The sequence below is a fragment of the Capricornis sumatraensis genome, chromosome X, assembly GCF_032405125.1.
Source record: "Capricornis sumatraensis isolate serow.1 chromosome X, serow.2, whole genome shotgun sequence".
In the NCBI taxonomy this organism is placed as follows: domain Eukaryota; kingdom Metazoa; phylum Chordata; class Mammalia; order Artiodactyla; family Bovidae; genus Capricornis; species Capricornis sumatraensis.
Window position 1 is genome coordinate 37,882,777 of NC_091092.1, and position 144,179 is coordinate 38,026,955.

Below are 144,179 nucleotides of genomic sequence, written 5' to 3' on the forward strand. Positions count from 1 at the left end.
CAAAAAACTGGATCTAAATGAAATGTCCAACCAAGGGGACTTGGTTAAATAAGTCTGAAGCATTCCCACGATGGAATGTTACATAATTGCTAAAAAAAACCTGAGGGAAACCTATATATACTGACATGGAAACATGCCCATGAAATAATATTGGGCTTTTAAAAAGTAAGTCACAGAATAATATTTATAGTTTGGCTCCATTTTTGTTCACTATGTGTGTAATTCTCTGTGTGTGCCTCTTCTTGTATTTGCATAGGAAAAGTGGAAACACACACCAGACTTTTAATAGAAGTTACCTCTGAAGAGCGACACTGGGGAGGAAAAGAATTTCACTTTGTAATTTATACAAATTGCTGTATTGTTCAAAATTTATGTTCGTATTTCACTTTTGCAATTGTTGGCTGTTTGTTAAAGGAAGTCAGCCTTTATTGAGCCCCCTCCTCGTTACAGTAGGATCTCAGGATCTGACAGAGCTGAGAGGCAGGCATGGAGTTAGGGGCAGTTTACCTCCAACAGAACCTGCTACAGGTCTAACTGAACTACAGAGCTGTATTTCTTTTAAACAGTAAGACCCTAAAATACAACTTTACTAAGGGTATCCTTTCTAATAAACAAAGCTGCTCATTTTACTCTCTAGGCTATCTTTCCCTCAAATTCCCACTGCCCTACCTTACCCCAGGCAGTGTTCCTCTTATTTTCCCAGACAGGTCAGTTTTCCAGAAAGCTGTTCCTTTCAGGCAATCCACAGAGTAGACAGCCCCCTACCGGTGTAATTTCCAAGGCATAGAAAGACCTGGATCAGAAAAAGTACTTGCCACCTGCCAGCATCAACAAGCTTTAATCACAAAATGAAAAAGAAGCACAAATTCCCTTTAGAGAGGTGACACATTGCCTGAAACTTGCACTCAGGCAAGGAAGACTGAAAGCAGAGCAGTGTGTGTGTGTGTGTGTCTGCGTGTGTGGGTGTGTATGTGTATGAGGGAGAAGAACCAAAGTGAGTCCTGAGTGGCCCAACCACACACTGCAGGGAGGAGAGTGCAATTTATGAAACATTCACCTGTTCAGTTTGTTTATAAAATAGAATCTGGAGGGTTTGGGAGGCTAACTGTAATAAGAATACATGCTCACTGAATATATTTGAGAGATACAGAAAAGTATAAAAAAGCAGGTAGTCGCCTGAATCCTACCTCCCAGAGGTAACTACAGTGAATGTTTATGACTTTCCTTCTAGTCATTTTGCTCTGCATATAGATGCAATTTTAAACAAAATCGGGATCAAACTATGCATGTAGTTGTTTACCTATGTATTCACTCACTATTATAGATATTTCTATGTCCTTAATATTTGAAACAGCTCTGATACTGGGTTGGCCAAAAAGCTCATTCAGATTTTTGCATCAGATGGTACAGAAAACACAAATGACCTTTTTGGCCAAACATAACAATATAACATGTGCCTCCTATGGCTGTGGTATCACCTGGTTAATCTTTCCCCTAAATTTGGGCATTTCAGGTTTTTTCCCCCAGTTTTCCTCCTTATTATAAATAACATTGCCATGGACATCCTTGCACATAAATCTCAGTCCGGATTTCTCTTTCCCTAGTACAGATTCCCAGAAGTGGAATTACTGGGTCACAGAGTGTAAACATTTTCAAAGGCTCTGTGGAGCAGTTTGAATTGGGAGCAAATCTATTGCTTCCCAGAAAACACTGAACACAGAAATCCTCTCCAGTCCAAACCTGAACAAAGCAGTTGGACACACACGCCCCCGCCTGCGACAATGCCACATCTAATTAGGTGTTTAATGAATGTTTTTGGATGGGGATAAGGGAAAAGGATGTACTGAGCTCTGTAATTAATTAGAGGAAGGAAACAAGGCAGTTACAGCTTCACTAAATCCTATCTGATGCTCCCCACCAACCACCATCTCTGGCAGGTAAACCAGGGCATCCAAACTGTGAAACCCACCAAACGATCCCCCAACCCATTTCTGTGGGCTTGAAGCCACTCGACTTCATCTCCTGCCCCTTCTTCCTGATCAGAAAATAATATGTATGGTGAATTTTTCTGTATGGATTTTTCCTTCAGTAAATAGTTTACAGTATAAAATATGTTAATTATGTTTGCTCACTGACTGATCTCATTCTAACCTTAACATTCTGTGATTATTAACCTCTGTCACATTTATTCTAAAATTCAAAAAAGCATTATCTGGCCCTTTTGAATATCAAGATCTCCCCAGTGTATTCACTGCTGCATGGATTATTGTTCTCTGTTTTAAGCCTATGAATTGGGAAAATGTGAAATTCTGTGGAAAAAACCACTAGGTTTTAAAAAGTAACTACCTTCTTTCTGTAGGAAGAAACAGGTTGTTTGTTCTTCAGAACATTCCTATCAAGAATTTACTAGAAGTATGTATACCTGTATCATTTTTTATGTTTTTGGTAATGTTTCCAAACCACCTACTTTGAAATCAGAATCATTTTTTTATATTCATTTTCATATAATTCTCTTGATACTCTTCACCACACATTAGTGATCAGAAGTGAGATGTAATTTCCATTCCCTGCCCATAAGAGCTAAGTAGGTGTAGTAATATAAATTGAAGGGGATTTTATTGTGCAAGGATGGACTGTTGTTAGGCTTGACTGATTGAAGATGAACTTTGATGTGGTGTACTGGAATGCTACTAAATGCAGCTTACAATGCCTAACAAAAGATATATTATCTTATTATTGAGAAAGTTTACTTTTTAAAACGAGTATTTAACTCTCAAACAAAAGTAAAAGTATGCATGGAGAAAAAATTCAGGAAAGATGCGTTCCAACTTGTTATCTCTGGGGAGTAGAATTGTGGGGGAGGGGGTAATTTATCACATCATGCATCTCTGCTGTTTGGAGAATATTTAGTGTTATGTTTTATTTCAGGAAGCAGAAAAAAGCTAGGGGATAACAAGTGCCACAGGTATACAGGATGGAAATTACCCCCTCTCCCACAATTCTACTCCCCAGAGACACATGTATACGTATGGCCGATCCATATTGATGTATGGCAAAAACCATCACAATATTGTAAAGTAATTATCCTTCAGCTAAAATAAATCAATTTTAAAAGTGCCATATATTCAACAAGTATCTAAGTTCCTACTTCATACCAGGCATAACTAAGAGATCATTATAGAAATTTTGAAAGCTGCAAAAAAAAAGACATTGGGTATGTGTGAAGGAGAACGAAAGTGAAAATAAGGAAAGGACGAGCAGTTGTTTCTAAGGTACTTGTGGACTGGGACACTTGCTGCCTCCAGGCCTGCCCTCCACCTCTTGCTCCTATATCTGTGGTTCCCTGTGGACACCTGCTGACCACCTGAACCCCAGGTTGGCTTCTTGACTGGTCCTTCTGGTCGCTGACTGTAACCAGGTGTGTCTTAAGTGCTAAAACATCTCCTTTGCAAGGTAAAGCCACAAGGGTGGGGATCCAGGCACTTTCACATGCTAATGATGGGAATGTATTTACTACAAATATTTTGGAGGGAAATTTGGCAATATGTATTAAAAACCTTGAGTATATTCAGCCTTAACGATCAAAATCAGAATAGTGGTTGCATCTAGAAAGGTTACTGGCTGGAAAGGGGGCTAAAGGGAATCATCTGAGATGCTGGAAAGGTTCGACATCTTGATCTGGGTGGTGGTGACAAGAGCATATTTATGTAAAAATTCATTAATAGGTACACTTTAGGCCTGTGCACTTTAATGTATGTTGATAAACATGTTTTAATTGGGAAATAAACATTTGAAACTTTGGAACCAATGATTCCACTGTAATGTTGTATCCCATGGTAATAAAGATGCCAATATTTAGTTCACTGTGTTATTTATAATGTTGAAAATTAGATACCTCTAAAATGTTGCTGGGAGAAATATGAATAACCTCAGATATGCAGATGACAACACCCTTATGGCAAAAAGCAAAGATGAACTAAAGAGCCTCTTGATGAAAGTGAAAGAGGAGAGTGAAAAAGCTGGCTTTAAAGTCAACATTCAAAAAACTAAGATCATGGCATCCAGTTCCATCACTTCATGGCAAATAGATGGGGAAACAGTGGAAACAGTGGCTGACTTTATTTTGGTGGGCTCCAAAATCACTGCAGATGGTGACCTCAGCCATGAAATAAAAAAAGATGCTTACTCCTTGGAAGAACAGTTATGACCAACCTAGACAGCATATTAAAAAGCAGAGACATTACTTTGCCGACAAAGGTCTGTCTAGTCAAAGCTACGGTTTTTCCAGTAGTCATATATGGATGTGAGAGTTGGACCATAAAGAAGGCTGAGTGCCAAAGAATTGATGTGTTTGAACTGTGGTGTTGGAGAAGACTCTTCAGAGTCCCTTGGGGTGCAAGGAGATCCAACCAGTCAATCCTAAAGGAAATCAATCCTGAATATTCACTGGAAAGACTGAGGCTGAAGGTGAGGCTCCAATACTTTGGCCACCTGATGTGAAGAACTGACTCATTTGAAAAGACCCTGATGCTGGGAAAGACTGAAGGCAGGGGGAGAAGGGAACGACAGTGGATGAGATGGTTGGATGGCATCACCGACTCGATGGACATGAGTTTGAGTAAGCTCTGGGAATTGGTGATGGACAGTGAAGCCTGACATGCTGCAGACTATGGAGTCGCAAATAGTTGGATACAACTGAGAGACTGAACTGAAAATATTCCATAGCAGGGAATGATAAATAAATGATGTCCCATCCATTTAAAATCATGTCATCAAAAATTTCTTACTGATACTGGAAAACACTAACGAGACAGTGTTTGGTAACTGATGCAGGTCACAGAATAGGAAGGAAACAATAGCAAAGTAAAGACAAGTACCAGCTTTGCTTCCTGGTGCTGTGGTGATTTTCCTGGTACACAAAGAAAATTACAAGCTAATGATGGGAACCAGTCGTGCTCTGTTGGCAAAATAACACCATCAACCATGGTTCTCCTCTGATTTATCTGTTTTCAGTGCAAGCACTGGATACTAGATATTGACCTGTGGTAGTCTGGGTGGACAGAACTCTGGCGTCAATTAGAGATGTTTGGATTCTTTCAAGTTCTCCTTTATTCTGAAGCTCCTTTCTTATCCTTGGTCAACTCATGTCTGGAGCTGAGAGGTAAACGGTGGTAACCACAGCAGAGAGGGAATGGTTAGGATGTAAATATGTATGTGTATGTATGTGTGTTTGTGCATTTGTGAATACTGGTATTGCCACTATTCCAAATATGCACGGATGCATGTATGTGTATGTACACATGTAGACATGATCTCTCTAGTGTACATCCCCAAATTTGGAATCATGAAGATACTACAGCAATTTTGTATTGGAGTGGGTTGCCATTTCCTTCTTCAAGTAGCCAGTCAAACTGATCATCAAAATAAGGAAGTGATGGAGTGCTATGGCTATTCCCAGAGTGAACGTGTTAGAGGCAGGGTGCCATCTGGCATTTTTCTAGTGGTCTGAAGGCTTTTGGGGAGCACACTCATCATTGGTTTGAAGGAGAAGAGAGAAGCAGGCTGCAGCCCCACTGGCAAAAATCTCCTCATGCTCCTCAGTTTGCAACCCAGGGCAACACTGTATGCTTGATTAAGCTTGCAACGAAAGGATTTATTTTAAGCCATTTTAATAATTTCTTTTTTATCAGAAGCTAACCAAGCAGTTTTATAGTAGCCTTCATTAGCATGAAAGACCTGTTCCTTCATCGAGGCAGCTTGCCTATTGGTAAATTTTACTATGAGCTGATGTATGTAGAAAACCCACAAGTATTTTGACAGGAAGAAAATCAGAATAGAGCCCATGAAAAATCGCCTCTTGCTTTTTAATTGTCTGCCTCATTCTGAGTTAAAATAAACTTTTTTTTGGAGGAAAGGGGGTCCCTGTGCCAGGCTCAGCTGAAATGTGTTTTTTTTTTCCCCGATTTCCCATTCTAGTCCCTCCACTTATGGCAGGTCCTCTGAGCAAACAAGCCCAGCATCTCTCGGGAGAAGACTGCTACTACTCTCTGAGCTGCCGCAGCTGCTGCTATTGTCACTGCTACTGGTCTCTAAGTCATTTTTAACTTGACTGAGAGCCTGCTGTGTTCCAAGTCCCATACGGTACCCCGAGAGACAGTGTGAAGGAAATACACAGTACGCTGTTCTTTGAAATAGCCAGCTTCTCTAGTATTTTCTAAAACAGTGTTTCATTTTCGCGCCAGATTCAGGAATACAGATGGTGCATAAAGCAAGGCTCACTCCCCCAATTAAGGGTACCTCTGAGTTTCCGGCTTTGATTATAAAGGTCAAATTACATATGCCTTCTGTGTCAACTCACAGGTAATGTGCTTCTCTCTCAAGTGAAAAGACAGCATTCGATCCATTGTAACCAGCATAGTAACAAGTTTCTGTTTGGCTTCTTTAGGGCTCTCTAGCTGTATGATTGCTATTGGGGAACCCAGATCCCGGAAGAAGGTGTAAAACTGTCTTTTCCCGCCTGTATAAAAACCTCTTCAAGACTACTTTCACAGCAACAAAATCAGTTAATTATGAAGTACTCCTGAGAAATCAGTGCTGGTTGCAGGAGTTCTTCCCGTTAAATCTGTGGCTATTTAGAGTGGGGGAAGGAAGAGACGAGTAAACAGAACTGGAGACAAACATGGCAGAATGTATATATGGGGTTTTTCTCTGCCCTTGTGGGGCTCTTGGAGACTCTGACACATAAGCCAAACATGCTTAAGACACACACCTCTACAACCTTGGGCATTCTATCTCTATCTAGGACATGAATCCCAGATTTTGAAACCGCATCTATAGCATAGAGCTGCTAATAATACCTGACACAGCCTTCAGCCTGGCCCCTGGGGTGCCCAAGTTCTTGACAAAGGGCTCCCTTTTCAACCTTCAGGAAGCATCTCTTCTTCCTTGGGAAGATGGGAAAGGACAAGGGCCTTTGGTTCCATTTCCTGGGTAAGGAAAGAAAGTAGATTAGCAAGGCAGAGCTGGAAAGAAACAGGTATTCTTCTTCATCCCATCAACTCTCAGGAGAGTTTTATACTTGATCTGGGTGTGTTTTGAGGGTTCACATGGAGAGAGGGTTGTTAGCAGTCATCAAGGGGAGGTGGTCGGAAGGAGGCCTGGCAAGCAGAGCCCGGGAGCTCTCACTGGGGCAGAATGAATGCCTTCAAACCGTTGATTCACCCACTGCTCTCCCCTCCCTCACCTTCCACCTCCCTTGGCCACCAGGCAGATGTCTCAAGGCACACCAAGGAGACCTCCTCTGTTCTGCCATTTGGGAGACGTTAGAAGCATCCTCTGGGCCAACAACAGAGTGATTCCAGCCCAAGAGCCTGATGGGATCCGGAAGGACAGGTTGGCGGAAGACCTGGTTGTTCTCCAAGAGCAGGGACCTTCCTACTGCATCCCCAGTTTCCCTCAGCAATCCACAGTGGGTCTGTCAGCCATGACTTTCTCACTCTTGGCGAAGCTACTTGTGTTTTCATCCTGTTGCACCTTTCTGGGCTAATGAATTCTTCAGGTTTTCAACGTGCTATACACAATAGCATTTCTCTACTAGCTATCTTAGCAGGAAGAGCACTGACCTAGGAGTCCAACCAATCTAGGTTCACATTCCACCTCTGTCACTGACTAGCTGAGTGAATACAGGAATTTTTCATCTCTTCTCTGAGACTCAGTTTCTCCATCTGTAAAATGGAGCTATTGATACCTCCTTTTCCTGCCTTGCATGACTGCTGTGATGAGAAAATGAGATCGCTGACCTAAAAGAACCTTGAACAAAAGCACAAATTCAGGTTCTGATGCAGAGTCATATTTACTTTTGCTGAATCTACATCTAGCTTTTAGGGGGCTATTGGTTCTAGAATTCTCAGATTTGGTGAATAAGGCTGTGTTCCCTCCCTCCATCTCTACATAATTTTATACACTCTAGTCACATCCCTTCCCAGCCTTTATCTTTCTAGACTGAAGAGTCTGCATTTGTTTAATCTATCTTCATATGGCAACCCCCTCTACCCTCCCCCATCCCCTTGATTATAGAGTGGCCCTTCTCTGGATCATCTCCAGCTCCATTATGTCATTCTGGAATCACTAAGACCAAACCTGCAGAAATGTGCGTGCGTGCGTGTGTGTGTGTGTGTGTGTGTGTGTGTGTGTGTGTTCTCAGCTCTGAACCTCTTACTCTGCCCCCTCCCCAATTATAAATCCTAGAACAGGATGCTAGCCCAAGACCCTCTCTCCAAAGTACAGAGAAGGCCACTCGGCCCCAGGCTGTGGCTTCCCCCTCTTTCTCTACGCAGTCCCGGCCCCAAGGGGCTAAAACGGCTCCCTGTCTGGCTTGGGAGGCTGGGAGGTAGATAACTAGGATGGAGGGGGCCGAGGGGGAGGGAGGAGAGGGGTCTTGCGCAAGCGCACGTCGCTGCTCGGACCGCCAATGCTGCTGCCTCCCGGAGCAGAGGGAGGCAGGAGAGGAGGGAGGGAGAAGAGGGGAAGGGAGGGGGAGGAGGCACTTGGGCTGCAGCTTGCAACCGAGGCAGTCTCTTCTCAGCTCTCCGGAGGGACGGGGAGCGGCAGCCGCGGAGTAGGATGCTCTGCGGGGCGCCCTGAGCCGGGGGCGCCTGAAGCAGCTTCGGGGGCCGGGGCCACAGGGCAGCTCTCACCATGCATCAGTCCCTGACTCAGCAGCGGTCCAGCGACATGTCCCTGCCGGATTCCATGGGTAAGTCTAGCCTCCCTGCCTCGGGGCGGCGGCGGCCAGGAGTGAGTACGCTGCCCCCTGGACCGCGAGCGCTCGGGCCGCTCCGGGGAGCCAGGGGGCGGGAAGCGGGGCGAGGGAGGGGGGTCCGCGCGCCCCAGCATCGGGGTCGTGGACCCGAGCCCCAGGGGAGCGGCCCGGCGGGGGCGGGGGCGACGCGCGGAGCTGCGACCGCCCAGCTTGCGTCGGAGTATCCCTTACCGGAGTGCGGGTGTGCGCGTGTTTGTGTGCGTGTGCCGACAGACTTGCAGCCGGCGGTAAATCTCAGCTGTCTGGGGGATCAAAACACTTCCCTGCAACCTGCGCCTTCGCTTTCCATTCGACGCTCCCTCTTTGCAAAGTCCCCGTCACTTCTAAGAGCTCACCACTAAAGATAATTAGAAGAAACAGGGTCCTCGCCCCCTCCCAACTCAGTCGAAGCTGCCCTGAAATTCAGAGCTGCAGTGGGGGGAAGCCTGACTTGCACCTCGCTGATGGGGGGGGTTTGCGCAACCCTGGGGGATGGGCAGCAGGAGGTGGGTAAGAAGAAACGGGGCGGGGGGCTGGCAGGAGGGGAATTCCTTAGGAATCTCTCAAGACAGCCCAGCTCGGCTGTCTGCAGCGGCAGGATCAACATTCCTTGAATTTGATTCCTATTTTGTTCCTAGAGCACGGAGTGTGCGTTGATTGTAAAAAAAAAAAAGGGGGGGGAGGGGGGAGAACGAGTGAAAGCGCAAGAAAGAGGGAGCGCGAACCCGCGCATCTTCTGAAGTCGCGCTTTTCCTCTCCGGGTGGAAGGGAGGGGGAGGGGGGATCCACTAGCCTGATTTTGTTCAACACCTTTCCTCTTGAAAAGTGGGGGACAGCTGCCTCCAGGCATCAACTTGGCTGCTCCTCGAAGCCACTTTTAGGTAGTTACAAACAAACAAAAAACCCCGTCCCCCCTCAGCTGTTAGGCACCTTCCCAAGCCCTATGATTTCACTGGGCGGAGCAATTAATTTGGAGCCCAGGAGAGCGGGAGGGGATCGTCAAGCCACGATTCCACCTAATCTTCACATTCGCCTCGTATACATTTGAACCACATCGAATCCCCGCTTTCCAACATACTTTACATTCTGCAAAATCCCTCTGTCCCGAATTATTGCCATCCACCCTGCTCAGGTCTTCTCCAAAGAATTTGCGGGAACATCGAGGGGAGGGGGCAGGGAGAGGGCTGAACTCCCTACGTAAGCTTCCTACTGCCTGCAAAAGACTCCGTCTCAACAGAATTCGTTCACCCGAGGGGCCCCAGAAACCATCTCTTGGATGGTGGAAAGATCCGTATTTTTTAATGGTTTTGCCTATTCAGTACAAGAATTTGCTTTTTTAAAAAATTACTTTTAAGGGTGTAGTTATTTGCAACGTGGTACAAATAAGGCCAAGGGCTCAGATCCGAATCCAGAACACAGCAGTACCAGACTCTCCCCACTCCCCAGGTCTCTTTGACCGCCCCCCACCTCAACGCGCGCGCGTGTGTGCGCGCACGCGAAGCCCCCCTCCCTCCACAAGCTCACACGCACACAGAATGCACTCCTCACCTTGGCCAGCTGTGGCGCCAACGCAGCCCTGGCTCCTCGACGCCGGGCTGGCGTGCAGGCGAGGGCCGAATGGCAGAGTGCGAGGTTCCGGCTGCGCGCATTCCCGCAGCGGCCACAACCACCTGCAAAGCCGGCCGGCCGTGCCAGCCCCTCTGCCAGTGCGGAAGTGGGCAGGTTAGGGACTCCGGGTTAGAGCGTTGCTCTTAGGCACCCTGTTGGGGAACGGGGTTGAAGAGAGTTCTTTCTTGGGCTCTCAGGGGCCCTCAGCCAATCAGGCGTTTCCCGAAACATCTGCGCAACAAGAAGATGAGTGGGCTTCGCCCAGTCCAGACTCGACACTGCGGGAAAAAGAATTACAGATCCCATATGGACGTGCGAGCCAGCTCCACGCAGCCTGCTTCGTAAAGTGCGCAGACCCAAGGCAGAGCAAATTCCCGAGTCGAGTGGTAACCCTGGGTTTCCAGAGTTGGACAGGGGAGTCTCCCCGGAGTTCCCTGGCGTAGGTCCCGCACAGCCCAGGCCTGAATCAGCGTCTGGGCTACTTCGGAGCTGCTCCCACTTACTTCAGCCCTGGCAACGGCACCTTCCCTTACATGGGGGAGGGGAAGTGGAGGTGGGTGGGTTAGTGTTTCAGCCTCCAAGGGCAGCATTTCTGAGGGAATTCCCTCTACACGCAGGACACAACCTCAGCCCAAACAATAAAATAGAAAACACACAGACACACACTGCACCAAGGTGCCTGCACTCTACGCTTGCCGGCTGCCTGGGAATGAGCGATGAGTCCGCGACCTGGGCGTAGCAGGCGCTTGGACGGTAATTTGAAATTTGACTCCGGCGCCCCTTCATGCCCCTCCCGGCAACCCCCATCTCCCTTTTGGCAACACCGCCCCCAGGCGCTAAAGCACCTCTACTACAGCGGGGCTCACCTTCCCTTGCAAATAACACATTTGTAATTCACCGGTGGACTTGGAGGTCTCTGATCAAAGTATTGCCCGAAGCGGGGATTTCAGCACCTTTAAGGAAACGTTTGGGAAATTGGCAGAGCGTTGAGGCTCTTGAGTGGGCAGTCACCTGTTTCCACGGATGCTCAACGCTGGACTTCCTGAGACCCACCCTGTATGGTCCAGCTGACCCAGGTAAGCAAATCCTAGTGGGTTCAAAGGTCAGCGCGAAGGATTAGCCAGTCAACAACAACCTAGTACACAGGACAGAATTATGGGCCTCAGTCCTTGCTGCACTCTGATAGAGACTGCATCCCCTGTTGTCAAGGTGGGAATCGGGAACATGTACAAGGTTTAAAAAAAAAAAAAAGTGAGCAGACACCATCCATTCTACCTTCTGACAGCCCACACCTTGGTTCCTGTCAGATATATAATCCTGGGACTGGTGGATATCTTATGGGTTGTGGACCAGACGCACAATTACAGCATAACTGTAGCAGTTATAATGAATAGACTTACTGAGTGAGGTAGCTAGGAACTCAGGGACATGAAATAATGAGTGATTAGAGGAGAGCAAGCTTGATCAAGGAGAACTTCTTGGAGGAGGTGAATTTTGAGCAGGTCTGAGAGGAAGGGAGGGACCCGGATTCAATGACCGCAGTGCAGGTGGGGGCTCTGACCAGGGAGGAGACTGGGAGGAGGGAGAAGCTGGCTGTATTTGGAAGGGTGGAGATGGCAAATAATTGGGCCCTTCTCAAGAGCAGAGCATCTTGGTTGTCATGAATCTGAGGTGGAGGTGGGGCACTGCAGAGAGGGAGGGCTGCAGTGGTTCTGCAGGGAGGCTGCTGGGGGCGGAGAGGGGCAGGCAATGCCAATGACGGGATTCAGACTCTCCCACTGCTGGTGGTTGCAGGGGTGGTTGTTGTTTAAACAGAAAGATACTGGGCACCACATTGACAGGCTACTGGGAGCCAGTGGAATTGTCCCACTGGTTGGGCAGAAGGCTTTTTGTGCTGGGGAGCCCTGAGATGCACCCTATTTAAAAAAAGACAATTCTATGATTGTCCCTCATGTTTATTCACACAACCCCCCCCCCCCCACACACACCCCATAGCCTTCTTGATTAGAAAGGAAGGGATTCTCAGATGTGACCTCTTGTTTATTCAACAAGTACTGACTGCTCACTAGGTATCAGACACTGGTGGGCGCTGTTTTCACATACCTGCGGCTGTACTGAAGTACCTCATGGTGTTTGAGGGTTGTTTTTTTTTTTTTTTTGATACACTGATTTAAAATCAGAATAAGATGTCCCGGTGTATATGGGAACATCTAAGGCCGGCCCCACACTGTACCCTAAGAAGAACAGAACTCTGCTTCTCGGTTCTTCAATAAAACAACAGCCAGAAAAATGTCCCAAGCAGACACAAAGAGCTGTTTTGGGGAGCCTGGACCACACCATCAGAGAACAGGTGTTTCTTGCTCGAGGAAGATGTGACTTTTCAGTCAAAGTGCCTCTAAAGATAAATGGAAGGGTGATTCTTCACTTTTAAAAAGGATTCGCCCTGGGATTCCTTAAAATGGTTAGCTCCCTAAGTTCAGCTAGAGATGATTTCATTCTACACAATTTTAGTCCTTATAGTATAAAACAAGGGGTGACTTGGGGGAGGGTGTGAGGGGCCAGAGGATAGATATTCAACCTAGTGATGGGAGAGTTTTCTTAGGAATTTGATCCAAAGCTAATCCTATCTGGGGGGCAGGCCCCTGTGGAGCTCCAGGATCTCTGCCTGGGTTTCTCAACTGACTGGATTTTCAATTCAGGTTCTGAAGCAGTAGAAAAAACAAAACAAAACAGATTTTCAAATGACACCATGTGGTTTGCTGAGTCACTTTTCTGACCTGACTCCTATGCTTTTAAGAGTTAGATTGATATTTGCTAAGGAGACCCGAGAGCTGTGAATAAAATCAAAAGCCAGTTGGCTGGGAAGGAGCCAGGTGAGTGATATAGCCCCAAATTTAGAAAGACCAAGACCGTATACACACACTCCCCCACCTCTAGACTCTAGGGTGAAGTGTTTTCCCTGTGAGGTGTTGAGACACTTGCGTGTGTCACAAAGATGCCCTTGTTGTGTCCAGCTGTCTCCTCACTCTCTTTGGCTAGCCTGCGGTCTGGGAGGGCTCAGATGGTGTGGAAATGCAGACAGGGATGGGAGGCCATGTGGCTAAGTTTATGTTGTGTGCTTGCACACTCAGTCGTGTCTGACTCTTTGGGACTCCACCAGACTCCTCTGTCCATGGAATTTTCCAGGTAAGAACACTGGAGTGGGTTGCCATTTCCTTCTCCAGGGGATCTTCCCGACCCAGGGATCGAACCAGAGTCTTTTGTGTCCCCTGCACTGGCAGGCGAATTCTTTACCAGTAAAGTCTATGTTAGAGCCCCTCTGTGGAGCCAACTAGCAGATTCACTGAGAAGCTGTCATCAAATGGATGTGGGGACCCTGGTTTAGAGACTCATTTAAGGTCCCTGCAATTCAGAGGAAGGGTAACACCTTCAGATAAACAGGAGAAATCAATCCTGCTCCCCCACCCCAACCCTTCGCAGTCCAAGCCTCCCCGCTCAGCTCCTCTGATTACCAGCAGTCAGCTCCCTATTTGCAGCCCAAAGAGCCCTCTCACACGAAGGGCCCTAATAACACAGGTGTCTCCAGCTCTCCTGAGGTTTTCCCCTGGAGGCGGGACTCAGCAACCCCCTCCCCCCCAGGAGCCCCCTTTCCCAACTCACTTTACCTTTCCTCCCAGGTTGCGACATGACGCTTTAGTCTGAGAATGCCTCTAAACACTCAGGCCACTTCTACATTTCGATGTAAAATGGTCTTAGAATAGGCCCATATTAGAAATGACCCTGATGAGTCACGTCCCTCACTTTCGAGGCTGACGTCAAGGGAGAGACCGCCGGCCCCTCCCCCGTCCCTTGGAGCCTGAGGCAAGGACCGCACTAGGGGAGAGGAGATGGATGGTGGGGCTCACCCAGGGTGGCTCTTCTTCCCTCAGGGGAGGAGGCGTCTCCTGGGGGCTGCAGGGCCAGCCACAGCCCCTCCGTCTCAGCACCGCCAGGCCTCCTGGGTCTCACTGGCTTTCTCGTTCCCCCGCCTCACCCCGCTTCCTTCAGCCCCTCTCCCCTCCCTCCCTCCCAGTGGTGCAGTCTGAGCTTCAATGGCAGCCGCTTCCCGAGGCTGCAGCGAGGCCTCCCAGAATGACGGGGTCCTAGAAACAGTCCCAAGTGGCCTCTTCAGGCCCATAAATAACAGCCAAGCCACCTGGGTGGGCGACCCCGTCATGACACTCCTCTCTAGAGAACTGGACTCTCAGAACTAGTCCCCCAGTTGCTTATTTTTATGAGAACTCCTAGGTGGTGCCTCATCCCCCCTATTTCCTGTTGAGAACCCCCTCCGAACGAGGAGTGTTGAACAGTGCTCTACTCCTTTAAAAAAAATTAAATTGAAAAACGAGTCACATACCATTTTTCTATCTGACTTCATAAGGCTGTTTAAAAAATATATATATTGGTTTGCGCTATCATGTCTGATAAGCACTGGGCAGAAGAGCGGGTCTCTCATCATTCGTGTTTATGTCACTCTCACATAAGCCTAAACAATGTAAGCTACAATCCTCCCCATCTACCTCCCCTGATACAGATCTTTGGGGACTAATGGCCTCCAAACATTTACTTTATTACACGCATTTGTTTTGTGGCAAATCTTGCCAACACACCATTTTAAAGTTTATACATGAGGTGGCAAATGTCAGAAATAAATGAAAAAAAAAAAAAAAAACCAACCCAGTACCTGACTTGGTTCTGGTATTTACACTGAAAATGAAATTTCATATCTCCTGCTTATGAGAAAACCCTTCTTAGTTGCATATTGGCTTTAAAATATTGTCATTTAATATCTTCACAGTACGCTTTTCATTTATCATACACCTTGTAATTTGGCTTAAAAAAACGCTCCACTAAGTGTGTATGACACATCTTTTATCAGACGCCAAAAGCACAAAAATGTGTTTTGTTTTTATGCAACTGGTACAGTTCCTTCTGATGTTTATTTTCAAACCGGAAATGTATATATTTTACTATAAACGTAACCCCTGACGACTGCACAAACCTAAAGCTCCATCTCTTCTCCGTCATCCCACTCCCCAGAGATCACCCCAGTTACCAGTTGGAGTACGGAAGGAACACCTTCCTAGCTACATTTTTCTTTAAGTCCATCTCTTCTGCAGCCGAAATGGGCAATTTCAGTTTCTCTATGTGCTTTCAGGAGCCTTCAATCGGAGGAAACGAAACTCCATCTATGTCACCGTGACTTTGCTCATTGTGTCCGTGTTAATTCTCACGGTGGGCCTCGCTGCAACCACCAGGACCCAGAATGTGACTGTTGGAGGTTATTACCCAGGAGTTATTGTAAGTATCAGAGGCATAGGTAGGTCTCAGCAGCTTGCCAGCTAGAGATGTTTGGTTCCACTCTGATGGCTTTCAATTCTGTTTGAGTTTCTGTGTTTGCTCAGTTTTCCTCCTTTATATATCTCTGTGTTCATATAGAGAGACAACTCGGGCCTATTTAGAAGAGCACTGGACTAAGAAGAACCCTAGCTCCATGCCTAACTAGCAGTGTGATCCCGAGCAATCTCCCCTCACTCTTTGGACCTCAGTTTTCTCATCTAGGAGATGTTAGCAGTTAGCAGTGTTAACCTTAGGCTGACGTTGTTTCCTCTCTGGGCATCTGGTTCCTATACATAACAGAGGTCACCTGACCTTACTTGAACTCTGAGGGCCCTTGCAGCTTGATAGTCTTATGACCCACAGCACACTGATCTCCAAAGTCATCCTGTCGTCCTCTCAGGAAAAATATGTGGAATATCCACTCCTAAACTATGTATACGTATTCACTTACAAATTATATACATGTTCATAAACCTATTAAAGTGGAAGTTCAAAATTAGATAAAAGTGAATACACTTAATTTTTAATATCTTCATACTAACTAAAATTTCAAGGAATGATACACACTTCGTATGAAGTCTCATTAAAGCTAGTGGCTATAAATCCTTATTTCAAGTAACCTACTAGATAATTTTGAATATGTGGGACTTTCTTCTCAGATATGATTGTCATTGGCATCATTGCATTTTGAATGTACTCTCACAGGGTGGCAAAGAGCTTACCCTGAGACTTCCTGTCATTTTCTCACTGTGTTACTTTATTACGGTCATCTTCTTTGTAGTTTATCAACAGGAGTCTTTGCTCACCCCTTGTCCGTTTTGTTGCCACTAGTGAAGACTAGATAAGACTATCTGGGCACACATAATCTGCCCCACCCCCAACCCCCTGCTGCTTTCAAACTGCTCTCCTCCCAAAGGATGGCTGCCTTGTCACCTGATGTTCACTCGGAGGGGGGGCGCCCGTGACAGTCCGTGTGTTGAATAATTGCAACGCGCAATTTCCTATTCTTTCAGATAAACAAAAAATAGGAAACAAGAGTTCGAGTAATTTCTTTCCCTACTTGAGTGGATTGTTTTACCCATCCCCAGGCTGCATGCAATCCATTCTGGAAAGCGCTGAACTCTGCATACAAAACCTCACTGGATACTAAATCACCACATCATATATGAAATGAAGTATATACCATTTTGTCAATTATACCTCAGTTGAATTGAGGAAAAAGAAAAACAAAAACCTCATTTGGATCTATACATGCTACTACTGACCCCCAAAACTTAATTGAATACCAATTAAATGGCTTCTCAATTGTAACTGCTAGAGGGCGGGAAGGAAGTTAGGATGGGATTTTGTTTTTGTTTTTGTTTTTTTTTTTTTACGTTTTAGGTTATCAGAGAGGACAGATGAATTTGTTGTTTTTTTGTCTCTCTTCTTTTTTACTCTTTTTTTTTTTTTGGAGTGGTGGGGGTTGGAGAGAGAAGCAAAGGAAGGGGAAGGGATTAAAGATGGATGCCTTTGACAAGCCAGCACTGTGAGTGACCAAGCCTGACGCCTGTTGCCTAGGTCACCGATTCCACAGTCAGCCTCCTCAATAGCCCTGGACTCTGGCACCCAGCTGCTGAAGGCCGCCCACCCCACTGGGGGAGTTCCTCCTTGGGCCCAGAGGGCTCCCCTCAGCCAAGGGCAGGTGTCCCACAAACAGCATTTGGTGCCCTCTGCTAAGCATGTGACGTGAGAACTCACCCGGTCCACTTCCTGTGGTGAGGCAAGAAAACCAGTCGTCAGCAGAATTGGGTTTTATTTTTAAACACATGAGGGAGGGGGGAATGGAGGGAGGGGGGTAAGATTGCATTTTGGTGGCTTGGGAAAGCAATTTATAGGGTCTGTGTGACTTTGTGGGCTTCAGGTAACTACATTTAGTAAGAGATTTCTGACTGCTGAGCACATGCTCAAGCCAAGATTCAGACTCCCCCTGGGTGAGGGGAAGGTATTTTCCATGTCATTTAAGAGTAGCAGCTGCTATTCATGAACGGTGGCTCTAAACCTTCTCTGTAGAATATCTGCCCGTGGGTGGCTGGGTTGGAATACATTAACAAAGGAAGGAGGGCTCGTGATTGTTATTGGAGTACCTGATGTTCAGCTAGCACTGGAAGTTGAAGCAGGGGGAGAGTATCTGTGTGTGTGTCTCACTGAGAGCTGATATGGAAATGTTAATCAGAGAACTGGCCTTATGGCTTAACCTTAAACTTTTTGCTTTTATAGTTCCTGTAGATTGTTTCTTGAAAATAGGTTTTAATTATAGAAAGTGAAGGGTGGAGGATTGCAGGTTGAACAGCCGAAAAATCCATTTGAGGTGATAGGTCAGATCATGTTATAACAGATACATGCCTCTGAAAAAATAAATGCCTGAGAATCTAGATTTATTTGGGACCTTGGTGCTTTCACTAATTAGTTTGGTTATTAGAGAGTTATTGTATAGACTCTAAGCCAGTGGTTTCCCTACCTTGGCGTGTATTTTAATAAACACCTGGGGGAAGTCTTAATTCAGGTGGATCGGCAGCCACTTGAAGAACTAAAACACAATAAATAAACTATGCTTAGCAATAAAACCAGAATGAGCCAAATGTGGCATCTTTAGATTCCACACTATCAAGTTGGCCAGTCTGAATATAAATAACTATTGTATAGATCTGGGGAAAAAAATGTCAGTTTATTTGGAACTCTGCTATTTTAGGATTCTGGTTAAATGCATATGTGAGAATGTAAAATTTTAAAATAGACCAATTAGGGGGCAATTATACGATGACTTACCATACACTTCATTTAAAAATATTGAGATCTCAGGCATTGAAAAATCTAATCATATTTATTAAACTCTAAGTCACGTGACACTTTTCTGCAGCATCTTTATTTTACCAAATGAGATGCCCTTCGACAATGAGGTGCATTCTGATAGGGTGTTAACTACTGTACCTGAACCAGAATGTGGTGTCATCATCTTAAGGCATGTGTGCAACAGACATCTTTAAAGATGTGCTCATCTCTACAGGCTGAACTGTATCATTAAAAAAAATTAAAACCAACCCATAAAGACAAACTGGCTTAGGATTTTTACTGTCCTCAAATATTCAAGACATAGTCCATTCTAGAAGAGTTCCAATGAACTTTCTACCCAGGAGGACTAAAAAAAAAAAAAAATGAAATAAAATAAAACAAGAGCCTCGGTTGTATGAAGCTGGAAAAGATGAGGGAGAAAGCCCACTCCTTCTCTATAGCTCTAGCCTTAGATCCAGGAGAACGAGGCCTCCAAATGTGCTTCCCATGCAACCCCCAAGATGGAGTTGGCCACCTGATCAGTGCTAAAAGTCTCTCATGCCAACATCTTCTCCCCTACCCTGTTGTACTGCTAGGGCCCACATCCATCTGGGTTTTCTTTCAGGAAAGAAACCAGGAGTTTCTGTCCTCTTTCCCAGGCAGGGGAAGGGGAGGCTCAGTAAACTGAAAATTATATCAGAGTTCCCATGGGCGAGTAGGAGGCAGAGACAGCAGGGATCATTCAAAACCATCAATAGCCCAGAAACCTTCTCTAAGGCCAGTGTGGCTTCAGCTTCACATGTGAATACTCTGGAAATCCAACAAAATTTTGACTAACTGGAATGCTCAGGAAATACAAGGAGCTCTGAACAGTGGGATTTTATGGTTTTGTAGCCACAAAATAGTTTTGTGGTTTATTGTGAATGAGGCAGAAATTTTTTTTTACCTCTTGTTTGAAGCTGTTTCTAAAATATAGGATCATTCTAAGATAAAGTTGCTTGCTTAGTAAGCATGTTTCAAAGATGAGTTTTGAGTCTTGATTTGCTTGATAAGACTAACCCTCCACTAGCTTCCTGTTGCCTCCTCAGCATTGTCATTCAAAGCTCTCTGAAGATGCCCTCAGCCTGGTCTCCCACACCTTTCTTTTCCCAAAATTGTCCATTCACAGTCCCCTGAACATTACTTGGGCTGGGACGTCCTCCCAGTGCTCTCTCTATGTTTATCCAAATGTTCTTTTCTATCCTATCTTAAAGACAGCTGGGACATTTCTTAGCTACTGGGATCCACAGTTGTGTCTACCATCTTTGAACACCCTACCTTAGATTCTTTCTACTCATAATTGTTGGAAAATAGTCACATTCTGTTTTGTGGGATGTTGGGCTATATTCTCATTTAGCTTTGTTTATACACATCAACAATCCCTTATCTAAACCCTTGGGCCAGCTGTGTTTGCAAATTTATTTATTTTTTTGTATTTTAGAAAGATAATACAGTGCATCTATCATATATTGGGTTGGCTGAAAAGTTCATTTGGGTTTTTCATAAGCTTCAGAAAAACCTGAATGAACTTTTTGGCCAACCCAATATTATCTAACTATCCCAGTGGAGTCTTGAGATATACCCAGTAATCAAGCATCTTCATCTTTCTACAGTAAACTGTGAATTTTTACACTAAATAGATAAACATTATAAAATAACCTCACAGCAGTTTGAGGTCAGATTTTGCCACCAAGTTAGTTACAAAAAAGCCTTTTGGTTTTAAGGGCTTTGTTGATTTCAGGATTACAGAATGGGATTGTAGACCCATTACCTAATTGTAATTCCTTGAGGCTATCTCATTGGTCTTGGTATCGTATCCCACCTCATTTCCTGGCCTCCAAATCACAGGTCTAGTACTGAGCCTGCCAGAATAGCTGTCCAATGAAAACTTATCAAATGATTAATCTTTTTGAGCTTCATCTCCAGGATGGGAGTAAGCATGGGTGCAGTCTAAAAAGAGCCCTGGAATCTGATTTCTAATGATTTGTCTTTTTTCCCCCTACAATTGGAGAGCAGCCAAAACAAAGCAAGCTGGTTATTTGTTCAGATAGTGGGGAGTCGAGATGGAGGTCCAAAGGTCTGAACATTCCACGATTCGGTGTTCTCGAGGGAGGATCATAGAGCTTACCTCTTTGAGGCCTCTGGGGAGCAAACAGTTGATTAGAGGCCGCTGCCTATTTGCAGGAAATTCTGTTGAATTTTTTCCTCCTTTGCTTTCACTGCCTCAGCTCTTCCTCAAATAGGATCTCTCACTCCCTCCTTGCAGAGAGCATCTTCCCTGAGGGGAGTGGGCAGTGGCAAAGGTCACTGTTCTGCTCACAGCGGCCACAAATGCAGCAAAGTGTGACTGGAGGAACACCAGCTGTTAGTCAGGGGATCTGAGGGCTACTCCTGGTTTTGCCTGAACTTGCTGTCAGAGGGGACAAGCCCAGACAATTCTCTAGGCCTCCATTTTGCTGTCTAGCAAATGGGACTCATATCAACACGGAGGGCAAGTGCTTCTTTAAATTCAAATGCTTTTCATATGTAAAGTAGTTTTAGCGGCACTGGCAAGTTAGTGCCATCATCCAGATGAGTGAATTCTTCCAGCCAGAACTCAGGTGATCTTAGTGTCCCACCTGGTGAACTCTGCCTGTCTTTGGCCCCATTTCTCTCCTCCTCTGTGAGATCTGGAAGCGACCATGTATTTAGCAGCCTCCCTGATGCAGGTCACACTACATACATGCCTTGTCTCATTTCATCCCCACAGCAGCCCTGTGTGGTTGAGATCATTGTGATTCCCATTTAATAGAGGAGGAAACTGAAGCACAGAGTGGTTAAAGAACTAGCCTAAGACCACATAGTTTCTAAGAATAGCAGAGTCAAAGAACAATACAAAATGAATTATTCTCAGCTTCCTGAGCACCTTGTTTCTGTCTCACCTGTGGTCATTCGGTCACAGACTCTCTCCCTCACTAGGCCATGCATTTGTACAGGGCAGGGGCCATGTCACCTTATTTATGTGACAAAAGTACTCAGTGAGGGTTAGAAAATGGAATGAGTTGGAGTGGAATAGAAATGGAATGGAAGGAAAGGGGAGGGAACTGGGTAAAGTAACTGGCTGCCCTGGGATTTCCAGACAATTCCATGAGGCTTCAGGCCGCCTCTTCCAGTCATTGCCATCAGAGAGTTATTTGAGAGTGTCAGCAGGAGTGTCTTTGCTTTGCTTCCTGTCTTAAGGCAAAGGTTGCCGTTGGGGATCAGGAGACATTCAGTGAATATCTGTGGAAACTGATGAACCACTCAGTAGGACTTATTTTCCTTGTAAGCAGCTGCCTGTGACTTTCTTTCAATCTCCACAAATGGCCCAGGGTATCATAAGCACAGACTATTCATGGAATTCTTCCTGAAAAAATGGAAACTGTGAACATATTGGAAGGGCAGATAAGATAGAATATGAAACTCTTCTGAAATAGAGCAAAGAATGATAGGATTTCCCAGCTCAAATCAGGTTAGAGCTGCTCAAAAGTTAAATGTCTTTTTAAAAAGTCCTAATAATCGCTGGAACAATAACTCCTATTTACTGAGTACTTGCTGTGTGCTAGGCCGTGTGCAAAGTTCTTTGACTGTAGCATCCTGGCTAATCCTTAAAAAATCCTGCAAGACGGCCACTTCGATGGTCCCCATTTTCCAGTAAGGAAACTGAGGTTTAGGGAGGTCAGTTAGTTTGTTTAAGGTTGCAGACACAAGGGAAAGAGCTGGGTTTAGAAGCCAGGCTAGTCTGATGACCAGCTTTTAATCACAATACTTTAAATTTTTTATTTATTTGTTATTTAGCTATGTCTGATCTTAGTTGTGGCATATGGGATATTTTGTTGTGGTAAACAGGCTCTCTAGTCGTGGTGCCAGGCTTACACAGTATGTAGGATCTTAGTTCCCTGACCAGGGATCAAACCTGTTTTCCCTGCATTGCAAGGTGGTTTCTTAACCACTGGACCACCAGGGATGTCCCTAATCACTATACTTTTATCACAATGGATTTTAATTACATTTCAAACAAGACCAGGTAGGAGACAGGCATAGAGTAACTGTGGAGAGAATGTTCTCTGTAGGGTCTTGGATGGCACAGAATACACCCTTATGCTCTTCAGCTTGCATTTCCCAAGAAGGGCTGCTGGCTGAATGGCCCTACAGAATGAGCCTTGGAAATTTGTATTCATTCCTTCCCTTCAGTCCCCCTACACTGTCCCACCAGGCTCTTGCCCAGCCTTTGGGTCCTTTAGCTTTCCAAGCCTGGTATAAGGCTTGGGGGGCCTCAGGCTGAGAGAGATATCCCTGTGAGCCAAAGTAAGGCTGCAGATGGAAAGCCTGATCATTAGTGAGGCTCAAGAGAAATGTAACTACACCACTGGACTTTCGTTAAGATTTATTGGTCCATTCCCACCACATTTTACTTCTTCCACTTTCATTCCTGATAACGGCCATCAGTTAGTGATTGTTCCCAGCCGAGACTGGCAGATTCAGTCCACTAATGGCAGAACTGAGAGCAAACTGGGATTTGCTACTCTGAGCCATCATCCCAGACGCTAAGACAGGGAGATTGTTCCTCAGCGTTTTACACTGCCATTTCTGCTCACCCTTTAATGAATGCTTTCTGTCTATAAATGAAGCAAAGATGGAAGAAGAGGTGAATAAGTGCTCACATAAATTGCAGTGGGTCAACCACAAATACAGGCTTTCAAAAACATTGTTCTTTTTTTTTTTTTTTTTTTTTAAGTCTAGGTTAAGGTGCTTGCTGATTTCTAAAGTACTTCCTGGGTTTGATTAGTGTGGCAGATGCATCAAAAAATTGCTATTTCCAACCTTTATTTTGTGATTCTTACATCAGGGTAGAAGGTCTCTTTTCAAAGAAAAGATAAAAGATCAGAATATAATGTGTGCTTTTCACCATTCACATGCTAGGTAATGGATATGGAAATTGAAATCAGCAGGCTCTGATAAACTATGGTTGACTTTTACTTTTAGCTTTCGGGCACTTGAGTTTCTTTTCAGGTGTGATTCATAGCTACAGGGGCAAATTGGTAAATGGTGGGAGAAATGCTTTTTTAGCTCATACTGTATTTGTGTGCATAACAACTGCACAGGTTTAGCAGGTTATTTTCTGCAATCCTGAATCCTGTCCTGGGGCTGGAGTGATTGTGTGTGTGGTCAGGCTGACCATCTATGCCCTGTTGCTTTACAGCTTGGCTTTGGATCATTCCTTGGAATTATCGGATCAAACCTCGTGGAGAACAAACGGCAGATGGTAAGTTTTCATGGCTACACAATCAGACCACCTCTTCATCTGAAAGAGCTCAACATTTCTGTGGATGGGTAGCACACTTCCTAAGGTGGCCCACATTGGACCACGAAAGAAATAGCTACCTTCCTCTAAGCTTCCGGGAAACTTGTTGTAAAGTGACCCTGTGCTGTGGGACTTGTTCTCACCTTGCCTGATGCTCCCTCAGTTGCCCAGCTCATCTCCTTAAGTCACAAGGATAGAATAATCTGTATCTTCCCCTTTGCTTTTCCCCTCATCAGCGAATGAGTGCGCCAGCCTAGCCAGTCAGGCCACTGTCCTCACTTAGGGTGCCTTTGCTACTCTGATTCCTGCACTTAGTGGCCACCCTTATCCCTCCCTCTCTGATGTATAGCCTGAGATTTCCATCTAAGGGACTTGAATTAATAGAACGAATACATATAGGGCACAAGAAGACAAAATAAAATTACCAAGTTGGTCTCCGATAGTCCCATGACCCTTGGTTCAAAGGTACCTGTGTGATGAGGTGGAGAGGAAAGATGGGCATATACTGGGAGGTAAAACTCACCAAGTTCTCTGTCCGAATGGGGCCCCACAAGGGCAAGCTGTTGTGTCTTCCTGCTTCAGCCTGAGAAGGCTTCGTAGAGGGCAAGAGAAGAAAGTACAGACTGAATTGCAAGCTTATTGCAGTTTTATAGGCTTGTAAATCAAGAGGCCTGGTGAGTGGTCAGATGGTGGACTGATTAGCCTCCCCAGTACAAGTCTCCATGGCATCTAGACTTTGATAATGGAGTCTATTTAACAGCAAGTTTAATCAGATAACATAATAGCTCCAGGGACAGAGAACTCTAACCATATGTTCTCCCCCAGCAGTGTGGGGAGTCGGCCTCGGGGGAGTTCGCATAGTCCTCTTCTTCCATGTCACCTGGGCTCTCCCACAGCCAGTTGTGTTTGCACTTTGGATTTAAATTATTCAAAATAACAGGGGAGTTCTAATTGTAGAGCTGATCATAGCATAGCTAATAATGCCAATTTCATGACATCGTTCATCCATTATTTACCAATCTTCTGTACTACTGTGAATTGAGATTTATAGGACAAGGTTTCTGAACAGCTCCCAAAGGAGATCTGTATTTCCTCGTAGCCTGTTGAGATGGGAGAACCTTAGGGTGGTCTTGACTTTTATTTCCTCTCTTATCCCTAGAGAGCAGCCTAATGTCATCCTATTTCTCCTTTTCCTCCCACAAAAGCACCTCAAGGAGTGTTGTTTTGAGGGTCAACAAGGGCAGATAGGGGCTTCCCACATGGCTCAGATGGTAAAGAATCTGCCTGCAATGCAAGAGACCTGGGTTCGGTCCCTGGGTCAGGAAGATCCCCTGGAGGAGGGCATGGCTACCCACTCAGTATTCTTGCCTAGAAAATCCCATGGAGAGAGGAGCCTGGCAGGTTACGGTTCTTGGGGTCACAAAGACTGGGACATGGCTGAGCAACTAACACTTTCACAAGGGTAGATGGTGGGCTCAGGCAGTACCTACTCCCGACCCTGGAAACACCTAGAAATGCCTACCTCCTCATTAGATTGTAGTATTACCCTTGTAATGGGAGACACATTATTAGGAAAATTTCTGTTACCTAACATGATCAGAGAATAGGGCAGTCTAGTTCCAGCAATTTTCGTACTTGAATTTTTTCTTATTGACTGCACAGAATTGATCGATTTCAGAGACTTCAACCCTTGTAAAATGTCTTTGACATCTAAGCCATAAGTTGTGTGGTCTCCTTCCTCTGTGATGCAGGGCCATGTCAGGTTGTGTGGGGCCTCAGAGTCATGAGGGGTTGGGCAGGTCACTGTACTAGGAGTTGATGGGCACAGGCTCTTCCATAGCCTGGCCAGTGACCTGGGACACACCATTTCCCCTCTCTGAGCCTCCAACTCCACAGTAAATAAAATAGGGGTTGGACTACATGATATCAAAGGTCTGACACTTTTCTGAGTCTCAGAGTGGAAGAGCCATGCAGCCTGATTCCTCAGCCTCCTCTTCCTTGGATACTCACTGACTCACGGAGTGAGTTTCTTAGCTTGCCCTGAAAATGTAGGACATGCTCCAGGGGCCCCTTCTCTGCATCCCCTTCCCACTCATGCTACTGAAAAGGGCCTCCCCGTGGGGTGATGGGCCAGCGTTCTGCTTTGCCGGGAGGTCTCTTGGGGATCGCCTCATCCCCGGAAGCAGAGTGGAAGGCTAACAGACACTTTTGCTTTGTCCCCCAACAGCTGGTGGCTTCTATCGTCTTTATCAGCTTTGGTGTGATTGCGGCCTTTTGCTGTGCCATAGTTGATGGGGTCTTTGCTGCCAGACACATTGTGAGTATTTTTAGTCTGGGGTTAAAGTAAGTGTGCGATACAAGGAAGCTTCATCGAGCGGGTGTGTGCTGGGTGTGTGCTGAGGGCTGTAAGGGGTACGGAAGAAGTAGAAGACAGGATCCCTGTCCCATGGAGGTGATGTCAACATAAGGACCCCACGGAATGCACTACAGCACTGGGGCTGAGCTGGGGGGGTGAACTCTAGGTGCCAGAGTGGTTTACCTTGGGTCAGGCCAGGCTTCCCAGTGGGGGAGGGGCTGGAGGTCGTTGAGATTTGGAAAAGTCAAAGACAAGGGCATCGGGGCCAGGGAATTGGCACTGGGAGTGAGGAGGCAGGGAGAGAGCCCTGGTAGCTGACCTCCCCTCGCCATCTCCAGCAGCGACAAGAGTGGCCCATGAGGACAGACACATTGTTTTTGGCATGTGGAGTCAAGTTCCCCGACCTGGGCTGGAATCCGTGTGCCCCTGCATTGGGAACACAGAGTCTTAATCCCTGCCCCAGACACCCTTTCTAGGATCATTGAACTTTGCTGTCTTCATAGTTGAAGAGGAGTGATGTGATTGGGGTCTGGAGAAAGCCCCAGAACTAAAATTCTCCAGAACAATCCCAGTCCTGGCGTTCAGGCACCAAGTGCTTCCAATTCTGGAGAAGCTAAGCCTCGAGGAAGGCCTGAAACCCAAACCTGTGCTTCTTCTCAGGGAAGCCTGGGATTCGGGTCCTTCCCATGGGCCCCGCTAGAGGAACCCCCACCCCTCACTCTGTGCTTTCTTAATCTGGCCTCCACTGGGCTCAATAGACACAGTGCCCACAACCATGAACTTTTATAGGGTCCCAGAAAAATAGAATTTATTTTCAAATCAGAGGAAAAATGATGACCTTTTAGGCAAAAAAAAAAAAAAAAAAAAAACAAAAAACTTTTCACATGTAATAGAAATTTGTCTTTATACCAACGCAGTCATAACATATAATTAAAATAAATGAAACATCCAATTCAATATTTTGAGTGGAGGAAGGAGTCCGCAAAAGGCAAAAGTCCCAGGGAGGTCATAGCGTGGCCCTGATCTGGCCCACAGATCCCAAGCAAGAGTATGCTAAGCTGCTTACTGAGCCCCCACAACCCACTCAGACAGTTATTTTTATCCCCAACTGAACCAACAGTGAAAATGAAAACATAAAGCAATTAAAAATCCATAAATAAAAAAGAAAATGAAAACATCCTATGAACTAGTTGGAACTGTATATTTTCTAAAACAAGTGAATTAGAGAAAAATTGAATCATAGAATAGTCTGTGGATCAGTGATATTTTATTCCATTTCAGTCTTTGGCTAACAGTGCAGGTTAGCCTGAGGGAGAGTCCTGGGTATGGATGGATCTGGGCAAGGGTGATTTGAAACATTGTTTCAATCCCAGCTTGTTCTTGGACTCTCCTCACAAACCTGAGTCAGTCCCTCACTTGCCAAGCTTAGTGGAATTCACATAGTCAGTGTTGGCATGTAAGGAGATCATTTCTGAGCAGGGGGAAAAGTATGGGGTGGGAGAGAAAGGTTTTTTGCCCAGTTCTCTTTTGGGGCCAAGAATAGATTGGTTCCTATATCAGATCCATCCCTTATTATTTTAGCTGAGAGCAGCCATCTTTTTCTTTTTGAAAAGGCAAATGACACAACAGGAACTTGTGACATCCACTCTCCTACCACCCTAACCACCCTAAAATAGCAATTCTATCACATAGGCAATTTTCACATGTTACCCCCTGAGTATATATACCTATTTTTGTAGCATGCTTGCAGTCAGTCATAGTATTGTGTGCTATTTTGTTCCAACAGGCGCCATCTTAATGACAATAATTCTGTTTTTGTGTGGTGAATTTAGCGTTTCAATGTGTCTTGACATCTATTATCTCATTTGAGACCCACAACCATCCTGTGAGATATGTAGGGCAGACATGATTATCCCCATTTGACAAGCACTCTTCACTCCAAGGCAGTCTCCATAGCAACACAGGCCTAGTGGCCAAGAAGCCTGCGGTAGATTTTCATGGCATCATGAGCTAAAATGGCTTCCTCCTTTTCCCTCCTCTTTCCACTTCTAATATTTTTTTAAACAGCTGTATTGAGACATAGTTCACATCTCATCTAATTTATCCATCTGAAGTATATAATTCAGTAGCTTTTAGTACATTCATGGATATGTGCAAACTATCACCAAATCAATTTTAGAAGGTTTTCATCATCCCCCAAACAACCCCATACCCATTAGCTATCACCTCCCTAATCTGCCTGCTCTCCCAAGTCCTAGGCAACCACTAATCTACTCTCTTTTTCTATAGATTTCCCTTTATTAGTTAACATTTCATATTAATGGCATTATATAATGTGTGGTTTTCTGTGACATCTTTTACTTAGTATAATGTTTTCTACATTCATCCGTATTGTACCATATGTCAGTGCTTCCTTTCTTTTTATGGCCTAATAATATTCGATTGTATGGATATACCACTTTGGTTGTTCATTCACCAGTTGACAGACATACAGGTTGTTTCCACCTTTTGGCTTTTATGAATAATGCTGCTATAAACATTTGTGTACCAGTTTCTCTGTGGACCTATGTTTTCATTTTCTTTGTGTATATACCTATGATTCAAAGTATTGGGTCATATGGTAACTATATTTAACCTTTTGAAGAACTGCCAATTTTCCAAAGTGGCTGCATCATTTTATAGTTGCGCTGGAAGCGTCCGAGTGTGCCAATCTCCTATTATTAGCTGACTTCTTAATTGTAACCATCCTAGCAGGTATGAAATGGTTTCTCATTGTGGTTTTGATTTGCATTTCCCTGACTCCTAAACTCCAAAAGGTTTTGATTGGTGGCCTTAGCCAAAAGGCAATGGAAGAAAAATCCAAGTTATATTTACTGGAAGTTTCTTCCAGCCTCTGACTCTAGGTCATCTGTACCTCCTGCTGGTAGTGGCCTGCAGTAGAGCATTTGATTCGGGGTAAAGCTGGATGAGTCTTTGAGAAAACCTTTTTGCCTATACTGTACCTGCCGGCTTAAATGAAAGGCGCATTTGGACTCCAGCACTGCTTGGGTGGGTTAGAACCAGCCCTTCCTGTTGTGGAGCCCCTTTAATCTCATGGTGCCCTGTCCTTTTGTTTACTTTTTGGCTGCATCCCATGGTATGTGGGAATCCAGTTCTCTGACCAGGGATCGAACGTGTGGCCCCTGCAAGTCTTAACCACTGGGCCACCAGGGAAGTCCCATGGTGCCCTGTTCTTTGGCTCAAGGGCATATGAGCTTCATCTACCTTCTGACACAGCCCTCTGAATGTGTCTCATTCCTTCTCTCCCTTGTCTCCAATTTCCTTCCTTTCCCCTCTCTGAAGATAGCCATTAACTAGCCGGGCAAGTCACATCACCTTCATGTGCCAGTTTCTTCTCTTCTACCTGGATGTAATAGGAACTTAGTTACCTCTCAGGGGTAACATGAGGACGGTATGAAATCATGGGCGTGAAGGCACCCTGAGAGGGCCTGGCCCTGAGCACTCAAACTCTCAGTGGAAGGCAGCTGGTGGCCAGCACTCCGACCAGCCACTGCTCGCCCTTCAGGCATAAATAAAAGGCTGTTGGCCGGTTCAGTGGCCTTTTCTTACCTGCCAGTCACGTGGGCTTATTCCTCCCCTGGGGCCTCAGTGCAGAAGGGCAGCCACAGGCAGTACATGGGCCACCATCACACACACACACACACACACACACACACACACACACACACACACACACACACACACACACACGTCGATCTTTGTTTAGGCAGTTGGCAGCTGAATGCTCTTAGTAGAACCAGGAGGTCAGGGGGTTACAAGCAGCACATCGAGCCTCCCCCCCGCCACAACCACGGAATGATAACTACTTCTACCATTGCCCAAATGGGGACAATAAACCCTGCCAGTCATGACCATGAGAACCCTCATGTCTTTCCAGCCTGACTCCAGGCTGAGCCCCAGGGCACAATACTTTGAGAACACAGAGCAGCTAGGTAGAAGCAACTGGACGGGGCGGCAGGCAGGGAGGCAGGGGGCACATACATGGGTGTCAGGTACAGGAGATGCTCAATCACACATGTGGGGGAAAGCAGCCATCAGGATGATTGGCAGTGGTGAGAGAAGTGGGGTCATTGGGGATGGGGCAATAGATAAACTCCCTCTGCCAGGGCGATTTGGCCCACCTCCAAAGGTCAGTTTGTATAAACTGCTGATCCTGTGCTAACCTGCTCTTGGCTGAAGGCCCCTCCCACTCAGGGGATGTTTAGTGTCCTGTGAAAGTTGGGCAGCATCCCCTGCCTGCCACCTTCTGGGCAGCACTGGGTGGCATCTGTCTGTCCCACCCCAATGCACGCCACCCTCCCCCCCGCCGCCTGACCCTGTGCCTGAGGGCTCCCTCACAGGAAGCTGGCCAAACCAGCAGGGCTAGTCAGCTTTTCCTGGGCTTTAGCAGTATTTTTGGAGTTCACTGTCTTTTTCTAATCTGTGTAGTTGAGTGAAAATGGCTCATAGTTCAGTTGAGTTAAAACCTAGTGTGGGCTCTGTGGCTGCCCATCCCCCTGGGATTTGCTTCCTGAGCTCTTCTTTCTGGAAAAGCTCCGGCAATGACAACAGGGAGGATGCCTCAGCCTGCCCTGGTCCTGTCCTCAGGTGATAATGAGACCTCATTGTTGGAGCTGGCCTCCCTCCATTGCGGAGGGCCATGTCGTGATCACCTGGAGTTTTGACTCCTGTTCCCTGGGGATTCTTTGCAAAGAGACAAAGACTAGAAATAAAAGAAAACCAGAATGGAAATTTTAAGAAACGCATTTCTCAATCAATTTCCTAATTTCTCATAAACTAAGTGGCCCAATAGAAAGTAGTTATTAGAACATTTTTATCTGATCCTCACAGAAATTAACCCAACACTACCTGCGCTGGGATGTGTGTGTGTTCAAATCTTTTCTTACCCATCAGAGCACTTGCTGCTTTCTTTTCCAAAGCCCAAAGCCTTTTGGTTTGCTGTTTCCCTTTCCAGGATCTGAAGCCCCTCTATGCTAACCGGTGCCACTATGTCCCAAAGACATCTCAGAAGGAAGCTGAGGAGGTAAGAGCCAGAATGGGGTTACCGGTCTTACCTTTGGGAAAAGTCTCCTGTTCTGCCTAGAACCCTTTTTCTTTGACTCTCTTCCTGAGGCCTGCAGCTTGCTGTGAGGTGTCTTTAGTTGATTTGTTCAGTGGTTCAGTTCAAGGCAAGGTGCTAATGGGGCCATGGTCATAGGTTATCGTGTCCTGAGGCCTAATCAGATTTGCTTTGTTCTGTGGTCACAGGCTGCCCCTCTGACCCCAGCAGGCAGCCTCTCTGTGTGTGGCTTTGATCCTGAGAGGGACGGAGGAGAGTACAGAGGCCACAGGGCAGGTCCTTCCCCACATCTGCAGAGGATGGTTCAGCTGCCTGGACTTGACGTCTAGCTGGAAGTAAAGTGGGAGGCCCTCCAAGGCAGAAGGCCTGGACCGGGGAGGCAGAGCCTGAGTCTCATATGCGGGAGTGGGGGAGGGTGGTCAGGAGCCAAATGAAAGTTATTGAGAAGCCTGCTTCAATTTGAGGCTCTGGGGCAGCTGTTGGCCTGGCCCTGACTCCCCTGGTCTCATGACAACCTCAGGAGGCCAGTCTGATGATGCTTGAGTGGACACGTGAGGTGGTATCTCTCCCATCCCACAAAGCTCTCCTTGGGTCACTCCTTCTCACTTCATGGAGAAGCCGAGGCAGTGGGCGGTGAGGTGAGGTGAGGCTTCAGGTCATTCTCGAGAGCTTTCATTTCAGCTCACAACCACCCCTCCCCAACCCAGAGAGCCCTTTAACATGAACCTGTATCGTATGCTTCTAGCAACATCGACCGTTTGGTTCTCTATTAACCTCAAATTGAGAGTCACTCCCCACTCTGAGAATAGCTAGAAAAATGGTACACTTGTGATTGTTGGAAAAGGGTGAGAAGTGGGTGTAAAGTGGTGACTGCATTCCATAAAATGGACCAGCATCAGAGGAAGCTGTTCTCCCTAAAATCCAGTGTGAACAGTGCCTGGAGAGGCCGGCAAAGCTATGGACCTGCTCCCAAGGCGTTAGGGCAAGTACTTACATGGTGACTTTGCCACTTACTTGCCCCATTTTCCTTCCCTGATCAGCAATTTACTTTTATCCCTAACTATTCTCGGGTTAGAAAGGAGTAGAAAGATGTGCGTGCCGACAGAGTGTCAGAAAGGCTTGAACTTTTGGATGAAGGACCCAATATAGAAAAAGTGCCTGTTTACCACCCATATTCTCTGTAACACAGCAAAACACATTTACAAGCACTTCGTTGCACCTGTATTGCGGGGCGGGGGTGGTGGTGGTGGGAACCCTGGAAGATTTCTCACAAACAAGAAACGGTAAATGGAAGTTAATTTTTCCTTTTTTGTGGGCAAACTCGAGATGTATAAAATGTCATTGTTATTCTCTTGATTTCATCATGATCGCATTCTCGTGTTACCTTGGTGACTGTAAAAATATGAATGATGACTTCCATAGGTTCACTTGTAACCCTGGTCCCCCTAACCCTATTTTTCCTGTATAAGGTCATAAGTTCCTCAACCAAAAATTCTCCTTCCACGAGGGTTATGAGGAACCTTACGCAGGCAGCTCGAGAGGTACTAGTGTACTTCAGAGTGCATGTGACCGCCCCTCTGTCTTCCTTCCCCAGTGTGGTCCTCTTTCCTCCTGTACCCCGATTCCCCCTTGTAGCCTCATTTCCTACTGTCCATTTGTTCTTCTGTCTGCTCTTCCATCCGTCCTTCCTCCTCTCCATCTCCACCTTCCAGGGATGGGGTGCTGAGGGTCTGTGGCTGAGGCTGGATGTGAGCCCAGCTCCACAGTGACTTGCCTCATGCACGAGATCAGCCAGCCGCCCGCCCAGCCCCATCCCGGCTGTGCTTTGGTGTGTTCATTTCACAGCCATCCTTGCCGTCTCCCATCAGTTCACTAGCTCACACTGCCGATCGCAGAGGGTCCTACTCCCATCCAACGCCAGCTCACCCGCTCACTGCTGTGTGTCCGCAGGTGAACTGCCCTCACCTCAGCCGTGGATTCTGCACACCTCGCATCCGGGGCAACACCTGCTTCTGCTGTGACCTCTACAACTGCGGCAAGTGAGTGCCAAGCCCCTGATGGTGGGACCACCATGGGCATGAGAAGGACTGGGTGGGGAAAGGGCCCACGGTAGGGATCAGAGAAGCAGAAGACATTGGTGAGTCCACGGATTTCAGCTGACAGGTGTTACCTGCTGTCTCTGTGCCAGGCAGCATGCTAAGTAAGTACTTTCAAAGTGCTGATCTCATTTCATTCTTACCCATGATTTATGTACAATTATTCTTCCCATTTTACAGATGATAAGACTGAGGCTCCGAGGAAACAGACAACTAGTCCAAGGTCACACAGAATTTGACAATGGTAGAGGGAGGGTTCACACCCAGTTCTAAGTCCAAGTTCAACAACATTCAACAAATAGTTATTGAGCATTTTCTCTGTGCCTGGCTTTGTTCCAGATGTTGGCGATTCAGCAGCAAAAAAAAAAAAAAAATCCTCGCCCTCATGGAACTTAGATTTTATTAGGGAAGATAGTCAATGAACACATGAATATGTAACATGCCAGGTGTCAATCAGAGCCCTGAAAAAAATGAAGCAGGAAAGGTAGGTAGATAGTTTCAAAGTGGGGAGTGTGAGTACCATGTTGGATAAAAGGAGCCAGGGAAGAGCTCTTTGAGGAGGTGAAATTTGTGAAGAGATCTGAATGATGCCAGAGGGCCAACCAAGTAGATACTTGAGGAAAAGAGTATCCCAAGCAAACAGAACAGCAAGTGCAAAGGCCCTGAGGCAGGAGCAGGCTTGGTGGTGCTACTTCTGCTACAACCGCTCTGGTGCTCTACCGTTCAATGTTCAAACATCGTTTATTCTCTTTCAAAACACATTTAGGTGCCAGAAATACAGAGTCCTGCTGAGGAGCTTGTAGGCCAGCAGGGACAACAGACTTATGAACCATTGATTACAGTCTAGTGTGAGACGTGTGGTGGGGATCTGGGGAGGTACTGGGGAACCTCTCAACGCAAAAAACTGGAAGCCAGAGTTGCTGGGGGGTGGGGGAGGAGGCGTGTCAAGGAGGAGGGGATGTGGGAGCTGAGACTTAAAGGATAAGGCGGGAGTTAGGAGGAAACTTAAACTAGGGGTGGAGATGGGGAGGGTCTTCCCAGCAGTTGTGGGGTGGGGGTGGTTTTACAAGGTAGCAGGAGGTGAGGAGTAGAGCCCTAGTCACATACTAGACCGTAGGAATGCTTTGGGACTTGACCCTGTAAGCAACTGGGAGCCACTGAAGGGTACAGCATGGCAGATGGATTTGAGTGGCTAGAGACCAGAGGCAGCGAGGGAGCCACTACCAGAGTCCAGGCCAAAGGGAATGGAGCCTAGATGAAGTTGTTGTGGGGATGGTGGAAAGCAGGGAGTACTTGTAAGAGGAATTTAGAAGGTGGAGTAGACAGGAGTGTGTGAACGCGTGATGCAGAGCATAAGTAAATGGCCCTGCATGTCATGCACATGTTTTCTTCCAGCTCTCAGTGCAAGGGGGCTGAGGAGGGGAAGGGAGGAAGGGAGGAGTTGGCAGAAGGATGGAGCTAGATCCAGAGGGGTCAGATGGATGCACTCCTCCTCACTCACACTCCGTACTCTTGGTATTGGGGGACCAGTTTCTTCACTTTGAGGATTAAGACCTGACAGACCAGAGGCAGGGGAGGGGGAAGGGGGAGTAGGAGGAGAAGAGAGATTCACCCCAGCCCGTTTACTTTCTCTGCTAGCACTGGTCTCATTTCGTTAAAAGATTTGGCAGTGGAGGCAGAGAAACTGAAAGACTCAAATGAGGTTTGGGGATTATCTGGGAGGTTCAATTATTCATGTTGTAATAATAACTAACACTTGAAAAGGACTTCCCTCCTTAGCGGTGATGGAGAGCTGACTTTAATTGTACTTCCTGAGCCCATCCTTCCAAAAATGATCAAAGAAATGTAAAATAGGTCCTAGGAGATTTGGGGTTATTTTACCATCTTTCCTCTTGCCTCCCCTTATCTGCCTCCCTCCCCCTGCTCAGTCCACCCCTCTCTTTTTACCTCTTCCCTCCTTTGGACAACCTGTCCTCTGGCCAGGTCTCCTCTCCCCTCTCCTTTTCCCTTCCCAGGCCTCCTGAGATCCCAGGAGGTAAGAAGAGGCTGGCTGGGAGGGCTGACAAGTGATTCCTCGCGGGCACACCTTTCTCTCTGCAATTAGGTGTGTTTCTGAAAAAGGTCTGAGTAAACTAAATCCTACTTTAATTTCCATTTAGCTGAGCCCTTAGGTGAACTTTTTTTAAAGTGGAAGCTCAAGCCCAATTTATCTTCCTGTCAATCTGAACCTCATAATCACTGACTTTCTTAAAGCAAGTTATGCCAGGGTTGTCTTCAAGGCCCTAAAGAAATTTTATGAGGAGCTCTGCTAAAACTCTGGGCTCCCTAAAGGCAGCAAACATGACTTCATCTTATCTGTATCCTCAGGCCCCAGCACAGGACTGGGCTCGATTAAAAAACCTGATGACAAGGGAGTGACATGTATTGGAAAGGATCAAAAAGAGGAACACCCTTTTTTCCAGGAATATAAAGTATTGGACCAGGCGACTAAGAGGACTGTGGGTGGACAGTGCGGGTGCGGGGTGTGGGTACTGCTCCTAAAGACCTTTAAGCTGGAAACGCTGCTCACCCACCTGATGTCTGGAGACGAGCTTCAGGCGGTCATCGAGTCCTTGCCCAGGTCTGTAACGTTGAGATTCCAAGGGCAAAGCCACCAGGAAAGCACTTGCTGAGCTTTTCATCAGAAAACCATCCCATGCAATCAGAAACCAAGGCTGTGAGACTTCAGAGGCGATGATCCTACAATAGAAGGAAAAGATTTTCCTTGACCTGAGGCTTTTTCCAGCCAGCTCGAAGGAGACCTAACCTCCAGGCCTAAATATAGCTAGCTGCAAGCCTTCTAAGGCTTGGAGACTTTAATTCTGCCGAGTGCATATTTGTTTTCCTCACACGAAGCCTATTTTTAATCAATTGCCAGCTCCTCCAGTCCATTTCCTGGAAAGGAGGCCAAGAAAAAAAAAAAAAAGTGGGAACAAAAACATCAGGCAGTCATTTGTAGGGCACTACGGAAACAGAATTTCTACTGTCCCCTTGAAGCCCCAGACCTTCTTTGACGTCAGGGGCAGTGAGGTTTTAACACCAAACCTAGATGATTCCATTTCATCCTGTGCAGGAAGGTGGTTTCTGTAGGATACAGCTCCTCAGCGGCTGCCTTCTAGCCTTCCCTTGGCTTTGGAGAGGTCAAGTCAATATCACTGGTTTTTGTCGTGTAACCTACAGGAAGCAAAAGGAAATGGGGGTGGTTTGTGAACTGCCGCCACTGGTAATAAGATGAAAGACGATAGCTCGCTTTCATCTGTTCCTCCCTTTGGCGAACTTTTTCTTGAGCTCCTAATATGTACCAGGGACTGTTGTAGAAGAATACGTATTGATAAAATAACATTTTGCCCTTAAGGAACTGAGTTTACCAGGGGGATAATGGGGAGGTGGAGAAATGTGTCCAGAGGTGGTGCACAGCCTCTATCTGTCCATGGGGAGTTGGTGAATAGTTCCAGGCCCTTATGGAAAAGCAGAAGGATGCCCTTTGGCTTTATCCAAGATCCAGTGCCTCCTAATTTGTTGAGTGGGGACTGAAACGAAGAGAGGATATCTGTTTCTCCAGATATACCCAGCAAGTTAAGACCAAGTGGGTGAAAGCCCAGATTTGGTAATCAGTCTTAATGATCAATGCAATGATCTGTCTTTGAACTCAATTACTTGCTCCCCAAGTATCTGTTGATGACCCACAACAATTCTCTCACTGAGCTCGGAGGCAGTGAGGGAGACACAACAGAAGTGTAAGAGATAACCTTGCCCTCCAGAGGTTAGAATTTAGATGGAGCTATCATGTCCACCTTGGCCTTGGTTGCAGCTTCAGCTCTGATTAGGCTCTGGGTAAACATTGGATCAAATAAATAGCTGCATTACTGATATATGCAAAGTGCCAAACTAAGAAGAACAGACTGAGGCTGTGGGAGCCCAGGGAGAAAAGTGATGAATGGACACTGGAGTCCTTGAAGAATGAGACGAGTGTGTGGAAGCTTTGTGCAGTGGGAGAGATCAGGAGAGGCTGAGAACAGAAGGCAGTACCTCCCATGCACAAAGGTCTGAAATAACTACCCCACCTGGCTAGTTTGGTGCTTCTGAGGACCAGCCTGGCTGGAGTGTGGATTCCATTTTGGAGTCGGATCATGGCAGACTGAGGAATTGGGGCACATTTTCCTGAAGGTAATGGAGAGCTGTGGAAGGGTTTTGATTAGCTGAATGACTTAGTATTTTAAATGTATTAGGAAGCTGAAGCAGGCTGTGGTGGGCTCTGGCAGGAGACTTTGCAGTCATGAAGGTTTGAGGGTGGGAGCTGTGAGAATACAAAAGATGAAATTTCAGAGGAAGTTCTGCCCGGAGACTGAACCAAATGGAATCATGAATCTCAAACAGAAACAAACCACATTAATTTGCTAAACCCTTAACCAGATCTAGTATTAATGTTCTTTTGCTTCATGGCTCTGTAAAAATAACATAGTAGCTGCTGAACACACTCAAACTGAAACCAAACATATATTCTCTACAATTATTGAATATTTTTCAACGAACTACTAACCAATCCCCATGTTGTGGTCTGCGTCCTTAAAGCATCACTACTTTTAAGAACACAATTCAGGGGTTTGAATCATTTTGCCAGAGGCTGGCTCTTAGAAGGGAAAAAAAAGAGCTACGTGTTCAGGTGGGAGAGTACTGCTAGAGTACTTATACTGTGCTGGAATACTACTTTCGTGCATTCACTTGCAGAGAGGTTAAGAAAGTTGCTCATGGTCAGACAGCAAATAAGTGACAGAGCCAGGGTTCAAGTGCAGTCTGACTCCAGAGTCTGCTCACTGTACTGCCCATCTATATATCTATAGGTGTTACCAGCCTGCCCTTGGTGTATTAGGATGTAAGCACTTCACTACTTTCGAAGACAACTTGGGAGAAGTCAGAAGCTGATTCTTAAACCTCCCCTGCATCCCTACAACCCTACACTCACCATTACACACAGGGCTCCCCTGTAAAGGGGAGCATCCTTGTACAGCGGTGCCTTTTTGAGCAGTAAGTCATCTGTCTATCTTCCTTGTCCCATCCCCAGGCCTGAGTACTGTGCCCACTAATAGGAGGCGCTCAGTGTATGCTTCCAGGTGGTGTCCAGCTATGTTCCCCCAAATCCTGAAATCCAGTTCAAATTCTGATGAACTGAAACACTGTTAAAATTCCACTGTGGAAGCTTACTATTTAACACACTGGGTCTCAAAGATCAATGAACTCAGTTAACACAAATCCCAGAGCCTCACCCCCAGTGGTGAGGCCTCAGAGTCTGCATGTTTAACCATCTTTCTCAAAGATGCATGCACACACACAGAGATGCACAGAGACACCCACGAATGACACACTGACACACACAGGCTGGCACACAGACATACAAACACAGATGATTTTGACACAGGGTGTCCCATAACCACACTAGTTTCAATTCTTTAGAGATACACTGGTTTTCCAGAATTCTAAGATAATTCATCTGTAAAGTTTAAAAGCCTTGTGTGAATAATCTCTCCCTGATTCATTTTGGAGGTTAACCTTTAATTTTGTTTTGGTCATTTTTGGTGTTCTTATAGCAGGAGAGTCACATGTAACAACCATCCTGATGCCAGGGTGTTTGATTGTAAGTTTAAGAATCACAGTGTTTGAGATTTGTTATTGATTCCAGTGGCCAAGTTGTAAACTAATTTGCAATGTCCAGAAAGACAGGAACTTTTGTTTAATTAATTTAACAGGTAACACCTTTCCTCAGTGTGTGCAAATGTGTGGAGAGATTTCTCTTCCTCTTTTTGTAAAAGCCTCCAATCCCATCGGATTAGGACCCCACCCTTAGATCTTAGGGGCTTCCCAGGTGGCACTAGTAGTAAAGAACCCGCCTGCCAATGCAGGAGATGCAAGAGACTCAGATTCGATCCCTGGGTCAGGAAAATCCCCTGGAGAAGGGAATGGCAACCCACTCCAGTATTCTTTGCCTGGAGAATTCCATGAACAGAGGAACCTGGTGGGCTACAGTTCATGGGGTTGCAAAGGGTCAGACACAACTGAGCACTTAACAGTATCCTGTACCTTAGACCTTATGATCTAACCTTAATTTATTATCTCCTAAAAAGCCCTTCTCCAAATACAGTCACTTTGGGAGTTAGGGTTTCAATATATGAGTTTCAGAGGGGGACACAATTCAGTTCATAGAAAGTAGTGGGCTAGAGAATGATGGGGCTGGATGGGGGATTATCTTTGGACAGAGTGGTCAGGGAAGGTCTCTCTGAGGAGGCGCTATTCAGATTTTGTGCAGGAACTCAGCTTTAGTACTTTATTGGGACGTTGTTTGTTGGCATTTCGTTTTGTTTTGAGAAAGGAAATACTGAAATCATTGAAGCCTGAATTCAGATCCCAGCTCTACTGCTTACAATTTGAGGAAGTTCCTAACCTCTCTGTGCTTCAGTTTCTTCATCTGTAAAATGGGAATGGGGGCTAATACTTATGTCATAAATATTGTAAGGATTCACAGTGCTGTCTAATAGAACTTTCTGTGATGACAGAAATGCTCTGTCCAGTATAGTAACCAGCCACTAGCATGACCCTTAAAAGTGTGGCTGTTGAGCATTTAAACTGTGCCTGGTGAGACGGAAGAACTGAATTTTCAACTTAATCTTAATAGACACCTGTTGACTAGGAGCTGCCATAGTAGCACAGATGTGATGAATCCATGTCTGTAAAATGCTTAGCTCCGCGCCTGCACACAGCAGGTATTAATAATTGTCATTTAGGATTAACATTAGCGATGGTAATGAGTATTTCTCTGGCAGATAGGAGGGGTTTGGGGGAGGGGGATAAACAGAAGTGACACTTTGATTCATTATACTATCTTGATCCCCAAGTGCATTCTTGGCTTCCGTGTCTGTTACGATAGTGCCCCACGTGAGCCCCTGTCTTTTCACTGGGCTGTGTGGTAGCCAAAGCCCTGGGGGACAGCCTGCTCCCTGGCGACTCACTGGGTGCCCTTCTCCCCTTCCAGCCGGGTAGAAATCACCGGTGGCTACTACGAGTACATCGACGTCAGCAGCTGCCAGGATATCATCCACCTCTACCACCTGCTCTGGTCTGCCACCATCCTCAACATCGTTGGCCTCTTCCTGGGCATCATCACTGCCGCTGTCCTGGGGGGCTTTAAGGACATGGTAAGAAAGGAAATGACTTCGAATTTCCACAGAGGCCCCTCTTCCTGTAAAGGGTGGGGCAATGCTCAGCGGGTGGGGCTATGGGGACCCACGTTTTGAAGGGAGGAACAGAAACCATTGCTTCAAGAATGTAGCTGCCTTAGAGGGGGCGGGGAGGGCGGGATTTTCTGGCAGTCCAGTGATTAGGACTCTGAACTTTCACTGTCCAGGACGCCAGTTCAATCCCCGGTCCGGGAAGTGAGGTTCCACAAGCCACATGGCATGTGGCACAGCCAAAGGAAAAAAAATGTAGCTGCCTTCAAACATCTGAAGTCAAAGGAGCCAGGTCTTGTCCTCAGCCTGCAAACATGTCTTGTTAACATGAGACATTGCCTGTGTTTTTGATGCACATTCTGGGGACAGGTGGGGTTCATGCTGGTTATGTAAACATAGCCTGTCATTACCCCCACTCAACCCACACACACTTTCAGTAGAAAATCTTTTAGGGTAGTTTTTCCTGTTACAGACTTTGGGAGAGCTGGAAGGAAAGACGTTTTTAGCTACAGGTAAGAAGTACGGCTGTCTTTCCCTCCCCAGGAATTTCCTCCTGCAGTTTCTCCAGAAAGAGTGAAAGTGAAAGCCCAGCCTCAGGCTGAGCTGCTTGTCCATATTCATGTGGCTGTGAATGTGCACCCAGGAAGTCCTCCATAGTCCTGGGGGCCTTCCCTCTTTAGCTTTTAAAGCATTTCAAAGCTTTTTGTTTGTTTATTTAATAAACCTTGATCTCTAATTATCTCTCTTTTGGAGATAATAGCTTTAGAGCTCTGGTTCTCAACCTGGCCTCCTATTAGAATACAATCACCTGCTGCTGCTGCTGCTGCTGCTGCTGCTGCTGCTGTGTCGCTTCAGTCGAGTCCGACTGTGCGACCCCATAGGCGGCAGCAAAACCTGCCGGCCTGGGCCACTTCTCCAGAATGCCAATTTAATGGGTCTAAATTGAAGCTCAGGCAGCAGTACTTTTAAAAAAGCCCTCCTGGTGATTCCAGTCTGTGGCTATACTGCGTGCGTGCTCTGTCACTCAGCTGTGTCTGACTTTTTGCGACTCCATGGACTGTAGCCCGCCAGGTTCCTCTCCAGGCAAGAATACTGGAGTGGGTTGCCATCCCCTCTTCCAGAGGATCTTCCCAACCCATGGGATCGAAGCCACGTCTCCTGCGCATCTCTTGCATTGCCTATGGAGTCTTTACTGCTGAGTCACCAGGGAAGCCCCAAGGTTGAGTAGGGTTGCTTTAAAGGAATGTCCCACCCATGTCTAGGAAATTATTTTGTCTCTTAAAAAGGCTTCCTTTGACCCCAGGAATGACACAGATAACCCCTAGGCCCTTGGCTGTTTCTGTCCCATTTGCGGGGTGGCTGAGGAACAGGAGGCTTAAAGTCAGTTTGTAGTTTGGGCCTGGATTGTCAAAAGGAATTGTCAAAATGGAAACTTAAAGGTGGAAAAGGACCATGGAAGAGAAAAAACTGTAGTTTGTGGCAACAAGTTCCCAGCAGAACCGGGCTGACTGGTAGTATTGAGTGTTCCTGCTGTTGACCCTATGGCCAGAGAAAGTCTTCCCTGCTCCTATCCAGCCTGTCTGTCTGTCTTTTTCCCCTCCCTCTCTCATACATGAGGCTTCCCAGGTGGTTCAGTGGTAAAGAATCCACCTGCCAAGGCAGAAGATGCAAGAAACGCAGATTCGATCCCTGGGCCGGAAAGATCCCTTGGAGGAGGGCACGGCAACCCACTCCGATATTCTTGCCTGGAGAATGCCATGGACAGAGGAGCCTGGAGGGCTACAGGTCATGAGGTCGTGAAGAGCAGTTGTGACTGAGCACACACGCATACACGCATTTATTATTTCCACACCCCTTCTCCTAGTCAGGAGAGCTCAAGCCCTAAGCTTGGTGGAGGCATGGGGCTAGGGTGGGAGCAGCTTGGAGGGAGAAGGCTGTCCTCTCAGTTCGAGGCTGACGGAGCTTTGGCATGAGAGAGTCTTCAGAAAAGCTGTTTCTGGGTTGGAGCTTCTTTGGAGAAAAGAATGCACGTTACCCTTTTCTTTAAAACTTGTATTGGAGTATAGTTGCTTTGGAGTATAGTTGCTTTACGAGGTTATGTTACTTTCTACTGTGCAGCAGAGTGAATCAGCTATACATATACATATATCCCCTCTTTTTTTGGATTTCCTTCCCATTTAGGTCACCATGGAGCACCAAGTAGAGTTTTCCCCAGGGGACAGATGAAGAGAAGCTTCTGGTTGGGGTTGGCGAGTTGAGATGGGACATCCGATGGGTGTTAAGGGTTCTCTGAATTTTCTCTGAGCTCTGAGACGTGGACAGCCAAGCACCCTGAGGCACAGAGTGACTGGCGGCCACCTGCTAGGCTCTGTGGGGCTCCTGCAAGGACCCCTGTCACAACTCAGTTGACCATCGATGTATAGATTTATTTCTGAACTCTTTTTTAAAAAATCGTTGAGGTATAGTTGACTTTACTATAGCATATTAGTTTCAGGTGTACCATGTGGACTGTTCATTTCACTGTGACCCTTGATCTCTAGGGGAGTAAGGGGTTTGTTGACAGTCTGTCCTGAGAGGTGGCAGTAATGGCCTCTTTGCTCTCTATAAAGGGCTTTTGCCCAATTCCTTTCTCTGCTCCTCCCCCACTACTACTGCCTCATGAAGTATAACTCCCACCATTAACGGTTTAGGAAAGAGGCCCACAGGAAGTCAAGTGACCTGCCAGGGCTAAATAGCAGAGCTGGGAGTGGAGCCCAGGTGTGTCAAATGCCAGAGCCTTTGCTCCCACCGCTCCCTCACACCTGCCCCTGAGGAGCATTCGGCCAGCCCTTTCTGGTTCCATAGGTGTTTTAACAGACATCACCTCCTTTGTTTAGTTTCTTTAATTTTAAAAATTAAAAGCCAGTTGTTTCCAACTGTTGGGAGCTTCTCTGAGAAATGAGGAGGAGAGTGAGGGAAGACCTGAGCCTCATCCAGTGCCAGGCCTGGGAACCCAGTCGAGGGCCAGTGGGGAAAACAGAAGATGAAGGCAAAGAGCAGAGGCAGGAGATTTGATTCATGACAAGAGAGGGCAAGTATGAGCTATGTATTACGACAGGGCACCAAAGAGGAACCATTGTTTTGATCGCTTTAGGAAAATGAGACATGGTGTAGAAAATCCTGGAACATCTACCAGAAAATCTTTGGCCTATGTCCAGACATGCTTGATGCCTCGTGGTGTTGTGTCTCCACCCTGAGTAGAATGCCTTGGGGGCCTCAGGGAGGCCCAGAGGTGCTGGCTGATGAAAGGCATTCCTGAGGAGTGAGGCCAGGAGCCAAAGGCTGTGAGCTGGCAGCCTTCAATGGGATCAACTCGGAGCACTGTTTCCAGAGTTGTGGGAGCCTGAAAGGAAAAAGGACGTCTTCATTCCCTTGGCTTCGTGCCAAGGATCTTAAAGAAATGTTGGATGACCACAGTGTTTGTGGCTCAAAAATATGAGAACTTGAGATGAATCATAGGAAGTAATACTGTCTTGCCATTTGTTGCTATTTAGTGTCTCTGGTGTAAAGTAGGGAGAAATCAAAGTGGTCTTCTTTGCAAAGTCCACAATCATTGTCTTTGAAAGGACTCAGTTCTATCCTGGTGAGATGGATTTGACCATTTCCTGTGCCTGGAGGAGGAAATGGCTACCCACTCCAGTATTCTTGTCTGGAGAATCCCATGGACAGAGGAGCCTGGCGGGCTACAGTCCATGGGGTCGCAAAGAGTCAGACACAACTGAAGCAGCTTAGCACAGCACAGCACATTTCCTGTGCTTGCGAATCACCGTTTGTTTCACTGGAGCTCAGACTGCTACTCATCAGAAGTGGGGATCTCATAACTTAAGCCCCAGAATTATTGGTACAGAAACACACATTCCTATATACACACACGAATAGAAACAGAGCCCAGATTTATTGTAAAATCAGAATTATGAATTTAAACCTGTACCCAGACCATGCTCTGGGGCAATCCGTTTTGCTCCTTCCCTGCCCCACTCCCAACTTCACCCCCCTTGACACTTTCAGCCTCTGTTGTTACCTTGTCCATTTTCTCTACATCCTCCGCACCTCTCATCTGTGGCTCTCCTGTGCTTATTTCATCTTTCCCCTGTGTTTCTTTCTCTATAATATTCAACTTCCTTTCAAAGAGGATCCTGGACCCCCAGCCTTGCTACACACCAAGCACCTTTTCTAGATAGTTTATATTCCCCAATTGCTTCTCTGTGGTTGCGTGTGTGTGCTCAGTCATGTCCCACTCTTTGTGACCCTACGGACTGTAGCCTGCCAGGCTCCTCTGTCCATGGGATTCTCCAGGCAAGAACACTGGAGTGGGTTGTCATTTCCTCCTCTAGGGGATCTTCCCGACCCAGGGATTGAACCTGCGTCCCTTGTACCTCCTGCACCGGCAGGTGGGTTCTTTACCACTGAGCCACCTGGGAAGCCTTCTCTTTGCATAGAAGAGCTAGTTTCGTTTTGCAAGAGTTGGAGGGTGTGGTTTTAACTGGCACAAGGCCAAGGGAACATGATTTCTGGGACTTCCTCAGAAGTGACATTTCTTCTTGGAATCCTGGTGGAGAGGTAAGGGCATTGCTGAACACTCTGCTTCTGTAATGCAAGCCAGCCCTTGGAATGGTCAAGACCTCAGCCCTCTCCCACACAAGAGAGAGGCTGAGAAACATTTCTGTGGTTGTCTGTGAGCAGCATCATAATGACTGAGGTTTGTAGCTCTTCAAACCTCCTAGAGATGTAAACAGTAACCCACTCCAAGGAAGAGAGCAACAGACTGTGTTGAAACTTGCTCTACAGGAGTTTCCTCTGCCAACACCCCAACATGGTTGCCTGTGCCATTGCCAAAGCCTGCCCACACATTTTCATCACTTGAGAGGAAGCTTCTTCTCACCGTTAACGCAGAGTAGATACAACTAGAAACAAGACACATGGACTTTGTGGACAGCTCTACATTATACGCACGAACAGAGGGGGTGTCAATGACGTGGACCATGGAAAGGACATTTCTCCCACACCTTAAGCCATGTGGCACTCATTAGGCACAGTCCTGCTTGGGAACTCATGAGCAGTGCTGACTTCCTCTAGCAGTGTTTTGGCCTTACTGAAATCCAGACTCTCATCCTAGACAAGATTGGCTTTAACCCTTGAAGGGCTACACACACCACCATGTTATAAAAAGGGTATTAAATTCTTTCTGCATTGTTTTATTTTCCCAAAAATGTGTGTGTGTGTGGTGGTGGTGGGGGGGAGGTATCAATATACTCTACTTGGTCTTTCTTGGTTTCTGTGCTAAGGTTTTGCCTCCAGCCCACAGGGCTGAGGCAAAGTGAATACCTTCATGTGTGCCTGCGAGCTCCTTAGCGAGGTTGGAGTCTGCAAGAATCCTTACAGTTTTTCCAAACTCTTCATGATAATCATATTTTTGTCACAGAGAGAGCAGTAGTCTTGTTGGTTTGACATTTTGTATTGGGGGGGGGGGTCTCAACTTTGTTTTCTTTGTGTTTTTGAAAGTCAAAGATTTCGACTATTGGTTTGAATTTTTCAAAATAGTCAGTGTGGGGAAATGACACAAGTGATACATAGTAGTTGTGAAAACTTTGGCTGTATAATTGAGAATAAAGAGTCCCCATTTACTTCCTAATACCACTGCCCTCCCCAGAGACAGCCATAGCTAACAGTTTGTTGTGAATCTTTCCAGATTAATTTCATTGACAAGTGTATATTCATATATAATTGTTTGGGTCTTTACATAAACTGGGATTATGCTATAGTAATAGAACATGGTGACTTTTTAAAAGATTTTATTTTTAGAGCAATTTTAGATTCACAACAAAACTGAGATGAAGGTAGAGAGATTTCTCATAAACTTTCTTCCCCAACACACAGCCTTCCCTATTATCAGCCTCCCCCGTTATCAACATCCCCCACAGAGTGGTACATTTGTTGGCAAGGATGAATCTATACTGACGCATCATAATTACCCAAAGTCCATAGTTTACCTTAGGGCCCACTCTTGATGTTGTAATTCTATGGGACATAGAATATTGGACAAATGAATTCTATTGGACAGGTGTATAATGACATATATCCATCATTCTGCAAACAGTATTTTCGCTCTCCTAAGTAGCCTCTGCGTTCTGCCTGTTCATCCTTCACAATCCCAGCTCCTGACAACCAGTGATCTTTTATTGTCTCCATAGTTTTGTCAGTGGCTTGCTTTCTTAAACATTGTTTTTAAATTTAATCTTTGACTGCGTGCAGGCTTTCTCTAGTTGCGGTGACCAGGGGCTACTCTTCGTTGTGGTGTGTGGGTTTCTCATTGCTATGGCTTCTCTTGTTGCAGAGGCTGGGTTCTAGGCCCTCAGGCTCAGCAGTTGTGGCACCTGGGCTTAGTTATCTCGTGGCATGTGGGATCCTCTCGGACCAGGGGTTGAGCCTGCATCCCCTGCTTTGGCAGGTGGATTTTTAACCACTGAAGCACCATGGAAGCCCTATTTCTGTTTTTTATATTTACAAATATATCCTGGACAACTTCCCTGTCACGAACTATAGGTGCACATCATCGTTTATCAACAGCTCCATAGTATTCTGTAGTATGGATGTCCCGTGGTTTATTTAACCATTCCCCTAGTGATGAACATTTATATTGTTTTTGATTTTACAGAACCCAACTCTCCCAGCGCTGAACTGTTCTGTTGAAAATGCCCATCCAACTGTTTCTTACTATGCTCGTCCTCAAGTGGCATCCTACAACACCTACTACCATAGCCCTCCTCACCTGCCACCTTATTCTGCTTATGACTTTCAGGTACGTTTTGAGACAAAAAAGAACTCTCTGTTACCCTTGCTCTCGCTCATCCTCTCTTATTCTCTCCCTAATTATGGATCCTTCCTAATATACACCAGGTAGCCAGGCTCTCCATCCCGTGGCCTGTGGCTACCCATGAAGCTTAAGGACTGCGTAAGCTGCATCACTGCATAAGGCAGTGATGGTGGAGGCTGGGAAAGACACAAGAGGAGAAGCAACAGAGTGATAGATGAAAGGGGGAGAGGAGATAGGATTTAGATGTCCCAAGTGGTGTTGACCTCCCCTGAGGTACTCATGAGTACGTCTCCACAGACCCCTGTCCAATGGTGGCTTTTTCCATTTCTCTGCCACAGGAAGAGGCTTGTCTAGTCCTGTTCCATAGCATAAGGACATGCTGAGTCACACAAGGGTTTGAATCAAATCTGTAATGAGAAAGCAGTCCCTTGTTTTTTTCTAGACTTCCTAACTGGGACTGTACAGAGAAAATCTTTTTTATAACACCCTTCTCCCTTCCTTTTTAATTTTTTTGCCTTGTTATCATGTGGGTCAGAAATAGTGTTACCAAATTTGCACTTTCCCACTTTCCTTTTAAGCTAAGATGAAGCACAGAAAAACAGAACCCCAAAGGTACTTCATTAAAGGGAATTCATTGTATGTGGGCAGAGCGCTGAACTAGACACTTCAGGAAAACAAACGAAATGGTCTTTTAGGCATTTACAGTGATTATAAACCCCGGACCCATAGAAGAGTGGGATTCCACTCAAATCTGGTTAATTCAAAATTTGGGGACCAGGGAAATGCCTTTGAAAGGAGGCAAACCCATAATGAATTTCGTTCTATTGACTAAGAGTCCTGAATTTTCCAAGGGGACATAAAAGCATGACTGTTTGGGGGTGCTTCCAATTCACCAGCCAGTTTAGAAAAACAGAGCCCTTGGAAAACCTAATTTCTGCCTCAGATTAACAAAATCATTGAAACTGAAAACCCTCCCCATTTAGTTGAGTAAAGTGTACTTTGGTTTGATTTAGACACTGTATGGGCAGGTCTAGGACTCTATACTGCAATATGAATACGTCTCTATAGTGTGAACATGGACTGTTCACTGTCATAAAATATAGCACCAGCACAAAGAGGCATCCATTAAAGCCTGGGGAAAGTGTTAGAACTTGTTTTAAAGCCTACTGTATTCACAGGTAGACAACTCAGGGAACTTGTTCCCCGAATAGATAATATAGACTGGAAAACACAACTAGGCTCTGAAAGGGCATAGATAATTGCAATAGTGACAGGGGCAAAAAGGAATCCTTTAAGAGAATTCAGGGACATTGAACCTAGCATGAGAGGGTCACTGTTCTTTGAGGCATCCATAACCAAAAGTCATCCTGGGATAGAGGGGCCACGCATGGCTCCCAAGAGGCTGCTTCCATTTTTTTTTATATGGAAGCAAATTATATTGATTAGATTGGTTTTTGGACCTTTCAATTTATAACAAACCTCTGGAGTAGGAACAGTAACCCCCTTAGTAATGGCTGCTGCAAACTCTTAAGATAGGAAGTCCCTGTTTATGTAATGGAGCTATCTTTCTGTCCATCATTACTCATTCAAAACCATCCCCCCCCGCCAAAAAAAAATAAAAATAAAAAATAAAAAACCATCCCAGGCATGAAAACAAGGTTGCCCAATGTCAATGGTGGCCCACACTGTCAGTTTCAGTTCAGTCAGTGTTTACTCTGTGTTCCCATGTGCTTGGAGCTGTGGATGTAGCGACTGAGTGAGACCTAGGCCCTGCATTAAGAGATCAGTCTGAGGACCTGAGTGGGGATGCTCAGGGGCAGCAGCGAGGACAAGGATGTACATCCAGGTCTGTCTGAGGCCAGAGGCTGGCTTGGGGGATTCTTTGGAGAAGCTGTAAATCTGAGCACACTATCAATTTTTTCCCCAGTTAGTTTCAGAATATTTCATGTTTTACTGCTTTATATTATGGACTTTATAATCATTATTCAGAAAGGTTCTCTTGACTCTCCTTTACCATGTGATTACATGGCTCCCCACTCCAAGGACTGCTGGGCCACTTCTTATACCTCTTCTGGTTCTTGCCAGAGGTTCAAGCTGTCTTTTATATTTCCTTTTTGGAGACTTTCTAAAGTTGTGGGTTTTAAGGGATATGATTGATTTATTTGGCTTCGCTGGTTCCCCAGTGCAGCGCACAGGCTCTTCTTTGAGGTGCGTGGGCTTTCTGTAGTTACTGTGGGGACGTCTCTAGGTATGTTGCATGGGCTTAACTGCCCTGTGGCATGTTGGCATGTGGGAATTTAGTTCCCTGACCAGGGATTGAACCTGTGTCCCTTGCATTGGAAGGCGGTTTCTCAACCACTGGACTACCAGGGAGATCCCTAAGGGATATGTTTTTAAGTGGTATTTGTTTCCCTCTAGAACTTATAAGCATTTCATTTTAGTATTTGAATGGAGCTTTCTTTTGTTCACCAAGTTCCAGTCCCTTATCATTTCATACAAGGAAATACCAGTCTTTACCCAAGAAAGCCAGGAGGATTAGGGCCATCTGGTGTGTTCCCAGATAAATGGAAAGCAGTCAGCAAAATGCATACCAGCTCTGACAATAAAAGCAGCAGAAGCACAGACCTAACACCAACAACAAAAAGCCAGAGCTCCCTTATTCTCTTAGATTGTATTGGGGGCCCAAATAATAGCAGGAAAATGGACCTTTCTGGGCTTTGTTCTGAATGATTTCCCCAATTTGATCATTTCCAAATAGAACTATTTATGTCACTTTGAAGACTTCTCTCTCCCTTTTTACCCCTGAGGCTGATGAGATTTATAGGGTGTTCTTTTAACCCCGCTAAGTCACACCCTTGTTGGGTAGCTGTCCAGTCAGGAAGCTTGGGAAGCATTTCTTGTGGTCAGATGGGATCGAGGACGTGGGTCTGGTCAGGTGGCCCTGAGGATGTTGTGAGGGCTGAGCTTGGAGAAACAGGATTCTTGCAGACTTTGGACTTGAAGCCAAGGCTGTCAGTGCCTCCTTGCTCACCTTCCTGCACTCACTTCTCTTGTACCTTGCACTCACTTCCAGGTAGCCAGGCAGTCCATATCCTGTAGGGTATGAAACATCAGTTTCTACTTCTGCTGGGAAATTCAACCCTGTGTAGCTTTGGGGTCCACTTCCCTGGGGGCTCAGTGGTAAAGAATCCACCTGCCCAATGCAGGAGATGTGGGTTCAATCCCTGGGTGAGAAGATTCCCTGGAGAAGGGAATGGCAACCCACTCCAGTATTCTTGCCTGGGAAATCCCATGGACAGAGGAGCCTGGAGTGTTACAGTCCATGGGGTTGAAAAAGAGTCAGACCTGACTTAGCGGCTAAACAACAACAGCAAGCTTTGGGGTAAATCCCTTAACGATTCCAGTCTGACCTACTGGGCCAGAACCCCGACTTCACTCTAACCATGTCCCTGTCCTCTCCATTTGGTGAACTGCTAAGTTTAGCTTAAAACAAAAGCCTTTGCAAAATGCCACTGCCTCTGTGGATAGTCTTTATTAAATCACAGAAGGGTACACTGGGTTTCGAGGTAGCCACTGAAAAGGATCCATTATAAATTGGGCCTACTGAATGAGAGAGTGGAGGTCGTCTTGGGGGCGATGGTATAGGAGCAGGTGACTGACAACCTTAGAAGGCTGCCACTGCCATTCAGCCTTCTATTTCTCCTCTCCTGCCAAGCTTCTCCTTGCCTCTCCTCCTCTCTCTTGTTTCTGATCCCTCCCTTTGCTCGCACTCTTCTCTCTGTCTCTCCTGAGTTTGCTTTCTGGGCCGGAAACAGAGGGGGAACACAAAGAACCAAGAGACCCTGGATTTTACCCTTGGAACACAGCATCTTTTGCTAGTATTACCTTCATCACCCGGCCAGTTCCAGGGCTCTTTAGGGAGTCACTGCCTCCCAGCACTTCTGAAGAAAGAAGCACAGGTGGTAGAAATGCACATGGGTCTTGTAGAGTGTGGGTCCGCCTGGGGCAGGGAGGGGCAGATTGAAGTGGGAGAGGGAGGGGCAGATTGGGGCTGGAGAGGAGTGTCTGTGAGGGTGCTCCCACCTCCTCTGTCCCTGCGATAAGCCACCCCAGCCTCTCAGAAGCAGCTCAGGAAGCTCGGAGCCCAGCAGTAGGCTATTTAGATGCTTTTCATGCTTTTCATGCTTTGTGGTGCGAAAGGATTCAAAGCTCTGTTCTTCTGAGTGGCCGTCCTGTCCCGTTAGTCAAGTCTTAGGCAGGAACTAAATGCACTGGGCCTGCTCCCCAGCTGCAACAAAGCCGAAGCTTTCCCAAGGTGCCTGCCTGTTGCTAGGAAACTGCATGGTGGTGCCCACCCCCTCCCACCCCGCCATCCCAAGGGCGGGGGGTGGACTATGGCCAGTCAGCTCCCTCGCTCTGCCATTTATCCCTGACTCCAGCATCATCAGAGGGCAGTGAGAAGCATCCCACCCCCATCCCCCTAAATACCTTCTTATATGGGAAACTTCCCTGGTAGCTTAGTTGGTAAAGAATCTGTCTGCAATGCAGGAGACCCCGGTTTGATTCCTGGATCAGGAAGGTCCCATGGAGAAGGGATAGGCTACCCACTCCAGTGTTCTTGGGCTTCCCTTGTGGCTCAGCTGGTAAAGAATCTGGCCTCAGTGCGGGAGACCTGGGTTCAATCCCTGGGTTGGAAAGATCCTCTGGAGAAGGGAAAGGCTACCCACTCCATTATTGTGGCCTGGAGAATTCCATTGGACTATAGGGTCGCAAAGAGTCGGACACGACTGAGCTTCACGGGAAACAGAGGTGAAAACCCAAGGTGGCTATACCACCCTCCTTAGGATCAAAGTCTACAACTGCCCCCAGCAGCCTGTTACTGCCTCTCAGGACAGAATGGCCTTTAGCTCCACCTTCGAAACTTGCTTTCCCTTCTGTGTCTGGGGGGCAGAGAACTGGCTTCCTGACTCTATCCTGGAGTGAGATTTAGAAAGGCAGAGTGTCACATCCCTGGACACAGAGATCTTGTCCCTGGTGGGATTTTGCTCTCCTCTCTGGTTTAAGAGGACCGCAAAAGCAACAGAGGAGGAGGGAGAGAGAGGAGGGATCATGAGATCAGTGTCAAAGGAAGCATATCTCTTCCTGGAGGGAGAAGAAATTTGGAGATTTTTGGAAGCAATCTGGTTTGTCTCAAGTCAACTGCCTCAAGCTCTTTTATCTTTTTTTTTTTTTTTTTTTTTGCTGCTGCACCATGCAGCATGTGAGAGCTTAGTTCCTCAACCAGGGATTAATCCTGTGCCCTCTGCATTGGAAGCATTAACCACTGCATTGTAAGCATTAACCACATAACCAGGGAAGTCCCTCAAGTTTTTTCTTTGTCTTTAAAGGCTTTCTATGACCCTGTCATTCCTTCTCTCAGATCAAAAGGGTGGATGGGGTGGGGAAGGATCAGTCCTGACATTATGTGGTAGGAGACAGAGATTTCAATGTCTAAAGCAAGACCTAGAAACCAGGATACCCCTTTCTAAGGAGTATGGAAGTCAGGACTGGGGATAAGGAGAATCAGCCAACTGGTCTCAGGCTCCAGACACCTCATGGCAAGGCTGACTCTAGATTGCTCTAGGTCTGGAAGTAACATGATCAGCTTAGACTCCAGGGCTTCCCAGGTAGCTCAGTGGTAAAGAACCCGCCTGCCAAGCAGGAGACGTGAGTTTGACCTCTGATCCAAGAAGATCCCCTGGAGAAGGAAATGGCAACCCACTGTAGTATTCTTGCCTGGGAAATCACATGGACAGAGGAGCCTGGTGGGCTACAGTTCCTAGGGTATCAAAGAGTCAGACATGACTTAACAACTAAACAGTCAACCACTTTGACTCTGGCCAGCAGAACAAAGTAAAGGTATTGACCTCCCCAAACAGCACTTGAACTCTTGAGAAATTTTGGTATAGGTGAGTCTTTTTAAAAAAAAAAATACAGCAGTTACTCCTAGAACTAAGGCACAACAGAAAATTGCCATTTTACAGCCCTATTCATTGGCTTTTATTGGAGACCCCTCCAGCCTTCAGGCCTCAGCTAAGCTCCACCACTGGAGCAAGGTCACGGTACCCACAAGATGTGGCTGTAGTCTTTGAAAATAGATTTTATTTATAAAAAACATGCCAAGTTCATCTTCTGTGCTCTGTAAGTGACTGAAGTCTTAGTCACTCATCTAACATTGATTGAGCAACTTCTACTTGCCAATCACTGTTCTGAGCTCTGGGGAAGAGAGCAGTGACCAAAACAGGCCAACTCTCCTTGAGCAGGAAAGTCAGGGTCAAGGGTATACACTGGCCGGGAAAGAGAAGTGGCAGATTGACTCCTAACATGCTGATTCACTGGGCTTTTTTTTTTTTTATCCCGTATCTCCCTTCCCCAAGTACCATGCATGCTCCATTGCTCTGTCATATCCAACTCTTATGATACCATGAACTGTAGCCCACCAGGCTCCTCTGTCCATGGGATTTCCCAGGTAAGAATACTGGAGTAGGTTGCCATCTCCTTTTCCAGGAGATCTTCCCAACCCAGGGATCGAACCCATGTCTCTTGTATTGGCAGGCGGGTTCTTTACCACTGAGCCACCTGGGAAGCCCCCTCAAAATAACAGAAATAGGAGCAACAGGATGACTGACTGACGGAGAGGTCCAAAGGGCTGGGGAAGAGGATTCCAAGGCATTTCTGCCTGAGCTTTGCAGCCTGAGAGAGAAAGTTGGACCAGCTCCGTTTCATGGCCCTCAATAACCCTGCGAGGTTTAGGGGCTCTTGGTTGTTCCAAACCGGAACACACTGGGTCCATATTCATTTTTAAATAATGACTAATGTTGGGGAATTGCAACCTCATGGTGGAAACTGATGTTTTATTTTGATTGCACAGCATTCCAGTGTCTTTCCATCCTCCCCTCCCTCTGGACTTTCTGATGAGCCCCAGTCTGCCTCGCCTTCGCCCAGCTACATGTGGTCCTCGAGTGCTCCACCCCGTTACTCTCCACCTTACTATCCGCCTTTTGAGAAGCCACCCCCTTACAGCCCCTAAAGAGGAATGCCCGCTGGCTGTTGAGATTATTGTGGCTTTTGTATTTCTGCTTTAGTGGAAGTGTGTAGGGTACAAAATTTAAAGTGTGACTCATACATAAAGTTTGACAGTGGCCTGCCAGGCTAGGGAAAGATAGGAAAGAAGTTTATTTGTTATTAGTGCAGAGGAGGGGTGGCCAGGCTGAGCCCAGCAGTTCTGAGCAGGATAGCACGAGGCTGGGGAGCCATCTCAGCAAGAAGCGTGTCTGGTCTGGGCCTGCATTACCCTATGGCCCCACCTCTATAGGCCACAGAAGCGTGGTTGCCATCTGCTTCACTTGGTGTAAAAGGAGTGTTGTCCTCACCCTTGGCAGATTGCCACCCTAGCACCTCAGTTGAAGCGCCTGGCTTAGAGGCCCTCTCTTTCCCTCCCACTAAAGTCAGTCCCTAAGGAAAATTTCCCAGCTAGGGCTCTACACGGTAGTTCCAATGCAGAGAGTTCTGGCTAAGATTTTGTTTGCTTGTGTCTGATGCTGAAAAAAGCTGGCCATATCCCTTACTCCTTTCTACTCTGTATTGTAAAAATGGCTGTTGTGATCATTCAGCTCAGCTTTTGTGATTGGTACCTCCCAAAGGGAAAAGTGCAATATTCCTTCGAGTAGTGGGGAACAGGATTGATTGTTCAAGAAGCACTGACATAGACAGAGCAGCATGTGAGATGTTTTAAGTAGATCCCAGTTATACATCAGGTAACTTAGGAAAACAGCGGTTTACTACATGTTGCATTTGCTGTGGGAGATAGAAATCTTACTGTTAAAACTGAGTTTTAAAAATGCTAGATTAGGTTCTTGAACTGTCACTAATCTTTGTGACTATTTAATCTTCAAATATTGTGCTTCAACCCCAGCAAACCGCACGTATCCTGCACCCTACCCCAAAAGAATCATCTGTATTTTAATGCCACTGCTCTAATTGGTCCTTTTTTCTGTTGAGACCAATCGTGACAGTGTTCAAGATTATGGAAGTGTTACAATGCCGCTTTAAGTCTGCAAAACCTCAAATGTAGCCAACTTGACAAACTTAAGTGTTATTGTAGATTTAAAATCCATCTGGCACATTGTGGTAGGTATTTGTACAGTTCTTTTAATTATACATAGCTTTAAACCTCAACCTGATGAATTTAACACTTTGGCACCCATGCCTTCACTTCAGAATGAACACTTTCATTGCGATCTTATGTTAACCTGAGAATTGATTTAAAGGAAGACTGATAATCCTACACTTGTAAAAAAAATACAGGGCTATTGTATTTTAGACAGAACATATACAGGAAAAAATTTCCAGCCAATTTCGCTACCTCCCAACTTGATGGATTAGAGGTAGCAGGCAAATGCTGGTGCTCCCATCTACCTTGTAGACACCCAGCCATCAAGAATTCTCACGGCACAAGTGCACTCACTGTTCACAGTAAATGTTTGCAAAACATTCAGTTTAACTTTTGACATCACCAATGATGTCTCATCTGAATTTCAAATCTGAACAATTATAATCTTTTTTGCGTTATATAACACTATTATTTTCTACTGTTCTGAGCATATTAAAATTCTATTGGATTTCAAAAAGGGACTAATAACCAACTGACTTACTATACAAATGTCAACTTGTGATATTCAATGAAATTTCTTGCTGTTTACACTTTACATTTTGCTTTAATGAACGTGTATGAGTATTTAATTTTTTAAAAGGCACCATTACACAGTATATCCTACATTTATCACATTTCTTAAAGTGTTAAGATTCTAGGACTCATTTCTATGTATTTTTCTTACTTTACAAAATAACTTGAAACAGTATAGATTTTGTAACTTAATTTTAGCAGCTTCTTTTTTTATTACATTGAATTATAACAACTGCATGTTACCTTAGAAAAGTTAATATTTGCTGCTTTACTCTTTTGCAAAAACATTTGCTGTAATGAAGGAATTTGTATTTCCAAAATGTACCTTGACTGCATTTTGTAATATTTACCGCTTTATTCCTAATTCTGCTTTAAAGTATTGAACTGGGCATGAAAAATTAAAATATTAATCCAGAACCTGTGTAAACTGGATGTTGCTTAAAATCTGTATCACTGCCATGTTGGAAACCCAGACTGCTTTTGTGATGTTTCAAATTAATAAAACTATCCTCCTCCTTATCAACTTACATGTGTCTTCATGGAATCAACAGAAGTATCATAAATGCTCCAAAGCAACTGATAGCAGGTGACTCACTTCTGACTACTGTGGTTCAAGATATAATGGGCATGCAATTAACCAACATATAAAACCTAACAGGAAATTCTATCATACTGTCATCAGAAATATAGTTCCAGTCTCCTGCTATAAAAACTGAAAAACAACAGAATGTAATAGTCTATATAATTAATGAAAGATCATCTTGTAAAAAAAAAAGACACTAAAAAATCAGAATTAAAACATTTTATTTTTGCCATAAGAAGCTCTACGAACTAATATCAGGTAATGGTTAATGAAAAGTAGAACTTAAAAGTCATGACAGGGAAGACTGTACAAGTATGAACACTACAGCACTGGGTGGAAATGAACAAGTTTCATATGATTGACAGAAGTGAGAAAGCCAGTGCTGTTGAATTAGTATTTAATTCTTTAGAGTATGCACGCCTTGACAATACAAAAAACTTTTACCATTTTTACCTTTATCTTTTTGGTACAATGGGAAAAATGCAGCATCGATTCCTCATAGTGGTTGTATGTGGGGGATCATTACCAGCAAAATAATAAAACATATTTTAAAGTGAATCTCTCAAGATTGCTATGGCATATAAAAATCTGCTTAGTTTGAGCACTTTCATTTTCTGTCATCTCTTTGAACAAATTGCTATTTCAAACAGTTCCTATCCAGAATATTTAAAGGTAATTTAGCATAGGAGCAAATCTGAAGCCAACTTGAATGAAAAAAAGAGTTCAGCTGCCAGAAAACTAAGTATAAAATAGGAAAACACCATAACAGGTTTTGAACAGCATCTTGCTACACATTTCCAACCCCATAAACACTGGGAGTGAAGGGTTTTAATTCCCAGAGAGTATTCCACATGGATTCTGAACTTTGGATATAGAGACTTCTAAAAAAACTGAAGACCCTGACATACGTTCAAGTAAGAGTCTTCTGGCAAAAATACAATTTAAAGTGAATTTTCCAGTTTTCCTCCTCCCAAAAAACTAGAAGATACCTTCAGTAGGCAAAGTTGAAATTTCAGACTCAGAACTTAGATAGAGCACAGCAGCAGCAAATAATTGTATCAAGATAATTCAGAACGGATAGTTTTCCATTATAGAATTCTTTTGTTTGTCATAATGGCCTTGTAGAAACCAAGTTTTATTGAAAAAGTGAAAGTGTTTGTCGCTCAGTCGTTAACTGACTCTATGCAACCCCACGGACTGTAGCCTGCCAGGCTCCTCTGTCCATGGACTTTCCCAGACAAGAATACTCAAGTGGGTAGCCATTCCCTTTCCAGACGATCTTCCTGACTCAGGGATAGAACCCAGGTCTTCTGCACTGCAGGCGGACTCTTTACCATCTGAGCCATCCAGGAAGTTAGCAGTTAAGTCTGAAAGGACTGAAGTATCATTCACACTTGTTGAATTATGTCTAACTGGTGAAACAGCATAAATGAAACAAACAAATTTCCACTGAAAACATTTCAGAGTGTACCCTATAGTCAAAGAGTAATGTTATCAATACATATACACAAAGGAAACAGATATTGCAATTCCAGAGATCAGACTTTTAAACTGTATGGTAATTTAAAAATTTTCCAAGGATTAGTTTACAAAATGGTCTTAAAGTCTCAAGTCACAGAACAGAAAACATAAAAGATGCACATCATTCTAACCCTTGGTAAGCAATGGACTGTATTATTTTTCTTTCTCCTTGTATTACTGCAAACACTGATGCCTGATACCCTCAGTTACCATCTTAAGAAATACTGAAATCATTATCTTCAAGTCTAGCTTACTGTCAGAAGGATGATGTATACATGAGAAACTGATTAAAGCTTTAAGTTCAAAGTCAAGAAATAGACTATTTTCAAAAATACATCATTAAGGAGAAAGAAAATATCTATGTTGAATTAAGAAATACTTAAGCAAGTTTACAAAGGACTAATAACTATGCACAACAATCTTTTTCAGTATCTAATCATATTTTCTTCCTTTGCAAAAATTTACAGAAGTTCAACAAGTCAATCTGTTATAAACGCTAGGCTATATATTTGTTCCAACCTGCTTCCCTTTTAGTACTGGCACTTCAATAAGTTTTGACTTTATTTTCTAAGTGTTTAAACATGTGTCATTTTTTAAAAGGGAGAAAGGTGGTATTCATTGTTCTCAAGATAAATGGGAATCAACAAGCCTATTTAACTTCCTTGTATAGCTTCTGATTGCTATAATACTGCAGCAATTTGCAGATGGAATGGAACTTATTTTAGGAGTAAAAACCTAAAAGGTCTTGCTGAAAGGAAAATACTAGATATCTGATTCAGCTATGTCAAATAAAAACTTCCTATTAGAGATTCTAAGTAATATGAACATTTAAAAATACATGCCAGTGGCCTCCCACCCAAAATATGTAAGAGTCTCATTTATGGAATTTGTCATTTATAAAGATGCATACATAAAGATTAGTTTGGTGGTGTTCAGATTCAAAATTTGAAAAATTTCATGGGAATATTTTTTAACCATAATGAGCAAAAAGGAAATTTCCATTCACTTCCATTCTCTGTCTCTATCATATAAGAGCACAGAATTTAAAGCAAATATGATAAAACTTTTAATCTCTTCCTGTCTGCATTACAAAGATTTCTTTTTTGCCCATAGAAACCACACTGCAAAGGTATATATATACAGTGGTCCAGGCACCAAAGTCTTTTCGAGACTACGGTGATAAAAGTGAAGTTTAATTCTAATTAGCTAAAACTCGTTCATTCTTCAAGTGAGAAACTTGTCTGCACGGCTATTTTCATGAGGGGTGGGAGGCAGGAGGCTGCTATCCATTTGGGTTAGCAAAATACACAACCAAGCAGAGACTTACTCTGAAAATTTCCAGGACAACTTTAGAAGTTCTCATTTACTCTTTATGCCATATACAAGACACAACACACATTTATAGTCTCAATAATAGGAAAATTGAGAATTCAGCAGTAAAGTGCTAACACGGAAGGGGAAAGTTGCAAGATATACTAGGGTATGCTAATAACTCCAGTTATTTTCAAAGAACATTCAAACTGATTCAAATTCTATTCAGGAAACTATCTCTCCAAGCTTTTTTTTTTTTTTTTTTTTTTTGCCTCTTTTAAATGTGCTGAAAGCTAACTATATAAACAGATACTTGGGGGAGGGGAAAGTTCTCAACCTCTATTCAAACTTTCAGAATAATTTGCTTCTAAAAATTATGAACAAATAATCCAACTAGACTACCTTCAGATGACATGGCAGATCAAATGAACTTGTTTTCACCTTTGTTTTACAGGTCTTCTGAAAGCCCTGACCCTTAAATCCAAACCAAAACTTTCTGATATTTCAAAGGAGTTCAATAAGATTCTGGTATTATAAATTCAAACTCAGTACTGCCATCTGTTACGTTCTGTTTAAAAATGGAATCATTTTCCTGCTGAATAAAAATATCTTCCCAGGTCATGGGCTTGTTCTGAGGAGCAGATGTGGTCCCTACTGGAGGTTCTTTCCCAGCATCAACCTTATATCCAATACCGTCATCCTTCATTACAGGCATAGTGCCTGACCTATCAGAGAGGTATGCATATTGTCTGATCTGTAAAGACCTGCATGGATGTAAACGATAAAGCTTCGAGTCTCCAGAAGGATCTTGACTATGAACAGACTTTATGTGTGAAGACATAAACTGATAGTTGATGAATGACTTGCCACAGGCCAAACACTGATACCTTCGCTCTCCTGTGTGATGAATTTCATGCTTTGTGCGATATTCTGCAAGAGGAAAGACCTTCTCACAGTAACGGCAAGGATACTTCTTCTCCCAAGAATGAATGTTAAAATGTCTCCGCAAGCTTGTCAGGCAGACATATGACCTTTTGCATACAATACAGATATAATAGACCCTTCCATCTACTATTAACTCATAGTGATCATCATGTTTAACTTTCATACGTTTATTTGCTGTCTCACTGCTAGGTGTTTTTGGCATCTCGTTCCCAAGTCTGGCCTCCCCTTCGTCAGGGTCATCTTTGACAGGGATAACTATATCATAAGTATCTTCACCAATATTTGCATAAACCTTGCAACCCGTTGACAAGCCTTCAATTTCAGTAGCTGTATCTAAAGTAATAATCTTCTGACCCTCCATTAGATGTTTGGATCCTAAACCTGGATCATTAGTGTTTCTCGTAATTATATCTGAAATTTTTAAAGAATTGGAAACTGGCTCTTGCAGAAGAGTAGGAATCTGCATCTTCTGTATCAATGATCCATCAAAAGTGGTATTTGGGGGGATCTCAGCCTGTGGGACCAAAGACGTATTACTGACAGCGGAATCTGGACTGGAGCTAATAGTGTCATCATCATCATCTATAATTTCCTCCTCCTCCTCTTCATTGGCCTTGTTTCCTGGTAAAACAGCACTGTTTGGTGGCTGTTGATTCTGTACAAGTAAATTGATTGAAGGAGACATATGATTTGGAAGTGAAGAACTGACATTTGGTGGTGTAGTAAGTGGTGTCTGATTTAACAAAATGATGTTTGGAGTCAGATGTGTTGGGGCCGAAGACACCAACAATTTTTCACTTCCCTGTGTCTGGCTTAGAGTTGCCTGATTCACAGAAGTAGGAAGTTTCTGAGTAGGTGTGATGTTTGTTAAAGGGGGAGAGCTATTGCTCACACAAGGTGCATCATCTGAAATAGCAACAGAGCCTGGATTAGGCTGGACCTCTGCCACTGTGTTGGTACTCGGCAAAGTCTCCTTTGCAGGCAGAATCTCAGAGCAGAAAATGACATCATCGTCGTCATCATCTGAATCAGTAACAATGATCTTTTTTGTCTCATAATCTTCAGCAGACAAGGAAAAAGATTCTGTTATAATTGGCATTATAGTGGCCCCATTTTCTTGGGATTCATCTTTTGATTTTTGTATTTCAGGAGGTGAGTTTTCTGCATTACCATCCTGAGCTGTACCTGAGATGCTTTTAACCTGTGACAACGGGACACCAAGCTCTGCTATAAACTTAACTCCTAATAACTGCCCTGATTTAATTAACTCATCAAGTAAATCTGATCTAACACGAACAATTTTAGAACTATAGATATAATTGAGAATTTCTGCAAAGATCTCTGCTCTTATAAAGCTCAGTTCAACAACTTGCCCAGCAACTGAGAAGAGTTGATGGAAGTAAGTACTTGAAGCTGAAAGAATGTTCCTATGGGCTCGGAATTTTCGGTCTTCCACAATAACAGTAACATCACAGAAGAGTCCATGGCCACGTTGCTCGTTCAAGGAGTTCAGCAGACTGCCAGAGTATTGAATGTCTGTAGCAGAAATCAGTTTTCTACTCTCCATGCCTATAAGAGAAAGGAGAAGGGGAGATGCATGCATTAGGAAAGAAAAACACAAGTACTTCATTATTTAGAATTTTAGCTACAGCTTCATTGAATAGTTTATTGGCGTTTTAATGGAAGTTTGGTGTAACTTTTTGGTTTTCATATAAACTGTTCTTACAGATTTTTATATATAACTGTTATTTGGACCACATGTTAAATCTCATGACTTCCTCCTGAGAAGAGACAAGCAAGTTTTAAATTGATCTACAGATTTGAACACTAATCTCTTCCTTTGAATCTTAGATACATGCATCACCACTAAGCAGTTTTTAAAGACTAAAGTTAATTTTTTTGTTCCAATTTTGGATTTTCTCAAGAGTTTAGAGTTAATTTTTAACTGTCTGAACACTGTAAGAAAAATCTTCATTGTGAACACATAAAAAGTTATTTTACCTGTAAATGAATGATGTGTCAGAAAAGCTTGATGTGTGCAATACTAAGTCCAAAATAGGTAGTCTTCCTAAACGTTTAACTTATCTTTAACAACATATTCAACAGCTACTCCCTGTAGCCACAGACTGAACCAGCATTCATAAGCACTGCCGACTATTACCTCTGAAGTTTTTATGTTCTTATTTTAACAGGGATGCTTCATCTAGATAAACTATGAAACACCTTTTTACCCTCTCCTCTTTTCTTCTTCCCCTCACCTGTCTACTCCCCACAATCTCCAGAGATGGAATGTTAGAATGTCAAATGAAGTCAACAAATGCTATTGTGAAAAACAAAACAAGGGAAAAGTTTACCATTTCTTAAAGCTCAAATGGGTGAAAACACAAAACATTTCATTTTGTTGGGAAAGAATTATGAGCACTGATATGAGAATTTTCTTCACACAGAATGATTTAGTGAAAACTTCAGACCAGACATCACTCTAGAAAAGGAGAAGGAACGTCAACAAATAGTATTGCTGTGTACCACCCTCTAAACAATTTTCAGCACTTCACAGAAGAGATTTCTGGTAAAAATTTAAATACATAAAATGATACATGTATATATAATTTAAAATTAGTTGATAAGTACTTTTGGTAAAGAGACACTTCTATTGCTAGTATATACTTTCCCTTTAGAGTTACCAAAATAGTACAACTGTCACAGTGCTTAAGTTATACACATGTGGAAGGCAGGGCGTCTCAAATATCTTCTAATTTTTTCAAAATTATAGCTTAAAGACAAAAAAAAAATAGGAGAAAAGTCTAGAAATCAAGGATTTAAAACATCATGTTATAAGGCATTGCTTGTTAACAGTACCAGGGAATTTCAGGTTACCATAAAGGCATTCATCAGAAAGGGTGACCTTTGGACAGCGAGCCAGCTACCAGCGCTTCCGAAATACGGGCATTTCGACACAAGTCACTTTTCAGTGGATAGACAGGTTTTCTGAATATGGTCCCACTACTTTTGTCCTTTGCAAATGGGTTTTCCCAACGGGGCAAGGATTTCAGTGTATGCGTCCAGGTGACAACCAGGACTTGGTTTCATTTTGTTGTTTCATTTTGTCTTTCCCGTCCAGCTGGACCCAGGATCAGCACAAATCGGTCTGAACCCATCCCAACCCCAGATCCGCGACCTGACCGTGGAAAAGCCATTCTGCACGCCCGTGAGACAAATCCTTGACCGAGGGCAGGTGACGTTGGAAAAGAGAGACGCCACCCCCAAGAGTGAAACAACCTACACGCGGCAGCTGAACCCCATCTCCCTCTGTCCACCCCCTCTTCCCCATTCGCACCCGGCCGGCTGCAACCGAGGTTTTCAACCCGGATTCACGTGGAAAAGCAGTTTCTTGCAAATACAGAAGGAAGGCCGGCCAGCACGGTCAGGGCGGGGGTAGTCGGGCGAGGCGGCCGGCCAGGGAAAGTAGAAGGTGGCGAAGCGGAGGGTGGGGTGTTGGGAGGGGATGTGGCCAAGCAGGCGGCATTGTTATGCCCTGGGAAGGGGAGGATGGGCCTGGCCGAAAAGCTCTAAATCAAAGTCGGGGTGAGGAGGGGGAACTGGCGCAAAAAGGCAGGCGAGGGCCGTGGAAAACGCCGAGTGGTTCTCCGCGGTGGGCTCCCCAAGCTCCGGGCCTACCCCGGGCCCTGACGGCCCCTGACGGCGGAGGAGACCGCGCCTTGGCCCTCCCGGTTCGTCCCCTCCTTCGCTCCCGAGCCCACACAAAGAAAAGGGCCGGAGGAGCGGAGCCTCCGACTCCGCCGCTTCCTGGTTCAAGTGAGGAGAAAGCGAAGGCAGGCGCGGCCCAGAGACGGAGGAAGCCGGCGCGCTCCCTCGCCCCCTCACGGGTCGCAGTCGGTTCCTCACCTGCTTCCCGGCGCCGCCGCTTCTCGTCGTCGGCCCGCGCGGAACGGTGGGAATCCTCCAACAGTCAGAAGCCGGACTCTGCGGCGATTCGGCTTCTTCTTTAAACGTCGCTCCAGTCTTGGTCAACGTCGACGCGGCTACCGCCTCCCGCCGCCACCGCTGCCACAGCTGCCTCACGCCGCCGACAGAGGGCACCGCGCGGGGGCGAGACGCCGAAGACGAAGGAGCCCTCCTCTTCCGAGCGCGGTTCGGCTCTTTCCGGAGAGGCCCGAGCGCTAGGCCGTCCCACTTCGGCGCCCCGCTCCGCCTTCGGCTCCTTCCGCAAGGGGCGGAGGAAGACTGGGAAGCGCCGGGAGCGCTCGGCCCCTTCCGGAGGGCGAAAGGGTGGGAAAAAGGAAAAGGAAAGGGAAAGATGGGGTAACGCGGCAATAACGGTTGGGATGCGAGGGATACTAGTCCCTTTCCTCTACGTTCCGTGTAAGCTTCTAGGGCGTAAACACTTCGAGAGACTTAATAAGGTTTCATTTCTTTTGAAAGTTCAAGACTGCCTTATTTAATAGCTTGTTGTTAGATGATAAACCAATCCTAAAGGAAATCAGTCCTGAATATTCACTGGAAGGACTGATGCTGAAGCTGAAGCTCCAATATTTTGGCCACCTGATGCGAACAACTGACTCATTGGAAAAGACTCTGATGCTGGGAAAGATTGAAGGCAGGAGGAGAACCCGATGAGAGAGGATGAAATGGTTGGATGGCATCACTGTCTCGATGGACACGAGTTTGAGTAAACTCTGGGAGTTGGTGATGGACAGGGAGGCCTGGCGTGCTGCAATTCATAGGGTCGCAAAGAGTCGGACACGACTGAGTGACTAAACTGAAACCACCTTGACATATAATCAGAATGAATATAATCAAACATAATGAATCAAGTCATGATTTATAATTCAAGTTGAAGGATAACAAGCACATTCTAACACCTACTTTGAAGAAATAAGTTTTTGGGTAAGTACTATCTTCTCAACTGAATACTAAATGTGCACTATTGTTAATTCCTTCATTGCAACTATTCTTTTCTGACCACCTGTTTGATCTGTACCAAATCTTATGTTAGACTGTGTGGAATACAAAATGAATAAGCCAAGGTCTCTACCTTTTCAAAGAGCTCAGTAGATAGGTATACAAACATCGACAAAATACAGAACACAGAGAAGGAACTAGCAAACTGAATTAGAGCTGCATCTTGAAAGATAAATAGTAACACTTGCATTGTGTGTGTTTATTACTTTTATTTACATATCATTTCCTGCACAGAGGGCTTTACTGTCCACACATAGTAGGTGTTCAATAATTGTTAATGAATACATGAATGATTTGTAATTTGAAAAACTCCTCTGGTAATCCACTTCTGACTGAGTACCATGATGAATGAAGTGACAGGATGGGTGGTTGAAGAGCCAAATATTTCCCTTCAGGCTGGTTATTGATCATATTCAACTAAGGAAACAAAATAGTAGCATTTTCTTCAACAATTAGAGCCATTCACTATGTTCATTTTGTTTTTGTTTTTTTTTAAATATATACAGGATAATATTGCATCAGTTTCCAAAAACTTGAATTGGCACTTATTTACCATTCAGTTGGAATCCTTCCATGTCTTTCCTACAAAAATCCTGGAGAAAATGTCCATCAGGATATTCCAGAATAAAAACAGATCTACTAACTATATTTAATTTTCTTCAACATAAAAGCAGACAAGGATGTCATCATCTATCGACCTCTAATCTATTCTACATTGTCCTCAATAAAGTCAAGTCACATAGTAAAATATCAAAGTAGTGTAATACAGCTGTATTTTCACATGGAGATAAGAAATCCATACGAAATTCCCTACGTGTTTCTCCAAAGTTTTGTATTGTGGTAAAAAAAAACTTATGTGGGAATCACTGCATTATTAACATAAACACATTTTATGGAAAATAGAAATGTGCTGTTGTAAAAGAAGGTAAGACAGATGGTAGTGTTTTCCTGGCAACTGAGCACTTAATTACTTAGAACATTAATGACCATTTTTCTGAGTCATCCTCTCACAAAATTTAGTAGCAAAAAAATATTTAGGAAATAGGACAAAGTACATCTTGAAAGTTTAGGATCTATTTATCTTTCAGTAGCTTAGTTGACAGAAACTAAAGATATTTCTTTGAAATATAGATCATAGTAACTGCCACTCTTGCTATCAAATAAGTGTTGGTTACATCTCAGTAAACTGTAAGATGCAATACAATTTCTTTTACATCAGCACCAACAGCACCAAGACCTCCAACCAAATTGCCTAGCCTTTGTCCCTTTCCTAAAAGGGCTTTCAAAGTGTGGAACCCCAGCTGAGGTATGATGAAGGCCTGTTACTTCAAAATGTAGAAAACTGCCTCTTCCCTTCTGTCCACGTGGCTCACTCCCTAACTCAGCAAAAACTAAGCTAAAATTAAGAAACTGCCTATAACCCACACACCTACGGTCAATTAATCTATGACATAAAAGTCATATACAATATACAATGGAGAAAAGACAGTCTCTTCAACAAGTGGTGCTGGGAAAGCTTGCTACATGTAAATCAATGAAATTAGAATACTCCCTCACACCATATACAAAAATCAACTCAAACTGGTTTAAAAACTTAAATGTAAGACATGACACCATAAAAATCCTAGAAAGGAACATAGGGAAAACATTCTTTGACATAAATCATTGCAATATTTTATTAGCTCAGCCTCCCAAGGCGAAAGAAAGAAAAGCAAAAAGAAACAAAAGGGACCTAATCAAACTTAAAAGCTTCTGCACAGCAAAAGAAACCATCAACAAAACGAAAAGACGACCTATGGAATAGGAGAAAATGTTTTAAAAGGATGCAACTGACAAAGGGTTAGTATCCAAAATACAAAAGCAGCTCATACAACTCAATATCCAAACAATTCAATCAAAAACTGGGCAGAACACCTAAATAGACACATACAGATGGCCAACAGGCACATAAAAATTATTCACTAATAGAGAAATACAAATCAAAACCAGTCAGAATAGATATCATCAAAAAGTCTACATATAATAAATGTTGGAGAGGGTGTGGAGAAAAGGGAATCCTCACACACTGTTGCTGGGAACGTAAGTTGATGCAGCCACTATGAAAAACAGTATGGAGGTTCCTGAACAACAACATTCTATAAAGCAACTATCCTTCAATTAAAAAGTAGATTAAAAAAAACAACCCTTATGCTATCATTTGTGACCAGAAAATCATTGTATAAATAATATGTAAACTTGAGAACTATTGGATCATAACATTACACAGAAGCATTAAAGCACAATTATACCCTAGCAAAAATAAAAGTAAAAACAACTAAAAATAGAATTACTATATGATACAGCAATTCCACTCCTAGGTATATATCTGGAAAAAACACAAACTTTAATTCAGAAAGATACATACACTTTAATGTTCATAGCAGCACTATTTACAAAAGCCAAGACATGGAAACAATCCAAGTGTTCATCAACAGACGATTGACTTAAAGAGATGTGGTACATATATACAATGGAATATTATCACTCAGCCATAAAAAAGAATGCAATATTTCCATTTGTAGCAACATGGATGGACCTACAGAGTATTTTGCTTAGTGAAGTAAGTCAGAAAGAGACAAATGCTATATGATGTCATTTATATATGGAATCTAAAAAATAATACAGATTAATCTGTATACAAAACAGAAACAGAATCATAGACACAGAAAACAAACTCATGGTTACCAAAGGGGAGAGGGAGAGAGGGAGGGACAAGATGGAAGTATGGGATTAATGGATACAAACTATTATATGTAAAAGATACACAACAAAGATTTACTGTATAACATTAGGAACAATATTCAATATCTTATAATAACTTATAATGGAAAGTAATTGAAAAAATTAATATATAACTGAACACTTTGCTGTACACCTGAAACTAACACAATATTCTAAATCAACGATTGTTGTTTAGTCGGTAAGTTGTGTCTGACTCTTTTGCAACCCCATGAACTGTAGCCTGCCAAGCTCCTCTGTCCATGGGATTCTCCAGGCAAGAATACTGGAGTGGGTTGCCATTCCCTTCTCCAGGGGATCATCTCCACCCAGGGACTGAACCCGTGTCTCCTGCATTGCAGGTGGATTCTTTATATCTCTGAGCCTCCAGGGAAGCCCGAAATCAACTACACTTCAATTAAAAAAAGAATTTAAGGCCTTCCCTGGTGACTCAGTGGTAAAGGATCCACCTACCCCTGCAGGAGACACGGGTTTGATCCCTGACCCAGAAAAATCATACGTGCCACAGAGCAACTGGGTCCATGTGCCACAACTACTGAGTCTGTGTTCTAGAACCCAGGAGACACAACTACTGAAGGCCGAGCACCCTAGAGCCTGTGCTTGGCAACAAGAGGAGCCACTGCAATGTGTCATGCTGCAACTAGAGGAAGTCCATGCAGCAACAAAGACCCAGCACAGCCATAAATAAATAGATAAATAAAATCATTTTTTTAAAAAAGAATTGTAAAAAAAAAAAGTCACTTATAATTAAAGGGGATCTAATAATCCTGAAAGGTGAGTTCGATCCCTGGGTTGGGAAGATCCCCTAGAGAAACAAATGGCAGCCCACTGCAGTATTCTCGCTTGACAGAGGAGCCTGGCAGGCTACAGTCCATAGGGTCCCAAAAGAGTCAGACACGACTTAACAACTAAACAACAATAATAATCTGGAAAGGACTTTTTTGATAGGAAAAGCAGGTCAGACCAAGAAATTTGAGTGGCCTAAACAGTTGCTTTGGAGACAAGATATTTGGAAAGTCACTAATTTTCTGTTTCTCAACAAGTTATTTCACCTTTCACTTTATTTTTATCTCCAGGCATAACCTTACTTCAAATAACCTAGTAGCTTTTAAAAAAAAATATTTATTTGGTGTAGTTTTCAAAGACAAGAACCTTTATCAAATGGATTTGGAGGTATCAATTGTTTCGCAGTCTAGAAAGATTTTTGATTGGCTGATAATGGAGTCAGGTTTTAAAACTGCGTGCCCATGTTTGTTTGTCTTTGCCTTTTTTGAACTTGATTATGAATTCCATGAAGCCAGCAACTGTCCTCTCCTATGTTAAAACACCAAGAACCTTGTGGGTGCTTAATATGTATTAATTGATGATGATAAAAGAGAAAAAATGATATTTATTCAGTCCTATAGCCCTTCCCCTGAGTTGTACTTAGCTACACAAATTTAGAAAAGTCACTGCATGAGTATAAGAAGAAACCACAGTAAGGTATCATGGAAAAAACAAAGACTTGGGCAGCAGTGAAAGCATTGGAATTCTGGTACTTCCACTTCACTGTGTGACCCTGAGCCTGATTCTTCATCTGTAAAATAAAGATAATAATACCTTCCCATAGAGTTGTTTTAAGGATTAACTATGGATAGTGTCAAACTGCTTATGATTTCCATTTGTGAGGCCTGCCTTGACCCAATAGATGGTAGACTGATATGGTTACTTGAATTATTAAGTGAATGAGTGTCTAGAACCTTATAAGTGCTAAATATGTTTGCTTTTTCATCACTCTCCCCTTTTCTGCTTTATCCCAACAATTCTGTCTCTAAGTGACTTGCTTGATAACTGCTGATTCTCTTTTTCTTCTTAAAACCTTACAAAGGCAGTTGCATAGGGATATATAACCCTCCTACAGGGAAAGAGGAAGTGGACATTGCTGACAATAATACAATCTACTCCCCCAAAAGCCACAGGTAGCCTATTTCAAATATGAAAAAAGTTGAGAGAATGCACTACCCAGGAATCCTTTGTGAAAAACTACTCGGCAATATGAAATCAAATCCGATAAGAAATGAGTCAAAATAAAGAATTAAGAATAGACATTTTGTAATGAGCCAATCTACTTAAATGGAGGACTAAGACCAAACAACAAGGTTGATTATGAATATGTGATAGAAGAAACTATTAGTATTATATACACCCTGACACAATAAAAATCCATTCATGTGTTCATTAAATTCATATCACTTAGTACCTACGCTGTGCCAGGAAATCCTCTACACACTGTAGATACAATCATCGTCAAGATGAAATCCTAGTGGGATTTCCCTGGCAGTCCAGAGGTTAAGATTCCACCCTCCCAAGGCAGGGGACATGGGTTTGATCCCTGGTTGGAGAACTAAGATTCTGCATGCCATGTGGCATGGCCACATTAAAAAAACAAAAACAAAAAGAAGGTGAAGTCCTAGTCTTCAGGAAACTTAGATTCTAATGGGAGAGACATGCAATAAACATATTATCTAAATATATAATATAATATCAGATAGCAATGAGTGCTATGAAGAAAAATGACCAGCATAAAGGGAAAGAGAATGATGAGGGTAGTACTGTAAATCTTTTCAGGGACAACCTCCCTGAAAAGATGATGCATGAGCAAAGAATAGAATGAACTAAGGGAAAGAATCATGCAAATATCTGGGGAAGCATTCTAGGCAGTGGAACATGTCAATTCCCTTCAAACAAAGACCACCAGGAATATACTCACAGCTGACAAGTTGGGTTTATTTTTCTTTGCAGGGAGGAAGAATGAACACTATAGGAAACTGTAGAGGTGTTTCAGTAAGAGAATGTTAGTAAGAACCTACTATAATATTTGGATGATTTAGGGCATCAGGCATCTCAGTGATCTCATCTGTAGGGAGGACAGACTAGGGCAAGGATAAAGCTGTAATGGATAAAGAAGCAGTCACCCATGTTGGTGAAGAGAGGGGGTGTTTGGTGTTTTGTGGGTGATAGAGCAACCTTTTTTTCTGGTCTCTGCTTCCCCGGGTTCGATTCCTGGGTAGGGAAGATCCCCTGGAGAAGGAAATGGCAATCCACTCCAGCACTCTTGCCTGAAAAATCCCATGGACGGAGGAGCCTGATAGGCTACAGTCCATGGGGTCGCAAAGAGTCAGACACAACTGAGCGACTTCACTTTAGAAAAAGCAAGAGAGTTCCAGAAAAACATCTATTTCTGCTTTATTGACTATGCCAAAGCCTTTGACTGTGTGGGTCACAATAAACTATGGAAAATTCTGAAAGAGATGGAAATATCAGACCACCTGACCTGCCTCTTGAGAAACCTATATGCAGGTCAGGAAGCAACAGTTAGAACTGGACATGGAACAACAGACTGGTTCCAAATAGAAAAAGGAGTACATCAAGGCTGTATATTGTCACCCTGCTTATTTAACTTCTATGCAGAGTACATCATGAGAAATGCTGGACTGGAAGAAACACAAGCTGGAATCAAGATTGCCGGGAGAAATATCAATAACCTCAGATATGCAGATGACACCACCCTTATGGCAGAAAGTGAAGAGGAACTAAAAAGGCTCTTGATGAAAGTGAAAGTGGAGAGTGAAAAAGTTGGCTTAAAGCTCAACATTCAGAAAACGAAGATCATGGCATCTGGTCCCTTCACTTCATGGGAAATAGATGGGGAAACAGTGGAAACAGTGTCAGACTTTATTTTTTTGGGCTCCAAAATCACTGCAGATGGTGCTTGCAGCCATGAAATTAAAAGACGCTTACTTGTTGGAAGGAAAGTTATGACCAACCTAGATAGCATATTGAAAAGCAGAGACATTACTTTGCCAACAAAGGTTCGACTAGTCAAGGCTATGGTTTTTCCAGTGATCATGTATGGATGTGAGAGTTGGACTGCGAAGAAAGCTGAGAGCCGAAGAATTGATGCTTTTGAACTATGGTGTTGGCGAAGACTCTTGAGAGTCCCTTGGACTGCAAGGAGATCCAACCAGTCCATTCTGAAGGAGATCAGTTCTGGGTGTTCTTTGGAAGGAATGATGCTAAAGCTGAAACTCCAGTACTTTGGCTACCTCATGCGAAGAGTTGACTCATTGGAAAAGACTCAGATGCTGGGAGGGATTGGGGGCAGGAGGAGAAGGGGATGACAGAGGATGAGATGGCTGGATGGCATCACCGACTCGATGGATGTGAGTCTGAGTGAACCCCGGGAGTTGGTGATAGACAGGGAGGCCTGGTGTGCTGCGATTCATGGGGTCGCAAAGAGTCAGACAGGACTGAGTGACTGAACTGAACTGAACTGAACTGAACTGCTTAGAAAAAATAATGAAGTGGTTTTGTTTTGTCTCACGTTGTCAGTCATCTAGACTGGTGTACTGTAAGTTTATGTCCAACAGAAGTAACTGGCCTGAGTGCTAGCCAACTTCCAGATATCAGGGGCTGCTTTCCAACCCAGTGTCTCTAACAGCAATTGAAAAACCTTAGAATATCAGGAATAAACTTTAGAGGTGGTGGGAGAGGAGGTATAATAGTGGCCATTTCCTTATCTTTACTAGAAAATAGTTAGTTGATAGTGCATTACTATTGTATGGGACATACTTATGCCTGTGTGCTAAGTCACTTCAGTCAGGTCCCACTCTTTGCTACCCTGTGGACTGTAGCTCGCCAGGCTCTGCTGTCCATGGGATTCTCCAAGCAAAAATAGTGGGGTGGGTTGCCGTGCCCTCCTCCAGGGGATCTTCCTGACTCAGGGATAGAATCCAAGTCTCTGCATCCATAGGCAAGTTCTTTACCACTAAAACCACCTGGAAAGCCCAGGACATACTTATACTAAAACATTATTCATTGTTTAGTGAACTGCAAATGTAATCAAGCCTACTATATATTTTTTCCTGCTAAATCTGACAGCACTAAAATAAACACAGTCAGTTGCATAGGAAATACTTTGACTACTTTGTGCCTTTTCTTTTCTTCCCACTTAGATTTTTATTTTAAATCAAGATAGACTCAACAAAATAATATAACTCGATTTGGGCCATTCCTATATATTCTGTATGTACATATATACACACATCTGTGCATATATTGGGCTTCCCAGGTGGCACTAGTGGTAAAGAACCCACTTGCCAATTCAGGAGACATAAGAGACCCAGTTTGCGTCCCTGGGTCAGGAAGAGCCCCTGGAGAAAGGAAAGGCAACCCACTCCAGTATTCTTGCCTGGAGAACCCCATGGAGACAGGAGCCTGGCAGGCTACAGTCCATAGGGTCGCAAAGAGTCGGACACGACTGAGCGACTTAGCACGCACCTGCATATACTATGTATATGTACACACACACACACACACACACACAGGAGAAACAGTAAGCACCCAATAGTATAGAGTATAACGTAACACACAGGCATAGAAAGCACCTGAAACACAAGCAGAACTGCCTGTCTTGGTGATACGGCCACTCTGCAGTGTACCTTGTGGTGTGTCATCCTTCCTTTCAGTCATTTCAAGGACCAGGCTGAGGAAGACACGGTCACTGATCCAACTTAGACCTGGCGAGCCTCCTGAGGAACCAGAAGGACGCGCGGAACCGGTTGCAGCGGCGGCTTTTTTATACGGATGTACACGTCGTTTCACTTCAGCTGGACGCCACATGGGCCTGGGGAAGGGTTTTGCCGACGTACCCGGAAGGTTTCCGCGGTTTCCTTGGCGTTGGAGGGCTTGTGCAGCGGCGGGTTCTGGGAGCCAAAAACACCAGAGATCTTCCCCGGCTCTTGAGTGTGCCCTCTTTCATGGCAACAATGGCTCTGGTGTCTGGCTCGCGCAGCCTGGAGTGGAACGCCTCGCAGTTCCTGGAAGAGCCCCGACCCCGCGGAGCCGGCGCTCTCGCCTGCTCTCGGCCTGGGGACCGGAATGGCCTCGGTCGTCAGCTGGGTGTCCTCAGCCGAGGCCCCCAAAACCAGCCCTGCGACCCCGGCTCGCGGTGTCGTCCGCAAGAGCGGCCTTCGGCTCCTCGGGGCGGACCCTCCTCCGCTTCTGCCTCCCAGTCCGCCAAGCGTGGCAGCCAGGATCGCGGCTGCTGGAGCAACGAGCCGGGACGATCTCTTGGACAAGGACCAGGAGGAGGTGAGTGATACGGCCGCACCTTCGCTCTGAGGAGCCCACCTGCCTTCAGAGTCCACTTCATCTCTCGTCCCGCTTCTGAACGGTCTCAGTTAAGCATTTCTACCTTCCTTGCACCCATGTCCATCTTTGGCTTCTGTCCTTGACAGCTCGTTATTCACCCGTTTTCTCCCTTAATTCTCACTCATCCTTGGGCGCCTTCATGTGGGCCCCTGACCCCTCCACCAGCTTTCAGCTCTGGTCTGGCAGCAGACATGGCCAAGGGTCCCAGATTGATTTATAGTGTTTATTTACTTTGTCATTTGTGAGCAAGTTTTTATTCTCCACTAGACTGAATTCAGTGTTCTTGCCTGGAGAATCCCCAGGGATGGCGCACGGAGTGGGACACGACTGAAGCGACTTAGCAGCAGCAGCAGCAGACTGAATTCCTGGAAAGGAGGAGCCCGGTTTTATTCATCACAGAATTTGCAATGCATAGTGCTTAGTAAGAGCTCAACCATTGTGTGCTGAATGATCAGTCTGAGATGATAATGGGATGTGTAAGTGGAAATTCTTTGTAGGGAGTTGGAAAGGGTTGAAATGAAAGAATTTAAATTAGAAAAGAGAAAAGTGATGTGTGTAACAGCAGATGAAGCTAAGATTGAGACCACTTTTTTTGTGAAGTGATCTCAGTCTTAACCTTGAGGAATGAAGGAAGAGTGAGATCAACTTTCCTCTAATGAAAGTGAGTATTGGAGTGGGAAAATAGTTTAAGAAGTTGTTCAGTTGCCCAGTCATGTCTGACTCTGTGACTGCATGGACTGCAGCCCTCTAGGCCTGCCTGTCCCTCACCATCTCGGTAAGTTTGCCCAAGTTCATGTCCATTGCATCAGTAATGCCATCTAGTCATCTCAACCTCTGACTCCCTCTTGTCATTCTGTCCTCAATCTTTCCCAGCATCAGGGACTTTTCCAGTGAGTCAGCTGTTTGCATTAGATGACCAAAATACTGGAGTTTCAGCTTCAGCATCAGTCCTTCCAATGAGTATTCAGGGTTCATTTCCCTTAAGATTGACTGGTTTGATCCCCTTGCTGTCCAGGGGACTCTTAGGAGTCTTCTTCAGCACCACAGTTCAAAGGCATCAATTCTTTGGCATTCTGCCTTTACAGTCCAGCTCTCACAACTGTATGTGACCACTGGGAAAACCATAGCCTTGACTATAGGGACCTTTGTCCACAGAGTAATGTCTCTGCTTCTCAACACACTGTCTAGGTTTGTCATCACTTTCCTGCCAAGAAGCAAACATCTTCTGATTTCATGGCTGCAGTCACCATCCACAGTGATTTTAGAGCCCATGAAGAGGAAATCTGTCACTACTTCCACCTTTTCTCCCTTTATTTGCCATGAAGAAATGGGGCTGGATGCCATGATCTTAGGTTTTTTAATATGTAGTTTTAAGCCGGCTCTTTCACTCTTCTCCGTCACCTCTTTAGTTCCTCTTTGCTTGCTGCCTTTAGAGTGATATGATCCACATATTTGAGGTTGTAGATGTTTCTCCTGCCTATCTTGATTCCAGCTTATAACTCCTCCAGCCCAGCATTTCTCATGTATAGATTAAACAGGGTGACAGCAGACAGCCCTGTCATACTCCTTTCTCAGTCTTGAACTAGTTCCATACATGTTCTAACTGTTGCTTCTCGGCCCTCATCCGGTTTTCTCAGGAGACAGGTAAGATGGTCTGGTATTAAGATGGTATTCCCATGTCTTTAAGAGCTTTCCACAGTTTATTATGGTCCACACAGTCAAAGACTTTAGCGTAGTTGATGAAACAGAGGTAGATGTTTATCTGAAATTCCCTAGCTTTCTCTATGATCCAGCAAATGTTGGCAATTTGATCTCTGGTTCCTCTTCCTTTTCTAAATCCAGCTTGGACATCTGGAAGTTCTTGGTTCACATAATGCTGAAACTTAGCATGCAAGATTTTAAGCATGACCTTACTGTGTGGGAGATGAGTGCAATTGTCCAATGGTTAGCACATTCTTCAGAACTACTCTTCTTGGGTACTGGGATAAGGATTGACCCATCCCAATTTAAGAAGGAAAAGTTCTAATTATTGCTCTATAAGTATTCATACCTGCTAGGTGCCTTGAATGTGTTAAAAATGAGAAATTTACAAATGTTACAGGCATTGAGGGGCAGATTGACAAGACAACAGCTGGGAGATGTCTCAGTTCAGTTCAGTTCAATCACTCAGTCATGTCCAACTCTTTGCAACCCCATGAACCGCAGCACGCCAGGCCTCCCTGTCCATCACCAACTCCCGGAGTCCACCCAAACCCACGTCCATCGAGTCGGTGATGCCATCCAACCATCTCATCCTCTGTCGTCCCCTTCTCCTCCTGTCCTTAATCTTTCCCAGCATCAGGGTCTTTTCACGTGAGTCAGCTCTTTGCATCAGGTGGCCAAAGTATTGGAGTTTCAGCTTCATCATCAGTCCTTCCAATGAACACCCAGGACTGATCTCCTTTAGGATGGACTGGTTGGATCTCCTTGCAGTCCAAGGGAGTCTTCTCCAACACCACAGTTCAAAGCATCAATTCTTCGGTGCTCAGCTTTCTTTATAGTCCAACTCCATACATGACTACTGGGAAAACCATAGCTTTGACTAGACAGTCCTTTGTCAGCAAAGTTGACCAGAATGATTATTAACACAGAATTAGGAGAGAGAGAATATTGAGCCCAATTCTGTGATCAAAACTTTAAGAATGGAACTATTCAAGAGGGCAGAGTGCCTACTTCACTTGCTCTCTGCACAAAAATTGAGTAACAGTGAGTTCAGGGCTTTCTTCTGCCCCCTTTATTATAGTCCAAATTAACCTTCTCTCTAGGGCTGTGATTATGGTGGAGGAATAACATGCTGAAAGCAACAGAATGAGAGGAGTAGAGTGTGCTTATTTTGCCTACATGACAAAAAAAGTGCAAATACTTTAAAATAGAGGGAAGAAATAGAGTAAGACATTTTGATTTTGGAAAATTCAGAAACTTAAGTTTTGTTTTTTAATAGAATTGAAATGGAGTTTTTTTCCTCCAACAATCTAGCTAGACAATGCCCTCACCCACAAGCTTTACTAGGTATAGATAAATACACTCACCAAAAAGCATCTCTTTCAATTACTAATTAACTTCATTAATGACTCTGTATCTCACTTTCCTCATCTATAAAATGGGAATGTTGATAACACCATCCTTGTAGATTTTCTTTTTAATTAAATGAAGCAGAGCATGTAAAACACCGAGGACATTTCTTAGTAGAGCTAAGTAACATACTTATTTTTTAAAATAATATTGAAATCGAGTTTTTTTTGCCCCAACAATCTAGATAGACAAATCCCTTTCCCACAAGTTTCCTAGGTATAGATAAATACTCACAAAAAAACCATCTTTTTCACTTACTTGTAAATTCATTAATGCCTCTGCAACTCAGTTTCCTCATCTATAAAATGGGAACATTGATAACACTTTCCTTGTGGATTTTCAATTTAATTAAATGAAGCAGAGCATGTAAAACACCCAGGAAAATAACTTAGTAGATCTAAGTAATATACTTAAGTTTTTTTTTAATAGATAGAATTGAAATCAAGTTCCCTCCCCCAATAATCTGGATAGACAATGCCCTTTCCCCAAAAGTTTACTGTCGATAAATATGCTAACCAAAAAAACTTTCATTTACTAGTGACTTCATTAAGTCTCTGTGCCTCAGTTTCCTCATCTATAAAATGGGAATATTGATAACACTTTCCTCATAGATTTTCTTTTTAATTAAATGAAGCTTAACATGTAAAACAGCCACCATTGCTTAGGAGATCTAACTAACATACATAACATTGTTTTTTTTTAAGAGGGTTAAAATCTTTATTTTTTTTTCCACAGCCTTGTAGATTTTATTTTACCTGACTGATTTTTATTTTTAATTAAATGAAACAGAGCATGTAAAATACCTAGGACATGCTTAGTAGAGTTAAGTAACATACTTAATTTTTTTAAGAGAATTGAAATTGAGTTTTTCCCCCAAAATCTAATAGATAGTGCCCTTACCAACAAAGTTTATTAAGTATAGATAAATATGCTCACCAATACATCATCTTTCACTTACTAATATCTTTCTTAATGCCTCTGTGCCTCAGTTTCCTCATATATAAAATGGGAATGTTGATAACACCTTACTCGTAGATTTTTTGATTAAATGAAGAAGAACGTGTAAAACAACCAGGACATTGCTTAGAAGATCTAAGCAACACATTTAACTTTTTTTTAATAGAGAGAATTGAAATTGGGTTTTTCCCCCCAACAGTCTAGCCAGACAATGCCCTTTCCCACAAAGTTTACTAAATAGATAAATACACTCACTCAAAAGCATGTATTTCCCTAACTAGTAATGCCATTAATGTCTCTGTGTCTCAGTTTCCTCATCTATAAAATGGGAATGTTGATAACACCTTCCTTGTACATTTTATTTGGAATTAAATGAAGCAGAGCATGTAAAACACTGAGGACGTGCTTAGTAGAGGTAAGTAACATGCTTAATTTTGTGTTTTTTTTAATAGAATTGAAATCAAGTTTTTCCCCCCCCAAACATTCTAGATAGACGATGCCCTTTCCCACAAAGGTTACTAAGTATAGATAAATACGGTTAGCAAAAGCATCTCTTTCACTTACTAGCAACTTCATTAATGCCTGAGTTTCCTGAAGTATAAATGGGAATATTGATAACAATTTCCTCGTAGATTTTGTTTTCAATTAAATGAAGCAGACCCTGTAAGACACCGAGGACATTGTTTAGTAGTCTAAGTAACATACTTAGTTTTGTTTTTTCTTTTTAATAGAGATAACTTAAATTGATTTTTCCCCTGCAACATTCTAGATAGACAGTGCACCTTCCACAAAGTTTACTGAGTGTATATAAATATGCTCTCAGAAAAAAGGATTTCTTTCACTCACTGCTGCTGCTGCTGCTGCTAAGTCGCTTCAGTCATGTCCAACTCTATGCGACCCCATAGACGGCAGCCCACCAGGCTCCCCCACCCCTGGGATTCTCCAGGCAAGAACACTGGAGTGGGTTGCCATTTGTTTCTCCAATGCATGAAAGTGAAAAGTGAAAGTGAAGTCACTCAGTCGTGTTCTGCCTCTTGGCGACCCCATGGACTGCAGCCTTCCAAGGTCCTCTGTCCGTGGGATTTTCCAGGCAAGAGTACTGGAGTGGGGTGCCATTGCCTTCTCTGCTTTCACTCACTAGTAACTTCACTGATGCCTCTGGACCTCAGTTTTCTCATCTATAAAATGGGAATGTTGATAACATATTCCTCGTAGATTTTATTTTTGATTAAATGAAGAAGAGTGTGTAAAATACCCAGGACATTGCTTAGTAGATCTAAGTAACATACTTAATTTTGTTTTTTAATAGAATTGAAATCTAGGTTTATTTCCTCACAATCTAGTCAAAGCCCACTCTCCTGAATTTTGCAAAGTGTCAATAAATACTTCACCAAAACGTATCTGTTTCACTCACTAATAACTTCATTAATGCCTCTAGCCTGTTTCCCCATCTGTAAAATGAGAATGTTGCTAACACCTTCCTTGTAGATTTTATTTTTAGTTAAATGAAGCAGAGCATGTAAAACACCCAGGACATTGCTTAGTAGATCTAAGTAACATACTTAATTTTGTTTACGTTTTTAATAGATGGAATTGAAAATGAGTATTTTTCCCCAACAGTATGGATAGTCTTTTCCCAAAAAGTTTACTAACTATAGATAAATATGCTCACCAAAAAGCATCTCTTTCACTTACTAGTAACTTCATTAATACCTCTGTGCTTCAGTGTCCTCATGTATAAAATGGGAGTGTTGATAACACCTTCCTTGTAGATTTTTAAAAGTAAATTAAGCAGAGCATGGCAAACACCCAGGAGATTGATTTGTAGATCTAAGTAGTATACTTAATTCTAGTTTTTTTTTCCCTGACAATCTAGACAGACTTTGACCTTTCCACAAACTTTACTTAGTATACATAAAAATCGCTGACCAAAAAGAATCTCTTTCACTTATTACTAACTTTTTAATCCCTCTGTGCCTCAGGTTCCTCATCTATAAAATGGGAATGTTGATAACACATTCCTCGTAGATTTTGGTTTTAATTAGATGGAGTTAATCACATAAAACACCAAAGATATTGCATAGTAGATCTAAGTAACGTAAGAGTAACTTAATAAGTAACATAATAGGTAACTTAGGTATTTTTTTAAAGATAGAATTGAAACTGAGTTTTTTGCCAACAATCTAGATAGCCAGTGACCTTTTGTGAAAATTTTACTAAATGTCCATAAATACGTTCACCAAATAACATCTCTTCCACTTACTAGTTAAATCGTTAATGCCCCTTTGCCTCAGTTTCCCATAAATTGGGAATGTTGATAACACCTTCCGTATAGTTTTTCTTTTTAATTAAATGCAGGCAAGCAGGTGAAACAAGACGGACTTTGCTTAATTTTGTTTTTTTTCCTAATAGATAGAGTTGACATTGAGTTTTTTTCACCAACAATCTAGAGACAGTGCCGTTTCTGCATATTTTACTATGTGTCCATAAATAAACTCACCATAAAGCATCTCTTTCACTTACTAGTAACTTCATTAATGCCTCTGTGCCTCAGTTTACTCATCTATAAAATGGGAGTGTTGATAACACCTTTCTCTTTGATTTTTTTTAATTAAATGGAGCAGAGCATATGACACATCCAGGATGTTACTTAGTAGATCTAAGAAAAATACTTAATTTCTTTTTTTGTAAGAGAGAGTTGAAATTGAGTTTTTTCTCCAACAATCTAGATAGACAATGCCATTTTCCAAAGTTTATTGAGTGTAGATAAATACACTCTCAAAGAAATTATCCATTTCACTTGTAACTTCATTACTGCCTCTGTGCCTCAGTTTCCTCATCTGTAAAATGGGAATGCTGATAACATCTTTGTTGTAGATTTTCTTTTTAATTTAATGAAGCAGAGCATATAAAACACCCAGGGTATTTCTTAGTAGATCTAAGTAGCATAGTTAATTTTTTTTAATAGAATTGAAGTAGAGTAGTTTTCCCCCCAAAATCTAGATAGACAGTGCCCTTTCACACAACGTTTACTAAGTATAGATAAATATGCTCACCAAGATAATTTCTTTCAATTGCTAGTAAATTTAATAAAGCCTCTGTACCTCAGTTTCCTTATCTATAAAGTGGGAATGTTGGTAACACCTTCCTCGTAGATTTTCTTTTTGATTAAATGAAGAGCATGTAGCTTAGTAGATCTAACTAACATACTTAATTTTTTGTTTTAATAGAAACGAGTTTTTTCCCCCATCAGTCTAGACAGACCTACCTTTTCATAGTTAAATACGCTCACTAAAAGCAAGCACTCTTGCATTCTCCTGTTTGACCATTTCCAATTTGCAGACTTTTATTTTGGGGGCTCCAAAATCACTGCAGATGGTGACTGCAGCCATGAAATTAAAAGACGCTTACTCCTTGGCAGGAAAGTTAGGACCAACCTAGACAGCATATTATAAAGCAGAGACATTACTTTGCCAGCAAAGGTCCATCTAGTCAAGGCTATGGTTTTTCCTGTAATCATGTATGGATGTGAGAGTTGGACTATAAAGAAAGCTGAGCGCCGAAGAATTGATGCTTTTGAACTGTGGTGTTGGAGAAGACTCTTGAGAGTCCATGGGGTCCCAAAGAGTCAGCCATGACTGAGCGAGTGAACTGAACATACTTCATTTTTGTTAATAGATAGAATTGAAAATGAGTTTTTCCCCCCAACAATTTGGATAGAGAATACCCTTTCCCACTAAGTTTACTAAGTATAGATAAAAAGGCTCACAAGAAAAGCATCTCTTCAAATTGTAGTAACTTCATTAATGCCTCTGTGCCTCAGTTTCCTCATCTATAAAATGGGAATATTGATAACACCTTCCTGGTAGATTTTCTTTTTAAGTAAGTAAAGCAGAGCATGTAAATACCCAGGACATTGATTAGTAGAACCAAGCAAGACACTAATTTTGCTTTTTTTTAAATAGAGAGTATAGAGGTAAATTTTTCCCCCCAACAGTCTAGATAGATAATGCTTTTCCCACAATGTTTACTTGTATATATGAATTTGCTGACCAAAATGTGTCTCTTTCACTTACTTTCATGACTTCATTCATGCATCTGTGCCTCAGTGTCTACATATATAAAATGGGAATGTTGATATACACCTTCCTTGTAGTATGTTTCAAACTAAATTAAGCAGAGCATGCAAAACACCCAGGACATTGCTTCATAGATCTAAGTAACATACTTAATTCAGTTTTGTTTTTAATTGACAGGTTGGAAATCGAGTTTTTTTTCCTCCAAAAATGTAGATAGACAATGCCCTTTCCACAAGCTTTACTAAGTATACATAAATTCTCTGACCAAAAAGAATCTCTTTCACTTATGATTACCTTTTTAACCCCTCTGTGCCTCAGTTTTTAATCTATAAAATGGGAATGTTGATAACACCTTCCTAGTTGAATTTTTTTTAATTAAATGAACTGAGCATGTACTAGGACATTTCTTAGTAGATCTAAGTAACATATTTAATTTTTTAAATAGATAGCACTGAAATAGAAAATCCTGTAAAAAATTATCCTTCAATTGAAGAACTAAAAAAAAAAAAACAGAAAACAGAGTTAAGTCAGTGTGCACAGCAAGGTTTAAAATGGCAAGGGGGCTTAGTGTGTTTGCAGTATAGTAAAGAAGCCAGCTTAGGCTGAAGGGAACAAAGAAATAGTAGATAAAATCAGAGGGTTAGCTAGGACCTAAAAAAAAATGAATTGAAAGCAGGTTATTTTCCCCAACAGTCTAGATAGAAAATGCTCTTTGCAACTAAGTTTTCTAAGTATAGATAAATACGCTCACCAAAAAGCATCTTGTTCACTTGCTATTAACTTCATTAATGCCTCTGTGCCTCAGATTCCTCATCTTTAAAATGGGAATGTTGAAAACTCCTTACTTGTAGACTTTTTTTTTCATTTAAATGAAGTAGAGCATGTAGAATACCCAGGATATTGCTTCTTAGATCTAACTAACATACTTAATTTTGTTTATAAACAGAGAGAATTGAAACCATGATTTATTTTGCTCACAATATAGATAGTCAAAGCCCCTTCTCACGAATACTTAGGAACCAGAGATCAAATTGCCAACATCCGCTGGATCATCAAAAAGGCAAGAGAGTTTCAGAAAAGCATCTACTTCTGCTTTATTGAGTATGCCAAAGCCTTTGGCTATGTGGATCACAATAAACTGTGGAAAATTCTGAAAGAGATGGGAATACAAGACCACCTGACCTCCCTTTTGAGAAATCTGTATGCAGGTCAGGAAGCAACAGTTAGAACTGGACATGGAACAACAGACTGGTTCCAAATAGGAAAAGGAGTATGTCAAGGCTGTATATTGTCACCCTGCTTATTTAACTTATGTGCAGAGTACATCATGAGAAACGCTGGGCTGGATGAAGCACAAGCTGGAATCAAGATTGCTGGGAGAAATATCAGTAACCTCAGATATGCAGATGACACCACCCTTATGGGAGAAAGTGAAGAAGAACTAAAGAGCCTCTTGATGAAAGTGAAAGAGGAGTGTAAAAATGTTGGCCTAAAGCTCAAGACTCAGAAAACAGATTATGGCATCTGTCCCATCACTTCATGGCAAATAGATGGAGAAACAGTGGAAACAGTGGCAGACTTTCTTTTCGGAGGCTCCAAAATCACTGCAGATGGTGACTGTAGCCATGTAAGAAAAAGACACTTACTCCTTGGAAGAAAAGTTGTGACCAACCTAGACAGCATATTAAAATGCAGAGACATTCCTTTGCCAACAAAGGTCCATCTAGTCAAGGCTATGGTTTTTCCAGTAGTCATGTATGGATGTCAGAGCTGGACTATAAAGAAAGTTGAGTGGCAAAGAATTGACGCTTTTGAACTTTGATCCTGGAGAAGACTGTTGAGAGTCCCTTGGATTGCAAGGAGATCCAACCAGACCATCCTAAAGGAAATCAGTCCTGAATGTTCATTGAAAAGACTGATGTTGAAGCTGACACCCCAATACTTTGGCCACCTGATACGAAGAGCTGACTCATTTGAAAAGACCCTGATGCTGGGAAAGATTGAAGGCAGGAGGAGAAAGGGACGACAGAGGATGAGATGGTTGGATGGCATCATCAACTCAGTGGACATGAGTTTGAGTAAACTCCAGGAGTTGGTAATGCACAGGGAAGCCTGGCGTGCTTCAGTCCATGGGATCGCAGATTTGGGCAGGACTGAGCCACAGAACTGAACTGAAGTGATTGGTAAAAATGCTCACCAAAAAGCATCTCTTTCCCTTAGTAGTAACTTCATTAAGGCCTCTAGCCTCAGTTTCCCTGTCTATAAAATGGGAATGTTGACAACACCTTCCTAGTGGATTTTTCTTTTTTGATTAAAGAAGCAGAGCATGTAAAAACCCAGGACATTGCCTAGTAGATCTAAATAAATATTTATTTTTTCAAATAGATATGAAAGTAGGTTTATTCCCCCAATAATCTAGATAGAAAATGCCCTTTCCCACAAAGTTTTCTACATATAGACACATACGCTCAACAAAAAGCATCTCTTTCACTTACTAGTAACTTCATTAATGCCCCTGTGCCTCAGTTTTCTCTTCTTTAAATTGGGAATGCTGATAACACCTTCCTCGTTTATTTTCTGTTCGATTAACTGAAGCAGAACATGTAAAACACCCAGGACGTTGTTTAGGGGATCTAAGTAACATACTTAATTTTGTTTTCTTTTTTTAAAGAGTGAATTGAAATCAAGTTTTATATCGCCCTCAATCTAGATAGTTAATTCCCTTTACCACAAATTTACAAAGTTTTGATAACTATGCTTACCTAAAAGCTTCTCGGAGAAGGCAATGGCACCCCACTCCAGTACTCTTGCATGGCAAATCCCATGGACGGAGGAGCCTGGTAGACTGCAGTCCATGGGGTCGCTAGGAGTCAGACACGACTGAGAGACTTCACTTTCACTTTTCACTTTCATGCATTGGAGAAGGAAATGGCAACCCACTCCAGTGTTCTTGCCTGGAGAATCCCAGGGACGGGGGGAGCCTGGTGGGCTGCCGTCTCTGGGGTCGCACAGAGTCGGACACGACTGAAGTGACTTAGCAGCAGCAGCCGCAAAAGCTTCTCATTCACTTTGGTAACTTCATTAATGCCTCTGTGTCTCAGTTTCCTCATCTATGAAATGGGAATGTTGATAGTACCTTCCTTGTCGATATTTAATTAAATGAAGCAAAGCACATGAAACATCCAGGGCATTGCTTCATAAATCTAAGTAACATACTGAATTTTTCTTTTTTTTTTTCATATAGAATTGAAATCAAGTGTATTTACCCAACAGTCTAGATTGACAGTGCTCTTTCCTACAAAGTTTACTAAGTATAGATAAATACACTCACCAAGAAGCATCTCTGGCACTTACTAGGAAATCATTAATGCCTCTGTGCCTCAGTTTCCTCATCTATAAAATGGGAATGTTGATAACACATTCTTCATAGAGTTTTTAAAAAATTAAATGTAGCATAGCATCCAACCAGTCCATCCTAAAGGAAATCAGTGCTGAATATTCATTGGAAGGACTGATGCTGAAGTTGAAACTACGATACTTTGGCCACCTGATGCGAAGAAATGTCTCTTTGGAAAAGACCCTAATGCCGGGAAAGACTGATGGCAGGAGGAGAAGGGGACCATAGAGGATGAGATGGTTGGATAGTATCTCCAACTCGATGGGACATGAATTTGAGCAAGCTCTGGAAGTTGATGATGGACAGGGAGGCCTGGCGTGCTGCAGTCCATGGGTCGCAAAGAATTGGACACGACTGGGCATTTGAACTGAACTGAGCATGTAAAATACCCAGGGCATTGCTTACTAGATCTAAATGAATTGCTTTTTCTTTTTACTAGATAAAATTGAAATTGAGCATTTTTCCCCAACAATCTAAATGAACAATGGTTTTGCCTACAAAGTTTACTAAGTATAGATAAATACGCTCACCAAGAAGCATGTCTGTCACTTACTAGTGAATTCACTAATGCCTCTGTGCCTCAGTTTCCTCATCTCTAAAATGGGAATGTTTATAACACCTTCAAGTAGATATTTTTTTAAATTAAACGAAGCAGAGCATGTAAAACACCCAGGGTGAGCTTAGTAGATATAAGTAACATACTTAGTTTTGATTTTTTAAAAATATAGACCTGAAATCGAGTAATTGTCCACCAACAAACTAGAAACACAATGCCCTTTCCCACAAAGTTTACTAAGTATAAATACGTTCACCAAAAAGCATCTCTTTCAGTTACTAGTAATTTCATTAATGCCCCTGTGCTTAGTTTCCTCATCCATAAATGAGAACGTGGATTTTCTTTTAAATTAAATGAAGATGAGCATGTAAAACACCTGGACATTGCTTAGATCTAGGTAACATACATAATTTTTTTTGTACAAAGAATTGAAAGCAAGTCCCCCCCCCAATAACCTAGATAGATAGTGCCCTTTCCCACAAAATTTACTGAGTATAGACAAACACACTGTCCAAAAAGCATCTTTCGTAACTTGTAACTTTAATAATGTCTCTGTGCCTCAGTTTCCTCATTTATAAAATAGGAATGTTGATCAAGACTTCCTGGTAGATTTTCCTTTTTTTTTTCCCCTGGGAATTTTAATGTTTCTTTTATTTATACATGCATGCAAACATGCACACCCACACACACATTTTAATGGTTTGTGTGCCTCTTTTTTTAGTCCCCAGGTCACCTATTTCCCCCTCCCTACGTGCAGTCACTCCTGCCAGCTTCCAGACATACTCTCCCCATGTGCCAGTGTTTATTAATGTATTTATGTGTTTATGTTTTCATATGCAAGTGGAAGCATAGCTCAATACTTTTGTGGACCTCAATCCTTTTTTTCTTTTTTTTTTTTCTTTACTTTACAATATTGTATTGGTTTTGCCATACAATGACATCAATCCGCCCCAGGTGTACATGTGTTCCCCATCCTGAACCCCTCTCCCACCTCCCTTTCCATAGCATCCTTCTGGGTCATCCCAGTGCACCAGCCCCGAGCACCCTGTCTCATGCGTCCGACCTGGACTGGCAATTGGTTTCACATATGATAATATACATGTTTCAATGCCATTCTCCCAAACCATCCCACTCTCTCCCTCTCCCACAGAGTCCAAAAGACTGTTCTATACATCTGTGTCTCTTTTGCTCTCTCGCATACAGGGTTATCATTACCACCTTTCTAAATTGCATATATATGCGTTAGTATACTGTATTGGTGTTTTTCTTTCTGGCTTACTTCACTCTGTATAATCGGCTCCAGTTTCATCCACTTCATTAGAACTGATTCAAATGTATTCTTTTTAATGGCTGAGTAATACTCCATTGTGTGTATGTACCACAGCTTTCTTATCCATTCATCTGCTGATGGACATCTAGGTTGCTTCCATGTCCTGGCTATTATAAACAGTGCTGCGATGAACATTGAGGTACATGTGTCTCTTTCAATTCTGGTTTCCTCAGTGTGTATGCCCAGCAGCGGGCTTGCTGGGTCGTATGGCAGTTCTATTTCCAGTTTTTTAAGGAATCTCCACACTGTTCTCCATAGTGGCTGTACTAGTTTGCATTCCCACCAACAGTGTAGGAGGGTTCCCTTTTCTCCACACCCTCTCCAGCATTTATTGCTTGTAGACTTTTGGATAGCAGCCATTCTGACTGGTGTGAAGTGGTACCTCATTGTGGTTTTGATTTGCATTTCTCTGATAATGAGTGACGGTTGAGCATCTTTTCATGTGTTTGTTAGCCATCTGTATGTCTTCTTTGGGGAAATGTCTGTTTAGTTCTTTGGCCCATTTTTTGATCAGGTTATTTTTCTGGAATTGAGCTGCAGGAGTTGCTTGTATATTTTTGAGATTAAGTCTTTGTCAGTTGCTTTATTGCTATTATTTTCTCCCATTCTGAAGGCTGTCTTTTCACCTTGCTTATAGTTTCCTTCATTGTGCAGAAGCTTTTAATTTTAATTAGGTCCCATTTGTTTATTTTTGCTTTTATTTCCAATATTCTGGGAGGTGGGTCATAGGGTATCCTGCTGTGATTTATGTCGGAGAGTGTTTGCCTATGTTCTCCACTAGGAGTTTTATAGTTTTTGGTCTTACATTTAGATCTTTAATCGATTTTGAGTTTATTTTTGTGTATGGTGTTAGAAAGTGTTCTAGTTTCATTCTTTTACAAGTGGTTGACCAGTTTTCCCAGCACCACTTGTTAAAGACATTGTCTTTTCTCTATTGTATATTCTTGCCTCCTTTGTCAAATATAAGGTGTCCATAGGTGTGTGGATTTATCTCTGGGCTTTCTATTTTGTTCCATTGATCTATATCTCTGTCTTTGTGTGAGTACCATACTCTCTTTATGACTGTGGCTTTGTAGTAGAGCCTGAAGTCAGGCAGGTTGATTCCTCCAGTTCCATTCTTATTTCTCAAGATTGCTTTGGCTATTCGAGGTTTTTTGTATTTCCATACAAATTGTGAAATTATTTGTTCTAGCTCTGTGAAAAATACCATTGGTAGCTTGATAGGGATTGAACTGAATCTATAGATTGCTTTGGATAGTACACTCATTTTCACTATATTGATTCTTCTGATCCATGAACACGGTATATTTCTCCATCTATTAGTGTCTTCTTTGATTTCTTTCATCAGTGTTTTATAGTTTTCTATATATAGGTTTTTAGTTTCTTTAGGTAGATATATTCCTAAGTATTTTATTCTTTTTGTTGCAAGGGTGAATGGAATTGTTTCCTTAATTTCTCTTTCTGTTTTCTCATTATTAGTGTATAGGAATGCAAGGGATTTCTGTGTGTTGATTTTATATCCTGCAACGTTACTATATTCACTGATTAGCTCTAGTAATTTTCTGGTGGAGTCTTTAGGGTTTTCTATGCAGAGGATCATGTCATCTGCAAACAGTGAGAGTTTTGCTTCTTCTTTTCCAGTTTGGATTCCTTTTATTTCTTTTTCTGCTCTGATTGCTGTGGCCAAAACTTCCAAAACTATGTTGAATACTAGTAGTGAAAGTGGGTCCCTTGTCTTGTTCCTGACTTTAGGAAAAATGCTTTCAATTTTTCACCATTGAGGATAATGCTTCCTGTGGGTTTGTCATATATAGCTTTTATTATGTTGAGGTATGTTCCTTCTATTCCTGCTTTCTGGAGAGTTTCTATCACAAATGGATATTGAATTTTTCAAAGGCTTTCTCTGCATCTGTTGACATCATATGGCTTTTGTTTTTCAATTTGTTAATGTGGTGTATTACATTGATTTGCAGATATTGAAGAATCCTTGCATCCCTGGGATAAAGCCCACTTGATCATGATGTATGATCTTTTTAATATGTTGTTGGATTCTGATTGCTAGAATTTTGTTAAAGATTTTTGCATCTATATTTATCAGTTATATTGGCCTGTAGTTTTCTTTATTTGTGACATCTTTGTCAGGTTTTGGTATTAAGCTGATGGTGGCCTCATAGAATGAGTTTGGAAGTTGACCTTCCTGTGCAATTTTCTGGAAGAGTTTGAGTGGGATAGGTGTTAGCTCTTCTCTAAATTTTTGGTAGAATCAGCTGTGAAGCCATCTGGACCTGGGCTTTTGTTTGCTGCAAGATTTCTGATTACAGTTTCAATTTCCGTGCTTGTGATGGGTCTGTTAAGATTTTCTATTTCTTCCTGGTGCAGTTTTGGAAAGTTGTACTTTTCTAAGAATTTGTCCATTTCTTCCACGTTGTCCATTTTATTGGCATATAATTGCTGATAGTAGTCTCTTATGATCCTTTGTATTTCTGTGTTGTCTGTTGGGATCTCTCCATTTTCATTTCTAAGTTTATTGATTTGATTTTTCTCCCTTTGTTTCTTGATGAGTCTGGCTAATGGTTTGTCAGTTTTATTTATCCTTTCAAAGAACCAGTTTTTGGCTTTGTTGATTTTTGCTATGGTCTCTTTTGTTTCTTTTACATTGATTTCTGCCCTCATTTTTAAGATTTCTTTCCTTCTACTAACCCTGGGGTTCTTCGTTTCTTCCTTTTCTAGTTGTTTTAGGTGTAGACTTAGGTTATTTATTTGACTTTTTTCTTGTTTCTTGAGGTATGCCTGTATTGCTATGAAACTTCCCCTTAGCACTGCTTTTACAGTGTCCCACAGGTTTCGAGATGTTGTGTTTTCATTTTCACTCATTTCTATGCATATTTTGATTTCTTTTTTGATTTCTTCTGTGATTTGTTGGTTATTCAGCAGTGTGTTGTTCAGCTTCCATATGTTGGGATTTTTAGTAGTTTTTCTTCTGTAATTGAGATCTAATCTTACTGCATTATGGTCAGAAAAGAAGCTTGGAGTGATTTAAATTTTTTTGAATTTACCAAGGCTAGATTTATGGCCCAGGATGTGATCTATCCTGGAGAAGGTTCCGTGTGCACTTGAGAAAAAGCCAAAATTCATTGTTTTGTGGTGAAATGTCTTATAGATATCAATTAGGTCTAACTGGTCTGTCATCATTTAACGTTTGTGTTTCCTTGTTAATTTTCTGTTTAGTTGATCTATCCATAGTTGTGAGTGGGGTATTAAAGTCTCCCACTATTATTGTGTTATTGTTAATTTCCCTTTCATGCTTATTAGCATTTGTCTTACATATTGCGGTGCTCCTATGTTGGGTGCATATATATTTATAATTGTTATATCTTCTTCTTGGATTGATCCTGTCATCATTATATAGTGTCCTTCTTTGTCTCTTTTCACAGCCTTTGTTTTAAAGTCTATTTTATCTGATATGAGTATTGCTACTCCTGCTTTCTTTTGGTCTCTATTTGCATGGAATATCTTTTTCCAGCCCTTGAACTTTCAGTCTATATGTGTCCCCTGTTTTGAGGTGGGTCTCTTGTAGACAACATATATAGGCGTCTTGCTTTTGTATCCATTCAGCCAGTCTTTGTCTTTTGGTTCGGGCATTCAACTCATTTATGTTTAAGGTAATTATTGATAAGTATGATCCCGTTGCCATTTACTTTATTGTTTTGGGTTCGAGTTTATACACCCTTTTTGTGTTTCCTGTCTAGAGATGACCCTTTAGCATTTGTTGGAGAGTGCTGAATTGGTGGTGCTGAATTCTCTCGGCTTTTGCTTGTCTGTAAAGCTTTTGATTTCTCCTTCATATTTGAAAGAGATCCTTGCGGGGTACAGTAATCTGGGCTGTAGGTTATTTTCTTTCATCACTTTAAGTATGTCCTGCCATTCCCTCTTGGCCTGAAGAGTTTATACTGAAAGGTCAGCTGTTATCTTTATGGGAATCCCCTTGTATGTTATTTGTTGTTTTTCCCTTGCTGCTTTTAATATTTGTTCTTTGTGTTTGATCCTTGTTAATTTGATTAATATGTGTCTTGGGGAGTTTCTCCTTGGGTTTATCTTATTTGGGACTCTCTCGGTTTCTTGGACTTGGGTGATTATTTCCTTCCCCATTTTAGGGAGGTTTTCAATTATTATCTCCTCAAGTATTTTCTCATGGTCTTTCTTTTTGTCTTCTTCTTCTAGGATTCCGATTATTTGAGTTGGGGTGTTTAACACTGTCCTAGAGCAGAAAGTGAAGAGGAACTGAAAAGCCTCTTGATGAAAGTGAAAGTAGAGAGTGAAAAAGTTGGCTTAAAGCTCAACATTAAGAAAACGAAGATCATGGTATCTGGTCCCATCACTTCATGGCAAATAAATGGGGAAACAGTGGAAACAGTGTCAGACTTTTTGGGGGGGGGCTCCAAAATCACTGCAGATGGTGACTGCAGCCATGAAATTAAAAGACGCTTACTCCTTGGAAGAAAAGTTATGACCAACCTAGATAGCATATTCAAAAGCAGAGACATTACTTGCCGACTAAGGTCTGTCTAGTCAAGGCTACGTTTTTTCCAGTGGTCATGTATGGATGTGAGAGTTGGACTGTGAAGAAGGCTGAGTGCCAAAGAATTGATGCTTTTGAACTGTGGTATTGGAGAAGACTGTTGAGAGTCCGTTGGACTGCAAGGAGATCCAACCAGTCCATTCTGAAGGAGATCAGCCCTGGGATTTCTTTGGAAGGAATGATGCTAAAGCTGAAACTCCAGTACTTTGGCCACTTCATGCGAAGAGTTGACTCATTGGAAAAGACTCTGATGCTGGGAGGGATTGGGGGTAGGAGGAGAAGGGGACGACAGAGGATGAGATGGCTGGATGGCATCACTGACTCGATGGACGTGAGTCTGAGTGGACTCCGGGAGTTGGTGATGGACAGGGAGGCCTGGCGTGCTGCGATTCATGGGGTCACAAAGAGTCAGACACGACTGAGCGACTGAACTGAACTGAACTGAACTGAGAGGTCTCTGAGATTGTCATTTCTTTTAATTCATTTTTCTTTTTTCCTCTCTGATTCATTTATCTCTACCATTCTATCTCCTACCTCACTAATCCTATCTTCTGCCTCCATTATTCTACTGTTTGTTCCCTTCAGAGTGTTTTTGATCTCATTTATTGCATTATTCATTATATATTGTCTCTTTTTTACTTCTTCTAGGTCCTTGTTAAACCTTTCTTGCATCTTTCAATCCTTGTCTCCAGGCTATTTATCTCTGATTCCAATTTGATTTCAAGATTTTGGATCATTTTCACTATCATTATTTGGAATTCTTTATCAGGTAGATTCCCTATCTCTTCCTCTTTTGTTTGGTTTGGTGGGCATTTATCCTGTTCCTTTGACTGACTGACTGACTAAGTGAAGTCACTCAGTCGTGTCCAACTCTTTGCGACGCCATGGACTGTAGCCTACCAGGCTCCTCTGTCCATGGGATTCTCCAGGCAATAGTACTGGAGTGGATTGCCATTTCCTTCTCCAGGGGATCTTCCCAACCTAGGGCTCGAACCCAGGTCTCCCGCATTGTAGACAGACGCTTTACCGTCTGAGCCACCTGCTGGGTATTCCTCTGTCTCTTCATCTTGTTTATATTGCTGCGTTTGGGGTGGCCTTTCTGTATTCTGGCAGTTTGTGGAGTTCTCTTTATTGTGGAGTTTCCTCAGTGTGGGTAGGGTTGTACAGGTGGCTTGTGAGGGTTTCCTGGATAGGGAAGCTTGTGTCGGTGTTCTGGTGGGTGGAGCTGGATTTCTTCTCTCTGGAGTCCAGTGAAGTGTCCAGGAATGAGTTATGAGATGTCAATGGGTTTGGAGTGACTTTGAGCAGCCTGTATATTGAAGCTCAGGGCTATGTTCCTGTGTTGCTGGAGAATTTGCGTGGTATGTCTTGTGCTGGAACTTGTTGGCCCTTGGGTGGTGCTTGGTTTCAGTGTAGGTATGTCGGTGTTTGATGAGTTCCTGTTGATTAATGTTCCCTGGAGTCGGGAGTTCTCTGGTGTTCTCAGGATTTGGACTTAAGCTTCCTGCTTCTGGTTTTCAGTCTTATTTTTACAGTAGCCTCAAGACTTCTCCATCTATACAGCACCATTGATAAAATATCTAGGTTAAAGATGAAAAGTTTCTCCACAGTGAGGGACACCCAGAGAGGTTCACAGAGTTACATGGATGAGAAGAGGGAGGAGAGAGAGAGAGGTGACCAGGAGGAGAGGTGGAATCAAAAGAGGAGAGAGCAAGCTAGCCAGTAATCACTTCCTTATGTGCACTCCACAGTCTGGACCGCTCAGAGATGTTCACGGAGTTGTACAGAGAATAGAAGAGGGAGGAAGGAGACAGGTGGCCAGGAGGATAAAAGGGGGAATCAAAAGGTGAGAGATCCAGCCAGTAAGCAGTTCCCTAAGTGTTCTCCACCATCTGGAACACACAAAGAGATTCACAGAGTTGGGTAGAGAAGCGAAGGGGGAGGGAGGAGATAAAGGCGGCCTGGTGGAGAAAAAGGAAAGTCCAAAGGGGGAGAGAGCAGTCAAGCCAGTAATCTCACTCCCAAGTAAAAATAGGTACTGAAGATTGGGTTCTTAAAGGTACTAAATTGATAACAAATACCAAAAAGCAACGATTAAAAGTCTAGAGTAGAAGTTGGATTTTCAAAAATACAATATTAACGAAAAAAAAAGCAAAGTCTCAAAAATTAGGGTCTCTCTTTTTGCAAAGTCATAGTAGGTTATAAAAATGAAAATTAAAGGAGTAATAGAGGACTTAAAATTTAAAAAATAAAGAATGATAGTAAAAATACTAAAAATATATCTAGGACTTTCTCTGGTGGTGTTGTGGGCAGTGTGGGGTCAGTTCATTTTCAGATAGTTCCTTGATCTGGCTTATATTTCTCAAGATCTATAGGCCCCTTCCTATGTAGTTGGTACTAACGACAGGGTTTTAATCTATTGCACCTGTCACTTTCAAGGAGGTTCCGTCTGTTTTAGCTGCTTCTGGTTGCTGGTCTCTCCAGTGTCTAATTTCCGCCCGGACACAAGGGGGCAGTGGTGGACACTTTTTTAGGCTCACTTGTTCAGTCGTGCTGTGGGGAGGGAGGGACAGTGCAAACAAGTAACCTTGGCATATGTTCGCAGTGTGCAGTGTCTCGGCCACACTGGGTTTGCCCCCTCTCACGGCGTGTGTGCTTTCCCTGTCTACACTGCTTAGGCTCTAGGTTGCTCTGCTGGGTACTGGCTGGGGTCAGCCCTGGGTCGTATGCACTTCCAAGGTCTAAGATGCTCAGGTTCAGGTGCCCGGGTAGTCCTCAGAGGCGCAGACTCGGTTGGGCCTGCATTTTGTGCCCTTCCCAGGTCTGAGCAGCTCAGGTGACCAGGTGTTTGGCGAGCACAGTTGCTGCAACTTATCGCTTTCCCCGTCCTTGCCACTCGGTTTTCTGGGTGTACAACCAGCGCACCTTCTCAGGCAGATGTTGACCATCCAGAACCCCAAGAAGTCTTGGTTAGCAATGAAGCTTGCTTGCAGTTTGGTAGATGATGCCTCTCTGGGGCCGTGATTGCCCCCTTCTGGCTCTGGCTGCCCTCGCCTGCCTGTCACCAGAGGGGGATGGGCCGGTCTGCAGCCAGCTAGCTCTGCTCAGTCCTTTGTTCTGTGAACGGGCCTGGTGGTGTCTTGCTGCTGCTGCTGCTGCTAAGTCGCATCAGTCGTGTCCGACTCTGTGCGACCCCATAGACGGCAGCCCACCAGGCTCCTCCTTCCCTGGGATTCTCCAAGCAAGAGCACAGAAGTAGGTTGCCATTTCCTTCTCCAGTGCATGAAAGTGAAAAGTGAAGTCGCTCAGTCGTGTCTGACTCTTAGTGACCCCATAAACTGCAGCCTACCAGGCTCCTCCGTCTATGGGATTTTCCAGGCAAGAGTACTAGAGTGGGTCGCCAGGTCAGGGCTTTTTGCGTGCTAGCGATCCCACAGTCTGGCTTGCTAGCCCAAGTTAGTTCCCTCAGATTGCCCTCGGGGCATTCAGACCCGGTCCTTAGTCTAAGCAATGCAGCCCATGTCTCCCTGCCCAGCCCCCGCTTGCTAGTGGCGGATGCAGGGTTCTGCGCTGCTTCTCTGCTGGGGCAGTTATATTGGGCACGTAATCTGTAGGTTTTAATTATTTATTTATTTTTCCTCCCGGTTATGTTGCCCTCTGTGGTTGCAAGGCTCGCCACAGACTCAGCAGTGAGAGTGTTTCCTGGTGTTTGGAAACTTCTCTCTTTCTTAAGACTCCCTTCCCAGGATGGAGCTCCATCCCTACCTCTTTTGTCTCTCTTTCTGTCTTTTATATTTTTTCCTACCTCCTGTCAAAGACAACGGGCTGCTTTTCTGGGTGCCTGATGTCCTCTGCCAGCATTCAGAAGTTGTTTTGTGGAATTTACTCAGCATTCAAATGTTTTGGTGAATTTGTGGGGGAGAAAGTGGTCTCCCCATCCTATTCCTCTGCCATTTTAGGACCTCCCCTTAACAGCCAAGAGTTTGGAACACTCACTGACTTAGCATCAGGGACCCTGCTAGGTGCCTGATATGCACTATTGCTGCTTAGTCAACACAGTCACTGTAGGACGCATCTTCGAGTTGGGGAGACAGAAGACCCGAGCAGGTTATAAGAACCGCCTGCACCCAAGGTCACACAGTTGGGATTCAGAGCTAAGCAGTGTGACTCCAGAGTGGTTGTGTGTAGCTGCACAAGGCCTGTGGCAGAGAACCAAGTTGGGGTCAGTCTGTGAGACATGTGGTGCCAAACCAGGCCATAGGGGGCTGCATCAGCCCAGTGGAGCGGCTCTTTTGTGAGATACTCACACTCAGTGGGCAGCTTTGTGCAATCCTCAAAGAAGCACAACATAGGGGACCCTTCAGGCCAGCAGCTGATTTCTGCAAGACACTTCCTGTGGGGCTGCATCACAACAAATCCCCTTTTTTGTGCCCTCCCCTGGCTAGTGATTGACAGAGGGTGCCTCCTCTAGGGACACATTACAGGCAGGCCCCCTTCCTCTGATGTCACCTTTCTTCCTCCCTGCTGGAAGACTGAGCTTTCCTGAAGCACAGATCTGAGCATGGCAGTCCCTGCTTAAAATCCTTCCAGAGCTCTCCTTGGCTTCAGGGTAAAGTCAGATCCCTGTTGATCGCTGGCTCTCTCATCACATGTACACCGTCGCTGTCCTGCAGCGTCCTGTGTGGCCTCAGAGTGACTTTCATCTCCTCATATTGCATGTTCTTTCTCCTGACTCTGCCATGTGGTACAGAGTCTGGCTGCCTACAGTCCAATCTCTCCTCACACAGAGCTTGGCCGACTGGCTGTGTAGATGGACGTGCATTACTCTTGTAATAAAGCTGACGAGGCAGAACTGGCTTAAGAGTCACCTCTTCATGGTTAACCATTCCTCAGCCACCCTCCCGAAATCAGCCTGATGGTGAGACTCCTCTGTGTGCCTAGATCACCCCCTTCCCTCCCCACTTCCCTGTCACTCAGATCCTACTGACCCCCTTCCCTCTGTCTCCTCCACTAGACTGACGCATCCCCGCAAACACACACATCACAAAGATACTCAAACATCCAGAAGTGAAGGGAGTAGTGTCATTAATGCCGTATACAGTGCTTGTCACTCACTCAGGTGTAACATCTGTTAGCATTTTGACATTTGCTTCAGATAGGGATTTTTTGTTGTCACCGAGCTATTCCAGGTAAAGTACACTAAGTATTTCTGTATGCAACTCATTAAAAAAGGAAGTTTTCTTAAATGCAATACCATTATCTCACCCAATAAGTTAATAATTCCTTATATCATCTAATACCCAGTGTAACTGTAATTTCATGCTTCCAATGCCTACAACAGTTCATGATATAAATGTCCCAAAGAATGAATCTATGTTATATAACAAATGGGACAGCAAAATCATGTCTACCTGGTCAAAGATATTAATGTTTTAGGGCTAAACATTTTATCAATTTTAATATGTTGATACAAAAGGAAGATACAAATGAAGATACAAAAGGAAGAGGGGGGAAAGCCCATCAAAAGGAAAGGAAACACAAATGACCAGGTTTTTTCTTCAATTTTTATTATGGAAAAGGTCAAATATATACACAAGTATAGAGAACAGTGTAATGATCTCTCATTCACATACCAACTTGAAGAATCATCAACTTATGGGAAGTTGCCACCACCCCCATTTATTTTGAAACAAAACCCAGATGTCATTTCATGTATAAACAAATCAGCATGTTTCTCTAAAAGAGAGACATTCTTTTTTCAACATAACCGTATTACCATTACTGTGCCCCAAAATTTGACAGTAATTCCTCAGTTCATTTTTCCTTTTGTTTGTAGCCTGACAGTTTCACATGAGGAGGACAGCATGAAGAAAGCCGAAGTCTCATTGCTTCTTTTCAATGATCCATTCATCTGGAATATTAAGCAAGGCCTCCCTCTTGCTTCCAGCAGCACTCAACGGAAAGGTTTCCTTTTAGTGTTTAGTCATCAGGAACTGGGGTCCTCTCAAGGATTCTGAACGAGACAGAATACATTTGAAGGCATGATTGTCACTCCCGAGCCGGGGATGACAATAATATGGCTCCTGTGGTGGGGGCAGGGGAGAAAAGGGACAAGAGCCTTTCTGGACTTGATGGAGTCTCCTGTGTTTGCTTTGGGCCAGAATGGTTTGTTCGTCTCTATCCTCCACAAAAAGGGAGAGCAGTGAACAGAATTTAGAGCAGCTAGAACAAAAGTAGGGGAATGTTTGGATGCTGCCTTCCCAGAAAGCCCTATGAACAGTAGTTTCTTAGGAAGATTCCTTTAGAGTCCAGGCTCGTGCCTGAACTCCTCATCATGCATGGAGCTTGGCCATGTTTTGAGGCACATCGTTCTCTCTCTCGAGACTTTCCCCACCCCATCATACACCTGTATGTGCCTGAGAAGTGTAGGGCCCAGTGATAGTGACTCAGGATGTCACCTCATGAAAAGGGACCAGCTTGACATTCCTTACCAATTCTTTTTTTTTTTTTTTTTTTACACCAGTTTTATTTACTTTTGGCTGGGCTTGGTCTTTACTTCCCAAGGACTTTCTCTAGGTACAGCAGGCAGGGGCTACTCTAGTTGTGCTGTGGAGGCTTCTCATATGGTGGCTTCTCATTGTGGGGCACGGGCTCTAGGGCGTGCAGGCTTCAGTAGTTGCAGCCCTCAGGTTCGGTAGTTGCAGCACATGGGACTTGTTACTCTGTGACACGTGGGATCTTCCCAGACGAGGGATTAAACCCATGTTCCCTGCATTGGCAGGCCAATTCTTAACCATTGGGCCACCAGGGAAGCCCTCAGCAATTCTTATGCATACAGTACTAACCCCATTTCACATATAAAAACAAGTATACAGAAGAACTCACATCTTTCCTGAAAATACCCCCTAAACGCCCTATAAAAACAGTGTTCTATTTTCATTTTTTCAGTTCATCTATCAGGCATTCAGTGAAGTGCTCTTGCTGAGGTGCTATGAAAAATCTGAAACTGGCAGAAAAACACCTTAGAAAAACTGTCATAGGAAACAAGTCTTACAAGACAGGGGCTACAAAATGAATGCTGTAGACAGGGGCCCTTGCCAGGCCAAACCAAGCTAACACAAAGGAGGGCACAGGTGGAGGAGGCAAGGGTGGCGTGGGGGGCCTGGGTGTTTGGGGCTGCAGTGGCAGCAGAGGCACCCAACTCCAGTTGGGCCTGAAAACAATGTGGCCCTTTGGGGTCCATACAGGATTATGACGAGAGGGTGACCCAAGGCCACAGGGGACATATGTCTGAGAATTACAGCCCTCTGATATCGCCAACACTTGGCCCTCACACTCGTAAGCCTTGGGCAGTTAAGGTCTTAAGAGAAAAACACAACATGCAAATCTATATGCCACTGATGAAATGGAAGAAACTGTTTCATTGCTAAAATACTGTAGGAAGGTTAACGCTGCATCCCTCCCTCCAGCCGATCCTTAGGGATGGTTGCCTGTATGTGCCAAGCTCTGGTCTAGGCTTACTGCTTTGCTCCTGTCCTCTCACTTTTAGTGTTCTTGGATTATTTTCCACGACTTACATGTAAGCCTGCCGGCGAACAGTACCGTGTCCCTGCTGTCAACGCGTTGCCTGGTAACAGGATGAAGAAATGTTCGTGCTCTAACAGCAGTCCAGCTGCTGTGCCCCTCCCCACTAGGGACAGTGTCACCCTGGTCTTTGGAGCTGTGCATGATAAAAACTCAACCCCTTTCAAAGTCATAATGAGGGAAACAGCATCAATTTTAAAAGGCCATCTTCAGTCTGAACTAAATGATTAATAGGAAGGAACATGTTGGCTTTTTAGACAGAACGATGACTGAGGGGGGCTTTTATCCATCTAACCTCTTGAGAGTTAGAAAGGTGGTCTGGCAAGGGGGCTCAGGGTTCTTGTGAATTGTCTTACTGGGACATGAGAGTTGCTGAAGCTCTGGATACTGCTTTAATATTTTAGTCTTGAATGCTAAGGGAAGTTCACCTAACTAGGTTCAACTTCATTCTAACTCAGTTTCTGCCCAGCCAATAATTGGAGGGAAAGAGGCAGACCACCATCATTTCTGCATTCGCCAACCTGTCCCCACCCTCCAGCTTTTGTGGGCTCAAGACACTGTCAGCTGATTCGGTTCTACCCTCAGGTTCAGGATTCTAGATGGACGGTGATGTTGCCTGGAGTGGGGAAACACCATAGTCCTACCAGCCCTTCACCTCACCTAGGAGAGTGCAACACCATCAGGTGATCTAAGGCAGGAGAGTGGAACTAGGTATTTTAGAACAAGGTCAGCCGCAGTGTGGCACCCCCGTGTTCACTGCAGCATTGCGTGCAACAGCCAGATAAGGAAACAACCTCACTGTCTATCCACAGATGCGTGGACAAAGAACACGTGTATACAGGCACGGCTCGGAGATACTGAGGGTTTGGTTCCAGACCACAGCAATGAAGCAAACAGCACTACAACGTCATCCACACGAATTTCTTGTTTTCCCGATATATATAAACATCATTTTACACTGTATTTGTAGTCTATTAAGTGTATAATAGCATTATGTCTTAGAAAACACCATAAATACCCTAATTTAAAAATACTGCTAAGAAATGTTAACCATCATCTGAGCGTTCAGCAAGTTGGATTATTTTTGCAGCAGTAACAGATCACTGATCACAGATCACCATAGCAAATATAACAATGATGAAAAAGCTTGAAATATTGCCAAAAGGACCAAAATGTGACAGAGGCAAGAAGTGAGCAAATGCTTTTGGATGAATGGCACCACTAGACTTGCTAGATGCAAGGTGGCCACAAACCTCAATGTGTAAACAAGAAACACAATATCTTCAAAGTGCATTAAAGTTAAGCACAATAAATGAGACATACCTGTATATACAATGGAATATTATTCACCCACAAAAAGGAAAATTTCAATTTGCTACATGGATGAATCTTGAGAGCACTATGCTAAGTGAAATAAATCATAAAGACAGATACTGTATGATGTCATTTTTACATGCTGCTGCTGCTGCTAAGTCACTTCAGTCATGTCCGACTCTGTGCGACCCCACAGATGGCAGCCCACCAGGCTCCTCTGTCCATGGGATTCTCTAGGCAAGAATACTGGAGTGGGTTGCCATTTCCTTCTCCTTTTTCATGGAGGACTCTCAAAACAAACAACAATCTACCAAAAACAATTTTTAAAAAACGCTCACAGAACAGAATAGATTGGTGGTTCCCAGAGGTTCAAAAAATGGTGAAGGGATTCAAAGGTACAAACACTTCATAGGGGGATGTGTAATGTACAGGGTGGTAATTATAGTTACTAATATTTGTATTGTCTATTTGAAAGATGTTGAGTGGGTAGCTTTTAAAAATTACATTATAAGAAAAATTTTGATGTGGTGATGATGTTAACTAGACTTATTGTGGTTATTTCAGTGTATAAGATCACTGAATCACTATGTTATACACCAGAAACTAATACAATGTATGTCAGTTCAGTTCATTACAGTGCTCAGGCTTGTCTGACTTTTGCCACCCATAGACTGCAGCACGCCAGGTTTCCCTGTCTATCACCAACTCTTGAAGCTTGCTCAAAATCATGTCCATCGAGTTGCTGATGCATTCAACCATTTCATCCTCTGTTGTCTAGTTTTCCTCCTGCCTTCAATTTTTCCCATTATTAAGGTCTTTTCCAATGAGTCAGTTCTTCGAATCATATGGCCAAAGTATTGGAGCTTGAGCTTGAGCATCAGTCCTTCCAATGACTATTCAGGACTGATTTCCTTAGGATTGACTGGCTTGATCTCCTTACACTCCAAGGGACTCTAAAGAGTCTTCTCAAACACCACACTTCAAAAGCATGAATTTTTCAGCACTTGCTTTCTTTGCAGTCCAACTCTCACATCCACACATGACTCCTGGAAAAATCATAGCTTTGAGTAGACGGATCTTTGACGGCAAAGTAATGTCTCCACTTCTTAATATGCTGTCTAGGTTGGTCATAGTTTATCTTCCAAGGAGCAAGCGTCTTTTCATTTCATGGCTGCAGTCACCATCTGTAGCGATTTCGGAGCCCAAGAAAATAATGTATGTCAATTGTACCTCAATAAAAAAATTTTTTTAACTGTGGAGGTGGGGCCACACAAAGTCTTTTCCCAGGATGTCTGGCAACTATTAACAAAACCATGTCAATTAAACCACACCGTCTGCTCAGCATCTTAGTTAATGGTATTTACACAGCATTTAATCATTTTGGAAGTTCCCAGACTACTAATTGTGACAGTGGAAACCTCCTCTCCTTGCCTGACTCCTCATTTTCGCTCTGTGATTTTAGGATTAAGGATCCTTCCTCTACATGAGTACATAAAGAAGACCAGTGTAATAGAGCTCATTTTTAAAGTGAAAGTGTTAGTCACTAGGTCATGTCCAAACCTTTGCAATGCCGTGGACTATAGCCCACCAGAGTCCTCCGTCCATGGAATTTTTTAGGCAAGAATAGTGTGGTGGGGTGCCATTTCCTCCTCCAGGGGATCTTCCCAATGCAGGGATAGAACCCAGGACTCCTGCATTGCAGGCAGGTTCTTTATCATCTGAGCCAATAAGAAAGCGCAATAGAGCTCATTTCAGGAGGATTCAAATGGACCAGTGGTACAAACCAAAATGTACCAGAGCCCACAGTGGGGTATGTGGGCCAGCATTAGGTCTCTACTCCCAAGAGTGTTTACACAAAGCAAGTCGGTTATATTTGCAAAAGAGAAAGGGGAAAACATTAAGAGTTTCTTCTTGGGAGTTCCCTCGGGGTCTAGCGGTGGGGATGCTGAGCTTTCACTGCCATGACCCAAGTTCAATCCCTCGTCAGGGAACTGAGATCCTGAAAAGCACAAGGTGTGGGCAAAAAAAGAAAAACAACAGCAGTAACAAAAATGAGTTTCTTCTCACCCCTAGAAAAATCATCTGTAGCTGTATGGTGATGGACCTTAACTACACTTGCGGTAATCATTTTGCAATGTATGCAGACAACAAATATTATGTTACACACCTGAAACTAATGTACATCAGCTATACCTCATTGGAAAAAAGAAAGAGAAAAGGAGGTTCTTGGGTATTCATGCTGTGGTTTGGACACAGATGAGAACATTTTCTCTTTTCCCTTGTTTCTTGTTGCCCTTTCGCCCTTCAGACTCCTCCAAGAGACCACTGTGTAAAGCCAGGAGAAGCAAGTCACCAAAACGTCAGGTTTCCTTTCCCTGTGAGTTTTCTTGGCCTGTGTGACAGAGCAGAGGCCTGGGCCTCCCAAGGCCTGGCCAGACTGACTGTGAGCCCAGCCCCTGGCCTTAGGCTCCCAGCCCAGGTTTCCAGACCCGTCACTCCAACCCCTATCAGGTCTGCAGCCCAGGTCCATCACATCCCTCACTCAGGGGCTCTGCAGCAACGCTAATAATAAAACGTTCCTGATTTTTCCTCCTACTAGAGCTTCTTTGACACAACTTAAGGTTTTCTGTGGTCTCCAGTATTCACCTGCTGATCCCATGACCTAGAAATAAGTCATCACTACTTGAGGAAATGAAAAGGTACTTCAGATTAACACAGGTCCAAATCTACCCTGAATTGACAGCTACCCCACCATCACCAAACAAATTCCACAAAACCCACTTGTTCCTAACTGTACCACAAAAAGTGGTTTAAAAAAAATCCTTAGATTAGAAATTCCTCGAGAGAATATTCACTTCTGCATTTGATAGTTTCATAACATTGAATCTGTGTGATATCTTCAAGGCATAAGTAGACTATATATTACAATTCTATTTTTTACCCTTTTTGGGTCACTGGAAATTTGTCCGTAATTGTTCATTTTTGGTTTTGTTTTCACTGACAAGTTTAGCGCTGCCACTCCCTACCTTGCATTACCAAACGCTGAAAAACAACGGCAGGAGAACGTGGACTTTAAGCTTTCAAGCCCGTCCATCTCGGTGCTACTAATGCATGCTAGTCACTCCTATAGTGTTTTCTCTGAACCAGTTACTCCCTTGTACCCGCACTGAAGTATTCAAGAATCACTCATTTTACCTCAGAGAGTATGCTTGGTTTTGAATATTTCAAATAGTACGGTTGAACCCTCTTATAACCCAGCTCCTCAGCGCATTAAGTACTTTCAGGTCATACTGAGTCCCAGTATGAACTACTCATAAGACGGAAGTATTGCGTTCAGGAGGGCTAACTTCCTCCCTAAAGGATATTTGTGTTAGGAGGACCTGCACTTTATTAGAAGAGACTGTATCTATATGTATTTAGATAGCTAGATGGTAGATAGGCAGGTACCACAGGTGTAGGAAAAGTGGCTCTATTTTTTCCCTTTGGGAACTATGTTCTCACTGGTAATGGACTATTTCCGTGAGCTTGAATTTACTGATCCCATTTACTACCCCTTAGAGCCCCTAAGGGCTTCCCTGGTGGCTCAGCTGGTAAAGAATCTGCCTGCAATGTAGGAGCCCTGGGTTTGATCCCTGGGTTGGGAAGATCCCTAGAGAAGGGAATGGCTGCCCAGTACAGTATTCTGGCCTGGAGAATTCTATGGACTATATACTCCATGGGGTGTCAAAGAGTCAGACAGGACTGAGCAACTGCCACTTTCAGAGTCTGCAGATGGTGATTGCAGCCATGAAATTAAAAGACGCTTACTCCTTGGAAGGAAAGTTATGACCAACCTAGGCAGCATATTAAAAAGCAGAGACATTACTTTGTCAACAAAGGTCCATCTAGTCAAGGCTATGGTTTTTCCAGTATTCATGTATGGATGTGAGAGTTGGAATATAAAGCTGAGCACCGAAGAATTGATGCTTTTGAACTGTGGTGTTGGAGAAGACTCTTGAGAGTTCCTTGGAGTGCAAGGAGATCCAACCAGTCCATCCTAAAGGAGATAAGTCCTGGGTGTTCATTGGAAGGACTGATGGTGAAGATGAAACTCCAATACTTTGGCCACCTGATGTGAAGAGCTGACTCACTGGAAAAATCCAGATGCTGGGAAAGATTGAGGGCAGGAGGAGAAGGGGACGACAGAGGATGAGATGGTTGGATGGCATCACTGACTCAATGGACATGGGTTTGAGTGGACTCCGAAGGTTGGTAATGGACAGGGAGGCCTGGTGTGCTGCGGTTCATGAGGTTGCAAAGAGTCGGACACGACTGAGCGACTGAACTGAACTGAGAGTTCCAATCTTATTTTCCAATCATGGAAATGGCCATAAGCACAAATCAACATGACAATGTCCAGGACAAAAGTGTCCAAGCCCAGAAGCAGGTTTTGGGATGGCTGATCTGCCTAATTTTTTTTCAGGTTTCCTCACGTGCACTGTGACTGCAGCCTCATCCATGTGCTTTGCAAGCTCCTTCCTCAGAGAATGAAATGAAAATGTTCAGAATTTGGAGATGTGGATAAAATTAAATATATGGATGTTATTTCATGCTTGGTTTTAAAGTTTCCATCCCCTTCATGCCCCCTACCCCAGTACACGTTTCTGTAATACTCAGCTCCAGACTTGCTTTAGGAGGTGGTTTCCCTCCTGTGCAAAATGTTATTGTGGCATCAAATAAAATCAGTATTCAAGACAAAAATATTTTAATCCAGTATTTAGGAAATATAAAAATTAGTGCAAAAATATCACATGATGAAAATATTACTAAAATTTAAACATAGGTAAGTGTGACCCTGCACTTGCTCCACTGTACCTCATGCGTGGTTCCAACAAAACATTATTAACAAACAAGGTCAGTTGCCTACTTGATGGATTTAAATACCACAGGATGCCCAGTAGGTACTGCCTCTACCACAGAGTCCTGAGGGAGGTGTCCCTGTTGGCCTTGGGCTATCCAGGTAGCTTTTGGTTCTGAAGAGGGACTGCAGAAGAGAACCAGAGGAGCCCAGGGACAACCGAGCCCCCTGGAGAACTAGGCAGCTCCAGGTTAGCTGTGTACTCGGGAACCAGGCGAAGTATCTGGTGCGGTGGAAAAGGCTCTCCATCCTTGGGTTCAGAGGGTGAATTGATGTGGTGGAGGCGCCTCTGCAGGTTCCCTCGTTTCCCCTCCCGCACCCCCGCCTCATCCCCAGGCCCCAGGCGGGCAGCTCCAGCTGCTGCTGCTGTTGCTTCCTCCTGGGCTCCTGGCCGCCTCCTCGACTTCCCCCAGCTCCAGTTCAGACCACACTAGGCCTCCTCTCCTCCCACTACCATCGCTGATACCACGGGAGGCTTCATATCTGGAAAAGGAGCAAGGCCGAGAGAGAGGCTATAGCGAGACCAAGGGCTGTGACTGTGCAGCAGCTGAGTCCGGTCCACTGGCCTCTCCCACGGAAAGGCCTCTGGCCATGCGGTTCTTCCCGGTCTTCCAGGCTGCAATAGCATCACCCAGGCTGTGGCCCCACCCCACCTGCCCCCAGCGGAGGCTCCAGTCTTGAGCGCTGTGGATGAATCAGCCTCTATGCCCGGATCTGTGCAGATGTGCTAGTCCGGGATAGTCCTGGGGCTAACCGCCGGGTCAGTTCTCTTCTGGGCGCCTGGTCCCAGTTGTAGCTTGTGTTGCTGGTCCAGTGTGTGCTTGCTCCTGCTTAGGCGCCCTCCCTCCCTCGATCCCCCTCCCTCCCTGGCCCCCCACTCCCTCCGGCCCTGCCCCTTGATCGAGGTAGGTGGGACCCTCTGGGGGCACTTGAGGCCAGGGCATGGCCATAAAGTGGAGGCGTGCCAACCTGCGGTGGGGATGGGCAGGGAAATGAGACCTCACTGGCCCCTGGAGCCAGAGCCCTGGAGAAACGTTAAGAGAACATCTCTCCAGGGATGCAGGCTCCTAACCCATAGTTCCCTTGGAGCGAGAGATGCAAAGATGGGGCTGGAGAAAGCCACAGCCCAGTGGTCCCCCTTGTCCTGTGGGCTCTGAGCACGTCTGCACCCTCCAACCCCCCTCCACCGCTCCAACTCTGTAACTAATGGATGGGGCTCTGGTTCTGTTTCATTCACCCCAAAGTCCACGAATGGGGCTAGTGATTCAGATGACATGATTAGCTAGGGGGCTGCTTGCTCTGGCTCCTGGGGGCTCTATTTCAGGGCACACAGTGTGTTCAGAAGCCAGCTGCAAGAAACCCAACCCGCCCCTTACGAAGCAACAAGTACTATCGATTTGTGCTAACCCACGTCAGAGTGCACGCGTAGACCCTGGCCAGTGCTTAGTGCTCTCAGAAAGCTTACAGTGCAAGGGGCCCTTCCTTCGGGGCCCTTCCTTCAACTTGGCAGGTAACTGTGCAGCTCTGCATACAGGGCTGGACTCAGCTCCCCACCGCTGGCTGCAGGCACCCTGCAACACTTGCACCCCTGTTCTAGATCAGGAAGAGTTTGTTTCCATCTCCCCCATCGCTGCCCTTCTCTCCTGCACCTCAGTTCCTTCCTTCCCCTCCACCCTCACCCTTCCCCAAGCCACCCTCCCCTCCCCTCCCCTCCCCCTCTGTCCCTCCTCTAACTTCTAGAATTCTGTTTCTGCAGTGAGAAGTGCAAATGAAAGCCAGGCCAGGCTGAGGGTTTATGCTTGTTCCAGAGGTATTTACAGGTGTCTTGGGGCGTGGGAATATCCTGAATATCAAGCGTAGCTTCTAACCGAGTCCCGTGCTTCACGTTGCACTTGATTTATGTTTCTACCTGCTCCCTCGTCATAATCCTCATCCCCCTTTAAAAGACATCAAACCAGAGTGCTATTGCTCAGTGTCAGTCACCGAGAAGCTCTGTGCTGCCCTGATCCACTCACTGCACTTTCACACGTGGCCCCTCTTCTACCAGTGGGTTGGAATAGAGAAGGAGGAGCAGGTAGACAGAGCTGGGGCTGCTGTGTTAGGCAACCTGCCTTTGAGGGGCACGGGGATTTGATCAGACAGCCTCTTAGGTACCTTTATCCTGAAGGACATTAATCATTTTTATCATTAATTAACTGTGTTGATAAATTCTTTAAACCTCTCTTTCTCTCTTTTTTCCCATGCCCCATGGCATGTGGGATCTCAGTTTCCCCCACCAGGGATTGAACCGGTCTTCCCTACAGTGGAAGCACAGAGTCTTAACCACTGGACTGCCATGTCATACATAATGACACTTTAGTGCAGGTGTGGAGGAGAGGAGGTGACATTTGTGCGCCCATCACTAATGTGCTCTTTGGAAGCTTATATTTAGGATGTTCCTTACATCCTGGGCAGTAACACTTTGGCATTGAAGATTTCCAATAAAACTTTACAGGTAACCACACACACCGATTTATGTTTACCACTTCAGTCACTTTCTCTTTATTCATTTATTCATGAGGGTCTGTGAGAAGGCAGATATTTATCCTCTGATGATTCTCAATGAGGGCAGAATGGTTTCCTGTGAAAATGACATCTGTCCTGCACATTTTTGTACCTGTGAGCGTCAGTAAGCCTATGTTGGGTGTGGTATAGAGGCCCTGTGGTGGGCGGTGTGGGAATGTCACAATACCCGACCCAGCCATTATGCTGTGGGTTCTCAGTGTCTCCAGAGGAAGATCAGCCCACAGCAGAAAAAGAATCCACAGATTATGGAGGCGGATTGCAGAGCCCCACCATTTCCTTGCTCTGTGACCCTGGGCAAGTTGGCTGACCTCTCTCCGTGCCTCAACTGTCACGTCTATAGAATGGATCTCATGATGGTACCTGCTTACACTGTCGTGAGGTTTAAATAAAGTAATAAAGATAGGCCCGTGGTGAGCACTCAACCAGCATCAGCTGGTGCTGGAGTGAAGGGATCAAGAGTGTGGTCAGTCTGCATCCTCGTCCACACTGACACTGAAGATGTCAGGTGAGGAGTTATCGGGAAGAACAGCAAAATTTATATGTTGATAACACATAAAAAAAAAAAAGAAAACACATAGAACAGTGCCTGGCACAGTAGGTAAGTGCTTGATCCATGCGAGTTATTGGTATTATTTGTATTACTATTGCTATTATCTATATTTTTACTTTGGTGTTATTGATGAAAACTATTTCTAATTCAGAGACTATGCCCTAAGTCATTTGCTGGGCGTGAGAACTGAACATGGAAAGAGGGGATGGTTAGGGATCCAACAGAGTACAGAGCTCAAGCAGAAAAGGCTTGAGCCAAGGGCCTAGGTTAGGAGCATGCAGCTATGTCCAGGAGATGGAGGAATTTCCAGAGATCCATAGACAGTGCATGTTGGAAGGGAATCTGGGGTATCACAGGACATAATGTTGAAAGGGAGGAAATCAAGATGTGGCAAAAAACTGTGCAAAACTGTTTGTATTCTATATGTAAGGGGGAACTAGGCTTCCGAGGTGGCTCTGTGGTAAAGAATCGGCCTGCCAGGCTGTAAAGTCTGGGAACCACAACTACTGAGCCCACGAGCTGCAACTATTGAAGCGCAAGCACCCAAGATTCCATGCTCCACAACAAGAGAAGTCACTGCAACAAGAAGCACACGCAGTACAACTAGAGAGTAGCCCCCACTCGCCACAACTAGAGAAAGCTCACACGAAGCAACAGACCCAGTACAGTCAAAAATAAATAAATAAATACTTTTTAAAAAGAAAGCACGGGTGGGACTTCTCTAGTGCTTCAATGGCTAAGACTGTACTCTCACTACAGGGGACCTGGGTTCAATGCCTGGTCAAGGAACTAAGATCCCACATGCCACAACAAAGACCCAGTGCAGCCAAATAGAGAAATAAATAAAAATATTAAAAAAGAAATAATCTACAATTAACACTAAAAAGAGAAAGCAAGGGTAGTAGAGCCTTAGTAAATTGTCATGTACATATCTTTTTATTTTTTTGAGAAATGAAAAATTCTTTTGTCAGACACACTAATCAAACCACCATGGTATTGGAACAAACACAGACATATAGATCAAAGGAACAGAATAGAGACCCCCCAAAATAAATCCACACTCCTACTGCCAATTAATCCATGATAAAAGAGGCAAAACTATACATTGGCTAAGACAGTCTCTTCAGCAAGCAGTGCTGGGAAAACTGGATGCTACACATGAAAGTGTGAACAGCACATTTCTTCACACCATACACACAAACTCAATTGGTTAAAAAACTTAAATGTAAAACAAGACACTGTTCAACTCCTAGAAAAAACACAGGCGAAACATTCTGTGACATAAATCATAGTGACATTTTCTTAGATCAATCACCCAAGGCAAAAGAAATATCAATCAAAGCAGAAGTAAGCAAATGAGATCGAATCAAACTGCAAAGCTTATTATGCACAACAAAGGAACCCATCAACAAAACTAACAGAAAACCTACTGAAGAGGAGAAAATATTTTCAAAGGGTGCAACTGAGAAGGGGTTAATATCCAAAATATAGGGAATTGCCTTGAAGTACAGTGGTTAGCACTCCTCACTCACTACTGAGGGCCCGAGTTCAATCCCTAATTTGCAGCTAAGATCCCACAAGCCATGCAGCATGGCCCCAGAAACACTGTGAAACAATTAAAGATTAAACTGAAAAAGTAAACCTAAGAAATCTAAACTACACAAACAGTTCATAATGACTCAATGCAGAAAAGATAAACAACCTAATCAAAAAATGGGCAGAAGACCTAAATAGGCATGCTCTAAAGCAGACATATAGGGCTTCCCTGGTGGCTCAGAGGGTAAAGCATCTGCCTGTGATGTGGAAGACCCAGGTTCGATCCCTGGGTCGGGAAGACCCCCTGGAGAAGGAAATGGCAACCCACTCCAGTATTCTTGCCTGGAGAATCCCATGGACAGAGGAGCCTGGTGGGCTACAGTCCATGGGGTCGCAAAGAGTCAGACATGACTGAGTGACTATACTTACTTACAAAGCAGACATATAGAGGGCCAAGAGGCACATGAAAAGATGACAAAGATGGCTAATCATCAGAGAAATGCAAATCAAAACCACAATGAGCTAACACCTCACACAGGTGAGAATGGCTATCATCAAAAAGTCTACAAATAAATGGTAGACAGGGTGTGGAGAAAAAGAAACCCTCCTATACTGTTGGAGGGAGTGTAAATTGGTGCAGGTACTATGGAAATGGTATGCAGGTTCTTCAAAAAACTATAAATAGAATTACCATTTGATCCAGAAATTCCATTCCTGGATCCAGAAAAAAAAAAATGAAAACTCTAATTTGAAAAGACACAGGCACCATAATGTTCATAGCAGCACTATTCACAGCAGCAAAGGCATGGGAACAACCCAAGTGCCCATCAGGAGACGACTGGCTTAAAACAATCTGAAATACACACACACACACACACATACACACACACCACACACACACACACACACACACACACACACACACAATTGACTTCCTTGGTGGCTCAGTGGTAACGAATCCCCCTGCTAAGCAGGAGACTCAGGTTCGATCCCTGGATCAGAAAGATCCCCTGGAGAAGGAATTGGCCATCTACTCCTGTATTCTTGCCTGGAGAATTCCATGGACAGAGGAGCCAGGCGGGCTACAGTCCATGGGATTGCAAGGAGTCAGACACAACTGAGCAACTAAACAATACAACAAAACACAGTTGTACGGTTTGATCAGAGAAGAAGAGTTAAAAGCCATGAGGGATATATTATAGAGACTAGATCTGATGCACTGGTGGGAGCTGAGATGAAGTCTATGAAAGGCTATTGCCTTCACATTTTAGGGTGGCCTGAAGTCACTGAAGATAATCACGGCCAACAGCTGGGCAGACAGGTGCATATGAACTGGGGGAGAGCAAAGGCCAAGTGGAAGCTGCAAGGACTCCCTTGAACCCACAACAACAAACTAAAACCCACGAAGGCATAAAATCCTGTGAGCCATACATCTGCCTCTTACCGTGTCCAATCTAGAGAAGGAGCCGGCGTCCTCTGACACCCAGCTGCACATGCACACGGCCAGGGTCTGAGCTGTTGTAGGAGATCACCCTGTGGGCTGGAGTTGCTGCGGGGCCCCTGCTGGCCCACGGCAACAGGGGTGCCAGGGAGTCAGTGCCAATGCATGCAAGCGGCAATCGCACCTGCTCTTACACCCAACTTCAGAACATAATGGCCGTGGCTTCACTCCCACCTGCCAGATCTTGCCCCAGCTTTTCTTCCGGCCAACCTTCACTCAGGACAGGGAAGGCAATCCTAGGAAACGAAGCTCTAGCCTAGCTCAATTGACAAAGCCATGACAACAAGCGGAGACAGACACCACAGTAGAGCGGACCTGGTCATTACTGGAGGGAAGGATGACACAGCATGGCAAATGACACACAGTGGGGGGGAGGCATTCCGGCCCTCACTTACAGACAAGGATGTCTCAGCATTTGGTGCTCAGATTCCACAAAAGCTGTGTCCACAAAGGACTCATGTAACCACCACATTTATGCCACCCATCCTGTTGAGTGTCTCTGTCCACAGTGCTCGGTGGAGCAGAAGAGGAAGCTACCATAAGTAAGCATGGAGCTACCGGCAGCATTTCGGAAAACTGGTCACCGTGACTTTGGGTCACTGACCAATAACTTCTGAGCTAGGCCATCGACCTCTGAATATTCCACCAGCTTCTCAAAGAGGGTGAGTGCTCCTAGGGTGATATATATATATAAAAAGAAAACACTAGTTTGAAAGATACATGCACCACAGCATTCATTGCAGTACTATTTACAATAACCAAGATATGGAAGCTACCCAAGTGTCCCTCAACAGAGGAATAGATAAAGATGTGGTGTGTGTGTGTATATACTCACACACAGTGGAATACTGCTGAGCCATAAAACGAAGGAAATTTTGTCAGTTGCAACAACATGGATGGACTCTCCAAAGAGTATTATGCTTAGTGAAGTAAGTCAGAGAAAGACAAACACTGTATGATATCACTTGTATGTGGAACCTAAAAAATAAAACAAGCTAGTGAATATGACCCAAAGAAAGAAACTAAACTCACCAATATAGAGAACAAACTAGTGGTTACCAGTGGAGAGACAAAGTGGGGAAGAACAAGATCGGAGTAATGGATTGATAGGTAACAAACTACTATATATGAAATAAATAAGCTTCAAGGACATACTGTGCAGCACATGGAATATAGCAATAGTTCATAATAACTATAAATGGAGTATAACTTTTAAAAATTGTGAATCACTATGTTGTATCCCTGAACTTCATAATATTGCACATCAACTATAACTCAATTAAAAATATGTAAATACAAAGAAATGAAATCAACCAATACAACAGAGTGACTGTTTCCTTATTTTTTGATGACACTTAGAGAAATAGGGGTGACACTGTATAGGCTTTGGTCGGAATAGTGACTAGTTTCCAAAGCTTCAGGTGGGAATATGAACCTGAAATCTGTCCCAGTGTGACTCTTGGATATCTTCTCAGATTAAAAATAAAAGTTTGAGACACAATAATCTCTGTTTCTGTGCTCTTTCCCACATCTATTGAGAATAAGAAATAGTGGGCCCATGGATACAAGAGGAAATCACGGGAGAACAGCTTGAAGATACAGGGAAGTTGCAAAGATGATAGCACAGATATTCTGCTGATTTTACGGGATAAGATGGGCTTGAAGCATTTTCCAAAGGAGGAAGAATTGGAAGTGGCTTTATTCATCACAAAATAGTTGATTTTTACATAAGAACATCCAACAAATAGCTCTCCTTTCCTGGTTTGACTGGCAGAAAGCTATATAAGCAGAGCATGGTAAACAGCTCCACAGCCCATACTTCATTTAAACTTATTATTTATCCTCTAGATAAACAAAGTTAGAAATAGAAAATATTAATTCAGCTTCTAAAGTTTTCCACCTAAGAATTTCCTCAGGAAATTCTGATTACTCTCTTTTAAAGAGTAATAGAAACTATGGGTGTTATTTTGAAGAACCAGTTTTCTTCAGGGGTCATGGTGGTAATAACAATAGTAACAACAATAATGGCTAATACTGATTTAGGACTTGCTATGTGCTAGGCACTAACCAATTATTTTTCATGTATTATCTCATTTAGTCCTCCTCCATACCTGTAAACAATCAGTAGCCTGATTGCTTCCACTTAAAGATGAGGAAACTGGAGCCTAGAAAGGTTGTGATTTGTGTAAGGACACACAGTAAGCTCCAGAGCCAGATTCCAAACCCAGTTGCCCTACATTCCTACAAAAATTCACACTGGGGAGTTTCCTGGTGGTCCAGTGGCTAAGATTTCAAGTTCCCAGTGCAGAGGGCCTGGATTCAATCCCTGATCAGGGAACTAGATCCCACATGTCACACCTAAGAGTTCACATGCAGCAACTAAGACCCAGAGCAGCCAAATAAATTAATTAAAATAGTTTTAAAAATTGACATTTATAAAAATTCACACTGATCAAAGGGTAGACATTACTTTGGCACAAGATGCATAAACAGAAATGTTGAGTGCAGCATCTTTTAAAAGAATTTAACATTTGAAAAAAGCTTGTTTATCATAAGCAACTGATTAAATTAGTGAAGGTCCCTCCATCCAACAGGTTTATGTATCTGGTAGGAACTATATTGCAAAGAAGCATGGATAATATGATCCAACTGTAGTTGAGACAGCATTTTACCAGTATTTACATATACGAAAACATCTGGAAAATCATACAGAAGACTACAACGATCAGTTTGAAGTGATAGGATCCAAGGTAAATGAAAACATGAATTTCCAACAACAATTACCTTATAAAGAATAGAATAAAATCTTTAAACATCACACTACTCCTTTTCCCTGAGAGATACTGCTTCCAGCTTGAGCTCCAGACTGGAAACCGACTGCACTCAGGTGCTCTGTCATTATCCTCTCTGGACTTCCTACTCCACATATGTAATAACAAGGTGCTTTAATTTCAAAAATTCCTTCCAGCTCTAACATTCTTTGACTTGGTCCATATCATTCCTAGGGAAGTTCTTTACAGAAAAAGGAAACATACGAAAAGGGCGTGTGGGGATTTAATGTCCATAAAACATCTCCTCACACTTTCCCTGTTGTCAGTTAACAATGTTGTGATAATTTCAGCTGAACAGCAGAAGGGCCTCAGCCATACATACACATGTGTCCATTCTCCCCCAAATTGCCCTGCCATCCAGGCTGCCACATAACATTCAGCAGTCTCCACTCTTTTTTAAGATTCTTTCCTCAGTACAGAGTATTGAGTTCCCTCTGCTACACAGTAGGTTCTTCTTTGCTATCTATTTTTTTTTGTTATCTATTTTATATATATTAGAGTGTGTATGACAACCCCAATCTCCCGAGAAAGACGATTTTTAACCTACACATTAACAGACAAACAAAACACACTGGACGCCGAAACAACACACCCAACAACTCAAGCCAAAAAAGAAACAAAAGCAAACTGGCTAAACACAATCCCCAGTCCCGTTCTCAGTCCATAGACTCTTGGTTTCTTTCTTAAGATCACCTGTTATATATACATCAGAAAATGATAATAATAATAATAACTAACCTTTATTTCTCGGCTTATCCATAGGGCCATTTATGGCTGCCCTTGTAGCTCAGCGGTAAAGAATCTGCTTGCCAATGCTGGAGACAGAAGAGCCACGGGTTCGATCCCTGGGCCAGAAAGATCCCCTGGGGTAGGAAATGGCAACTCATTCTCGTATTCTTGCCTGGAAAATTCCGTGGTTAGAGAAGCCTTGCGGGGTACAGTCCATGGACTCGCCAAGAGTCGGACACGACTTAGCCACTGAGCACACAGGCATAGGAGAACTCACTGCGGGGCAAAGGAGGAAGAGTCTGTTTCTTAGAAACGCGGGGACTGGCGGTGGCGGCCTTGACTCTCCCGCGCCCTCTGCTGGGGACGTGGCTCCACGCTGACTCTCCGCACTTGCGCCTTCCCTACAAGCTTCTCGCCCTTCGTGCGCTGATGTGAGACTGCTAGGTGACACGGGGGGAACTGGAGATTACTAGGGGCTGCAGTGGGGACGTGTGGAGTCTGAGAAGTGAGGTCCAGACTGAGGGCGGTGTGGGAGTCTGTGGGGCGGAGAGCGATGTGCCGCCTGCGGGATGCAGGGTCACCAAGATCTACTTTCCGCTATGCGAGTGTGGTCCCGGCACCACCGGTGGCGTCTCCCGCGCCCCGCAGCCCTTTGCTCTGCTTAGGAAAATGGTAGAAAGCAGGGGCCAGGGGCAGTCTCCCTGGAGCCTTTTAAGCCTGCCTCCTTCCCATAAACTGCAAAACCTGCCCTTACAGGGAAAGCGCTGTGTTTTCTATTAGCCTTCCTGCAGGGCCGTTTATCACCAATTGGTATTATGAAAACGGAGGACGTTTTTCAACAATTGTAAATCCTGAAACTATGTCTTGCAGGTCCTTGACCAGGGGCCATTTCTCTGAGAGTCACTGGTCTGGAATCTTCCAAACTGACTTGCTCCACACCCCACTTCTCCCCCATCCCTGCTTTCCATCCCCTTAGCAAATGCTTTCCAAGATGCCTATTCACCTAAGAACTGTAATTCTGAGATCTCACCCATTTATGTCCACTTGCTAGTTGTGTGGCAGCAGGTACATCACTACTCAGAGATAACAGCATCAGCCTCTACAGAATGGATGAATGGTGCTGCTGCTAAGTCGCTTCAGTCATGTCCGACTCTGTGCGACCCCATAGATGGCAGCCCTCCAGGCTCTCGCGTCCCTGGGGTTCTCCAGGCAAGAACACTGGAGTGGGTTGCCATTGCCTTCTCCGGAATGGATGAATAAACCTCCTTTATTCACTCATTCCACCTGTGTCAACCGAGCACCTATTCCATCTGGACCCTGGGCTAGGTGCTGGGAAGACCTCAGGGAGAAAGACAGATGCTTTCCTTCCTGTCATGAAATTTGCCTCCCAACTAGGGACCCAGACAGTAAACCAATAAATACACAAATAGTGATGTGTCCATGTAAGGAACGTGCTACAAGGAGAGAGAATACATGGATTCTGACTTGGGTTGTAAGGTCAAGGAAGGCCACTCCAGGAAGGGACACAAAAGCTTAACCTGAAGGATACCTAAGCCGGATAAAAGTTGCTGGGCAAAAATCCTGAATTGGGAAGGTTTCGTATGTTTTAGAAAGGCCCAGGAGTGGCTAGATATCAGGAGTGAGGAGGAGAGAGGCTCCAAAGGAGTTTGGAGAAGCAACCACGGGACCCTTGGTGTTGTACGTTCTATGGATTTGGACAAATGTATTACTGATGTGTATCCATCATTATACTATCAAACAGGGTATTTTCACTGCCCCCCAAATCCTCTGTGTTCTTCCTACTCCTCCCTCCTCCTGGCAACCACTGATCTTTTTTCTGTTTTTTGTCCGTCTCCATACTTCTGCCTTTTCCACAATGGCATATAAATGGACTCACACAGCACGCAGCCTTTTGAAACTGGCTTCTTTCACTTAGTAATAATGCATTTAAGGTTCTTCCATGTCTTTTAGTGGACTTTTTTCAGATATTTTAATGTATCCAAGTGTGGAGTAATGGAAGTCGCTCAGTCGTGTCTGACTCTTTGCGACCCCATGGACAATACAGTCCATGAAATTATCCAGGCCAGAATACTGGAGTGGGTGGCCTTTTCCTTCTCCAGGGGATCTTTCCAACCCAGGGATCAAACCCAGGTCTCCAGCACTGAAGGCAGATTCTTTACCAGCTGAGCCACAAGGGAAGCCCTGACGCATCCAAAGAGCTAAAGAAAACAATGTCTAAAATCTAAAGGAATGATTCCACTCCAATAAGAGCTTGTAAGTCATCATTCCCACCCTCAGAAGAAAAAATATGAACAGATTAAAAATCAATGACCATTCTGGGCCACATCACAGAATTGAGATCATGGGACAAATTGTAATCCCTGAACTGGAGAAAGAGCTGATTCTCATATTTAATGGACCCATCAGTTGACTGGAAAGGGCTTGGATTAGCATCAGAGAGTTTGAAGATACATCAGTAGAAACCCCCCAAACTGAAATGTAGAGAAAAAATTAATAAAACATGGAATAGAATATCTTCCAATCACTGTGGGACAATTACAAAAGGTATAACATGTATAATGGGACTACACAAAGCAAAGAAAGAGAAAAGAAACAGAGGAAATATTTGAAATAATAATAGCTGGGATTTTTCTAAAATTAATGAGAGCCGACACATCTAGGAAGTTCAGAGAACACCAAGCAATATAAATGTCAAAAGGAAAAAAAAAACACCTAGGCATGTCATATTCAAACTGCAGAAAACCAAACACAGAGAAAATCTTGAAAAAAGCAGAGAATAAAAACACCTCACCTAACATGTATATTATCATATGTGAAACGGATCTCCAGTCCAGGTTCGATGCAGGATACAGGGTGCTCAGGGCTGCTGCACTGGAATGACCCAGAGGGATGGGATGGGGAGGGATTTGGGAGGGGGGTTCAGGATGGGGAACACATGTATACCCGTGGTGTATTCATGTCAATATATGGCAAAACCAATACAATATTGTAAAGTAATTAGCCTCCAAAAATTAATTAATTATTTTTTTAAAAAAACACCTTACCTAGAAAGGAACACAGGTGGTCCCTGCAGGGAGTCTTGCTCTATATGCCAGTCTGAGTCTTGCCAGAAGCCTGACCGAATGGCAAGGCCATTAGCCACGTCCACAGTTCAGTGAAGATACAGCAAGCCTTCTTGTTGAAGTGACCCGGACAGACATCCACACTGCATGAGGCTCAGCTCATTGCAATGAGCATCCCTCGCCACACTCAGTAAGGGGAAGGGCGGTCTCAGATTCAGTGGCAGCTGTGCCCCATTCCTGCTTGTTTGTAGTTGACCGGGAGGAGCCATCAGGTGTGCTGATCAGGCCCATTTATGGTCCAGGACAGGGGGTCCCCAACCCCCGGGATCTAATGCCTGATGATCTAAGTGGAGCTGATGTTATGATAATAAAAACAAAGGGCACAGTAAATGTAACATGCTTGAATCGTCCCGAAACCACCATGACCCCACCCCGTCCGTGGAAAAACTGTCTTCCACGAAACTGGTTCCTGGTGCTAAAAAGGTTGGGGACTGGTGATCCAGGTCTTTGTACCTGGACCCTCACAGGGCCAGTGGAAGCAGTTGCTCTTTGGGCAATGTGCCGGGGAGCCAAAGAGTCACCCCTGAGAACCTTTCAGGGAGTTGTGAGAGCCCATCTGTTCTGCACTTGTTCATTCCTGTATGTACCATTTCTATATAAGATTCCTGAACCACCTCCATCAGGTGAGTTGAGACATCTGCTTGGATCCATGCCACGACTGGAATTTATGGGCTTAAGATTACTTAGGGGCTTCTCTGGTGGTCGGGTGGTTAAGAATCTGCCTTCCAATGCAGGGGATGCAGGTTTGATCTCTGGTCAGGGAACTAAAACCCTACATGGCTCGGAGCTACCTAGCCACATGCGCCCACAACTACAGAGCCCGTGTGCCTTAATGAATTGTCCCACGTGAAGCAACAGAGAGCCCATGTGTCGCCACTAAGACCTGACATAGCCAAATAAATGAATATTTTTTAAGATTACTTCACAGCCATGAATCATGTGCACAGTATCCACCCAGGGCCAATAAGGGACCAGTAACTGTCCTGAGCTGACTAAGACACTGGGGCTCCCTGATTCACCTCCAGATTCACCAGCAAAGGTGAAATCCAGGGCCATCACCATGCAGACTCTAGTGGGACTCTGTGTCAGGTTCCTCATAATCTGCTTCCTGACCCCAGATTAGAGTTCCTTAGCGGGGATAGCCCATGGATCTCCCTCGAGGCCCCCAGATTGTGTGAGTAGACCCAGAGATGACTTTGGGAAAGCCCTTGCCCAGATTGTCCAGAAGAGGTCACCTGAATACCATTTTTACGTTATACTTTCCGTTGGTGGGTGCTGTGCTGAGCTGCTCAGTCCAGCCCTTTCGGAGCCGCACAGGCTCCTCTGTCCATCGGGATTCTCCAGGCTAGAATACTGGAGTGGGTTGCCATGCCCTCCTCCAGGGGATCTTCCCAACCAGGGATTGAACCCAGTCTCCCACATTGCAGATGGATTCTTTACCATTTGAGCCACCAGGGAAGCCCATGAATATTGATGCGGGTGGCCTATCCTTTCTCCAGGTTATCTTCCCGAACTAGAAATCGGTCTTGGGTCTCCTGCGCTGCAGGTGGATTTTTTACCAACTGAGCTACCAGGGAAGCCCCAACTTTTGCTACTTCTTCAGTAACTATTTTTTACCCTTCTGTGGCCAGGAAGAGGGGAGAATTCTGGTTTGGGGCCTGCACCAGAAGTTCATAGCAGTTGATCTGATGGGTTTTGAGGGATTCAGGCAAGTGAGCCGAACTGAGGCCAATCTCCAGCATCAGCAGTATTCATAGCTCTGGAGTGCGTGTGCTCATCAGTGAGGGGCCATACAAATCCTCCTTCTTTCTCGGCTGCCTGGCATTGACCTTAGTGAGGGAGAGCTCAAGACACATCGGTCCTTGTGGCACTGAGAAAATTCTCCCTGCTTCTGGGAAGCAGTGGGCTCTTTTTATTCCTCTGCCTCTTTGTTCTGTCTGCTGTATTAGTGTCTTCATCACCTTCGTGGTAGCAAATGTTTATTGAACACCTACAGCTTGCCAGGTTTTCTTCTGAGTGCTCCACGTGAATCTCTTCATCCTCTTTTCAGCTCTATAAACTAATATTAAGATCCCGTTGTACGGATGAGGTTCAGAAAGCTGAAACAGTCTGTTCAAAGTCACAGAGCCAGTCCATTGCAGAGCTCTGATTTGAATCCGAGTCCACAGTTTGTCTTCTTCCTATGAAGCCAGCTGCCTCTCACACTTCCTCCTCCCCACCCACATGCCTCTCCCTCTCCAGGTCGTCTCAGCCGCATAGTCTCTGTGTGGGTCCTGGGTTTGTGTGCTGTCCTCCAGGCAGTGAGCTCAGAGATGGCACTTAGCCAAGCACTTCCCTTTCTTTGTTGGGACTGAGGCATTGTCTTAACAGGAGAAACCAACCACTCCATATACAAGCACCATGGTTAAGGGCAGGGGCTCCAAACCTTGGAGATTTCATAGACTAGCAATATTAGTATTGATCATGGCATCTGGTCCCATCACTTCATGGCAAATAGATGGAGAATCAGTGGAAACAGTGTCAGACTTTATTTTTGGGGGCTCCAAAATCACTGCAATCACTGATTGCAGCCATGAAATTAAAAGACGTTTACTCCTTGGAAAGAAAGTTATGACCAACCTAGATAGCATATTCAAAAGCAGAGACATTACTTTGCCAACTAAGGTCCGTCTAGTCAAGGCTATGGTTTTTCCAGTGGTCATGTATGGATGTGAGAGTTGGACTGTGAAGAAAACTGAGCATCGAAGAATTGATGCTTTTGAACTGTGGTGTTGGAGAAGACTCTTGAGAGTCCCTTGGACTGCAAGGAGATCCAACCAGTCAATCCTAAAGGAGAGCAGTCCTGGGTGTTCATTGGAAGGACTGATGCTAAAGCTGGAACTCTAGTACTTTGGCCACCTCATACGAAGAGTTGACTCATTGGAAAAGACTGATGCTGGGAGGGGTTGAGGGCAGGAGGAGAAGGGGACGACAGAAGATGAGATGGCTGGATGGCATCATCGACTCGATGGACATGAGATTGAGTGAACTCCAGGAGCTGGTGATGTACAGAGAGGCCTGGCGTGCTGCAATTCATGGGGTCGCAAAGAGTCAGACACGACTAAGTGACTGAACTGAACTGAACTGAATATTAGTAAAATAAAACTGGGTTTGGACAGAGGTCATAATCTTTTCATTTTACCAATTAAGACCTTGTCATACTCTTCCTATTACTAATATTAGTAACAGAAATAATATCTAAAGCTTATAGAGAAAGATTACCATGTACCATATACTATTCTCAAACTTTCAATGAATTCCCCGATTTAATCCTCACAAAAATCATATTCAGTGGGCATTGTCGTTTTCCCCATTTTGGAGACAAGCAAATTGACAAAAAGAAACGTTTTGTAAATTACTCCTGACTCTGCTGAAAACCATTATAGTATATTGTCTCTCATCTGTGTTTGATAAAAGATATTTTTAAAAGAAAGCATCAAAGGACTTTCCTGGTGGTCCAATGGTTAAGACTCTGCACTTCCACTGCAGGGGGCATGGGTTCGATTCCTGGTTGGAGAGCTAAGATCCTGAGTGCCACAGGGTGTGGCAAAAAAAAAAAAAAAAAAAGAAAAGAAAAGAAAAAAATTAACCATCAAGCACAGCCAGAGGCCCTGATCTCAGAATTTAGGAACAACCAACTAAGAGCATGGACAGTTCAGGGTTTGTCTTGGGCAAAGCAAATGCTCTCTCTCTCTCTCTCTTTTTTGCAATTTAATGTGAAAGTACTAATATGTGCTTTGAGAAGTAAACGTCTAGCTAAATACTGAGACCTTAACCCAGTGACTGGCACATGAGAATACAGTACATACATTTATCATGGTAATTCCTTGTCACCCTCCTTCCCTCAGCTGTCTCCAATTTCCCCTCCTTGAATGACCTGAAGCAGAGGAGTTTTACTTCCCATTGGTTGATATTGTTGTTGCCATCAGTTCTGTTCAATTGCTCAGTCCTGTCAGACTTGTTGCAATACATGGACTGCAGTAAACCAGGCTTCCCTGTCCATCCCCAACTCCCGTGGCTTGCTCAAATTCATGTCCATCAAGTCAGTGATGTCCCCTTCTCCTCCTGCCTTCAATCTTTCCCAGCATCAGGGTCTTTCCAATGAGTCAGTTCTTCCCATCAGGTGGCCAAAGTGTTGGATCTTCAGCTTCAGTATCAGTCCTTCCAATGAATATTCAGGACTGATTTCCTTTAAGATTGACTGGTTTGACCTGTTTGCTGTCCAAGGGATTCTCAAGAGTCTTCTCCAACACCACAGTTCAAAAGCATCAATTCTTCGGTGCTCAGCTTTCTTTACAGGCCAACTCTCACATCCACATATGACTACTGGAAAAACCACAGCTTTGACTAGATGGGCCTTTGCCAGCAAAGTAATGTCTCTGCTTTTTAATATGCTGTCTAGGCTTGTCATAGCTTTTCTTCCAAGGAGCAAGCATCTTTTAATTTTGTCACCATCTGCAGTGATTTTGGAGCCCCAAAAGATAAGTCTGTTACTGTTTCCATTGTTTCCCCACCTATTTGCCATGAAGTGATGGCATGGTCTTCCTTTTTTGAGTGTTGAGTTTTTAAGCCAGCTTTTTCACTCTTCTCTTTCATTTTCATCAAGAGGCTCTTTAGTTCCTCTTCACTTTCAGCCATAGGGGTGGTGTCACCTGCATATCTGAGGTTATTGATATTTCTCCTGGCAATCTTGATTCCAGCTTGTGTTTCATCCAGCCTCCCATTTCGCATGATGTACTCTGCATAGAAGTGAAATAAACAGGGTGACAATCTACTCCTTTCCCAATTTGGAACCAGTTCATTGTTCCATGTCTGGGTCTAACTGTTGCTTCTTGATCTGCCTACAGATGTCTCAGGAGGCAGGTAAGGTGGTCTGATATTCCCATCTCTTGAAGAATTTCCCACAGTTTGATGTGATCCACACAGTCAAAGGCTTTGGCATAGCCAATAAAGCAGAAGTAGATGTTTGTCTGGAATCCTCTTGCTTCTTCTATGATCCTATGGATGTTGGCAATTTGATCTCTAGTTCCTCTGCCTTTTCTAAATCCAGCTTGAACATCTGGAGGTTCTCAGTTCACATACTGTTGAAGCCTAACTCGGGGAATTTTGAGAAATACATTGCTAGCATGTGAGATGAGTGCAATTGAGTGGCAGTTGGAACACTGAGACTGGAATGAAAACTGACCTCTTCCAGTCCTGTGGCCACTGCTGAGATTTTCAAATTTGCTGGCACATTGAGTGCAGCACTTTCACAGTATCATCTTCAGGATTTGAAATAGATCAGCTGTTGCCATAGCAGCACTCTTCTGAAAACCCTGGGGAACAGGGACTCATAAACTTCTTCTGAGGCTTATGCCACAGCTGCTTGCAGGTTGGATGGCCACTCGGGTTATTTATTTATTTTTCATTGAAGGATAATTGCTTTACAGTATTCTGTTGGTTTCTGCCCAACATCAACATGAATCAGCCATAGGTGTACGTGTGTCCCCTCCCTCTTGAATCTCCCTCCCACCTCCCTCCCCATTCCACCCCTCTAGGTTGTTATGATGCCCCTGTTTGAGTTCCCTGAGTCATACAGCAAATTCCCAATGGCTATCTATTTTACATATGGTAATATATGGTTCCATGTTCCTCTCTCTATGCATCATGCCTTCACTAAGGCATCGAGGGTTAGTAAGGGCGGGCTCCTCAAAAGTCATCTGCAGTGGTTCTCCCCATTCATCACCCAGACCCCAAACTTGACCATGCTCTTGACCTTTCACACCCATTCAGCCAAATAGCCTCTCATCAGGAAGGTAAAGGGAGAAAAGGAACTAGGAAAGGACAGGGCGTGCTGCTGTGCTAAGTCAATTCAGTCGTGTCCAACTCTCTGTGACCCCATGGGCTGTAGCCCAGCAGGCTCCTCTGTCCACGGGATTCTCCAGGCAGGAATATTGGAGTGGGTTGCCATGCCTTCCTCCAGGGGATCTTCCTGAGCCAGGAATAGAACCCCAGTCTCTTATGTCTCTGGCAGAGTTCTTTACCCCTAGCACCACCTGGCAAAGGCCCTTAGGAGAGAGGATCAAGAATGATTTCTCTCACTCATATGTGAGAACAAAATCCCATCCTTTTCCTTCTCATGTTGGAGCACGGGGCTCCACGAGGGAGTTCTATATAGGACCTTTCCATAAATAAACACCCTGCCTCATTGGCTTGGCCTTGGACATCTTGGATTTGGCTCCAAGTCAATTCATCAAAAGCCATCCTTTTACCAAAAGTCAAGACACAATGACCAAATGAACAAGTGGGTCATTCTTTGAAGGATTAAGTTACCATATGACTAATGTGCCAGAGCTTACCAAACTTTGACTTACCGAAAACTTTATTGTTGTTTATTTATTTCAACTTGTTGTTACTTAACATACAAAAATGCACATATTTAATGTATATAGTTTGACAAGTTTGGATATATATATAAAATCACAATGTTATTTGTTTTAAGAGAAGAAATTGCCGGGAGCCAGCGTGAAGAATCCCACCCATGACAAGGTCATGTGGCGGAGATCTGATGGGCAAGGTCGAGTCAGATCTCAGGTTTTCCCCCTGGTATTTCCTGAGCATGTACCCCAAAAAACCAAAGTCTGCCGGCCTTTGTACTCTGCTTTTCCACTCTCCTGACACACTCTGGAAAAAGTCATCTCAAGTCTTTAGTCTTCTGCATTTGAAAGGGTGTTTCAATCCAAAAACCCCTCTGATGGCTTTCTAGCCTGCCTGCAGGACTCGTACAGCTGTGTATGTGATTGAGGCCTCCCCTCCGTGGGAGGCACAGGAAGCTTAAAACATCCTAGGAATGTAGGGGCTTCCGAGGAGCCAAAATCATTAGAATAGGACTGATTAAAGGTTTCATTTGTTGAGCCAATACTTGCTGCCAAATTTTCATATCTTTTATTTGTAGATATAATTGGTATATAGAAAAACAGGTAGTAGACCTGGTATTAGCAACATTAGCTCTTTGAATTAAGCACTTTCTTTGTTATAACCCACTGCACCTTTGTTCTACAGGAATGTAACTTTATGTAGTACTTTGAGGGCATGCAGAGTAAAGAAAAAACACTTCTAGGGAAAAGGAGTTTTTTGGTTGATAGACAATTATCCAGGAAGAGAGCCAGAAAAATGTTAATAGGCCTCTTGGCCAGAAGATAATGTAAACCACCTGAGACCTTCTGTATACGGGAGGGTATGCAAAAAGAAAGCCTGGTCTCAATGAGGGTCAGGACTGCTGCCCCTGCATAACTCTGCATATTCCACTGTTTATGTACAACTTGGGGTACATAAGCTGATTTTGAAAAATAAAGTTTTGGAGTCTTGCACAGATGCTGGGCTTTCCCCATGTCGTTCTTTTCTCCCCTTTCTTGGCTGAGTTCCCATCTGGAGCGGGGAGGCTCACCACGTCTACTTACTTGCCCTGGCTGCTAAGATCCACGTGAAAGGGAGCCTAAGGCGGGGCACCCTTCGATATTCAAGTGAACGCCGGTGGCCTAACGTAGATGGTGCAAACCTCTTCTCGAGGTTTTACTGGTTTTCCCCGTAAACCAAGTTATTCAGCCTCTTTTTCTCCACCTAAATTTCCTACTATACTATTTCTTCCTAATCTAATCTTACATTTTCTAAATACATAAGTTTTCCTCGCCTATCCGTCTCCCCTTTGAATCACCCTGGATCCACCGGGGCTGGACCCTGGCAAGAAATAATCTGTTTTTAAAAAATATTCTATTTATTTTTCCACACTGGGTCTTTGTTGTGGCAGGAGAGACCTTCCATCTTCACTGTGCTATGTGGGCTCTTTAGTCGCAGCATGTGAACTCTTAGTTGCTGTGTGTGGCATCCAGCTCCTTGACCAATGTTCCAACCTGGGCCCCCAGCATTGGGAGTGCAGAGTCCCAGCCACTGAACCACCAGAGAAGCCCCAATGCTGTTATTTTCAAATCCAGAGTTTAATGTGGTTTCCTTTGGGCAAACTGGCATGGCCAAGGGCTGGAGAGAGCCAGTTGCATAAGGTTCTGTGCCTGGACGCTCCCCCTCCCCATTCTTAAGTCCCTCTTTCCTCTGGGATAGGCAACTGGAGAAGACTGTCTTCCTCTGCCAGCAAATGATCCCCTCCTCCACCCCAACCCCCAGCTACAAGGGGAACTTGGCTGATGGCCTTCTCCTCCTCACATACCCTTTCCTGGGTGGTTTCTACCTGGGAATTCCATTTGAAGAAGAAAGGCAAGGTCTTCCTGCTTCTCTTAAATAATGTGATTATCCTGAATCAGTGCTCAGGGACCACTCCTCCTAGCTTCAGGCAGCACTCAACCAAGACCCTTCTTTGCAGTATTAAATCAGCTGGAACCCAGGCTCTCCCGAGGATGTTGAAGGTGACAAAATATATCTGAAGGCCACATGATCAACTCTGAGCTGGGGAAGGAGGGCTAAGTTTTCCACTTCTGGGAGAGGGGAGGGAGAGGGGAAAAGTCTCACACTGGCCTAGACGGTTTCCTCTTGCATTTCCTCTACAGAGCCAGAAACTCCCCCTGCTGCTAAAGTGGTTTCTATCTATGCCCCCACCCCACCCTGCATATCCTCCACAAAAGGGAAGGTGGTGAAGAGAACTGGGAGAGAACCAGATGAACACCCAGCCCCCTCTCCTCCATAAAGCCCTAGGAGCAGCCCCTGTAGAAGTGGCCCTTGGGGTCCTTGCCTCTGACCTCATCACCATGAATGTGGCTCAGGACTGCCTTGGAACACACTCTCCTCCCTTGGAGACTCAAGGCACCCGTCTTGCACATCTAGGTGGTCCCAATGGTGCAGGGTCGGGGGAGCATGGGTGTTGGAGATGAGGGTGGAAGAGAATGGATGGGTTGTACACCCCTCCTGGGTACCTGGGAAACTTCAGAGATCTGTGTGGCCTACCGATGGTGACCGTGGATCAGCAGTTTCCATCAGATGCACTAACCCCATGTGACACACAGAACAAATATGCAGAGAATTCGCAACTTTATTGAAAATACAGAAAGCGTGCCCTAAAAGAGTGGGTCAATGACTCGGCACATGTATGTAACACTTGGCAAGCACTTGGAAGGCCTTGTATGCTTGATGGTGAGGTATCAGAACTTCAATCTGGCTCAAAGGCACTTTCGACAAAGCTGTCACGGAGACCATTCAAGAGGAAACAGGGCTACAGAAAGGCCACCGGTGGTAGGGGACCAGGCAAGGCCATGTGAGGGCAGCCAGAGAGAATGGAGGGTGGAAGAATCCAGGGCAGAGGAAGCAGAAACAGCGGGGGTAAGGGCAGCATGGGCATCAGGGGCAGCCCGGGGGGCATGGGCGGCAAGGGCATCAGCTCCAGGGGTATCGGCTCCGGAAGGACCCAGACCCAAATCGGCTCCTGAATGAGGATGGTGTTGCAGGGTCCACCCCAGTTGCTGACCACATGGTGGGCCAGGAGCAGAGGCGGCGCATCTCTGAACCTCAGTGTTCTCTGATATTTCTTCCACTTGGCCCTTCTTTGCTTAAACCACACCTCCAATCAGAGAGAAACGGGGGCTGGGTTAGTACATGGACCAGTTAATGTCAGACAGGAAAAAACGGCAGCAGGGAAATCTTGGTGATTTGAAGATGGGAAACTACACCAGGAGAAGAGGCTATTTCCTTCTGGTTAAAATTTTTTAGGACATTTACTTAAAGGCCATCTCCTCAGCACCCCCAACCCCATCCCCACCAAGTGAGCCTGGCTCTGGACTGGCTTATCACCTTGTCTCTCCTCCACCTATTACAATTCCTGCCACTAACCCCACTCACTGGGCAGGTGCACCTTCATGATGGGGGAAGTTGAGTACATGATAAAGTGGGTGCCTTTTAAAATCATACTGAGAGGAATGGAACCCATTTTGAATGACCCATCTTTGGTGCACAGTAAGTAATCAATAGGCACGGGCTGGATTTGTAAATAAAAACTGTCCTCAGGGACCGCTGGGACGGTTATAGAGACGGAGCTGGTGTTGCCAGTGAGGTTTGGTCGTGGGGGCCCAGGGACTCTGTGGCTCATCTGCTGACAACAATGGAGTTGAAGCCCTGGACACTGCCTTAGTACTAGACTGCAGATCAAGAGGTTTAGACTGCTGCTGCTGCTGCTGCTGCTGCTGCTGCTGTTGCTGCTGCTGCTGCTGCTGCTGCTGCTGCTGTTGCTGCTGCTGCTGCTGCTTAGTGGCTTCAGTCCTGTCTGACTCTGGGCGACCCTATGGACTGCAGCCTGCCAGGCTCCTCTGTCCATGCAACAAACTCGCCCCAAATTGACTAACATTCTTAAAGTCTTGGCCAGCCAAGAGATGGCGGGGAGGACGCAACCACTGTTGTCTTTCTCAGCTCTGCACTCTCCACCCTGCCCCACCCTCCAAATTTGCCCAGGCTCATGACCCAGTCAGCTCCCTCTGCTCTGGGTGCAGCTGCAGGACCTTGGACCAGAGTCTCTGGTGCCCAGCATAGCCCTGCTCTCTAGACGCTGCCACTCAACCAGGAGAGCCTCATTGTCCCCTCATGATTAAGGCAAGAGCGTGCAACCTGCATATTAGGAAGAGAATTGACAAACACGTGGGTCAGGATTCACAAAATGGCTCCTTCCGAAATACGAGCCAACTTTAAACAACCGAAAGAAAAACCTGTGCCGTGGGTGCCACTGCTCCCTCAGCATCTCAGTTATTGGAATTACATCATATTTAACATTTTTGGATGTTTTCACTCTGCAAATTTTACATGAAACCAAAGGCCTCTGTCTATCACCTCATTTTTCCTCTCCCATCTTAGTATCTGGGCCCTTCTGATGCATGAATATATAGTCTTAAGGAGCCACATTAATAGAGCTCATTTTGGAGCGGGGGATAGAGTGTACCAAGGATCAAATCTGCATAAAGATAAGCAAAATGCAAAACTGGCTAACTGAAGTACTGTCGGCTACTACTTCCATAATCCCAGTACTGCTTTCATAGAGTAACTCTTGCTGTATGTGAAAACAAGGGGAGGTGTCCATTAAATAGTTCTTTGGGAAATTCGTGCCATAGAATTTGGAAATAGATGGGAACATTCTCTCTTTTCCCTTATTTGTTTCATGTGCATCCTTTTCCCTTCCGAACTCCACTAAGAGACCACTATGTAAACCCAGGAGAAGCATGTCACCAAAACTTCAGGTTTTCTTTCCCAGTGAGCTTGCTTTGCCTTCATGAGAGAGCAGAGGCCCAGACCTCCCAAGCCCTGGCCAGACCTGACTGTGAGCCCAGCCCCTGCCCTTAGGCTCCCAGCCTTGCTTTCCAGACCCCCCACCCCCACCCCCACCAGGTCTGCAGCCCGCATCCATCACTGCCCTCACACAGGGGCTCTGCAGCAAAGCAAATAATAAAACCTTCCTGATTTTCCTTCCTTCCTTTCTTAATTTTCTACTTTAAAAAAATATTCCCTTGATACAACTTACTCTGTTCTAAGAACAAATATTCACTTTCTGTGCCTGGAGGTACCAAGTAGTCATTACCATCTAAGTAAATGGGCAAGTACTTCAAATTAACACAAGTAATGTTAACACAAATTAACACAAGTCCATGGCTGAGAGCCATGGACCATGGACCATGGACCATCAGAGAGAAATTCTTCAAAGCCAATCCCTAAAAATAGTATGAAAAGGGCAGAAAAAAATCCTTAGACATTAGAAATTGCTCGAAATAATATTCACTCATACATCTGGTCGTTTCATAATGTTGCATCTATGCAGTCTCTCCAATAAATATAGTAATAGTGTCCAATTTTCTCAAACTCACCTTTCTAGGTCAGTGGAAATGTACTCAACTTTTCAAAATACATATATTTAGACAAATTCCTAAGGGTTGCAAACCTTTCCTTCATCATAATGCACAACCTACTATGTTAGGAATGTTTTCAGGCTGCACTTCAAACAATTTCAGAAAATTAAAATTTACAGCTGAAACTCTACACTGTTGTGAGTGTGAGTATGTGTGTGTTCAGTTGTGTCTGACTCTGTGACCCCACAGAGCCTGCCAAGCTCCTCTTTCCATGGTATTTCCCAGGCAGGAATACTGAAGCAGGTTGCCATTTCCTACTCCAGGAGGTCTTCCTAAAATAAGGATGGACCCCACGTTTCTTGTGTCTCCTGCATTGCTCTACCAAACACACAAAAACAACAGCAGAAGGATCGGGCACTTGGAATTTTAAATTATCCCCCTCCCCATCAGTCTCAGCTAAACTAAACGTACATTTGTTGCTCATATGTTGCATCCTGAGGTGAATTATTCCCTTATCCAAATGCCTGAATACTTGAAAATTCACTCCTTGCAGAAAGAGCTGATGCCTGGCTTAAACATTTTAAAGAATTTAGTATACTTGGACCCCCTTGTGTGCTTAGTCGCTCAGTCATGTCCGACTCTTTGTGACCCCATGGACTGTAGCCCACCAGGCTCCTCTGTCCATGGGGATTCTCCAGGCAAGAATATTGGAGTGAGTTGCCACTCAAGGGGTGGACCCTCTTATAACCCAGCTATCTGGTGTATTAATTTGAGTAATTCCCAAGTCAGACTCAGTCCCAACGTGAGTCCACAGAAAATTGCCCCCTAAAGGATATCAGTGTTAGAAGGAGTTTACTTTACTGAAGAGGTATATAGTCTGGCCCCAAAGTCCCAGAAGTTCCAATCTTACTTCCCAAACATAGTGAAGGCTACAAAAACAAACCAATGTGAGAATGTCCAGGACAAAGTATCCAGTTCCTGAAGTGGGTTTTAGAATGGCTGTTACGCCAAAGTGCTTTTTTCCAGTTTACTCACCTTCATTCTATCTTCAGTCACTCCCATGTGTCTTGCAAGCTCCTTTCTGAGGGGGAATAATTACAAATATTCAGCATTTGACATTATGCATGAAATGAAATATACATTTACATTTCTCACTATTTAAAATATTTACTCAGAGAGTAGCCAAGATAACAGCGTAAGAAAACTCTGAGCTTACATCCTCCCTTGGGCACACCAAAATTACAACTATAGATAGAGAGGCTATTGATGAGAATGACCTGAAAGATGAGCAGACAAGATCTTCCACAACTACAGATATAAAGAAGGAGACACGATAAGACGGACAGGTAGGGTGGAGAAGGAGTATAGTCAAGACTCACACTCACAGGTCGGCAACCCATATGTGCTGGGTTTAGTCGCTCAGCTGTGTCCCACTCTTTGGGACGCCATGGACTGTAGCCCACCAGGCTTTCTCTGTCCATGGCGATTCTCCAGGCAAGAAAACTGGAGTCGATTGCCAAGCCCTCCTCCAGGGGATCTTCCCAACCCAGGAGTCAAACCCAGGTCTTCTGCATTGCAGGTGGATTCTTAATCATCTGAGCCTCCAAGCAACCGATATACAGGAGGATAATTATAACTGAAGAGATTCACCACAAGAAGCAAGGGGTCTGAGCACACTAGATTTCCTAGCCTGGGGTTCTGAGCTGGGAAGATAAGCTCGCAGAATATTTGGCTTTGAAGGCCAGCAGGGCTTCCTTTCAGGAGACCCAGGAGCTGTGAGAAATTGAGACTCCACTCTGAAAGGTTGAACCCAAAATCTCACATGCTCCGGGACCGAGGGCAGAAGCAGTGATTTGAAAGGAGCCTCGGTCAGACCTACCTGTTGATCTGGGGAATCTCCTCAAGAGGCAGGAAACAACTACAGCTCACCCTGGGGACACAGATGCTGGCAGCACCCATTTTAAGGTGCTCGTTGGACCATGGAGACTCTGCTGCTGGCAAGGGCCATTTTGAAATCCTCCCTCTAGATTATTAGTACTGTGACCCAGCCCTCCCACCAGTCTATTGGCATTAATCCTGGTGCACCCCAAGCCAACCAGCTAGCCAGGCAGGGACACAGACTCACTCACCCACAAGTCATTTGCCATAGGAGCTTCTGAGTCCCCAGTCACCCAAGAACCACACTTGCCCACCAGAGGTCCCAGGACCCAGCCCCAAATACCGGTGGCCCAGCAGCCTATGCACTAGGCAATGCCTGGTAACCAACAGACCAGGGGTCCACCCATGGTAGTCAGCACACCACAATAGAAGGGCTCATGCAGCCCATATAGAAAGCACTCCTGGAGCATACAGCTCTGATGACCAGAGGAAGTGACACAGTATATTTAATGTGATCAAAGGGGAAAAACCTACAACAAAGAATACTCTACCTGGAAAAGCTATCATTCAGAGTTGAAGAAGACTTTGAGAGACAAGCAAAAGCTAAGTGTTCAACACAAAACATGCTTTACAAGAAATGTTAAAGGAACTTCTCTAAGCAAAAAGAGAAAAGGCTATTAACACAAATAAGAAAAGAATAAAAAGTAAAGTTATAAGCTTTTACACAGCAAAGGAAGCCGTAAAGAAAATGAAAGTCCACAAGTTTATGAAACAGAAGAAAGTATTTGCGAATGATGCAATCGACATGAGCTTAATTTTCAAAATACGCAAACAGCTCATACAACTCAATAACAACGACAAAAAACAACCCAATCAAAAAATGAGAAGACCTAAATTGACATTTCTCCAGAAGACATGTGTGCATGTGTGGGCACATATGTGCTCTATCGTGTTTGACTCATTGTGAATGTATGGCACTGTAGCCTGTCAGGCTTCTCTGTGCATGGAATTTCCAAGACAAGAATCCATGGGGTCACAAAGAGTTGGACACAAATGTGCACATACACACACATGTCTTCTTTGGAGAAATCTCTGTTTTGGTCTTTCTGCCCATTTTTTGATTGGGTTGGGTTTTTGTTGCTGTTGTTATGAAGTTGTATGAGCTATTTCTGTATTTTGGACATTAAGCCCAGACATTTCTTCAAAGAAGACATATAGATGGCCATCAGGCACATGAAAAGATTCTCAACACTGCTCATCCCACATGTGGGCATATACCTAGAAAAGAGCAAAATTCTAATTAGAAAAGTTACACATACACCAATGTTCACAGTGGCACTGTTTACAATAGCTAAAACATGGAAGCACTCTAAGTGTTCATCAACAGATGAATGGATAAAGATGTGGTATGTATATGGGTGCACCTGGATAGTATTAGGCAAAGTGAATTAATTCCAACAACGACAAACATTAGAAGATATCACTTACATGCAGAATCAAAAAACAGCACAAATGAACTTTTTTACAAAACAGAAACAGATTCACAGAGGTAGAAAACAAACTTATGGTTGCTGAGGAGGGGGAATAAGTTGGGAGTATGGGATTAACAGATGCACACTACCATATATAAATAGATAAACAATAGGATTTACTGTATAGCACAGGGAAAGTTATTCAATATCTTATAATAAACTGGAATGGAAAAGAATTTGAAAAAGAATACATATACATATGTATATCTAAGTATAACCAAATACACTATCTATATAAACCTCATGGTAACCACAAACCAGAAATCTATAACAGACACACATACAACAAAAGAAAAAGGAATCCAAACATAACACTAAAGAAAGCCATCAAATCACAAAGGAAGAGAGCAAAGAAGAAAAAAACAAAAAGAAAAGAATGAACAAAATGGCAGTAAATATATACCTACCATTAATTACTTTAAATATAAGTGGAATAAATGCTTCAATTAAAAGACACAGAGTGGCTGACTGGACACAGAAACAAATCCCACATACATGCTGCTTACAGGAGTCTCCCTTCAGATCTAAATACTCAGACAAAAAGTGAGAGGAGGGAAAAAGGTATTCCATGCAAATGTAAATCAAAAGAAAGCTGGGGTAGCAACACTTGTATCAGATAAACTAGTCTTTCAAACAGAGACCATAACAAGAGACAGACATTACATAATGAACATAGAATCAACTCAAGATGTAACAACTGTAAATATATAGGCGCCCAACATAAGAGCACCTAAAATACATACAGTACATACTAACAAACATAAAGGACAAACTGACAGTAAACACGATATTCAGGACTTTGACACCCCACTTACATCAACGGACAGATCATCCAGACAGAAAATCAATAAGGAAACACTGACCTCAAATGACATATTAGACTTAATGGACTAATAGAGCATCCCATCCAAAAGCAGCAGAATACACGTTGACATTTTAGGAATGTCGACATTTTAGGAATCAGTGAACTAAGGTGGACTGCAATAGGTGAATTGGTGGGAATGCAAATTGGTGCAGCCACTGTAAAAACAGTATGGAGGTTTCTCAAAAAATTAAAAACAGAACTACCATATGACCCAGAAATTTCAATCCTGGGTATATATCTAAAAAAAAAGAAAAACTAACCCCAAAAGATACATGCACCCCAATGTTCATACCAGCATTACTCACAACAGCCAAGATACGGAAGAAACATAAGTGCCCATCAACATAGGAATGGATAAAGAAGATATGGTATATACATACAACAGAATACTACTCAACATTAAAAAGAATGAAATTTTGCCATCTGCAACAACATGGATGGACTTGGAGGGTACGATGCTCAGTGAAATAAGTAAGTAGGACAAAGAAAGGCAGGTAGTGTATGATACCACTTATATGTGGAATCTAAAAATGAAAACAAACTATTGAATATAACAAAAAAAAAGAAGTCTCACAGATATAGAGAATAAACTAGTGGTTACCAATGAGTAGAGACAGGAGAGAGGGACAAGACAGGGGTAGTGGATTAATAAGTACAAACTACTATGTATAAAACAAATAAGCTACAAGGATACATTGTACAGCACAGGGAATATAGCCAGTATTTCATAAGAACTATAGTGGAGTACAACCTTTAAAAATTGTGAATCATTATGTTGTACACCTAAAACTTATATAATATTGTATATCAACTATTCCTCAAATTTTTAAAAAAGATAACTTTAAAGTCTCCACCAAAAATCTATTAGAACTAATAAATGAATTCAGTAGTTTCAGGATTCAAGATTAATATATAGAAATGTGTTGCTTTTCTATACACTTAATAATAAGCTACCAGAGAAAGCAAGAAAACAGTCCCACTTAAAATAGCATTCAGTTTAGTTCACTTCAGTCACTTAGTCGTGTCTGACTCTTTGCGACCCCATGAATTGCAGCACGCCAGGCCTCCCTGTCCATCACCAACTTCCGGAGTTCACTCAGACTCACGTCCATCGAGTCGGTGATGCCATCCAGCCATCTCATCCTCTGTCGTCCCCTTCTCCTCCTGCCCCCAATCCCTCCCAGCATCAGTCTTTTCCAATGAGTCAACTCTTCCCTGAGGTGGCCAAAGTACTGGAGTTTCAGCTTTAGCATCAGTCCTTCCAAAGAACACGCAGGACTGATCTCCTTCAGAATGGACTGACTGGATCTCCCTGCAGTCCAAGGGACTCTCAAGAGTCTTCTCCAACACCACAGTTCAAAAGCATCAATTCTTTGGTGCTCAGCTTTCTTCACAGTCCAACTCTCACATCCATACATGACCACTGGAAGAACCATAGCCTTGACTAGATGGACCTTTGTTGGCAAAGTAACGTCTCTGCTTTTGCATATGCTGTCTAGGTTGGTCGTAACTTTCCTTCCAAGGAGTAAGCGTCTTTTAATTTCATGGCTGCAGTCACCATCGGCAGTGATTTTGGAGCCCAGAAAAATAAAGTCTGACACTGTTTCCACTGTTTCCCCATCTATTTCCCATGAAGTGATGGGACCGGATGCCATGATCTTCGTTTTTTTAATGTTGAGCTTTAAGCCAACTTTTTCACTCTCCACTTTTACTTTCATCAAGAGGCTTTTTAGTTCCTCTTCACTTTCTGCCATAAGGGTGGTGTCACCTGCATATCTGAGGTTATTGATATTTCTCCCAGCAATCTTGATTCCAGCTGGTGCTTCTTCCAGCCCAGCGTTTCTCATGATGTACTCTGCATAGAAGTTAAATAAGCAGGGTGACAATATACAGCCTTGACGTACTCATCTTCCAGCCATGGGGTGTAGCAAAACAACAACAAAAACAATCACAATATGGTACTGGCATTAAAAACAGACACATAGATCACTAGAACAGACTAGAAAGTCCAGAAATAAACCCAAGTACTTATCGTCAATTAATCTATGACAAAGCAGGTAAGAATACACAACAGGGAAAACAGTCTCTTTAATAAGTGGTGCCAGGTATATGGATGTGAGAGTTGGACTGTGAAGAAAGCTGAGCACCGAAGAATTGATGCTTTTGAACTGTGGTCTTGGAGAAGACTCTTGAGAGTCCCTTGGCCTGCAAGGAGATCCAACTCCCGGAGTTCACTCAGACTCACTCATTCTAAAGCAGATCAGTCCTGGGTGTTCTTTGGAAAGAATGATGCTAAAGCTGAAACTCCAGCACTTTGGCCACCTCATGCGAAGAGTTGACTCATTGGAAAAGACTCTGATGCTGGGAGGGATTGGGGGCAGGAGGAAAAGGGGACGACAGAAGATGAGATGGCTGGATGGCATCACCGACTCCATGGACATGAGTTTGAGTGAACTCTGGGAGCTGGTAATGGACAGGGAGGCCTGGCGTGCTGCAATTCATGGGGTCCCAAAGAGTCGGACACAACTGAGCAACTGAACTGACTGGCTGACTGAGGAATACTGGACAGCTGCATGTCAAAGAAATTACAACATTTTCTCACAGAACATTAAAAAAATAAGCTCAAAATAGATTAATGACCTAAATGTAAGACTGCTAAGTCGCTTCAGTCATGTCCGACTTTGCGAAACCCCATAGACAGCAGCCCACAAGGCACCCCCGTCCCTGGGAGTCTTCAGGTAAGAACACTGGAGTGGGTTGCCACTTCTTTCTCCAATGCATGAAAGTGAAAACTGAAAGGGAAGTCGCTCAGTCATGTCCGACTCTTAGCGACCCCATGGACTGCAGCCTACTAGGGTCCTCTGTCCATGGGATCTTCCAGGAAAGAGTACTGGAGTGGGGTGCCATTGCCTTCTCTATAAGGCAATATAAGACTAGATACTATAAAACTCCTAGAGGAAAACATAGGCAGAACATTCTTTGACATGAATCACAGCAATACTTTTTGGGATCTGTCTCCTAAGACCAAAAAAAAAAAAAAAAAAAGCAAAAACAAACAAATGAGACCTAATTAAACTTAAAAGCTTTTGCACAGCAAAGTGAAAGTCAAAGTGAAGTCGTGTCTGACTCTTTGCGACCCAGTGAAAGTGAAAGTGAAGTCGTGTCCTACTCTTTGCGACCCGTGGACTGTAGCCCACCGAGCTCCTCCGTCCATGGGATTCTCCAGGCAAGAACACTGGAGTGGGTTGCCATTTCCTTCTCCAGGGGATCTTGCCGACCCAGGGATTGAACCCAGGTCTCCCACATTGCAGGCAGATGCTTTAACCTCGGCTCCACCAGGGAAGCCTTTAAATACAAGAACACAGTCTCTCAGAAAACCTCCTATAGAGACACAGAACTTCAGATCTAAGTACTAACATCAAAGATTTCAAGGGAGGAAAGGAAGCCAGGTTGAAAGAAGAAGGGGAAGGAGGTGGGAGAGGGGGGCAAAAGGGGTGGCCTTACAGACGTCTCCTGCCACCTACAGATACCCAGGCGTTATGGGACTTTTCCCTGGGCCTACAGAGAAGGGAGGACTGGAACTCGGCCCTACCAGAAATCAGACCAGACCAGAACCAGAATTCAAGTTCTCTGCCAAGAGGAGGTGATCAGTCTCCAATCCTCAGCTCAGGCTGAGGGCCCTTCGACCAGATTCCTGCATCCAGGACCGGGGGACTAGAAAAACAGGGAAGGATAGGAAGGGTTAAGGAGAGGAAAGAGAGAGGGAAGGGGAGAGAGGTCAATAAAGTCTCTTGTTCCTTACTGGTCGGGGCACTCTGGCCAGTTGTCCGTGTCAGGAGGAGACCAGGGAGCAAAGGGTCCCAGTTGCGGCTGCTGGGTCTGGTCCATTGGCAGGCAAGCTGGCCCCTGAGTACCCCGAGTGGTCAGGATGGCAGTCTCAGCGAAGAAGAGTCCCCGCCAGAGTCGCCATTTGTTGGAGGAAGGTGGACCCCTTCCAGGGCCCGAAACTGGGCTCTTGTCTAACCCTCGGAAATGAATTGTCCGAGGAGACACATGTGCTGACAAAGCAAGAGATTTTATTGGGAAAGGGCACCCGGGTGGAGAGCAGTAGGGTAAGGAAACCCAGGAAAAGGAAACCATATACAAAACAAAAGGACAACCTACTGGATGGGAGAAAATTTTTGCAAAGGATATTACTGACAAGGAGTTAATATCCAACATTTATAAAAACAGGTCGGGCTTCCCTCATAACTCAGATGGTAAAGAATCCGCCTGCAATGCAGGTGACCCTGGTTCCATTCCTGGGTTGGGAAGATCTGCTGGAGAAGAGATAGGCTACCCACTTCAGTATTCTTGGGCTTCCCTTGTGTGGCTCAGCTGGTAAAGAATCCACCTGCAATGCAGAAGACCTGACTTCAAGCCCTGGATTGGGAAGATCCCCTGTAGAAGGCAAAGGCTACCCACTCTAGTATTCTGGCCTGGAGAATTCCATGAACTGTGCAGCCCATGGGGTCACAGAGTCGGACACGACTGAGTGACTTTCACTCCACTTCATACAACTCAGTATCAAAAAACAAAAACCTAATGCAAAAATGGGCAGAAGACCTGAATAGACATTTTGCCAAAGAAGATACACAGATGGCCAACAGGCATATGAAAAAAAAAAAAAGCTCAACACTGTTAATTGTCAGAGAAATGCAAATCAAAAGCATAATGAGATCACCTCACACCTGTCAAATGGCTATCACCAAAAGGATAACAAATGTTGGCAAGGATGTGGAGAAAAGGGAATCCTACACTGTGGGAATGTAAACTGGTGCAGCCACTATGGAAAACAGTATGGAGGTTTCTCCAAAAAACTAAAAATAGAACTATCATATGATCCAGCAATTCCACTCTTGGGTTAATATCAAAGAAAATGAAAACAGTAATTCAAAATGATATTTGCACCTCAATGTTCACAGCAGCATTATTTACAACAGCCAAAATATGAAAGCAACCTAAGTGCCCAGTAACAGATACATGGATAAAGAAGATGTGGCATATATATAAAATGGAATACTTCTCAGTCATAAAAATGAATGAAATTATGCTATTTATAACAATGTGGATGGACCTAGAGAGTACTATGTTTAGTGAAATAAGTCAGACACAGAAAGACAAACACTGTATGATTTCACTTACATGTGGAATCTAGTAAATGAAAAAAATGAACAAATGTAACTAAACAGAGACAAAATTATATATACAGAGGGGAAAAAACAGGTGGTTGAAAAGAGGGGTTGGGGGAGGAGAGAAATAGGTGAAGGAGATTGAGGTAAAAACTTCCAGTTGCAAAATAAATGAATAACTGGTATGAAATGTACAGTGTGGGGAATACAGTCAATAATTATATAATATCTTTTATGGTGACACTCACGGTGATCATTTTTAAATGTACAGAAATAATTAATCACTACGTTGTATAACAGGAACTAACATATTGTTGTAGGTCAATTATACTTCAAAAGGAAACAAACTAAAAAAAAAAGAGATTAGATTGGTGGTTACCAGAGGGAGTCAGGTGGGGGAACTGGGTGAAGGCAGTCAAAAGGTATAAATGAGATATAGGCAGTTCTAGACACCCAAATCGGAGAAGACAATGGCACCCCACTCCAGTACTCTTGCCTGGAAAATCCCATGGACGGAGGAGCCTGGTGGGCTGCAGTCCATGGGGTCGCTAGGAGTCGGGCACGACTGAGCGACTTCCCTTTCCACTTTTCACTTTCATGCATTGGAGAAGGAAATGGCAACCCACTCCAGTGTTCTTGCTTGGAGAATCCCAGGGATGGAGGAGCCTGGTGGACTGCCATCTATGGGGTTGCACAGAGTTGGACACAACTGATGCAACTTAGCAGCAGCAGACACCCAAACCAAGGGGCAAACCAAGAGTTTGACACTTGAGAAAGGGAGAAATTGGGCTGATTCTTAGAATTATCACACAGCAAAAGCCAACCGAACTTGGAGTAATCAAACTGAACAGAAAATACTGAGCCAAAGTTGATGCTATTTACCATCCTTTCTCATTAAATCATCTACCACCATGGAGGTACCACCATGATATGGTTTGCCTACAGCCTCTCCAATTAGTCCTTCTCTGTCTCTTGCAAACTTCTGTCACCCTTTCAGTATTCCCTAGCTCAGTGAGTATACCATCCGCCATTCAGTCGGGCAAATCAGAAATTCAGATATTTTTCTTAATCATTTCCTTTTACTCCTATGTCCAAATTACCATGAATTGCTATCAATTTTACCTTCTAAATACCTCTCTAATCTGTTCACTTCTATCCATTACCACTACCTGGACCAACACACCATCACCTCTGGCCTTGCCTACTAAACAGCCTGCTTGGATCAAATCTCAGCCACATCCCAGCCGTGTGGATCTTGGGCAGGTCTCTTCACGTCTCTGGGCTTCAGTTTTTTAACAGGTGAAGCGCGGATAAAAAACAGTAGCTACCACATTTACATAAGGTTGTGAAGATTCAATGACAATCTGTAGAAAACCCTTTAGGACAAGTGCTTAACGCAGTAAGTGCAACATAAATGATAGCTTTTAAAATTTTATCTGCATTCACAGACACTCAGCAATCCATTCATTCCTGTAGCTTGCTTTAGGGACAATTCTACCTCAGGCACAAACTTTAAGGGTAACTAAAAATTCAGTAATTAAGATAAAGGATGTTTTAATGTAGTATTCCCTGGTGGCTCAGAGGGTAAAGCGTCTGCCTGCAATGCAGGAGACCTGGGTTCAATCCCTAAGTCAGGAAGATCCCCTGGAAAAGGAAATGGCAACCCACTCCAGTACTCTTGCCTGGAAAATCCCATGAACAGAGAAGCCTGGTAGACTACAGTTCATGGGATCGCAAAGCGTCGGACACGACTGAGCGACTTCACTTTCACTTTTCTTTCAATGTAGGATTTGGGCTTCCCTGGTGGCTCAGCTGGTGAAGCATCCTCTTGCAATGCGGGAGACGTGGGTTCGATCCCTGGGTTAGGAAGATCCCCTGGAGAAGGGAACTGCTACCCACTCCAGTATTCTGGCCTGGAGAATTCCATGGACTCTATAGAAGAGTCTGACACGACTGAGCGACTTTCACTTTCACGTTAAATGTAGTATTTACGTTAATGCAAATATAACCCATGAATAAATGACGGCCAATATTTTAAATCAAAGTAGAATCCAATCGCGCACGTACTCCACCATGCCTCAGGCGACTCATTTGTTAACTGGGGGCCGACAGTTTCCCGACGTGACTTATTCAAACTCCCCACCGTAATACTGACTCATTCCCACCGGGCAGAGCCCCCGCCCCCGCCCCAGGCCCTGGGGTTTTCAACTCCGGAGCTGAGGACAGGGACGCGCTCGCCTCAGCCGGCGCTCCCAGAGCTGCCCGCTTACCGCAAGGCGACGCTGAGATACGGAGTGCGGTGGAAAACTCCCTCCAGCTCCCACAGCTGCTCCAGCGTGAAGGTGTGCCGGGAGACTCGGTGGCGCCTGTCTGCCGCCTTCAGAACCTCGATGGCGGCTCCCAGGCGCTGCTCCTCCCCGCCCTTCTCTCCGCCTTCGCCGCCGCCCGCGCCCGCGCCCGCCTCAGCCTCTCCCTCAGCCTTGGCCTCGTGGCTTTCCCCATCCGGGGGACTCGCAGCTCCCGCGCCCACATCGCCGCCTTCCTTTTCTTCTCCTTCTTCATATCGCGCCTCTTTCCCCTCCGCGGCTGCTCCCTGCTCAGGTTCGGACTGAGCCTTCGGCTCCTCTCCCCTCTCTCGAGGAAGCCAGAGGCTCGCGGGCTCGGCCTCTGCAAGAGAAGAATCCAAAAGCCAATGATCAGGCCGTCGAGCAAGCCCGCTGAGGAAGAGGCAGGAACCCGCTGCGTCTGAGGAGGAAGCCTCCCGTCCGACCCTCCCTAGGGAAATTCGTTTCCAGGTACCCTCTGAACCGAGCGCCCAGCCTGCCACTGACCATGAGCTTCTTCCCAATTCTCCCTGACCCACAGCCTGAGGAAGCCCGCAGCGACCGCGTCGGTGTTGGCATCGGCATTGTGGCCACGCTGCGGCTGAGGCTTCATGATCCGACCGCTGTCCAAGAGGCTGTGCCTTCAGCGGAGGCTGTCCTGGATCTCCCGAGACCCCAGCTCTGGACTCAGGGCTAGAAGCGGCGGCCTGCGATCTGGCACCGTTAGGGCTACTCTGGTGGCGGGGCAGGACTAGAGTCTGGATACACGCTCTCTGGGGGTTTATTATCAGCTGCTGGGGGTTGGGTCAGCGGAGGTGCGCATGCGGCAGGAGCTTGGCTGTCCTGGGGGCCGGGGCGGGGTGGGCAAGAGGTGCGGGGGCGGCGCGGGGACTCCAGGTGCGCACCACCTGGGGCGCTGGTAGGGAGCGTGAGAGCAGAACTCAGGCCTCCAAGTTGCAACTTAGTGACCAAGTACTGCACACTTGCTCCAGCGTCTTCCCAGACCAAGGGCCTGTGCCTGATTTGTGGACGGGAAGAGCGGGCCCTCACCCTAGCTCCGTAGGCCTTGGAGAAACGTTTGGGGACTATCTCCTGGCCCAGCCCGCCATATCCAGCAGCCAGTACTAAGTAAGGAGAAGCAATCAAACTAATACGTTCACCCCTTGGTGTCGCCGGGGATTGGTTCCCGGACCCGCAGGGGATACAAAAATCTGTGGATGCTCAAG

The 144,179-nt window shown here is 44.1% G+C and overlaps 2 protein-coding genes across 4 annotated transcripts; one reads left to right on the top strand and one right to left on the bottom strand.

Moving 5' to 3' along the window:
* The first annotated feature begins 8,697 nt into the window (after positions 1 to 8,697).
* Positions 8,698 to 54,712, top strand: TMEM255A (transmembrane protein 255A). Of its 3 annotated transcripts, XM_068962846.1 has the most exons (10): positions 8,698 to 8,755; positions 15,606 to 15,748; positions 23,859 to 23,921; positions 26,188 to 26,277; positions 31,331 to 31,399; positions 32,905 to 32,976; positions 33,386 to 33,474; positions 40,595 to 40,757; positions 47,485 to 47,628; positions 54,554 to 54,712. In XM_068962846.1, exons 1-10 carry the CDS (start codon positions 8,698 to 8,700, stop codon positions 54,710 to 54,712), a joined length of 1,050 nt encoding a protein of 349 aa, XP_068818947.1. The 3 variants fall into 3 exon arrangements, with proteins under 3 accessions (XP_068818947.1, XP_068818948.1, XP_068818949.1); XM_068962847.1 differs by lacking the exon at positions 32,905 to 32,976; XM_068962848.1 differs by lacking the exons at positions 32,905 to 32,976; positions 33,386 to 33,474; positions 40,595 to 40,757.
* A 5,551-nt stretch (positions 54,713 to 60,263) lies between these two features.
* Positions 60,264 to 62,295, bottom strand: ZBTB33 (zinc finger and BTB domain containing 33). Its single transcript, XM_068962919.1, has one exon. It carries the CDS (start codon positions 62,293 to 62,295, stop codon positions 60,298 to 60,300), a length of 1,998 nt encoding a protein of 665 aa, XP_068819020.1. The 3' UTR covers positions 60,264 to 60,297.
* Positions 62,296 to 144,179: the final 81,884 nt, after the last annotated feature.

What these genes read in the sequence shown, in the direction of transcription:
- TMEM255A (XM_068962846.1), top strand. Translation starts at nt 8,698, where the DNA reads ATGCATCAGTCCCTGACTCAGCAGCGGTCCAGCGACATGTCCCTGCCG. An exon ending in GTCCCTGCCGGATTCCATGG is followed by an intron (nt 8,756 to 15,605) that starts GTAAGTCTAGCC and finishes ATGTGCTTTCAG; the next exon opens with GAGCCTTCAATCGGAGGAAA. An exon ending in GACCTCTACAACTGCGGCAA is followed by an intron (nt 33,475 to 40,594) that starts GTGAGTGCCAAG and finishes CTCCCCTTCCAG; the next exon opens with CCGGGTAGAAATCACCGGTG.
- ZBTB33 (XM_068962919.1), bottom strand. Translation starts at nt 62,295, where the DNA reads ATGGAGAGTAGAAAACTGATTTCTGCTACAGACATTCAATACTCTGGC.